Source organism: Apodemus sylvaticus, chromosome X (assembly GCF_947179515.1).
Source record: "Apodemus sylvaticus chromosome X, mApoSyl1.1, whole genome shotgun sequence".
Taxonomy (NCBI): domain Eukaryota; kingdom Metazoa; phylum Chordata; class Mammalia; order Rodentia; family Muridae; genus Apodemus; species Apodemus sylvaticus.
Window position 1 is genome coordinate 21,644,024 of NC_067495.1, and position 144,179 is coordinate 21,788,202.

At 40.2% G+C, this 144,179-nt stretch overlaps 1 protein-coding gene across 1 annotated transcript; it reads left to right on the top strand.

Annotated features, from left to right (window-relative positions):
* Positions 1 to 767: 767 nt before the first annotated feature.
* Clcn4 (chloride voltage-gated channel 4) lies at positions 768 to 71,964 on the top strand. Its single transcript, XM_052171565.1, has 13 exons — positions 768 to 897; positions 2,117 to 2,301; positions 27,690 to 27,844; positions 29,438 to 29,537; positions 32,328 to 32,515; positions 35,624 to 35,746; positions 46,020 to 46,226; positions 46,342 to 46,422; positions 47,453 to 47,998; positions 50,661 to 50,847; positions 52,040 to 52,438; positions 59,563 to 59,779; positions 69,950 to 71,964. The coding sequence occupies exons 3-13, from the start codon at positions 27,701 to 27,703 to the stop codon at positions 70,038 to 70,040; spliced, it is 2,283 nt and encodes a 760-aa protein (XP_052027525.1). The 5' UTR covers positions 768 to 897; positions 2,117 to 2,301; positions 27,690 to 27,700; the 3' UTR covers positions 70,041 to 71,964.
* Positions 71,965 to 144,179: the final 72,215 nt, after the last annotated feature.

Sequence of the window (144,179 nt, forward strand, 5' to 3'; positions counted from 1 at the left end):
TAGTTGAAAAGTCTATGGCTCCATTTGAGGTCTGTTATGTGTGCTTTCAATTAAGCAATTTTAGGTCTATTGCAGTGTGTGTGTGTGCGTGTGTAAAAGACAGACAGGCAGCATGTGTGTGCTTTCTTTCCTTTTGTTTGTTTGTTTGTCTGTTTTTCAAGATAGGGTTTTTCTGTGTAGCCCTGTCTGTCCAGGAACTCACTCTGTAAACCAGGTTGTCCTTGAAATCACAGAGGTCCACATGCCTCTCTGCCTCCTGTGTGCTGGAGTGCTGGGATTAAAGGTGTGTGCCACCATTCCTGGTGTGTGTCTGTGTGCTTTCAATTGAGCGATCACCTTGAAAAGGAGAAGGTGAAACTAATCTTTAAAAAAAACAAAAACAAAAACAAAAAAACCCTGTCCCCGGACGAGGAAGGTGTTGGTATTTAAGTCATTTCGGCTAAGCTGAGCACAGGAGGACTGTGGGCGGCAGGGTCAGTTACATACTGCTGGCAGCAGAGTGAGTTAAGTCCTCCACCCCCACCCCCACCCCACCCCACCCCTCACCCCGGGAAACTATGACCAGGGAGCACTAGCCACTGGATGTGGGGTGTCTTGTATTGCAGGAAAAAAAAAAAGGTTCTCCAGACACCTTTCCACCGGGGATAGAAGGCCAGCCACATTGCAAAGGCTATCTTCCAGAGAGCTGACCGGTAGGGCAGCGCTGGGCTGAGTGGCTGAGCTGAACACGTGATACTGCCAGACTGCCTCCTGGGCCCTCTGTGAGCCTAGGGCTGAAATCGACATTTGCCTCTGGCAGGAAAATGAACTTGTCAGTTTCAGTGTGCTTCAGACCCTCGACCCAAAGGAGCCAGGAATTGCAGTAGCAAGTTACCTCTGAATCTCAGAGCTATAAAGGTAAGTTATTTGTCCCTCTGAGAAACAAACCTGAGAGGAGTGACCTAGAAATCCACACTAGCACTGTCAGTTTAAAAAATATGATCTTGAAAAGAATAGATTGCTCAAAAAGGCAAGGGCTGTATTTAATCTAAATTGGAGTTTGACCTTTAAGCAGAAATGTGGTTAATCCAGAGGCAATGGTGGTAAAGGGGACAGGGTTAAATATAGAAAGAAATAAAAGCTGTTGGAATAAGTGGCTGGCTAATTTAATCCTTGCCTGTTTTAAAACAATTTATTTAACATATCTTTCAGGGGAATGATCAAAAGCAATGTCATAATTGTGATTTAAAGTTTAAACAATTGGGATACGAAGGAAAAGAGCTTCTATCGTTGCCCCTTTACATCCCCACAACCTTTATATTCTTTTGGAAAACAGACATTTTACACACGAACTGCTTTAATTCTAAATGTGCTAGTTCCAACTTATGAACTGTTCGCAGAATTTTCAAAAGCTTTTAAGAAAAGACTGTTTTATTGTGAATGAAAAACGTTGACAATGTACATTATAATGTGTCCGTTATAATAGTAAAGTGACTCACTTCTTCAGAACGTCAGAAAAATTAAACAACCTGAAATAATGAGTTGTTTTCAACAAACTCATGCCTGAGAGATGAAATGTCTTACTCTGGGAGTTAAGAAAAATAAACACAGACACATACATTTATGTTCTGTAAATAGTGCTTTATTTTTAAATAATCAGATATTACAGTAAATAGTATTAATGTGTGGTGACACTGGTTTTTTTCTTAGCAAATAAAACCAATATAATGCAGTTACTGAGAGTAACTTAGAGTAGTCATCGGTATGATTACTAGAACATTCCATCAAGAACTGCTTGAGTGTAATATTTGTCGTATTATTTGGAACACCAATCTTCTAGGGCAGTGTCTAGTGCATGCATGGTCTATTTCAGGTGTCATTTTGATTTTCATAAAATATATTTCTCTATTGCATCTGATAAAGTAGGACACCAGATTGTGTTTCTCCTACAATAATCTCCTTATTGCTACCTTTTGTGAAATCCTATTACACACTTGGAGCCTGTAATAATGTCGATTGCTCCTGTGTGCTATTTTCCATAACTTTCCCAATAAGGCCAAGCAATAGGCATGTATGTATCAAGACAAACGCCCTGAAAGGCCAGACTGATTGTTACCTGCCTCTTATTTACATCTAGGGTCTTCCCACCCCACCCTCAGACCTTCAGTCTTGCTGCCAGCCGCAGGACTCCAAAGACATCACGTGGCAGCGTGGAGCCCGCCTCCTGATGACGTCACACAACTCGCAGCAGATGCGCTGAAGAAAGGATGCTCTAGGATGCTGTCCAGGTGGACGGCCACGCTGCAAGATGCGGCAGTGCAGGTAAGGGGTGCGCGGTGCCCGGATGCTCTTCCTGGAGCTCCCAGCAGCACAGACGCTGCAGGTGGAGCCCCGGTCAGTGGTCTGCTGCCCTGGCTGCATCCCCTAAAATCGAAAGTGGGGCCTTTGGCTGCTGCAATGCCTACTGCCCACAGCTGCTGTCTCCTGCTGTTTTTGCTGTTGCAAGCATGAGACGGGGAGTGGTCTGGTGCAGGTCCCTTAATGAGTTGGGTTTTGGTGTGCTCACCTGCAGAAAGTGGGTAAGGGCCAGACAGAAATAATAGCCTCTTGCTGGGGGGAGGGGGGGAGAAAATTTTGTACTGACTACAACATATATTCTAAAGCCAGAGACCAAGAGAAGGAGCTGCTTTGAAAAGATAACCATAAACCATTTTCCTTCTGCCATTGTGCTGACTGAATAAAGGCATCTTTATTAATTCTTCTCACAGAGGTTGCTTCTCAGCAGTGAACCTAATTTCATCCGAAGCAAAAACTTGCTGGGGAATGGCAACTTCTTAGCTGCAATCTAAATCAGTTTTGCATTATTATGCAAGGGTCCAGCACTTGAATGTGTCCCTCTTCCCCCTACCCCCACCCCAGCAAATGTGTTTTCAATAAATTTAAGAATAACAGCATTCAATAAAATACAATAAAATTTAGTTTTCAAAGATAAAGGACCACTGTAAAATGTGGCTATAAGAACAAAATGGTCCTTAATGAGAGCTGGGGATTGGAGATAAGCCAGACCTTTAGAATTTCCAGCATTCTTCTTAATTGCTTTGCTGCATAATTAGCTCACTGAAGGTAGGGGCTTGATGACTCAGCGGCAGATGGAGGGGTCAGGTGACTTCAGTCCCAGCATGACATCTAGTGTATGCATGTGTTTGTGTGTGTGTTGTGTGTGTGTGTGTGTGTGTTAATGCCCTCTTTCCCACCGACCCTGTTTATCTTACTTTCTTCTGGTCTGTGACCAGTTCTTGTGTGGGTATCCTAGTGAGGAGAATGTAACATTCTTTCCTGAAAACCTAATGTCTCTAGGAGCTGAGGCATCAGCCTTGGAACTTACCCTCTTCTGAAGATTTCCATCTACTAGCAACTTTGGTGAAACAGTGCTATTCAAACTGATAATTGAAGATGACATTTTTGTCACACTTTGGGATATACTGATAGGTTGCTGTGTCCTTCATTCAGTGATTTGTTTATTGTGATTTTCTTCCTTTGCTTTAGGTTGGCCACGTGCATTAAATTAGTATTTAGCAGTATTGTTGTTCAGCATTGGGTCATGTGCTTCATATTTGAGAGACCCTAAATTCCATCCGTAAGAACAAAACCAAAGCACCTCAGGTCCTTGAATTTTCTTCTCCCCAACTCTTGACAGAGCAAAGCAGGTGACAGAGGCAGGTGGAATAGACACGTGGATACACTTCTTGCTTTACAGCTATATAACCTTGAAATAGTCACTATTATCTTTTCATACCTTTGCTTTCTCGTTTTGAATGTGACAAAGGCAATTAGTTTAGAGTTTCTTAACTTTAGGATGGCCATGAGGGCCTTCTGATGCCTAGTATGTGGCCTCCACATGCAGATGTTAGTATGAAGGTCTTCCTGTTAGTTATGACAATCAGAATGCACCAGGCACATTGCCACCTGCTTAAGGATTCCATTAACCCTGGTTAGTAGTTACTGATGTAAATGATAGCTTTATTCTTTTTTCCCAGCTCTGGTAGTAGGGTTGGAATCCAGGAATACGTATTGTATGTGAGATAAGCACTTTACCACTGAGTCATTGTCTCAGCCTATAGATACTCTTTAAATGTTATTCCAGCTCTAATATTCCAGAATTTGTTTTCTTATGATTTGTTCAACGTGGAGCCCTTGTTCTGAAATCATCATCTTGGGTATATGAATTACAATATGAAGTCCTTCTTATAGTGAAGGTTTCCTTTCACAATTTCTAGGGGAAGATGAGAAGGAAGGTTGCATTGTGCTTGTAGTATAGGGCTGGGCTCTATAAGTGAGTCTTGGAGACAAAGAAACAGGCATTAGCCAATCATGGGCTTAAATTTGTTAAGACACAACTGCCCAGCAAACCTGTGTACACAGTGCATTTCAATCTGGGGCAAAGTATCTAGTGAAAACACCATCCTTCTCTTCTGCAAGGATGAGAATGGCAGGCTATATTGAAGGACAGAGTGAGATACTTTGTTTTGAGTCGGGATATGGTAAAGTAAGGATAGAAGTGGTGTCCCCACAGCTATGAGGAGGCCGATAGGACTGCCTGCCAAACCATTGAGCTGGCAGATATCTCAGGGCAGCCATGCATGCAGGCTTTAAGCTTTAGGATAGGACTGTGTGTCTTGAAGGTGTGGCTTTGAAACTTATGAGGGTGGACAATTGGCCACATTACTTTTTATCTCAGAATAGATGCAACATATGTATTATGCGGCCAACTATTACTAGGTGCTCCTATTTCCTCATGTTTAAAAAGGGCCAATTTGATGGAAGAAGAAATGTAAAGTAGGAATATCCCAAGAGACATGAAACTTTGGGTCACAGTGCTGTTATGAGGAGGGTAACGTCTTTTCTGAGGGTTAGAAGAACCTGAAAATATTTCCTTGTCCCCTGGGCCTGGGGTTTTGGGATGAACCGTCTCCCATTCTTTTGTCATCAGCTCATGTCTGTCTGTCCCTTCTCTCCTGTTCTCATCTTCAAGAAAGTTTGCCTTTAGTGAAACAGACAGTTGCTGAAATCTAGGATGGCAGCAGTGGACTATATCTACCTTCCAGGCCAGTTTCTGTTTAGGTGTCTTTCCTCTAAGTCCAGGTAGCTCCTCTTGCATCCAGAGTAGGCTGTCCCAACTCTTGTTGCCTCAGAAGGCTTGTCCCTCACGCTGAGTTATCTGGCCTTGCTCTTTCATAATTTAGAATCATAAATATAAATTAGAATGAGTGCATGAGGGTGTTCTGTATCAAATGATACCTAAGAGACCAAAGAGCCTAATAAAATGTGTGGCCTGTATTAGTTTGGGTTCTCTAGAGTCACAGAACGTATGGGTAGTCTCTCTATATAGTTAGGGAATTTGTCGATGACTTACAGTCTATAGTCCAACTCTCCAAAAATGGGCAGCAGCAGCTGTGGATGGAAGTCCAAGGATCTAGCAGTTGCTTAGTCCCACGAGGCAAGCAGCAGGCAAGGAAGAGTGAGTAAATCTTCCTTCTTTCAATGTCCTTATATATCTCCAGCAGAGAGTGTAGCCCAGATTAAAGGCTGTAGGTCTCCAGCAGAGGGTGTGGCCCAGATTAAAGGCTGTAGGTCTCCAGGAGAGGGTGTGGCCCGATTAAAGGCCTTTAATCCCAGATGATCTTGAACTCGGAGATCTCCTTGTCTTAATCTTCTGGAATTCATAGCCACTATGCTTCAAGATCTCCACGTCAAGATCCAGGTCAGAAACTTATATCTCTGAGACTTCAGATTAGGATCATAGGTGAGCCTTCCAATTCTAGATTGTAGTTCATTTCAGATATAGTCAAGTTGACAACCAGGAATAGCCACTACATGGCCTTTGATTGGATTCCAGTCTGAACAAACATGCAGTAGACATCTGGGGGAACACTTGAAGAGTTATATGCATTGTTATCAGGTGGTGATTTGGTAAAATGAATCTGAGACTTCTGTTCTTACTGGGCACAATCTTGCATAATCCCCTCCCTCGGCATTTGGGTCACACCCTGTGACTCATTTGGCTAGGGCAAGACATGGCACTTCTGAAATTAGGATATAAAGAACTGGGGCTTTAGTCGTAGATATGTTTTCCCTCTCTTGAGTCATTCGAACACAAGAGGATGATGCTGTGTTGTTAACAGTCCTGCCTTATGTTGGGAACCAGAATTAACTGTGGCATAGATGCACTTAACAGAAAATCTCTCAGCACCAGCTGAGTCTTGAGATGGTGGCCATCTTCTGAGAGGCCTAGTGCCTAGGTACTTGGCTCAGGTACACCTGGATTTGTGTGCCAAATACTGTGATAGTTTTACATTTTTAACATGACACAATCAGTATCACCTGGAAAGAGTCTCAGTGAAGAATTGTCAGATCAGTCTGATCAGTAGGCATGTGAGGAGATTTTCTTTAGTTGATGTGGGAAGACCTACCCACTGTGGGCAGAACCATTTTCAGGGGTTGTTTTCTGAATTGTATAAACGCAGAAAAAATGAGCTGAGCAATGAAGATTCATGCATATATTTTCTCCCTGCTGCTGACTGTGGATATAACTAGCTCCTTCAGGTTTCTGCTTCTTTGACTTCTCTGCAATGATAGACTGTAATCTGGACTTGTAAGCCAGATAAACCCCTTCTCCATTAAAGTTGTTTTTGTTAAGGTACTGAGTCAGGATAGGAAACTAGGACATGCAGTGAGATAAAACAAGTTTATTTCCTGCTGCTGTGTTTTGGGTAATTTGTTTTACATCAACAGATAGCCCATACATATATTTATGAATGGGGTCTTATATTTGGGAGATGCTTGGTAAAGTACTTAGAGGTAAAATGCCATGGTAAAAACAATTTAATCTCTTTTTTTAATTTTTAGTGCTTTTTTGAGATCTCTTTAATATGTGTTTTAATAGAAGACAGAAGAATTTTTGTCCTAACTACATTACTTTCAGTGTCTTGTAGCACTGCCCCTCTCTGCTCAGCCAGTGAGTGTGTTACACATCAGAAAGTACCATTACCAGTTTTTTCTTAACTATGTTTCCATGAGCAGCCCAACAGACATTTTCTTTCTCATTTGCTGGAGTGTGCATCTTTTATAGATCATGACATTAATTACATATTAATTAAAAATTATAGCTTATTTTTGTTGAAATAGTAATTTATGGACATGTTGACAATTTCAATGTCACATAAAACCATTTAGTTCCCTTACATTCTTGCCCCTCTTCCTTTCAAATGCAAATAACCATAGATAATCTGGTTATACACCGTATCAAAAAATATTTGTGCAGACGCACCCATCTAAATAATATGCTATCATCTGCTCCTTCTTGCCCCAGTCTTAGAAGTATTTGTTGCTCTTGCACAGGGCCTGGTTTTGGTTCCTAGTATGCCCATGATAGTTCAAATTATTTGAAACTCCCAGTTCCAGGGGATCTTACACCATTTTGACACCTACAGGCACCGGGTGTTTTAAATTCATACATGTAAAACATATAAATATATAAAAATGAATACATACAAAAAGTCAGATGCAGTGACATCACTTCTATTACTTTTGGTAAATCTATACATTGAACATTACTAGACCTTCCAAGGACACTGTCTTATCCCACTTGCTAGAGCTGCCATTGCCATTCTGGTTCCTATTAGCACAGATTTGCTTATTCTTGAATTTTACATTAGGTGGTATAATAAAATACAATTTCATATCCAGCTCCTTTCTCTTTACATGGCTTTGAAATTCATCTCTGTAATAGCAGGAACTCATTTCATTTTCTTACAAATAGCATCATAAGATATACAATTGGATAGCCAAGATTGTGAAGAGTTTGAGGCCAGCATGGAGTGACTTCCAGAGTAGCCTGGGCTACAGGGTGAGATATTGTCTGAAAAGGAGAAAAGAAAGAAAAAAATGGAGCAGTACTTGAAATATCCATTTGTATTTTATTTCTATGTGTTTATGGATGTATTTACTTACATTGCTAGAGAATTAATTTGTGATCCAATATTCATAACCATTCCATCTCATTGGGAGTACAGGTGCCAATGGTGATTGATAGAGATGTGGATTAGTCAATCTATTACAAGCAATGATAATGGTATTATATGACAAATTGAAAAACTCTAAGAGGAAACAGTCCTCTAGGATAAAACAAATAGTGTTTAGATGTTGGAAGTAAACTTCAAAATCAAAATAGTTTCTGTAATTTACATCTGAGGAATAGATGTCCAGAGGCTGAATGACTTTTCCAAGATCAAGCAGTTTTGATAGAGCTATGTGTGAAAAAAAAACCAAGGTGTCCTTTATTTTTTCTTCAGTCTGTGAAGGTAGACCCCATGTTAGTGTTCTTCAGTGATGTGAGCTTGAAGAAGATGCTCACTCAAGTTAGATGCTGGGTGTGGTGGTGTATTTTGAAGGCTGGGGCAGGAGGATTGACAGTTTAAGGGTAGCTTGGGCTACATAATGTGTTCTGGGCCAGCATAAGCTATGTAGTTGGACATTGCCTCAAAACAATAACAACAACAAAACTGTGCATGTAGCTGCAGAGAATGGTTTAATAATTAAGAATGACTAAGGCTCTTCCAGAGGACCCAAGTTCAGCTCACCCACCCACATCAGACAGCTCACAACTCCCTGTAACTCTATCTCTGAGAGATCCAATGCCCTGCTCTGGCCTCTGTAAGCACCTGCACTCATGTACAGATACCACTACATGGACAGATACCCATATATACTATTTTTTAAAAATGAAACAAATCATTAAAAAAACCCTAAATGCATTGATGTTCTAAAAAAAAAAGTCTCATCAATATAAGTACTGGAAAAGCATTTCCCTAAGACATGAACCCCAATATTAATTTACTCTTTCACTCAAAACCTTAGCAACATTGTAGTTTATTTTTATTTGTGTGTGTGTGTGTGTGTGTGTGTGTGAGAGAGAGAGAGAGAGAGAGAGACGCTTGCACAAGAGTCTATTAAAGTGTGGATGTAGGTATATGTGTAAAGGTCAGACCACAACCTTTGGTGTAGCCTCACCTTCCATCCTGCTTGAAATAGGCCTTTGTTGTTTTTCTACTGCACACACAACAGGCTAGTTGCTCCTCAAGCTTCTGTGGATCCTTTTGTCTCCATCTCAAATCTTATTATAGGAATGCTGAGACTATAGATACTTGCAATACAGATATTCATGATGCTTTTATGTGGTTTTGGCAATGGCAACACAGGTCCTCACATTTACACAAGTGCTTTTAATCATCAAGTCATCCCTCCAACCTCTTTAATAACATTTTAATCCAGCAACTATTCCTTGCATCTCTTCTGTGTGTCTAGGCCAAAGTTTCTCAACTTGATACTATGTTGATGTGTTGTTTCTAGACTGTGGTTGGTTTGTTTTTGTTGTTTTAGAGACAGGGTCTCAGACCTGTAGCCCAGGCTGGTCTCAAATTTACAGTGTTCCTGCCTCAATCCTCCAAATCCTGCTGTTACAGTCAGGCACCTTCAAACCCTGTTGGGGCTGCAAGTTTCTTTCTGGTGGGGGTAGTATAGGATGTTTAACATTTTCCCTTGCCTGTATTTACATAGCAACCACTCTTGATATGACATTCAAAAATGTTTCCAGTCACAACCAGGTGTCTCCTGGGTGGCAAAACTATAGAAAACTTTAGGATGGTGAGGGGGCTGTGCTGTAGTCATCTCTGCAGCTAGCCCTCCAAACAACAGGCTAGTGACAGTGAGAAGAGCTCCCCATTAGCCACTTAGTGAGGGTCTGAGAGCCACAGGATCAAAGAGGAGACAGTCTCAAATGGAGGCTGAGAACAAAGGTGTATATAGATGGATAGGAGAATTAAACTGGGACTGTTTCAAATGTTGCAAACCTGTAATACACAAAGGTCTGGGATGGTCACTTCCTCTTACATGCTTGCCCTTCTTTCCCACCCACCATTCCTCTCTGTACCCTGCTACTCCTTGTCTGCCTTACCCAGCACTGAGCAGCCTGGTGTGTGGCATGGCAGGCTTCCTACAGCCCTAGGCCCACGCAGCTATTTGTCCCATTTTGAAACCTAGCCTCTGTGTTGGAAAGGAGATGAAGCCAACCTCACATGACCTCTGGTGACACAATCAACTCAGTGTTCTCCACCCTCACCCAAGAGGGGGATGGGGCTCTGAGGTCTCTGTGTTGCGGTTGCTAAGAGTCAGGATTTCAGAATTTCCCCACAGACACCTTCCAACAACAGCAAAATGAAGGACCTCAAAATAATAACAATAATGATGAGCATAAACACTTAATACACATTAAACTCGTAGGGTTCCCCAGCATTCTATGAGTCAAGAACTGTTACCCTAAGCCTTTGTTCAGATAAATTAACTGAGGCAGAGGAGAGCATAGCTCTCATATACCACAAGAAGTGGATTGCCTAGAGCCCAGGCCCCAAGGTCTTTTTCTACTCCCAACAGGCCATGATCATTTTAGTACCTGGATGCTCCCTGGTTATATTGAGTGGGCACTGGGAGCCATGTTTCTCCCAAACTGTGTGGAAGCAGTTTACCATAGACACTCAGGATATTCTCTCATCTTGCAAGTGGGCAAAGGCAGATACATCCACACAAAACCTGACTATACTCTATTCATTACTTGGGCTGCTGTAATGTAGGACTATATACTATTCAGATAACAGCAACTTCCCTCATAGTTTGAGATCAAGTTGTGGATGAGATTGTTTCCTTCTGAGGGCTATGAGGAAAGAATCTCTTATAGGTCTCTCCATAGTTTGTCCTTTTATGCTGTGTGCGTTTCTGTGCTCAAATTGTGTCTTATATGGACATTGATCATATGTGATTAGGGGTCCATCCTCCTGACCCTATTTCAACCTAGTTACTTTTATAAATAACTTGTCTGTATAATGGTCACACTCTAAAATACTGATGGCTGGGTCTTTGACACAGGAAATTGGAGGTGTATAAAATTCAACCATAATAGTGCCAAACAGTGTTGCAGGGAAGTTGCACCTTATGTCCTGGAAGTCTTGAGCTTCTCCCTGTCCTGGCATTCCACACACTGGCCTTCTGCTGACCATTTCTTTTTCCTGGCAAGTTCTTCTCAACAATTTGTTTTCTGCTTCCCTGTGGTACTCTCACTCATAGATGAATAAAAGTTAGTCACCAGTGACTTTGTCAAGGTTACGTGCAGGTTTGATGTATTCCTCCTGTATCCTCAGACTGGCCACAGCAAAGAGAGCAAAGCTGATGTGGCTGAGATGGTGGCTGAAGTTTCAGTTCTTCTGCGTGTTTTATGGGAAGCAGGGTTGGTAAAAGGTTATGACCAAGCTATGAGGAAAAACAGCTAACTGTGGTAGGCTCTCCTATATCCTGACCACAAAGTCTCTTTATACTGACAAGTACCTCCTAGGCTTCCTCTGTAGGAGGAATAGTAAGTTTCACATTTAAACCAAATTAACCTAGATCAGGAATGAAGTCTTGAGAAGTAAGTAAACACAACCAGGCCATAGAGTCCCAGGAGCACTTCTAGGCTAGCATAAGTACAGGTCTCAGTGGTCACCCTGAGATATGTGTGCAGGCTTCCTAGCCAAAGACTGGCTTTGGCTAGGCCACGATCTTGTCATGTCAGCCAAACCCCAGCTCAACCCTAGGAGGGCAGTGCCTACCCTACAGGGTTCTCTCTGTCATCCTTTCTCTTGTTGTGTGATCTTTGGCCCCAGGCCTTCCTTACATCCATCTTCTGTCAGCTTCAAGTTATGTTAAATTCACCTTTCTCTGAGGAAAGCCCTGGTCTCAAATGAGACCCAGCAAATAACTGGGTATGATGTTCTCAAGAATTGGTCATTGTTTATTTCTGACTATTTTAGTCATCATGACACCAAAGAAACAGCTATCTTCCTCCTCTTTGTCTCCAGGAACTTCCACAGCTCTAATGATCTTGTCTCTAGTTCCATCAGATGTAAAATCAACCATTCAGTGATGCAGTTTTGTCCGTAGGGTATATTTGACAGTAACTTTTTAAAAACCTAATATTAAAAATATTTTAATTAGTTTACTAATTTATTAATTTTCAAATAGTGTCCCATGTATCCCAGACTGGTATCAAACTCATTCTCCTGAGGATAACCTTGAACTTGATCTTCCTGCCTCTACCTCTCACATGGTAGCATGAAAGGCATGGACCTGGTGTGGATCAAATCCTGGATCTCTTCCACACTAGGCAAATACTTTCTGGAGTGAGCTACATGCCAGGCCCTGTCAGTAATTCTAAATATTTATTTATTTATTTATTTATTTATTTATTTATTTATTTATTTATCTGTGTGTGTGTGTTGTATGCATATACATGTACGGCATGAGTTATGAAAGGACATTTGGTGGAGAGTTGGTTTGTTCCTTCTACCATGTGGTTGCTGGGGATCAAAATCAAGGCTTGGTCAGGCTTGGTGGTAAGTGTCTTATCCATTGATCAATCTCACTAGCCCAACAGTAACTTTTAAAGGTAAGATGACATTAGCACAAATGAATTTGAAATCGCAGGATATTCATTCACACAAGGCAGCAGGGCGAGGAGAGAAGCTTCCATTACTGGAGAAGCCACCTTCTAAGATGAATCCTCCCACCTCCCTGAGATAGAGATTCCTCTGTTGCTTAACTATAAAGGCTTTGTGTACTCATGACTGTTTATTGTCTGTGTAATTTTTTTCTCCCTAATTGATCTTAAGAGACCCTGGGTAGGGATGGAGCGATGGCTTGGTGTACTGGCTGCTCTTCCCGAGGAGCCTGGGTTAGATTCCCAGCCCTCACATGACAGCTAATTGCCTGTGACTCCAGTCTCAAAAATCTGACAGCTTGCGGGGCGGTGGTGGCGCCTGGAATCCCAGCACTCTGGGAGGCAGAGGCAGGCGGATTTCTGAGTTCAAGGCCAGCCTGGTCTACAGAGTGAGTTCCAGAACAGCCAGGGCTACACAGAGAAACCCTGTCTCGAAAAAACCAAATCAAAAAAAAAAAAAAAAACCCAAAAAACAAAAAAAAAAAAATCTGACAGCTTCTGGACTCCACACACATACACATATGTGATAAATAGACATACATTCAGACTGGACACCCATACACATAAAATAAGTAATTAAGTAAAATATAAAGACTCTGATTTTCATTAGTGTTGGCAATTTGATATGACATGCCTGGGTTGTTCTTTTTGTTTTGAGATTAGTTGAGCTTCTTGTTTCATTCGAACAAGATTTTGGATAACGAATAAATTTTAAAACCAGATTCCCAGTTGCATTCTCACATTCCTCCACCATTTGCATGAGAACTTTAAGGGTTTGCCTCATGATTGGTTTAAGGAGTTGCCAGATTGCGGTGGTTGTTATTTGAATTATTCATTTGTCATAGGGGGTGGGGGGCAGTGAGCAAAGGAGTAGAAGTAGTTCTATACCACTTCTGAGAGTCATTGTTCATTCTGGCTCCCAGCCATGCATCTGACATACCCCACTGTACCTCTCAAAACCTTGTAGTAGCTCCAGCTGATTTCACGTAGCATCTCTATATCTGACAACACTGTTTTGGATGCCAGATATGGTGGTTCTGTCTATGTGACATCAAATGGACAACAGAGCCACATGTTCACGTGCATGTGGTCACAAAGCAGTATTGCAGCCATTATGATCACCTGCAAAACAGGTCAAGGTGCAGGCTTGTTTATACTTTCTTTGGAACGTTGCAGGAATGCCTGGTAAAGGTTAAGGGTGGAGGAATGGAGGAGAGCTTCATGTACCTAGCTCTGTATCTGCTCTCTCTCTCTCTCTTTCTCTCTCTTTCCCTCCCTCCCTCTACCTCTCTCTCTCTCTCTCTCTCTCTCTCTCTCTCTCTCTCTCTGTGTGTGTGTGTGTGTGTGTGTGTGTGTATTAGAGACAAAGAAACAGAGGACATGGAGACACGAAGACCCAGGGAGAAGGAGGGAGGAAGGGAGGGAGGGAGGGAGAGGGAAAGGGAGAGGGAGAGAGGGAAGGAGATACAGAGAGAAATACAAAGTGCTGGTGTGGGTCTTTCTGGAGCTGCCACTGCCACTGCACCCGCCCACAGACCCCAACACAGAGAGAGAGAGACAGAGAGACAGAGAGAACTCAGTGTGGGCAGAAAATAAAATCCTGGTCCCTTTGTTATGCTTCTCTTTTTCCCTTTTCTTTTTTAATTTTTTTTGAGACTGAGTCTCATATATCCTAGACTAAGCTAAAACCTGGTATAGAGTGGAGGATAACCTTGAAATCTTTTTCTTTACTCTTTCTCCCTGTTCTGGTTAGTTTCTTTGTCAACTTGACACAAGCCAGAGTCATAGGGGAAGAGGAAATTTCAATTAAGGAATACCCTCCAATGGGTTGGCCTGTAGGCAAGTCTTTGGGGGCATTTTCTTAACTAGTGATTGATGTGGGAGGGCACAGCCTACATTAGGCAGTGCCATCTTTGAGCAGCTTGTTCCAGTTATAAGAAAGCAGGCTGAGCAAGCCATAGGTAAGCAGTGTTCCTCCATGGCTTCTGCTTAAGATCCTGCCTCCAGGTTTTTGTCCTATTTGGCTTTCTGTGTTGGCTTTCCCTGCTGATGTAAATGAAATAATTGGCGTTTGTCATGTTTTTATATCAGCACAAGAAAGCAAATGAGAGCCCCCACCTGGGTCCTAGTATTGCAGAGTACTAGGAATATATTTTATACCATCATATTCAGCCCTTCTCTCTCTCTCCCTCCATCCCTCCCTCCCTCTCTCTCCATATATGTGTGTGAATATGTATATGTGTATATGTATATATATTGTTTTTTTCAAGACAAGTTTTCTCCGTGTAGCCACTTACTCTGTAGACTAAGATGGCTACATAGAGGTCCATCTGCCTCTGTTCCCCAAGTGCTGGGAGTAAGCCACCTACCATCTGGCCTCTTCAATATTTTTAAGCTTCCATTTTTAATCTTTCAAACCTAAGCACTGTGATCAGAAAGCTAGAGCAATAGCAGCTACTGCTTTAAAAACATCTGTGGAAAATTAATTTTTGCCTCCATCCAGTCAAGCAGATTAAGAACATTAAGTGCTTAATGGTGGTGCATGTCTGTACCATTTGTACTCAAGAGGCTGAGGCAGTAGGATTGCTGTGTGTTTTAGGCAGTCTGAGGTATGGAATAACAGAAAACAAAGCAATCACTGATAAGTGGATATTAATTAGTCCAGAAGTTCTGAATACCCAAGGCACAATTAGCATAACAAATGACTCCCATGAAGAAGTATGGAGAGGGTCCTGATCCTGGAAAGGATTGATCCAGCATTGGAGGAGAGTAGCAAGACAGAGAAAAAGGAGAGAGGTGATTGGAGAATGGGTGGAGAGAAGAGGACTTATGGGACATATGGGAAGGGGGGAACCGGTAAAGAGGAAAGAAAAAGAAGTCAGTGAAACAAAAACAACACCAAAAAAAAAAAAAAAAAAAAAACCAAAAAAAACCAAACCAAAACAAACAAACAAAAAAAGAGCAGTTCCCAAACACCCCCAGTCACCCTGATATTGAGACTATCATGACTAAGTATTGACCATCATCTCCTAAACCAGTCTAGTGACTTTTAATTTTGTTGTATATTTGCTTTTCTCTGCAGAATTACTAGTGAATTGTTTGTTCTGGTGAATTATAGCCTACTACTACCTGTTTCTGAATATACCATAAAAAGAATCACATCGTATGTATTCTGATGTATCTGGAGTGTTAGGCTCACCATTCTGTGTTCAACAGTTGTCTATTGCTTGAGTCAAAGCAGATTCAAAGAGAAGCTACAGAAGGGGACAGAGGAACTGCCACGAGTTGGAGAAGCAATCACACAATTCCTTAGGGCTCAGTTCCATGGGCTCTTCAGCTTGGGACTTCTGGTGACTTAACAGCTCAGCAAAGAAGCTGCAATGAGGCTGGGCTGAGTTATAAGTTAAAGAAGATGGAAATCTTTTTCACAAAGGAGCTTTAGTAGCCAGACAAGTAGGTGCCCAATCAGCAAACCTGGAGAGGCTCCCTCTGGTGGCCATATGTGATGACACCCTGTGTGAGCCCAGAGGCTGTACCAGTTCCTGAGTTGAACACCTTATGTAACCCATGTAGGTTCTAAGACATTTTAAAAGGCTGCTTGTGGATTAGTCATCGAGATTGGCTAGAACATCTGTAAAAAATGAAAGTTTTTTTTCCTGTGGAGGAGGGATGCTTATTTTTAGATGTCACCTGACCTAGGCCTGTCTCAGTTCCTCTCTTCCAGCTGTATACTTCTAGAATTCCTATTGAGTCCTATGGTATTCACTAGAGGTTACCTTTAATTCTGACCTTGAATATTTTATTAGAGAAATACAGCCCTGATATTTTATTCATGAGCCAGGGAAACTGGAACCTGGAAGAATTAATTAGTTGGGAAAAATCCTTCTGGTTGGAGAATCTCATAGAAACCTTAGGGTGTGTGTGTGCATGCATTAAGAACTGCCTTTTATCATCTCAAAGTGACAAAGTTGCAGTGTTATTGATGCTCTTTATTGGTATTTCTGGAACCTCATTCCTTTAAATGACCCTATGATGCATGACTGAAGCTGCTTAAATTTGAATTAGTTCTAGTGGATCACAACAAATACCTGCCCATGGTAGGATGGAGCAGTGCATTGGAACTTAGTTCTACAATTAAATAGCAGAGTAGGAGATGGCAAAGTATATCGTCTCATGGGGTAAACTCAGCTTGCCACCTGCTTTTATTTTACCTGTTTCTGTATTTTACTATTTTTGAACTGAAATGATTTCTACAGTTTTATATTGTTGGGCTCCCAAATATTTTATAACACATGAAGATTATATGAAATTTGAATTTCAGTAACCACAAATACAATTTTATTGAACCAGAGCCATAGCGGTGAACATATGTCTGGTCTTTCCCTACTTTTGAATGATAACAAGAGTCAAATAAACCTAACATCAACCACATGGCTCACAAAGATTCAAACATTTACACTCTGACTCTGGACCAAAAAACATTGGCCCTCCTGGTTATAAGGCAGGGAGGTTGAAAGCATAGTAATTATGGTTAATAATATAGATAGACATTATAACACAATTTAGAGTACAAGAAATTGGAAATTAATAAGAGGCTTGGAGATAAGCAGCAGTAGCATATGGTATAGACTTAGCTTGAGCAGAAGTTAAGGACTGGGGTACAATAGGAGGCTTCTAGGGGCTAGGGACATGCTGTTTCTTGTCTTCAGTACTGACTAACTTTGTGAGAGGGCAGGTAAGCTGCTTTTTAAGTTGTACTCTCCTAATTTTGTATTTTGTGTATTTATTTGTGTTTACACATTTGGCTACCAGAGGTTAATGTTGGGTATCTTCCTCAGTTGCTATGTACATAGGTTTTTGAGACAGGGTTTCTCACTGAACCTTGAGCTCACAAATTCAGCTAGAGAGGCTAGACAGTGAGCCCCAGAGATCCTCTGCCCCCCTGCCCAGTGCTGTGGTTGCAAGGGTTGCAAGTATACTGTTGTGTTCTGCTTTTTCTTTTCTTTGGGCGGGTGCTGGGGATTAAATTCAGGTTCTTTGTGCACAGAAAGCGCTTTACTGACTAAACCATCTTTACAACCCTGATTTTTCTATTTTTGTAAATAGATAAGTTACTTCCACAGGAAGAAATTTCAAGGCTTGGGGGTGTAGTTTAGTGGCAGAGCACATGCTTAGTATGCATGAGATCCCAGATCAATCTACCAGCACGGGAAAGAAAAGAAAAAGAAAAACAAAGGTGGAGGGAGTGGGGGAGATTGTGCAAGTCTGGGAATGTACTCAAGTATAAATTTGAACTTTATAATATTTCAATTATGTATAAACTACGTTTAAAATCTATTACTGTTCCATAGCCTCTTGTGTGTTTATGTAGGTCAGAGTACAGAAGTCTTAAAGGGACAGCCACCTACCTCATCAATACAAATAGCTGAAGGGACTGGCTCTTCCACTAGGTTATCCAGATTCATCCGTTGGCTGATAGTGTAGTGCAAAGCAGCTTCTAGAATTTAGTTAAAAGGGACCACTTAAATTCTAGTTCTCAGAAAAACAAGGCAAATTAAAATGTCTTAGCAAAATAACTAGCTTCCTTAGACTTTTCCTATGATTGGTTCCCACTTCCTTGACCTCTGATTTTCTTTAGTCTGAAGGGAAGGCAGTGAGACTCTTAAAATTAGCTACTGCTCTTCATTGTCGTTCCTGAGCAAGGACTGTTAGCTTCTTGCAGGTTGCTGCAATGCCCCATTACTTACATGTATATATTCTTTTAATTTTATTTCTTTTCTCCTCCCACTCTACCTCTTTTCTCTTTTGAGACAGCCTTGCTCTAAATAGTGTTATTTATTCTAGAATTTGCTATGTTGACCACGACAGCCTTGAATTTGCCGAAGTCCTCCTGCCTTAGCCTCTCAATGCTAAAATCACAGCCATATGCTGTTATACCCAATTGTAGGTATCTTTTTGTTTGTTTGGTTGGTTGGTTTCGGTTTTTCCAGACAGGGTTTCTCTGTGTAGCCCTGGCTGTCCTGGAACTCCCTCTGCAAACCAGGCTGACCTTGAACTCTGAGATTCATCTATGTGCCTCTGCCTCCTGAGTCCTGGATTAAAGACATGCATCACCATCGCCCATTGTAGGTATCTTTTTCTATAAATGGTTATCAGCCTCTTTTGTGTTATACTGCTCAGTCCTCACTTCTAGGTGGTAAAGACAATGATGGTTACTTTAGAGGATTTGAGACAATCACACAGGTTATCTCCATTTGATTTTTTGCTGCCGTCAAAGAATATGTATTTTAGGATTTACTTCTCTGTCCTATTAACTAAATCCAAATGGCAGTGAAGATAGCTCTGAAATTTCTGGAAAGTCTCAAAGGCCTAAACATTAGCTGTAGCACAGAGGAATTGTTCTGATTAATGAATAAATGTTTGCTTGTCCATGAGAGGGTGAAAGGAGTAGGTATTAACTTTCAATCTCTGCGTCATATGTTTGGGCAGGTCACTGGAGGTCACATAGCTAGCTCGAGAATTCGCATAAATCTCTCAGTGGTTTGTCCACTTTGAATGGAGGAAATTCAGATTGGAGGGAAACCAGTCTCTAATAAATGCAAATACTTTAATGGTATTTTTAGGAAAAAGAGATTTGAAATGTCTGGCATGGATTCCTATTTTAGTGACCTTACTGATCCTTGAAAAGCACTCGGTAATTGAATTACCCGAGTTTTCTCAATCTGAAATGAAGTCTAGGATTCAGTGGTGCTATTTGTCAGCCACAGACTTCATGCAGTAATAACAATACCTTGAGGCAAGTGCTGCTACAATCTTTGTTTCATAGATGGGGAGACTGAGGCTAGGTATGGCTCAGCAACTAGCCTACAATCATACCACTGGGGAATGTCCCAGTTGAGTTGGAACTCAGGCAGCACTGTTCTAGGGTCCTAAGAGTGCTACCTTTTAGGAAGAAATCTCAAAGTACAGAGGGAAGTGTGTATTAAACATTTAGCTTGGGCTGGGGACAGGATCTCAGTTGGTAGAATGTTTGTTTAGCATGCATCAAAACCTGAGTTCTATCCTTAGCACCATGTAAACTAGTAGTGGTAGTGCACACATGCTATCCCAGTGCTGGTGAGCTGGAGGCAGGGGCATCAAATGTCCAATGGCATCTTCAGCTATTTTAGTTGGAGGCTAGCTTGGTCTGTATGAGATCCTGTCTCAAGAATGAAGTAGTGCTTTGATGCTTGAACTTAAGACCCCAAGCATGTTAGCAAGTGCTTTACCACTGAACCATATGTCTAGCCCTCCATGTGTTTAAAAATATACTTATGAAAACATACTTATGAACAATATAGCAACATATAATAGTAATTTACAACTTAAGATGATCACAAATACTCCTTAGTTTCTCCTAGATTATTTTTCTGCATTTGTGAAGATTTTTCTAACTTGAATGATCAGTTCCATTTTTCAAAAATGGCCACAACACTATTTCCAGATTCTAGGTGTTTTTCTAGAGACCCAGCATTCCGCCCCTCAGCACGACTATGATTTGTTTTCTTTCCATTTGACCTTGGTGTGCTTTTGCAACAGCCACAGTATATGACAAGAGGGCCACTGACCGACTTCTGAGGCTAGGTGAGGTGAAATGACACAGCCTCTGCCTGGTCTCTCTCAGGACACACTCACCTTGGAGAGGCCACAAAGTGGTGCCATGTGGAGTCTCAACAGTTCTCATCCTCCTTTGTTGAGGACTTCCAAGACAGACAGAGGTGGGAGTGAACAAGCCTTCAAATGACTCCAGGCCCTGCCGACTGTAGCCTCCTGAGCAATCTCTAGTGAGAACTGTTTATGTTTAGTCAAATCCCAGTGCTAACAGTGATAAAATGAAGTACTTGTTTCTATGCAAGTCATCATGTTTTAAAATGAACTGCAAGTAACTTATAGAGCTCACATTACTGTTTAGGTTATGGTAACAGTGCTACAACTAGTTCCTGCCTCCCCAACACTGAGCTCACAGGTGTGTCACCCATCTTGTTTTTTCATGGGTTTTGAGAAAGACTCAGGTTCTTATGCTTGCATGGCAGCCACTTCACTGAGCTTTCTTCCTAGTCCCTTCTAGTAGTATCAGAAGGAAAAGAAGAAGAGATGATATTATATTAAACCTAACTGTTTAGGGCTGCAAAACACGACCCACTCAACCAGAAGCTGTGCTCCTTGAGCTAATTTCCTGGACTAGAGAGGTCAAAGGTTCCTCATACTCCCTCACCCAATCCCGTTGGGGCTCTAGCTGCTCCCAGCTTCCCTTCCCCTATATTCACCTCCCTGCGATTTACGTTAGACCACACAGTAGTCCAAGTTACCACCCCTCGTATTCTTGCATTTAGTTAGTGACATGTTTTCTTGTTCACATTGGTCTTCTGGTGGCCTCAGAGCCTCAAGGTCACAGACAGGCTCAGAAACATTAGGAGTCTGATTTATTGAGTCCTGTCCAACCTTCACTTCTTGGCTTCTGGAAATGAGTGTGTTCAAAAGAATTGCGCAAAGCCCGGGGGCTGCTTACCTGTCCGGCACTATTACCACTTCTAGCATCACGGCTTCTTTGACTTTGAGCTTGCCTGATGCTTCCAGTGGTGAATGAACCCTGGGAAGTCTGGACCCTTAAGTCCAGACAAATTCTGCTTTCTCCTGGAAAAATGAATATAGACTAGAGTGTCCTAAAGACTGATGCAGCACTCAAAGAAAGAATGACTTTTAAGCCCCTTCTGACCAATAACATGTGTTCAAGCCACTGACCACAGTTTTAAAACCACAGAGTCACTGAATTCTAGATCTGTAAAGAATCTCACACCACACATTTTTAATGGATGAGAAAACTAATGTCCATGGAAATCAGGAGTTCCCCCCCCCCCCCCGCTTTTTTTTCATAATCACACAGCAGGGTGGAAGGAAAATCAGCCAGGGACTTGAAGACTTGGTATATTGTTTGGATCTTTCCAAACTCTATCCTTCAGAGCGAAGAGGTCAGTGGCTTATTTCATCTCCCACAAGTACTTGTCAAAAGAAGTACATCATACAGGGCTTTAGAGTTTAAAAAATGGAGTATCACCATGCTGGCTGTGAGTGATTTATTAATAATGCCTTACTTTATTCTCACATGTACATAAGGGGAAGTCTTATTTCTCTACCAAAGGGATGTGAACAAAACTGTCACAGAGTTGAAAGCCTGGGGAGAACCTTACGGGAGAGCACATGCTGGGGGTCAAACTTCATTTCTCCTGCCGCCAAATTTAGTTTTTCCAGGGACAGTGAATCAATCAGCCAAAAGGAGAGTGCTCAACTGAAAACGGCTGAGGAACCTTTGTTGCACTTGCAGATGATGCTGTTTTAAGTCAAATAAGGACTGGACTAGAGTTTTGGAGGTTAATTTTTGTCTAATTTTTGTACAACTGGGACTGCCCATGTTGGCAGGCACAGTCAAAGGTTTCTTTGGAGTGCTACTGGTGGAACAATTCATGCCTTCAAAATCATGTTGAGTATGTCCCTAAGGATATTGTTCTAGATGGCCCTGGACCACCCAGGAACTAGTGGCCAACTTGCTCTTTTGCTTGTGGATCCTTTGTCTCTGTATCTTCCACTCACACTTCCTTTTCTCCTCTCCCCTCTCTTTTTCTCTCTCATTTTCATTTAGGATAACATTAAGTCTTCTTTGCTATTTAAGGTGATTGCAAAAAGTCCATTGGGGTTTTGTTGCCCCAATTGTTGAATTAATTCAGAGAGGGTTATTGAATACCGACTGCACTCCAGGCCCAGCCACAGAGAGGTGAAAATGAGTCTTTCATACTACAGAAGATCGCAGTAAAATTCGAAGTTAGCAATTGCTTTGGTATTCTTAGGAATTCTGATAAGGAAGTCTTTGAAATGGCTAAGCAGGGTGCCCCAGCTCTCTCTGGGGAAACTAGTGCAATCTCTATAGATGAGAGGATGCAGGAAAAAAAAAACCCTCTACAGCCTAAACCAGAACTTTCCAGGCAGAGGATAAGCTATTCAAAGGAGAGGAGCAGCATATTCAAAGGGATGGCATTTGGGAGTAAATATGCTGAGAGCCACCATTTAGTTCAGGGTGGTATGTTTTTTTATACTTAGTAGGGGCCTTGATTATCCTTGTTGATCTTTATCCAAGCGATTTCCTGCTTTCTTTCATCTCTCAAATCCATTACATCTTTACCAACACCCAACTATGCACTGCCTAGGTTTCCTTTAAATGATACAGATCCCTGTTCTAAGGGTGAGCCGATCCATTCAGAATAGCTTTCAACATCAAAGTCCTAAATGGTATCATTGATGCTATCACTGTTAACACATGCTTGTCTTTGTTGGGCTCTGGTGAATTGCATTTATGGGAAGGGGTCTGTTATCGGCTGCTGTTGAAGACTTTGATCCTGGCCTCTTGGGAGCTTCATGCTGAGACTGTCTTACAGATAGTTTCTTGCTGTAAGGATTAGATAAAAGACCTAGGTGTCCTGCATGTTTTCCAAAGTCCCTTTGTAGGTAAATAATGGTTGTATAGCAGAGATGTTATCTTCTCAGGCAGAATACAACCAGGATGAGCTAGGGAAAATTCTACTCCATCCTATCTCTGGTGGGCATTGTCATACACCGATGCTTCAAACCCCTTCACAACTGGAATTGCTTTTCCAATCTGCAGAGCTAACTTCACTGTCTTCATTTTCCAGACTCCAAGTGGGCATGACTCTATGGGGATAAAGGTTTATTTACAAAACTAGATGACCTGAATTTTTCTGTAAGGTGTAGTTTGCAGAGACTTGATCTCCGTGCGTCAGATCAGCAAGGAACCTTGTATTCAGACTGTAGGAGGCTGTCTTTGAAACAATGTCCTCAAGGTCAAAAGCAAAGCTATCATCTTCAGGCAAAAATGTTCCTGTTGGGGAGAATGAATACAAATAAGGAAAAGACACAATAAGCCCTTCTCAGGTTCAAATGACCATGTGTTCAGGGTTCCTTCGACATTTGCCAAACTGAGCTGACAGAGATGATCAGTTCATATCTCAGGTAGTTGATCCACGCCACATACTTCTTGCTGCTCTGATATCTTCCTGGCCTCAAGTTATTCCTCCATTTATACTATCCCACTGGATCCCAAATAGAGTTCCTTTCATTTCTCTCACCCATGTTGTCTTTGTTTACACTCTTCCTGACTCTCCTTTTTTGTCTTTTAACTACAATCTTAGGAGAGACACCAGAAACACTTTTAGGGGTCTGTACTCTGCACTCAGTTGATTAGATCTTGTTTACTTGCCTCTACTAATTCTGGGTCTAGTGGACATACCTGTAAAGCTCCAGTAATATCTACAGATGGATGGGCTATGGAGATGGCTCAGAGGATAAAACTCTTGCCATGTGATCATATGACTTGAATTCAGATCCTTAGAACCTATGTAAAACTATGTGGTGACACATTTATGTACAATTCCAGAAATCCAGTGATGAGATAAGACTGAGACAGGGGAATCCTTGGAAGCTGGTGTGTCAGCTAACCTGGTATACAAAGTTGTAAATAATACTGTCTCAAGGTGGAAGGCAAAGAAAAAACACCCTGACATGTGCCTGTACACACCCCTACACATCCCCACCTCTCCTTCAAATAAGAAATTGCTGATGGATTTTTTTTTATTCAAGCATTGTAGCTTGGAGAAGCTGCTGCTGTAGATACTTGGTCAAATTTCAGACAGTCACCCCCACACACTTTGAGTTATGGCTCAGTCTGTAGCTCAGTCTGATCTTGAACTCAGGGCAGTCATTCTGACTCATGGTCCAAATAATGGGATTATAAGCACCAGCCATGCTGTCCAACTCTGACTTTTTTTCATAGTAGGTCAAATCTCTGTAATTGTTTTCAACAACTGAGGTCTTTGTTTGTTTTGGTTTGCTTTTCTGATGAGACATCTGTATTATGTGATTACAGTCATCTTAGTTTTCCTCGTCAGAGATATAATAAGAGATTATGACAATCTTGATTTTGTAAAAATTAGAATGCTACCCCTTGGTTTCTAATTTGGTTCCTTCCCTTGCATTATTGGTTGCTACTTACATATGCAATATGACTCTTCCCTGGGTACTCATCAGTGGGTGTAGTTTTCAACTTGGCACAGCTCAGAACTCAAACTTTTAGAAAGCTTTAAAGCAGCTGAGCTGCACAGATGGTCAATAAATCAATCACTGTGACCATTTTATTGCTTGTAAGGTGATTACCTCATTTTGTTCATAGTGACTTTTCTAGTTGATTAAAGTGCATTTCATCAGGCCATTGTTGAGTCTTCTAGATACATTAATATATAAAGCAGTGAGAGAGAACTGCACCAAATATTTTTATAAACACCTTCAATATTTTAACCATTGAGTCCAAGACTGTGGCCTTTATCCTATAATTCAAATTTCCATACTTTTTGCCAAAGTAATTTTTATTCCAGGCTCTTATCTTTCTACAAGTCCTGCTACAAAAATTTTCTGTGCCTCAAGTTGGTTCCTATGTGATCTGCAAATGAGGCTCCGAGGGTGGCAGAACATGGGAGGTTTATGATTGACAGGATTTCAGGCCAGGGGAGCCTGAACAGTTGGAATGGAATTGTTATCTAAGACACTCAAGTCTTTTACTATCCTAGCAGCAGGACCTGTTTTGACTGTGTTTTAAGAAAGACTTAAAATGGGTATTTGGTCCCAGAACTCCTTGTCCAGGGGACTGTACACTTGGCTGATAGTGGTCTATCTTACAGCATTGTTGATATCTAGGTTGGTCCTCCTGTTGAAGAGGGCTGCTGCCACCTACTGATTGTCTTGTTATGTGTGAAGTGAATAAAAGTCTGCTCATTTGTTTGCCTCTGATGACAATCACCAAGGCTGTTTACTTCTTTTGTCTATGCAGAGAAACAATGATTTTTGGTTACTATTATTTGCCAGTCTGACTCTGTCCTTTTGTAAAACATGGAAAGAAACTAACTCATACTTATTTGTGAACTGCATTTGCAAATTTGCCTATTCACTGTAATTTACCATCATGTGTCCACTTTAGTTTAGCCCGCATTAACAAAATATCTGATGTAGTTAACCTACAAAGAAGAAAGGCTCATTGAGTTGTTGTTTTTCAAGATTTTGAATCAATTAGCCACCTCACTTTGGGATTCTGCTGACAGTATCCTGGCACAATTTTGTGGTGTAATAAACTCTTCATGGCCAGTACATGAAAGGGGAGTGAGGGGAAGGATCTGGGGTTCCCAAACACCTCTTTGGGGGCACACCCCTTATCACCTTAGGACCCCACTTCCCATCCCTCTTCTCAGTTCCCTTACTTCAAGACTTCAATCCCTCCAATGGCGCCACCTTGAGAATAAAGTTTGCAGTACAAGGACTTTTTTTATTCGATATATTTTTTATTTACATTTCAAATGATTTCCCCTTTTCTGCCCCCTCCCCCCCCCACTCCCTGAAAGTCCCATAAGCCCGCTCCCCTCCCCTTTTTCTCCCACCCACCCCTTCCCACTTCCCCGTTCTGGTTTTGCAGAATACTGCTTCACTGAGTCTTTCCAGAACCAGGGGCCACTCAAGGAGCCACTCCTCCGTTCTTCTTGTACCTCATTTGATGTGTGGATTATGTTTTGGGTATTCCAGGTTTCTGGGTTAATATCCACTTATTAGTGAGTGCATACCATGATTCACCTTTTGAGTCTGGATTACCTCACTTAGTATGATGTTCTCTAGCTCCATCCATTTGCCTAAGAATTTCATGAATTCATTGTTTCTAATGGCTGAATAGTACTCCATTGTGTAGATATACCACATTTTTTGCATCCACTCTTCTGTTGAGGGATACCTGTGTTCTTTCCAGCATCTGGCAATTATAAATAGGGCTGCTATGAACATAGTAGAGCATGTATCCTTATTACATGGTGGGGAGTCCTCTGGGTATATGCCCAGGAGTGGGTAGTACAAGGACTTTTAAAGGACATTTAAGAACCAAACTACAGCACCAAGTCAGTAGTGATGAATTAAAGGTTATTTACTGTCTTGGCAATTGTGTAGAATGGTGAAAAGTTCAAGTCACCAGAAGCACACCTGCCAGCTGTGGTCAGAAACAATAACCTACTTTCGTGTTTCCATAATCATATTGAGAACAAGTGGCCTTTTTCTGTTTTATTACTTTCCACATTCAAAGCAAACCCCCCAAATCCATGCTATTTTTGTTGGTAATTTTGTGGTTTAATGTTTCCTTGAAATACTGCACTGTAGGACTAGTCATGTTCCATGTTCTAGAGCACTGTTTGTGATGTGTTTTGTGGAGAAAATATGTCTGATAGAGAAAATTCAATCAGGTCTCAGTAGTGGTACATCTGACTGTGTTCAAGTGTACAGAGTGAGTAATGTATATCAAATAAGATGTCTTTTAAAAGATGGTATGTTGATAAGATGAAAAAGAAGTTGTGAGAAAAGGCTTTCAGGATTCCTTTGGGGGCATTTGTTTGGTATTTCTTCATTCGGTGTTCAAGATGACTTTGCAACAGGTAACTGGGAAAAAAGGATGAACTGAGTATACACAACGTTACAGCAAAGATTTTGGTATGGAAATAATGTTCTTGATTATGTAAAAATAAATAGAAGCAGGGAATTATAGGATGTGCATATCCTAGTGCCTAAGAGGCAGAAATAAGAGGATTAGGAGTTCTAGTCATTCTTTGTGACATAATGGGTTCAAGGCCAATCTGGGCTACATGAGACTCTGTCTCAAGACAAACAAACGCAGAGAAGGAATCAGTGGTAGAGCACTTGAAGAAGTGAAAGATTCATATAACACACACACACACACACACACACACACACACACACACACACTGTAGGAGGGAGAGGTGGGGAGAGGTAAAGAGAATGAGAAGGAGGGAGGGAGATATTTATATACTTTAGTAGAGAGTTCCTGGATTATGCACGCTGCCATCTTTATGCTATGGCTCTGCTTTGTTTCTTTGTGGAGCTGGGAATTGAACTGAAGCCTTCATGCATGCTATGCTGACACTCTGTCCTGAGCTACACACGAGCCCTGTTTGCATTTTTAACAGGTGGACTTCTCTTCCAGGAGTAACTAGCATGGTCAGTGCAGGAGCCATGAGTGCCTCTGGGAACCTAATGGACTTCCTTGATGAGCCGTTCCCTGATGTGGGGACCTATGAAGACTTCCACACCATAGACTGGCTGAGGGAAAAGTCCCGGGACACTGACAGACATAGAAAGGTAGGTGGTACCGTGCTTAAGGGCTCCTTACCAATAGTTCCTCAAGGCTTCCATCTTTCGGAAAGGATGTGAGTCCTGAGGCTATGTGTTGCATGTTGGTTCCACAGAGGAAAAGAACTAGTGAGAAAACAGAGACAAAGATTGAAAGTTACAATAGCAAGTACTTCGGGTAAAAATACGAGCAGTGCAAGCAACAAGGGGACTCCGGATCTAGAAATGTTTAGACTACATCTTAGGCTGGAAATCTTCGTGGGGCTTGAGTTTGAAGCTGTCAGTTTTTTGGGCCTCATTTTCTTATCCTTGAGGATAGAGGTGATTACATTGAAGATGGAGAGAGAGAGAGAGAGAGAGAGAGAGAGAGAGAGAGAGAGAGAGAGAGAGAGAGAGAGAGAGAGAGACTATGTTGCTATGCATCTAGTTAGCATTCAGTATACTGGAATGGTACAAAATGAAAGGCTTGTGGGCTCATTTAGAAGGAATGACTATAGGAGGTTTTTTTCAGAAAGCGTGTGACCAAGGGTTTGGACATCAGAGGGGGAAAGGTTCCTAAATATCAGGAGTGGGCTTTTGTAAAGGCGCAGAGGCATGAAATAATCTCAGTGAGTTCTAGGTTTGTTGAAGGATTCTAAGGAGAAAATGAATCGAGATTATCCTAGAATAATAGGCTATGGGACTATCTCAGGAACGATTAAATGGGCTCTGGGGAGGACTTGGTGATGGCCACAGAGGACTGTAAATATGTGCTACAGAGAGAAAACTAGGAGCCTTGGAAGCATGGTCAAGAGGAGGAAGGAGTTCTTACTGAAGGCTTTAAAAATGGAGATAGAGTCAGGGTCAAGACATGGGGAGCTTTATAGGAGAGAATAGAGTGAAATAGAGTTATACAACAGCAGGCTCTTGTCAGACAATATGATGCTTTTGATAATGAGTGGAGGGAGGGGAGTGGGGACTATCTTGCAGCAGGTGGGATACAGCATGCTGTGCAGCTCAGCATGCAGGTAGGGCTTGCTTGCTCACCTTGGAGAGTGAGAGACCCCCTAGCATGCAAGTGTCTGCTGAAACTTGAGACGCTGACAAGGTGGCCTGGGCAGTTAAAGAGAGAGTAGGGATGGAAGCAGGGCCCTGGAAAAGTCAGCGTACAGATTCTGGGTACAGAGGGAGGTAGATGGGTGTCAGAGCCAGACAGAGATGAAATAGGGAACCAAAAAATCGTGGGTGTGATGATGCCGGAGGAGTGTAGGGCTCCCCCAGAATGAGGAGGGGAAGAGGCATGATATAATGATGTCATAAAGGCCTCTAAGAGTTAACCCCTTGAATAAAAATCTGTGCTGAATCTGATTTGCTCGTTGATGATCTAAAATTCACTGTGAAGGGAAACACTGATCCTGTGTTGCATCCTTATAGCCCTATGAACTAGAAAGCCCATTTCATCATTGTGCTACCTTGCTGCATGAATAATGGAACTGGGAATTTAGTAGCTTCATTATATCCATCTTTTCAGTCTCTTTGTTTCCTGAGGATTCTACTTCAGATTCTTTCAGCATGAGCTGAAAAATGCATTCTGATCAATTGCTGTCTGTCTTTCATTGTCAGATAACCAGCAAAAGTAAGGAGTCTATTTGGGAGTTCATCAAGAGCCTGCTAGATGCTTGGTCAGGATGGGTGGTGATGCTACTCATTGGGCTCCTAGCAGGTATGTGTGTTGTGCTCCTAGCACCCCCAAACTCCATACATTTGGGAGACAATGAGGCTGTGGAATATTCATCTTTCATTTTAATACTTGAACCAATGAGACTAAGGCAAGAGCCTGATCTTAACTGTGGCACCACAGACCAAAGCAAAGATGGCATACAAAACAAGTGTGGGCATCTGAAAAGTTGTAAATGAACAGTGCTGCTTGATCCTGTTTACATGCTGAATAGGTTTACTATGGGCTTTTTCTATTACTAGAAAGCCTTGAAATTCATGATTGAATATGCTAATACTTTCAAAGTAATGCTATCCACCCATAGAATGCAAGGTGAATCCAGGATAGTTGCATCTGGACTACACACTGTGCTGACTCTTAGAAAATTTCTGTTAAACACACTTTCTGCATAAAACACCCTGATGCTGAGTAAAGACTTTATCTTTTCCTTTCATGATTCCAATGTGCAACTGGAGGCAACAAGCACTTAGAAAGCTGGCTCTGTGGACACAGTACAAGGTGGGAAGATGCAGAATAAGGAGGTTTTGGAGATAGGCACCTCCAGTGTTCTTTGGATTTGGATGAATATTGAAGGGATATCTAGAAAGTAGTACAATTTTCCCATGGCACCGAAGGTGGGAAGGACTGAGATACCCAACTGCCTGGATGGATGCTTCCTTGGTTTTATTTAGGTTTCCAGTCAGAGAAATCACACCTATCCTCTGAATAACTAATTTATCAAAAATTACCACAAGGCGGCACTGTTGCACCACATACCAAAGCAGAAATGGCTCACCAAACAAAGGGCATAGGCAAAGGAGATTGATTGGATGAAGACTAATGTGATTGAACACTTGAAAAATGATGGATTTTGGGGGGTGATCATCAGATCTTGTTTAAATGTCACTTTCCACTTGAAATTTGTTTGATCTCTTCTCTAAAAAAACACATCTTCCTCTCCTTGAACCTCTTCCTCAACCAGTTCTTTCTCTCTCTCTCTCTCTCTGTGTGTGTGTGTGTATAAAAGAGCTTTGCTGAATTATACTATACATATTACATAATTAACCCATTTAAAGTATACAACTAAGTGGGTTTTAGTACATTTATAGAGTTGTGCAATTATAATCATGACCAATTTTAGAACAATTCTATCATTCCCACCTTAATATTATCTGTATGTTTAGCTATGGAAGAACCCAAACCATTGCCAGTCCACTTCCTTTCACTGTTGTCTCTTCTGAACATCCCATATAAATGAAGTTGTACATTATGTGTTTTGAAGTGGACTCTGGTCCAGATGCCTGGCCTGACAATAATTGTGATACACAAACTAGATGACAAAGCCCTTTTCTCTGCTACACAAACTAGTAGAAGTGCACACACTTACTCACTCACTCACACACACACACACACACACACACACACACAAAATCTGTTATCGTAGATAGTATTCTGCGGGTCTGAGTGTACCTTTAGAGATGGTAGCAAGAGGGGTACAAATAAGATATCTAGGAAAGAAAACAGTATAAAAGAAGAAAAGGATTTAGGGACAAGCTTTGAGGAAATATCCCCTTTATAAAGCTGGGTAGAGGAGTAGGAAAGATGAAGAGAGACAGAAAAATCTGGCAGTGAGGAGGAAACCAGGAGAGATTAAATGTTGTAGAAGCCATGAGAGGACAAGTTTCTGGAAGAGTGGAGTGCTCAGCAGGGTCAAGTGCTGTCAAGAAACTTAAATCTAGGATTGGCAACCTTCTTTCTATAAAAGGCTAGCAAATGAGGGTTTTCAGTTTTGTGAGCTGTGTAGTTTCTGTCTCTGCAATTCAACTGTAGCAGGAAGAAGAGCCATAGTCAGCATGCAGTCAAAGTATGGATATGCTGAGATAAATAAAGCTTTACTAGCACCAAAACAGTAGGCTACATTCAGCCTCTTGGTTGTATGTTGCATGACCTGTTCTGAAAAATGAGGACTTGGCTATTGCATTCCTAGTGGAAGGAAAGAATGGATTGGACTGAGTAGAGGAGGAAAGAAAGGAAGATGCAGGGCAGTGTATGGAGCGGAATGTAGACTAGGGGTGACTTAAATATTGATGAGAAGGAGCCATCGGAGAGGGAAGAGTTGTGTATTTGCTTGTGTATGTAGTGCATGGGATGTGTATTCTGTGGGTGTTGGGTGTATGTGTGTAAGGCTGCATTCACCTGTACATACATATTTGGAGGTCAAACAAGGATCTCTTCCTGTGTTTATTTCTATCATATTCCCTCCAGACAGGGTCTCTCACAGCACCTGAAGCTTGTGGTTTTTGTTTGTTTGTTTGGTTGATTTTTATTTTTGGCTAGGCTGGCTGTCCAGTGTGCATCTAGTATCTTCTAGTTGCTTCCCTTCCTCAACATTGGAGGTTTAGGCACACGTGGTCATACACAGGTTTTATGTAGGTGCTGGGACTTGAACTCAGTTCCTCATGCATGCATAGAAAGTAGTTCTATCAGTAAGCTATCTTCCTAACCCAAAAATATTTTTTCAAGATGTATATTGACAACTTAAAAACTTGGAAAGAGATGAGTAAATCCTGAAATTCTGTCTTCCCTCACCTACTTGATATGAGCCTGCCTAAGGCCTTTGTGGTTCTTTGGGCTGCCCACTTTCCTGGCTTATTCCAAGTGCTCATGTGACTTCCAGGTAAGTGAAAGCAGCTGTCATATTTAGTGATAGTATTATGTCGTGGGTGTGTCCTCAGCTTTGAGAATGCCCTGTCTTCTCTCCATATGGCAGTTCTTTGTAATTCATTTATTTCTTAGGTACTTTGGCTGGAGTCATTGATCTCGCTGTTGATTGGATGACGGACCTCAAGGAGGGGGTCTGTCTGTCTGCATTCTGGTATAGCCATGAACAGTGCTGTTGGACATCCAATGAGACGACTTTTGAGGACAGAGACAAGTGTCCCCTGTGGCAGAAGTGGTCAGAGCTTCTTCTGAGCCAGTCTGAGGTATGTTATTATCTGTGCGGGATCCTCCCAGTTTCTGAACACTCATGACTTCACCTTCAGATAATAATCTCTCACTTACTAGTGCTGCTGCTCGCTTTCATTGAGCCACTGCTCTGAATCCATTTGGAAAACTCTTGTTCACTTTTGTGGACGTTATATGCATATTCTGTGAGGCCCTTTTCCTCCATTCTGCTCTCTCTCCTTCACTTTATCTGACTTTTCTTTCTTTCTCTTTCCCCCTCTCTCTTTTCTATTTTTTTTTTTCAGACATAGTCTCACCCTATAGCCCATCCTGGCCTGAAACTCACAGTAACTCTTCTGCTTCTGCTTCCCAATTTCTGCGATTTTAGGCATGGAGCCATCACAGCTGGTGCATTTGCCTTTTTCTTATCTAAAATGGTTTCTTCTTTATGCTGAAGAAATGAAGTTGATTTTCATGTTTTAAGGTAGAAGAAAAGATACTATCTGTTTTGAAGCAACATTTTCAGGGAACCAATTTATAATTCATCAGATTCTCTCACAGAAAGTACAAATCAGTGGTTTTTGTCACAGTCACAGAACTGTGTAATGATCACATAATTTTAGAATATTTTTATCCATGACTCTCCTCCACCGAAGACAACAGTAACAACAAACAAACAAACAAAACTGTGTTGGAACTGATCCCGGAGTCATTGATCGATACCTACAAGCAACTGCTAATGTTTTTTCTGTCTCCATAGATTTCTCTTCTAGATAGTTCAGTTAAATGAACTCATGCAACATGTGGATTTTGTATCACTTAGCATATTATTTTCTAAGTTCCTTCATGTTGTAGCATAACATGAGTAGTATTTCTTTTTATTGCTGGGTGATACTCTCTTGTATGGATAGGCTAGATAGTATTTGATGAACATGTGTTGCTTTTTGGCTAGCCTGAAAAAATGTCACCATGAACATCTGTATTCAAGGCGGGGACATATATTTCATTTCTCTAGGGTATAGGTGTTACCTCTGGGTGATAAGTGATCTCTATATTTAGCCATTGAAGATCTGGTAGATTCGATGTTCTGTTGTACATTGCCATGAGCAATAAATGAGGATCCTTTCCAGCACTTTCTAGCATCTGTTTTCATCATAACTATCCTAGTGAGTGTGAACTGATGCTTCTCACTGTGGTTTCCATGACAATATTTTATCGGTTAATTTTCTGACCCAATCAGATGGTGCTTCTATGAAAAGCATATCTCAGGCACCAGGATATATGAGTGAGCCACAGATTTAATACTTACCTTCAATATCATAGCTCAGGAGAAGGTTAGCATTTAAGTGAACTCACAAGTCAATACAATGAGCCAGGTATGGTGGTGCATCTCTTTAAATCCTGGCAATCAGGAGGCAGAGGCAGAGATACAGAGAGGCAGAGAGGCAGAGAGGCAGAGGCAGGTGGATCTCTATGAGTTTGAAGCCATCTTGGTCTACACAGTGAGGGTCTGACTCAAAAGACCCTCACTGTGAAGACCAGGGAGGAGGAGGATCATTGATGGATCAGAAAGCAAGTTAAGCTAGGTATCAAGCTTCACATTAGGGGTTATGGAAGAGAGTTACAGCTAGAGTATTCTGGGAGGATATCTGTAATTGAACTTCTCCTTCATTCCTTGTTTCTTTTGACTGACTTAAACAGTTGAAATGGAAGACATTTGGAATACACTTTGCCATTTTACTAAAACCTCTTCTTTCACATCTCAGAAATAGAGAGAGATCTTGAAATCTCACACATTTTCAATGCTCTCCGTTATGTCCAAAAAGAAATTCTCTACTTGGCAACTTGGGTGTTGGCAGATGGAACTGGCTGGCTGCCATCTTTTCTCCTATTTGCAGTATGTGTTCTAGGGGAAATAGAGGTGCCTGTCTTTTCAACAGGTTGTAAGATTTATTCTTTGTTTCAAAGAATTACTCTTTAGAAGAGTAAGAGGTTATTTTTAGCCTCCAAAAAGTACTTATTTAAGTTGATCAAAGATATTCCTTGGGCTGATATCTCACCACATAGTGTGAGAAATATGTGCTTGCATTGCAGTCTCCAGGAATGTGTCCATGGCACACATGTGGCCATGGTCATGGCCTGACAGGTAGGTGATCTCTATTTCCTTTGCTCTCACTTGAATAATCCAGATGGTGTAAAGAAGCTTAACCCTTGAGAAAGGAGAAAGGGCCCAGACTATGTTTGTATCAGAAAGGAAAACATCCTCCCACAGCTACTTTGAAGCAAATAGTCCAATACATTCTTCTGTAAAGGATTCATGAACAGCTCTCTTCTATGAGAGTTCCTGTCAAATGTTGGCACTAGCTGGAATCTTTGAGAGTCTTGTTAAAATGCACTGGGCTGTGTGCCTGTGTGAAGTATCTGATTTGGCAGCCCTAGGGTAAGGCCCACAGGTGATGCTGATGTTGTTGGTCCATGGACCACACTTAGAGAGGCAGCCTTCTTAAACACAGTACTGACACTTATTCACTGTGGTCTGGGTGTGGCTGTAATGAAAGCTAAGAGAGGCCATCCCACCACAGACAGACAAGACAAAACAAATCATCCAGAGTTTCACAGGCAGAGTTTTCTGCACCACACCTTTTATTAACTACCGTGCAAGTGGTGATTACTACCCAGCATCGTCCTTGCTTTCCATTACTGCTGAGATTTCATCCAATGGAAGGTTTGTGTAAATAGCTCCTGGAAAAACACCTGATTCTGTTTTGTGTAGTGTAGTGGCTGTAGCAATAGCAACAACTGATTCTTTTCTTTCTTTCTTTCTTTTTTTTTTTTTTTTTTTGGATTTGGATTTTTCGAGACAGGGTTTCTCTGTGTAGCCCTGGCTGTTCTGGAACTCACTCTGTAGACCAGGCTGGCCTTGAACTCTGAAATCCGCCTGCCTCTGCCTCCCAGAGTGCTGGGATTACAGGCGTGCACCACCACCACCTGGGTGCAGCAACTTATTCTTTTGTTTTTTGCAGGCCTGGGGTGAACCTCTCTGAGCCTACCACAGTTTTGCCTTCTCTGATGGAGATGGTGGGGTTGGGTATGTTGAGGTTTGCTATGACTCATCACTTCTTCCTTGTTTTGTGTCTGATCTCTAGGGTGCCAGTGCTTACATTCTGAATTACTTAATGTACATTCTATGGGCCTTGCTGTTCGCATTTCTGGCTGTCTCCCTGGTACGTGTGTTTGCACCATATGCCTGTGGCTCTGGCATACCTGAGGTAAGCTGTGGCTAAGGTTGTGTACCAACTCTAATCCCCACAGTAAACCCTATAGGTTCACTTAGTACTTAAGGAAACTAAAATATTATCCAGCTAAGTTACTTCACTACAGAGTCTAAGCTGGCAAGCTGTGAGTTGAGTCCAGCAGTGTGGCTTTACAATGGGTACTGTATTCAGCACATTGGATCTATTGCTTCTCAAATGATTAGACCTCTTCCTTGTCTTAAAGCCTGAAGAAACTGAGTTCATGAAGTATCCACATAAAGGTGCTACTGTAGTAACTCTATGATGTAATGTGAAAAACCAAACAACAGTGGAAAAGTATCACTGGGAAAGTTCGTTGCCATTCAGAAGCTTCTGCCACATTTTACTTTTATGGTGACAGGGTATAAGACTCTTTAAAAACAAGAATTCTGCTTTTAGAGCTAACACTGGGAATATGCCTGTATGACAGTATTATTCTTATAAATACTTTTTAAAAAAAAAAAAAACTATTTCATGTAACCAATGTATCAAGGGAAGGACTCCATCATTCACTGAAACCATCCTTGAAGCCTGGGAAAGTCTACTGGGTAGAATGATGGTAATAGAGCTGAGTCCTGAAAAACTCAGGCAAAATGGTAACCAGAAAATCATATGCCGGGCAGTGGTTGTGCACACATTTAATCCCAGCACTTGGGAGACAGAGGCAGGTGGATTTCCGAGTTCGAGGCTAGCCTGGGCTACAGAGTGAATTCCAGGACAGCCAGGGCTACACAGAGAAATCCTGTCTCGAAAAACCAGAAAAATGCCTTGCATGTTCACTGGAGTCAGTGCATTTCCATCATCCTTTGACTGGTTGTATGCTAGCTCCCTGTCTTGCCTCTTGCTTTTTAAAATTGTATTCATTTATTTCTGGATACAGCATTCCATGATACAGTGTTTCATGTAAGCCAGGCTATCCTAAACTTACGGTATAGCCAAGGATAATATTGAATTACTTATCCTTCTGTTTCAGTTTCTCAGGTGCTTGGATGTGCACTACCAGGCCTGCTTTATGTGTTGCTGGGGATTGGACCCAGAGCTTTGTGTACACCAGGGAAGCACTCTACTAACTTAACTACATCCCCAATCCATTTTCCCCTGTGTTGTACCTTCCAACACTGATGCTGGGCCAAGTAGTTCACACAAAGGGGTTGAAGATTATAAAGAAGATATACTGAAAAGTTTAATATAGGTTTATTTCAGGAAAGTGAGTAAAGATATATATTGTTATGTCATATTGATTTTCTTGGCAGTTTATTTTGACATAATACATAATTTGAGGCTTCTTTACATTTTCAGAGTTTTAGCCCATTGCCATCATGGCAGGTAATGTTGTAGAAGTATCTGAGAGTTCTACATCCAGGAGAGAGAGAGAGAGAGAGAGAGAGAGAGAGAGAGAGAGAGAGAGAGAGAGACAGAGAGAGAGAGACAGAGAGAGACAGAGAGAGATGGCTTGGGCTTCTGAATCTTCAAAGTCCATCTCCAGTGACATACTTCCTACAACTAGGCCACATCTCCTAATCTTTTCTAAATAGTGCCACTTTCTGATGAGTAAGCATCCAAATTTATGAGCCCATAAAGAGCAGCATTCTTTATCAAACCACCATACCACCGTATTTCCTCTGTAAAGCCAATTCTACTCTAGTGGACTATTTACACTTTGAAAGCATTGGTATTATGCAAAAGGGCACACTAAAAATCATAGGCTTGTGAGAAAAATGGGTCAAAGTGGGGTCACAACCCTCAAATCCTGACATAGAAGAAGAGAGAAACCTGCAGGGAACAGTATCACAGTTTCACACATCTTAAATGTCTTCCACCTATGTAAACGCTGCAATAAATAAATATTTTACTTGTTGAAAAACCTTGGTGTTTGCTTGTGCAAGGTTGAGGCTTAAAGGAATTGTACCTTGAAAGGAGTAAGGTGGTGTATGATCCAAAATCAACAGAAAGGTGTAGGCAACCATGGCACCCTAGCAGAGGTTTAAGATGGTAGGTATTAGAGACATTAAAATGCACATTTTGTGTTTTCCTGTATAACTCAGTTCAACTAGAGGCACTTTCCTGAATTCACTTCTTCTTTCTCCTGGGGAAAATTATCCATAAGCAGTTATGAAGTTTGCATTATGCTTCAAAGCAAGTGTTATTGCAGATCTGGCTGTTTTATTTGATAGTCAAAGTCTAAGGGACCCTGAAAATGAAAAGGAAAGATAATTATTACTGCCCCAGTTTATGATCTTACTGTCCTCCTAGTAAGCATATTTTTACTTAAGCTTTTCCCCAAACAGGAAGATGATCATTATTGATATTAAAACAGCAATAAATTGCACACTGGCTCAATCCTTTTCCCTTTTCCAAGAACCACAGATGAACGGTTCTGCTGGTGATCTTGTTGTATAGAACGATGTAACCTTTGTTTCTTCTCCAATGTGAATATCTTTTAAAAGTAGCTGTTTTCATTTGACAAAATTCAGCATCCTTTCATGCTTAAAGTCTTGGAGAGAACAGGAATTCAAGGCCCATACCTAAACATAGTAAAAGCAATATACAGCAAACCGGTAGCCAGCATCAAACTAAATGGAGAGAAACTTGAAGCAATCCCACTGAAATCAGGGACCAGACAAGGCTGCCCCCTTTCTCCTTATCTTTTCAATATTGTACTTGAGGTACTAGCTCGGGCAATTCGACAACATAAGGAGGTCAAAGGGATACAAATTGGAAAGGAAGAAGTCAAACTATCATTATTTGCAGACGACATGATAGTCTACCTAAGTGACCCAAAAAACTCCACTAGAGAGCTCCTACAGCTGATAAACAACTTCAGCAAAGTGGCAGGTTATAAAATCAACTCAAGCAAATCAGTGGCCTTCCTATACTCAAAGGATAAGCAGGCTGAGAAAGAAATTAGGGAAATGACCCCCTTCACAATAGCCACAAACAGTATAAAGTATCTTGGGGTGACTCTTACCAAACATGTGAAAGATCTGTATGACAAGAACTTCAAGACTCTGAAGAAGGAAATGGAAGAAGACCTCAAAAAATGGGAAAACCTCCCATGCTCATGGATCGGTAGAATCAATATAGTTAAAATGGCCATTTTGCCAAAAGTAATCTACAGATTCAATGCAATACCCATCAAAATCCCAACTCAATTCTTCACAGAGTTAGAAAGAGCAATTATCAAATTCATCTGGAACAACAAAAAATCCAGGATAGCTAAAACTATTCTCAGCAACAAAAGAAAATCTGGAGGAATCAGTATCCCTGACCTCAAGCAATACTACAGAGCAATAGTGTTAAAAACTGCATGGTATTGGTACAGTGACAGGCAGGAGGATCAATGGAACAGGATTGAAGATCCAGAAATGAACCCACACACCTATGGCCACTTGATCCTCGACAAAGAGGCTGAAAACATCCAATGGAAAAAAGATAGCCTTTTCAACAAATGGTGCTGGTTCAACTGGAGGTCAGCATGCAGAAGAATGCGCATTGATCCATCCTTGTCTCCTTGTACTAAGCTCAAATCCAAATGGATCAAGGACCTCCACATAAAGCCAGACACTCTGAAGCTAATAGAAAAGAAACTGGGGAAGACCCTTGAGGACATCGGTACAGGGAGAAAGTTTCTGAACAGAACACCAATAGCGTATGCTCTAAGAGCAAGAATTGACAAATGGGACCTCATAAGGTTACAGAGTTTCTGTAAGGCAAAGGACACCATCAAGAGGACAGATCGGCAACCAACAAATTGGGAAAAGATCTTCACCAATCCTACATCATATAGAGGGCTAATATCCAATATATATAAAGAACTCAAGAAGTTAGACTCCAGAAAACCGAACAACCCTATTAAAAAATGGGGTACAGAGTTAAACAAAGAATTCTCACCTGAAGAACTTCGGATGGCGGAGAAGCATCTTAAAAAATGCTCAACTTCATTAGTCATTAGGGAAATGCAAATCAAAACAACCCTAAGATTTCATTTTACACCAGTCAGAATGGCTAAGATTAAAAATTCAGGAGACAGCAGGTGTTGGAGAGGGTACAGAGAAAGAGGAACACTCCTCCACTGCTGGTGGGGTTGCAAATTGGTACAACCACTCTGGAAAGCAGTCTGGCGGTTCCTCCAAAAACTGGGCACCTCACTTCCAGAAGATCCTGCTATACCACTCCTGGGCATATACCCAGAGGATTCCCCACCATGTAATAAGGATACATGCTCTACTATGTTCATAGCAGCCCTATTTATAATTGCCAGATGCTGGAAAGAACCCAGGTATCCCTCAACAGAAGAGTGGATGCAAAAAATGTGGTATATCTACACAATGGAGTACTATTCAGCCATTAGAAACAATGAATTCATGAAATTCTTAGGCAAATGGATGGAGCTAGAGAACATCATACTAAGTGAGGTAACCCAGACTCAAAAGGTGAATCATGGTATGCACTCACTAATAAGTGGTTATTAACCTAGAAAACTGGAATACCCAAAACATAATCCACACATCAAATGAGATACAAGAAGAAAGCAGGAGTGGTCCCTGGTTCTGGAAAGACTCAGTGAAACAGTATTTGGCAAAACCAGAACGGGGAACTGGGAAGGGGTGGGAGGGAGGACAGGGGAAGAGAAGGGGGCTTACGGGACTTTCGGGGAGTGTGGGGGGGGCTAGAAAAGGGGAAATCATTTGAAATGTAAATAAATTATATCGAATAAAAAAAAACTAAAAAAAAAGTAGCTTTTTTATTATTTAAGTATGTTCTTGTTATGTATATAGGGGTGGGGGGTGTTCTACAAATGTCACTGTGCGTTCGTGGAGGTCACAGGACTACTATGTGAACTTAGTTCTCTCCTTCCACCTTCCTGTGGGTGTTGGGGATTGAATTTAGGTCATTAGGCTTGAGTCACAAGTGCTTTTACTTGCTGAGAGATGGATATTAGTGACTTTAAGGTAGACATCACTATTGGTGGCAATTGCACATTCAAGTTTTTTTATGTGACAAAATGGCATGTGATGAAGATAATACTCATAACAGTGATATCAAGTGTGGACCGTAAAAAATGGACCTTAAGTATGGTTCTATTTATATGGCAGCCTCAGGTAGCTAAAATAAACACCCTATGTGCTAACTTGATCAAGAAATGCAATTGAATTACTGGAAATGAAGGGAGAAGAAGGAAGGTTCTTCCAAGGAGGCAAACAGAGCTTTCAAAGCTATCTACTAGGTAGAAGATATGTGGCTGCTTGCCCTATTAACATTTTTTTTTTTTTAGAAATTGTTAGAATCACATAAAACTAGAAAACTCTTTATTGATTCGTTGGGAATGTTTCATCATGTACCCCAATCCTACTCACCGCCCCAGCCCTCCATATTCAATCTCTGCCCTTGCATCTTCTTGCCAAAAACAAAACAAATTTAAGATAAAGTACTGTGCTGTGGAAACTGTAGTGTGTCAGTGTGCCCCACAGTATACCCTTTGTCCAAACATTTTTACTTGCAAATGTTCACTGCAATAAGTCATTGCTCTGGTTTAAGGCATCTGGCACTACACTATACTGGATCCTCACTGGGACTGCTGTAGGATATTCTCTTGTTACCCTATGTCATGGTGATGCTGGAGCTTTGAATCTGCAGGACTGGCCCATACACGTGTTTCAGCAGTTCAGAGATGGGGTAGATGTTAGGGTAGGCAAACTCAAAGCCCTGGATATGGGCCTGGATGTCTCTGTCAAAAGCCAGACCACAGTGAAAATTGACTTAAAGTAGAAGTTGAAGTCATGCCACTTCACATTAGCAAAGGTATGGGCTGAGCTGCTTAGAAAAGCTACTATGTCTTACTGGAGTCATGTGATCTATGAGAGTATGTTGTATTTTTTTGTAGCTCAACAGCAGAGCACTTGCCAGTCTCTTCCTCAATATCATGAAACAATGTGAATATGTGCTTTACTGTTGAGCTACAAACTAGATCAAAACAGGTTTTCAAGATTGCTCGTCCATCTAAGAATTTTCTTCCATAGCATTCTGATTATGGTAAAATTCACTTTCAAAATGTTTTTAATGCAGGTTCTCACTATATAGCTCTGTGTGGAATTATAATCCAGCACAGACTGACCTTGAACTTTATTAATCATTTTATCTGTACTTCTGGAGAGCTGCCTGAGATCACAGATGTTCATCACCATATGCACTATACAAATTTTAAAATGCTAATTTGGAGATATTTTTTCTGTGTTATAAATGCACTATGTAAGTTCTGTAAAGCACATTTCAAAATGAACACTTCAGCAAAGGAAATGTCTCAGTTGGTAAGAGTGCTTACTGTGCAAGCATGAAGGCTTGAATTTGAATATTCAGTTGTCAAGTGAAAGTTAAGCTTGGCTGCCTGTTCCTATAGCACCAGCATTAATGAACGAAGATGGGCAGATCCTAGGAACTCACTGAGCAGCCAGCCTACCTGAAACAGTAAGCTTCATGTTTAGTGAGAGGCCTTGTCTTAGAGGACTAAATAGAGAATGATAGAGAAGACAGTCTTTGTATGTGCATACATGGATGCATTCACCTGCATAAATGCACCCACATACCACATACACACACAAATATAAAAATGAACACATACTTTCTTGGCTGTCAGAGTTGAGAGAGACCTAAATTCCTCTTGGAGTTCTCAATTCCAAAAGCCACAAGTGTTCACTACCAACTGGATAAGAAATTGCATCCTCTCAAAACTTGTTCTTTGCTGATTTCTGTTCTTTACAAAATATGGGCATTCATACAAACATTTATTGATCAGAAAGAGCTCTGGAAGAGTCTCTGCAATGCATCTCACTGAAGTCCTGCTTGCCTCAATCTCTGTCAATCCCAATTGAAGTAATTAGATTTGGGCATCCCCTGGGAATGAATCTGCCTGCTTTAGTTCCTAATTTGATCACGACAATTTTATAAAATCATTTTAGAGGATTACAAAATACCTATTACATTGTTCAATTCACCACATGTCATTGTTGGCAAAGGCTCGGGTAATTTAGATGCTTGTGATTTTCTAAGTGGTATTATGTTTTTATAATGTATCCTGGGGTACAAATCCATATTAACTAACTGACAAAAATTATAGATATTTTTATTTGAGGCAACACAAGAGGGCTAGATTATGGCAGGCATAATCAGACATCCTTTCAAATCAGAGGTCTGAAAGTCCCAGAGCACAGGCTCAATTAGGGAAACTACTACTAAATGCTAGTTCAACCACCACTCATTAAATACTAGTTCAAGAAGTACTGTTCATCTATAGCTAAGGGTCCACTCATGTTCTGTGAGAAGGAACTTAGAGATTTTGGGGATTTGTCTCTGTTTCTTTCTGTCTCTGTCTCTCTGTGTCTCTGTCTCTCTGTCTGTCTGTCTCTCTGTCTGTCTGTCTCTCTGTCTGTCTGTCTCTCTGTCTCTCAGTTCGTGTATCTCCTTCCCTCCCCCATCTCCTCCCTTTCTGTCCTCATCTTTTTCTTCCTCATCAAATTGATAAATGAGAGACTATTAGCTGAGTGACTCTGGTGCCCACCTGTAATCTCAGCACTTGTGAGGTAGAGGGAGGAGAATCAGCTCAGCTTGACCTAAATAGTGAGACCCTGCCTTAACCCTGTCTCACTAAAAGACAAGGGATCTCTAGCATCATCCTGAGATGAAAAACGTTCTGTACACAACCTATTAAAATTTGAGGATTAGCCTATTCATATCCTCCCCAAATCAACAACATTGACATGATAAACAGTGTAAGTAGGGACTGAAAAAACATGACCCTTAAGGATTGAGAGTTTAGGGGGTTTTGTTACTCTTTTCAGGAGCAGAGCATTTTAGAATCACCTGGCTGTAAAATTCCCTTTGCCTTGGTTACATCTCAGGGCAATTACATTAGATTTCTGTTGGGGAAGCCAGTTCTTTTTATAATTAATTAATTAACACTCCATATTTTATTTCCCTCCACCTACCCTCCTACTGTTCCACACCCGATACCACCTTCCCACACCCTGTATCCATGTGGATATCTCCACCCCCCACCTGACCTCTAAACTCCCTGGGCCTCCAGTCTCTTGAGGGTTGGGTGCATCATCTCTAAATGAACACAGACCCGGCAGCCCTCTACTGTATGTGTGTTGTGGGGGGGGGGGGGCTCATATCAGCTGGCGCATGCTGCCGTTTGGTGGTCCAGTGTTTGAGAGATTTCAGGGTTCCAGATTTATTGAGACTGCTGGTCCTCCTACAGGATTGCCCTTCTCCACAGCCTCTTTCAGCCTTCCCTAATTCTACCACAGAGGTCAGCTGCTTCTGTCCATTGGTTGGGTGCAAATATCTGCACCTGACTCTTTCAGCTGCTTGTTGGGACTTCTGGAGTGCTATCATGCTAGGTCCCTTTTTGTGAGCACTCCATAGCCTCAGTAATAGGGTCAGACCTTGGGACCTCCCCTTGAGCTGGATCCCACTTTGGGCCTGTCGATGGTCCTTCTTTTCATCAGCCTTCTCTCCATTTCCATTCCCGTAATTCTTTCGGACAGGAACAAATATGGGTCAGAGTTATGATTGTGGGATGGTCCCCCTCTCCTTCATTTGATGCCCTGTCTTCCTGCTGGAGGTGGTCTCTATAAGTTCCCTTTCCCTACTGTAGGGCATTTCATCTAAGGTCCTTCCCTTTGAGTCCTGAGAGTCTCTCACTTCCTAGATCTCTGGTGCATTCTGGAAGGTTCCCCCAACCTCCTATCTCCTGAGATTGCCTGTTTGCATTCTTTCGGCTGGCCCTGAGGGCTTCAGTCCTTTTCCCTCCCCTAATAGCAGATCAGGTTCCCCTCTTCTCCCTACTCCATCCCCCACTCTCTACCACTTTCCCTCCCAGATCCCTCCCTCCCTCCTTCCTTCCCCACTTGTGATTGCTTTCTCCTCCCTCCCAAGTGTAACTGAGGCGTCCTCACTTGGGCCCTTCAGCTCGTTGACCTTTATAAGTTCCATGGACTGCATCTTGGGTATTTTGTACTTTTTTGGCTATTATCCACTTATTAGTGAGTACATACCATGGGAAAGCTAGCTCTTGATTAGACCTCTGCAGAGAGAACTACTCCTTGATATTTTCTAGTTTACCAAGTGATTCTGATGATGTTGAAAAGCAGTATGTTTGTTGTTTGAGAAGTTGTTTTACTTGGCAAAGTCCACAAAAAGACATTTTTATGCTATGCAAATGACACTGACAAGGGAAAACATTATCCTATAACATAGCATACAATTGGGAAAAGTGGGTAGGAATTTGATTAACTGACCTAGTATCTCATCAATCTAAGTAGGGGCTTGAAAGTTGCTAGCTCAATGGTAAAAATTCACTCTTCTTAGCCCATTGTGGCAGAGGTTAGAGGTAGAAAAATATTAAACTACTTGGGAAAGTGGACTTCAGTATGCAAAGTCCATCATAGATACTGGTATCTAGTTGAATTCTAGGCTAAGACTTAAATGCTCTCGTAGGAATAAAACAATTTTTGGCATTGCCAAAATGAAGCAAGTCTTCAAAGCAGTAAGATAGTAGTTCTCTCTGTACTCAAAGTCCTTTCCAATATGAGATGGCAGGAACAAAGTGTATGACCTATACATAAAGAAACATCATAGTGAAATCTATTACTTTGTATGCTAAAAAATCTATATTTTTAATAAAAACAATCTGTGCCTGGGCATGGTAGTGCATACCTTCTTTAACTCAAGGCTAGTCTGGACTGTGTAGTGAGACTGAGTTCTAGGCCAGTCAGGGTGAGACCTTTATGTCAAAAAAAAAGAGCAATTTGTTTTAATTCCAATGTATACTCCAAATTATAAAAATGTTATGTGTCTAATTAAAATGAAAAAAGGCATTAATATTAGGCGGACAAACAAACAAGCAGAAAACATATCTTGGTTGTTATAATTGTTTTAATTTGTTAATTACTGGTGTTAATCTCTTACTGGGTTTAATTTATAAATTAAAATTTAATTTAATGTATATACAGGTTGATATAATCTGGGTTTCAGGCATCCACTGGAGGGCTGTGTCTCCACAGATAGATAAGAGGACTACTATATTAAGATACAAACTTTTGCTGGTACAATATTTTAGTCGAATCAGGAAGTAAAATAGCCTTCCATCCCTGTGACTTAGGGAGTCTTGCTCAGAGCCATTGCAATTTCTTTACCAGCCCTGGACCATTGTAGTTCATTCCTCCTCACTATCTATCTTCTGTTGCAGATAAAGACTATTTTGAGTGGCTTTATCATCAGGGGCTACTTGGGGAAATGGACTCTTCTAATCAAGACTGTCACCCTCGTGCTGGTAGTATCCTCTGGCCTGAGCCTTGGGAAAGAGGGGCCACTGGTACATGTGGCATGTTGCTGTGGCAACTTCTTCAGCAGCCTTTTCTCCAAGTATAGCAAGAATGAAGGCAAGAGGCGTGAGGTGAGTCAGATCCCTACTGCCCCCATTGAAAAGGGACATAACTTCGTGGAGTCTCTACCTCACCCCATACATACTAAAGTCCATAAGAGCTCACTTTTCACATTTCGATTTGCAGGTGCTTTCAGCTGCAGCTGCTGCTGGTGTCTCTGTAGCCTTTGGTGCTCCCATAGGAGGTGTGCTTTTTAGTCTGGAGGAGGTGAGAGGGGACAGGATGGGCTTTCATGGTTTGGAGTAGCCAGAAATGTGTGGGTGGCTGACAGAACACAGAAGTACTGAATAAGCTTCCCACAGTTAATTAGGAACGTGGTTTCTGCTGTTAAATATGCTCTCATGTACTGTTGTCTAAATGGCCAATATAAAAGTTTTGGAGAGATTTCTAGTGTGTGGTTAGTTTTGAAACTTAAGGGATCATTCCAAGGGTTATGCATTTTTTTTCTGAAAAGATCAAGATAGATAAGTATGTAGGTTTCTTGGGCCACACATTTTGCCACAGCCCTTTGACTGAACTTGCAGCAATATCCATGGGTAGGCATGGCTATATGGCTGAAAACTTTCTTTATGGGCTTTGAAATTCACCCTTATTTAGTTCTTATGTGTCACAAAAATACTACTTTTTGAATGAATATTTCAGGTTATATGTATTTACATTTGTTACCCTAACCAGAAAAATACCGCTGCCATACAAATATATTTTCTGGGTCAGACTTATAAGCTAGAATTTTCTAGCCCTCAGTCTATTCTGTTATTAATACAATAAGAATTATTGACTTTTGGAGGACTTCTAAGACACGGACAGTATTATGAGTGCATTTTTCTCATTTACGCTCAGGTCCTGGACCATACTAAACATGTGCTATACCTCTGAGCTATAGTTAAGCCTTTTATTTCTCTTCAATACATAACACAAACCTATTTTGATTAAAGCTGTCTAACTTTTGTTATGTTAAGTTTTACAGTACTAGGGAGTGAACCCAGGATCTTATTACAGATAGACACTGTACCACCAAGTTGTACTCTTGGTTTATGAGTCTATGTTTAGATATGAATTTTCTTGAGTGTCTTTTTGGTCACAACTAAACCTAATACGATAATACGAGTGGAATATACTTTTGATCTTAGACTGTGTCTTTTATTCCAAGTGTCAGCAGTTAGCTGCTAAGCCAAGGGAAAGGCTCTAAGCAGTCCTTTCTCTACTCATCCTGTGATTTTCTATCTGTTTGTCCCAGGTCAGTTACTATTTTCCCTTGAAAACCTTGTGGAGGTCATTTTTTGCAGCCCTAGTGGCTGCCTTCACACTGCGCTCTATCAACCCCTTTGGAAATAGCCGCCTGGTTCTCTTTTATGTGGAGTATCATACACCTTGGTACATGGCTGAACTCTTCCCTTTCATCCTGCTTGGAGTCTTTGGGGGTTTGTGGGGAACCCTCTTCACACGCTGTAACATCGCCTGGTGCCGGAGGCGTAAAACCACCAGGCTGGGGAAGTATCCAGTGTTGGAGGTCATTGTGGTGACAGCCATCACGGCCATCATTGCCTATCCCAATCCCTACACTCGCCAGAGTACCAGTGAGCTCATATCTGAGCTATTCAATGATTGTGGGGCTCTTGAGTCTTCTCAGCTCTGTGATTACATCAATGACCCCAACATGACTCGGCCTGTGGATGACATTCCGGACCGGCCAGCTGGAGTTGGCGTTTATACAGCAATGTGGCAGCTGGCCTTGGCACTGATCTTCAAAATAGTCATTACTATATTTACCTTTGGCATGAAGGTAAGTGAAGCAGAAAGAAGGGGAAGAGGACATGATTTTTCTTTTTTTGGGGGGGGGTACAGCACATTATTCTCTAAATAAAATGATACGAAGAATAGAAATGCTGACTTTTCTTTAATGTTCTCATGAGCTGCGTTTTCTTTTTAATTTAATAGAAACAGTTCTCTAGACCGCAAGATATTTTATTTTCATTTTCTTTTTATGTTGTTGTGTTTTTTAAAAATACTGGGTCTCACAGTGTAACACTGGCCCAGAAATTGCTATACAGACTAGCCTTGAACTCATAGAGATCTCATGCCTCCCAAGAACTGCAGTTAAAGGCATGTGTTATCACCCCTGGCTATTTCCAGAAGAAGCTGTAGATGACTTGGTCCAACCCAATTTGTGGGATATTTACCAGGTACAGGGTTGGACATCAAGTCATTTCATTGTCTTAGACAAATATAGGTTTAGCTGGGAGTGAGCAAAGGCAAGTAGAGAGCCCTTACCCTGAGTATATAAGGTCTTTGTGGTTTAGAGCCCAATGCAAAATGCTGTCCTTGAAGGGTACATGGCTCTGGAGAGACATAGGCAAAGCCGCCAGCATTCAGAGGATCTGTACCAAGCAGCATGAATACCACATCAGCATCATGAGGGCATAGAGTAATTGTTCCCCTGTCTGAATTTATGTAGGTTCATACCATGGGCTGCTTGTCTATATCTTTTTTTTTTTTGATGTTTTTGAGAGCTGTGTATAATAATGCATGCTTCCATTTTTGGAGAGAAGACAAGTTCTTTTATTCTGGTTTGAAGTACTGTTTTAAGCCAACTCAGATATACATACCTCTCACGGTAAGGAGGCATTATTATTGCTTTCTCGTTCTCCTTGAGATGGTATCTCACTGTTTAGATCAGTCTGTCTCTGAACTTGTTATTCACCAGTCTCTTCCTCTCAAGTGCTAGGATAATAGATGTTAGTGTCATGCCTAGACACATTTATCATTTTAAAGTATAGAATTCATTGTCTTATGCATATCCACGAATATAGGGTAGCAATTGCTTAGATTCAGAATATTTTCATTCCCCCAAAGACAATGTATTTATAGTTATTCTTCACCCTCCCCTCCTCTAGCCTTTACAGCCTTTATCTGACACTGTGTATTTACCTATTTTAGATATTTCATCTAAGCAGAATGGCCTATGTGGCCTTTTGGGTCTAGCAACTTTCACGCAGCATCATGGTTTCAAGGTTCATCCAAAGAGTACTATGTTCCAGTACTTTGTTCCTTTTAGCTAAATAGCATTTTTCTCTATATATTCCATATTTTCTTTATCCATTCAACTTTTGATGGACAGATGGATTGGGTTTGCCTCTTAATTGCTGTGAACAGTACCATTTTTATATTTAAAACCTTATCAGAATATACTGTAGGTACAGAGTTGGCCACAGCTTAATGAATTTTCCTAAAACATGCACATTCAAAAATCTTCTTTTTACAGACTCTCAGAAATAGTGAATTTGTAAGGCACAAGATGGGTAGAACTCATTAAGCAGACGACTCACTCATATCCTTCAGTTCCTATCAAAGCAGTTTGTCTTTGTGTTCCAGGAAGATGTTACTGGTACCCTTTAGTGTTTACTAAGAAAGGCCTACTTTGAAGTTAAGTGGGACACAATAACTGTGGAGTAAGAGAAATCCAGAAATACACCGTTTCGCAAAAATCATTCTGAACTCTAGAAATTGCACAAGAGGCTGCCTCCTTCACTTCTGTGAGGTTAAAGATCTGCTTTCATCCTCAGATTGATGGCTACTGGGGTGGTGAGAAGAGCAGCTGCTATCACATCCACAAGCTTGTGGGCTCTCAGTGAACTCAGGAGTCAGGGAGTTCTGAAGCATACATACGATCACCAGCTAAAACAAAATATGTTTTCATTCATAAATGTAAAAAACTCACCACTACCAGCACCTGTTAGGCCATACAGTCTGCTTTTTTGCCGCCCCTGAGATGACTGGAAAATATTCTGAAAGCTTCTTGGAAAATGAGTTGAGTAAGGAAGGGAATATTTTTCTCCTCTCCCCCTGATAGGTGTCTAGCCATCACTCTTTGAAGAGAGCAGTAAGTCTTTGAAAAGCTTTTGGAGGATTCAGGACAGCTTTTGGGACATGACACAGTGCACTCAGTTTGCGTACCTGGGATCAAATGAAGGCTCTTCTCATCTGTTCTCATGCTGTGGCTTTGACACTTAATTTTCAAAGCCAGTGTGAATGACACAGCTAGGGGAGTGAGGAAGTGGTAAGAGGCTCAGGTGGCAGATGCTGGCTTGGAATGTTATCTGCAGTGAAGTTTATTCTTTAATGCACAGCAGGCAAAGGGGCTGACCTTTGAAGGAGAGGAAATGAAAGTGTCAAACTGTGTTCTTTTTGAGTTGCAGTGGACTCCAGAGGAGAACCTTCTAAAACATGTGAAAGAGTGTGTGCGTCTGAGTCCACTAAGTGACTGTGGGTCAAATCATTTGTCTCACCTTTCCCCAGCTTCCTTGTTTTGAAGAGCTGTGTCTCCTGTGTGGACCTCAGCCAAATGCAAATGTTGTGTGTGGGGGTGGGGAGCCTCTCACTCCCTGGGACTGGGTGAACTGGGCCTCCTTTTCTCAGGCTGCCTTTTTTCTGTATGCTCCTTCGAGATTCCCTCAGGTCTCTTCATCCCCAGTATGGCTGTAGGCGCCATGGCAGGCCGGATGGTGGGAATTGGAGTGGAGCAGCTGGCCTACCATCACCATGACTGGATCATCTTCAGGAACTGGTGCAGGCCTGGAGCGGACTGTGTCACACCAGGGCTTTATGCGATGGTGGGAGCTGCAGCCTGTCTAGGTACAGCCATAGGTGGGGAAGGAGGAGGGCAGGGTGCTGATCTACCTTAGAGGTCAGACAAGAAGAAAGAGATGGATCTGGGCATTGGCTTTGCTTGGGATAGGGATAGGCTATATTTTGGTAACAAGCAAATTCCTGCATCTTGGTAGTTCATGACTTGTTCAACACAAACTCTCTCTCTCTCTCTTTCTCTCTCTCTGTCTCTCTGTCTCTCTCTGTCTTTCTGTCTGTCTGTCTCTCTCTCTCTCTCTCTCTCTCTCTCTCTCTCTCTCTCTCTCTCTCACACACACACACACATGGTTTAGAAAGTTCTCCTTTGTCCAGTCATTCAAAAGCCCAGCTTTTGATCTTAACAACTGTATCATGTAGAACAGTGGTTCTCAAACTGTGGATCGCAGCCACAAGGGTCACTTTAGACCATTGGGAAAACACAGTTACTTACATCACAATTTATGACAGTAATAAAATTACAGTTATGAAGTAGCAATAAAATAATTTTGTGTTTGGGGATCACCAGATTATGAGGAACTACATTAAAGGGTCATATCATTAGGAAGTTGGAGAACCACTGATCTAGAATATGGCTTTGTAACAAGTGATATTGGAGATACTTTTCCTTACCATAACTACAAGTGCCACTTGTGTGTAGTGGGTAGAGGGCACAGAATCTCCTTAGCTTATGAGCATAGGACCTTCTTGATAACAGATATCTTTATATCTTATGTATTAAGGTTAAGAAATCCTGGTTTATAAGAGTAGGATTTTGGAATTGCCTTTGAATACCCAAGGAAAGCTGGATCCCTGTCCAATCTAATATTCTTTAAAATTTCTACAACTCTTTGGCTTCTGAGTTGCTTGTACTGTCAGAAGTCTGGATAGTCTGGTAGAATTCACTCATCAAAGAACCAGGCACAGGATCTGGGTGAATACATAACTCATGTTCCTCAATGGAGTAGAGCTCCCAGTTAGGCAATATATAGGTCCCTGATGCAAAGCTGGGTATAACAGAGCCTGAGCCCAGTCATTATATGGGATTGACTCTTTGGAGCAAGTATGAGAAGGACTGAAAGTTCTCATTAGAGAGCCTGCTGGGGATGAAATTATGATCTGTAAGCTTGCTTGTTTGCACAAATCACACATTCATGGGGACTGGGGCTGGGCTTTTAAATTTCACTGTCCTTTTCTGTTATAGGTGGAGTGACTAGGATGACTGTGTCTCTGGTGGTCATCATGTTTGAATTGACTGGAGGTCTGGAGTATATTGTACCCCTGATGGCAGCCGCTGTCACCAGCAAGTGGGTGGCTGATGCCTTTGGGAAAGAAGGGATCTATGAAGCCCACATCCATCTGAATGGGTACCCATTTCTTGATGTGAAGGATGAGTTCACCCACCGCACCCTGGCCACTGATGTGATGCGGCCCCGGAGGGGAGAACCACCACTGTCGGTACTAACCCAGGACAGCATGACTGTGGAGGATGTGGAGACTCTCATCAAGGAGACAGACTACAATGGCTTTCCTGTGGTGGTCTCCAGAGACTCAGAGCGTCTCATTGGCTTTGCCCAGAGGCGGGAGCTAATTTTGGCTATAAGTAAGTAAGGATAGGGAAGCTTTTACATTTTCTTCAGAGATTAATGGTAGCTTTTGTAGCCCTAGAATCAACACATGAGTTGCAGGGAGTTTCTTAAGTTGAGGAATTCCTTGACAGGCCCCCAACATTTCAAGTCTAAGTGGTCAATCCTTAACCTTTGCACATATGAGCAACACTAATTGGGTTCAATACGTTGTATGTGCTTAGTATGTATATGCTTATGTATAGTCACTACAGAAGAAGAGATCAAGAAATTGAGATGATATGGGAGGAAACATAGGAAAAGTTGTAAGGGTAGAAAGAAGTATGGAAATGATATAGAGTGCACTCTTGTATTAATTTCTCAAACACAAAATTGATGATAAAAAATTAAAACCCAGAGATTTCCAAGCTTTGATTTCAGCAGATTTGTCATCTAGGACCAGGTTAAGGTACAAATTCTGATTTAACTGGCCCACTGGGGTTTGAGACTCTGTATTCCTTCTGAAATTCCCAGTCATGCCGATGCTTCTGCTCCCAACTCACATTGTAAAGAGTTAAGATTTAACCTCAAGCCCTGAGGCAGATATTCCTGGTTAGAAATTGGTTGCTGTGAGTACAGGCAGCCACTGGAGCTCCATCCTGCTAGAATATATGTTAGTGTTGTTGTTGCTGCTGCTGTCACACAGTTTTCTTTGGCTAGCAGAGAAGCGAATGATATGCAGGTGAGGTATTCCAAAGAGAGGCTATCTAAGGAAGCCAATCTATGGATCTGTTTTTGCCAGGGATGGCAGCAGTGGTAGGAAAGCAAGAGGTAGACCTGGGTAAAAGTTGTAGAGAGAGCTCCAGGCAAAGAGAAATAATGTGACTCAGAGGACCAAAGTCCTGTAGATCTCAGGACGTAGTAGGTACAAGTGCCATTGTAGCTCATCTTCCCATGCATGGCAAACATCAGGCCCTGCTCATCAGCAGTTCTGCACCATGATCTGTGAAATACTCCTATATCATATGGGAGACAAGCCTCTGGAACAAATTTTATGTCCATAGGACAGTGTTATGTTCCATCACGTCTTCCAGATTGTTCCTGCAGTATATAACTGTGAGACCTTCTTCCTCCTGCATGACTGTTGATTACCTCACTGCTAACACATCTTCACCAGGCTGCTGTTTATTCTCTGGTCCTTTGTTCTTATTTCCCAGGCACTTCCTTTTCTATTTTAAAAACTCCTTTCCCATATTAAATATCTTAAAATACATTTAAGATATCTTCCTCTAAAGCTTTGCAAATGTTAGTGTAGATAAGCACTGCCTTCTACCTTTAATGGTTGGCTCACACTGAAAACCAAATTTCAGCTCACATGTTATGGTACCATGGCAAATTCTTGTGTGAACACTCAGAGATGTTTCTCTTCATATAGGTCCTATCTTGGAATAGGGAGGTACCTTGAGGGGTAAATATTGCCTTACAAATAATGAGATCATTAAAAAAATGTTTAAATGGGGTTGGGTTTGTTTTATAATAATGGAATCAGCAGCCTTTAAAATGCCTTCAGTCCCCCAAAATCTTTTACACAAAGGTTTAGTTTAGAAGTTGCGGTAATAAATGTCACAGAATCCATTACCTATTGTGCTGCTCCAGGCACACCTGCTTAGAGACAGCTTACTAATTTTCCTTAAATCTATTACTGTAATCAAGTGGGAAGTGGTAATTGGCATCAACTCATTGGAGAAGAAACTGAAGCAATGTAAGTGCGCACCCTCTCAGAAGCTATGTTTGGAATATCTGAAGAGGCACCATGCAGTGTAAATCATATTTCTGTGCTTCTGGTTAGGTCCATCATAGTATAGAAGCTGCAGAAATGGTGAGGGTGTTTTGTTCCAAGGAATCAGATAAGAGCTGTTTCCTAAGCCATGGAAACAGCAAGATCACCACTTTCTGGTGGTGAGATTTAAGACCTATATTTGAAGAATTACATGTTCTTGCAGGAATATTGAAATTTGGAAAAGTCTTTCATGCCAAATGCACTTATTTTAAAATATTTTTTATTCAATATATTTTTATTTACATTTCAAATGATTTCCCCTTTTCTGGCTCCCCACTCCCCGAAAGTCCCATAAGCCCCCTTTCCTCCCCCTGTTCTCCCACCCACCCCTTTCCACTTCGCTGTTCTGGTTTTGCCCTATATTGCTACACTGAGTCTTTCCAGAACCAGGCCACTCCTCCATTCTTCTTGTACATCATTTGATGTGTGGATTATGTTTTGGGTATTCCAGTTTTCTAGGTTAATAACCACTTATAAGTGAGTGCATACCATGATTCATCTTTTGAGTCTGGGTTACCTCACTTAGTATGATGTTCTCCAGCTCCATCCATTTGTCTAAGAATTTCATAAATTCATTGTTTCTAACGGCTGAATAGTACTCCATTGTGTATATATACCACATTTTTTGCATCCATTCTTCTGTTGAGGGATACCTGGGTTCTTTCCAGGTTCTGGCTATTATAAATAGGGCTGCTATGAACATAGTGGAGCATATATCCTTATTACATGCTGGGGAATCCTCTGGGTATATGCACAGGAGTGGTATAGCAGGATCTCTGGAAGTGAGGTGCCCAGTTTTCGGAGGAACTGCCAGACTCATTTCCAGAGTGGTTGTACCAATTTGCAACCCCACCAGCAGTGGAGGAGTGTTCCTCTTTCTCCACATCCTCGCCAACACCTGCTGTCTCCTGAGTTTTTAATCTTAGCCATTCTGACTGGTGTAAGGTGAAATCTCAGGGTTGTTTTGACTTGCATTTCCTTAATGACTAATGAAGTTGAACATTTTTTAAGATGCTTCTCAGCCATCTGAAGTTCTTCGGGTGAAAATTCTTTGTTTAGCTCTGTACCCCATTTTTAATAGGGTTATTTGGCTTTCTGGGGTCTAACTTCTTGAATTCTTTGTATATATTGGATATTAGCCCTCTATCTGATGTAGGGTTGGTGAAAATCTTTTCCCAATTTGTTGGTCGATTTCCCCTTTGATTTCCCCTTTTCTGGCTCCCCACTCCCCGAAAGTCCCATAAGCCCCCTTTCCTCCCCCTGTTCTCCCATCCACCCCTTTCCACTTCCCTGTTCTGGTTTTGCCCTATATTGCTACACTGAGTCTTTCCAGAACCAGGCCACCACCTTTTGATGGTGTCCTTTGCCTTACAGAAACTTTGTAATTTTATGAAGTCATGGTATGCACTCACTAATAAGTGGTTATTAACCTAGAAAACTGGAATACCCAAATGCACTTTTAAGGGCGACTGCAAGGAACGTTTAAGAAAGTTGTCATGAGGAAAGAATGAGATATGAGAAAAATAAGGATTTGCTTTCATTTTACGATTTGTTCTTTTCTTCTAAAACTTAAAAATAAATTTGTTAACTTAACAAAGTAATGGATTTCATAATTGTGTTTTCACACATATGTGTTATTATGTTTTGTCATTCCTAATCCATTTTTGGAAGACCAGAGAACAGTCCTGCCCTTTATATTAGAGGGTGATGGTTAGCGCCACCTTGTGGGAATCGGAGTTATTAGTCATTGAGACTCTGCGACCCTTGTTCACATTCCTAGCAAGGGGAGTTTTCTCTCATTACTCTTTGCAAATATGAAGATTCTTCTGTACTCAGCAGGGCTCAGGCTCTTCAAGTCCTGGCTTCTGCAATTAAGCAAGTACAGGTTCCAAGAGGACTCAGTGGGAAGCCACAGAGATGATTAAAGGAATGGAAAGTTAAAGAGTTATGGAGAATTGTTAAGGGAACTCTCATTGTTGTTTTTTTCATCTAGTGGATGACTTAATAATGATTCTCCAGCAGATGGAAGATGCTTGCTTGCATAAAGAGATCCACATTCAGGACAGAATGAGAAGATAGGTATCAGATCTGCCAGACAGGCTCTGTAAGTGTAGAGGTTTCTGTCTGGAAGCACTCTTAATTATTGGAGTGGGTCACGTGGAATAGTGCTGTTAATTACTTTCCTCTAAGTGTTAAAATATATGGTGTATGGTGAGATTTCTTCATGCTTTGGTAGGTAGTATCTTATAAAATAATCTTTTACTTCTACGTAGTGCTTAAGACATGTCATATCACTACTTAGCATGAGAGTGGTTGCTTCCAATTTTCCATTTTAGCCTTTCTTGTTAATTGTGTGTGTGTGTTTTTTTAAATGGAAGCATTCTCAACCAACTGGATAATAGAGCATAGCTTCCCTGGAAACAATTACTCTAAAGTAAAGGCTAGTAGATTTACTGCCACTGGCATTTGGACTTGTTTGGGGATGTCCTGCACTCTGTAGGGTGTTGAGCAGCATCCTTGTTCTCTCTTCACTAGAATCCAGTGGCCCTCCTTTTCTATTTTGTGACAATGAAAAGGTCACCTATACATTACTAAATTCCCCTGAGAATGGGGCCAAATTGTTCCCAGTTAAGAATCATTGTTCCGAAGCCACACAGGCTTATTAGATGTTTGATTACTTCTAATTTAAACTTTTTTCTTCATCTATCACATATGTGAAATGCGTGTCACCAACACCATATTAATTACCCTCTTTACATCTGACATTATTACTACTAGAAGGTGGATATGAAGTTAAACAGCCTTAGCAGGTGCTCATAAAATATAAAATATACATCATTTTCAAAGGAGCTGTGTCTACCAGAACTAGTTCTAGTACAATATTGTGATGAAGCCTTCTACATTAAAACATTGAAAGATACATTTAAGTGCTTGACCTCTCAAACATCTAAAAATGAAGTTATTTTAGTACTTTTTAAAAGTAAAAGTAGTACATGATCCTAAGTTATTGAAAAAATATGGAAAAAAATTGAAAGATACCCGCATCCTCACCACTGTTAAATGAAGGCCATCATAGTTAACATTCAGTGAATTTTCTCCCTTTTATGTCTTAAAAACTATGTTTGGGGGTTCAAGATATGGCTCAGAAGCATAGGTATAGCACCTCCTTCTCTAAAGTTTGAAACCTTAATATAAATCTTTATAATTTAGTTTCAAAGTAACCTAGGAGAGTCGTTCTGAAAGAATCAGTCACTGTCACCCAGCATAATAAGAAACAGAACTAGGATTCACATGTGATTTCAGCTACATTTTACAATCCTTGCCTGGTGGCAGATAGCTCTTGGGCATTCTTTTCTAATGCCTCCTACATGAAATAGGCTGTATTCGACATGGCAGACAGCTAGATACACTGACATTTAGTAGATCTTATCCACCCTCGCATACACACATGCATATGACAACAATGTTTTGTGTTGGGGCTAAAGAAACGGCTTAGCAACTAAGAGCATTTGCTGCTCTTCCAGAAGATCCAAGTTCTGTTCCCATCACCCATGTCAGGTGGCTCACAGCATTCTGTAACTCCAGTTCTAGGATATCCCATGCCCCTTTCTAGCCTTCATAAGCACACACACACACACACACACACACACACACACACACACGTACACATAAATTCACAATCGAAATGAAAACAAATCTTTAACAAAATGTTTTGTGCCTATGGCATTCTTAGACATGGTCTTGGCTCAAGGGATACACTGGTAAGCAAAACATCATTGAGTTTGTGGCTGTTATTATCAGGGTTTCAAACAGTATCAGGAGATTGTGAGGAAACATGGTGTTTTCTGTTTATTTTACCAACTGGGCTGGTTGCTTGACAAACACATGTGATCAGTTCATGATTAGTGTTTGTGGTTTGATCCAATCCTGATGTTCAATCTGAGTGTTGAAGTGGATGGAAATCATGTTATATGGGATTTTAAGAGACTAATTTGGCTTGTGGAATTGAGCAAATAAGTATGTACTGAATATGGGCTCTGTGTCTGAGAGCTTTAAGACAGAAACCTTTTGGATTAGGAGACAAGAGCACAGTGTGTAGCCAGTAGTGTGGATTGTACAGGATCTGCACTTGAAAACATGCTGTATGTCAGTGTTATTGGGTATTTGTGGCTGAATCACATCCCATTTGATTTAGCTAGATTCAGCCTGACCCATATAATGTGCAGGCATTTGCCCAGCAGGCCCACCTTTCCTCTTTACAACAGAGCCCTGCTTTCAGACTCAGCCTGACCTGGATGATGCCAGTATTCCATTAGAGTACACTATTGCACTAAATAGACTTAGAGGAATCAGTAGGAATTTTATTTTTGAAGGAACAATATAGGTGAATAGTAGTCGTGTTTGAGAAGGTTAAGAACTCTACTATAGGAACTGGCATTCATTTTTAAAGGAGGCCCTGATATACATTTTCCCTAACCTTTTCCCATGAACTAAAAGGAAGATTAAAATTCCAACAGAAGGAAAATGGCCTTGGAGAAATATCTTGAGACCGATGGATTTATTTCATGTGTGACTTAAAATAGCTTAGGTTTCTAGCACTACATTAAGCTGTAACTCTAATGAATTCCGGTTACCCTACTTTTCTTCAGGATCATATGGCCTTGCCTACAGACAGAAATGAAGTAATTGCTACCATAACAGTTTTACTATCTTTCTTTGTGAAATCTATGAAATGGCACATCTTAAAGAGATGAGAATCAAGAGGTGGAGGGATGCAGCTTTTCTAGGGTTGTTTCTTTGGTCCCAAGGGTCATATTTGGGATTGAGCTGCATTTCTGGGCTGTGAGCCTAGGCAAGTCTTATTGGATTCTCATTCCTTTAGGATTCATAATGCTGTTTAGGCCATTTGTAAGCTCGTTTGTAAAAAAACATTGTGCTAAGGTTACAGGGAAGTGAAATGAGGTTTCTTGTTCACACAAAGTTCAGCCCATGGTGAGATGGTATAAAAGTGAGGATGGAGAGCCTTTGGTTATTTGGGGTGCTCTGGAGTCTAGAGGAAAATGGGATATCTGTATAGGGCCATGTTGGGGGCCCATCTTGCAAGATGTTGGCAGTGAACTCTCTGGTCACAGCAGGGGCTCTCACATCATGTGAGAGGCATGCCAGATTCACAGATGTTTGGCTAAAGTACTTGTTATGACTGTGCCTTTTGCCCTCTGAACTACTTTTTGAGATTCTGAGATACTGTATGTGGGCGGATGGGGGTAGTGAAGTACAGGGTTTTGGTATGTGGCTTATCGTTTTTTCTCACTCTTCTTCTAGAAAATGCCAGACAGAGACAAGAGGGCATCGTGAGCAATTCCATCATGTACTTCACAGAGGAACCCCCTGAGCTGCCTGCCAACAGCCCACATCCACTGAAGCTGAGGCGCATTCTGAACCTGAGCCCTTTCACTGTCACAGACCACACCCCGATGGAGACAGTGGTGGACATTTTCCGGAAACTGGGGCTCCGACAATGCCTAGTGACACGGAGTGGGTGAGTATCTAGATAAGGGAAGAGAGAATGTGTAGTGTGGCCAGCTTTAATGTGTCTGCCCTTAAGGAAGCCATGGTCCATTGTGGTGGACTAGTCTTGGACAGATGCTACCGCTAAACTGAGTTGGATGTATTGAGAAAGAAATGTACGAGAAGCTTGGGTACTTTGAGCAGAGGTAGGGGCCAGTAGCCTTGGAAGAGGGAGAGAAACTTCTAGGCTAGACTATAGCCTGGGTTCAGTCTAAAGGTTGAATCAAAGGGAGTAGTTAAAGAACACCTTGTTTCTTCTGCCATGTGACGCTTGGCTTAGGGAGAAGGTGCAGTTAGTTCTGCTATTCCATGACATAAATGCCACTCAAAGTTATGGTAGCATGCCAAAAAAAGCAGCCAAAAGAAGTTATGGAGAAAATAGACTTGGGAGCACAATACTCAAAACCCTCACCAATGATACATCATTTATAAAGGATGGGAAAGTAAAACGCACAATAAGTTTGTACAGTTTTCACTGGCTGAATCATTGGGAAATACACAAATATGGCAATGAATGATTTATTTTCCCTTGGAAAAAAAAAACTGATACTGGCTATAAGGTGGACATCTGAAGAGCTGTTGCTCTAGAATTACTCTGAAGGAGTAAAGGGAGAAAAAGGGAATCTGGAAGGGTGTGGCTCCTAACTCTTACATGAAGACAGCAGGTAGGTGGATGACTAGTGTGTGTGTGTGTGTGTGTGTGTGTGTGTGTGTGTTGGGTTTTGCTGGGAACAACTTTTCTTTGCTCACCTACTTTATCGTAGATGTTATTACCTCAACGTAGATGCCACATCTGTTATTCTCAGACAATTGCCTAATACATCAGTGTAGATATTTTTATTGTTTTTTTTTGTTGTTCTTTTCGAGACAGGGTTTCTCTGTGTAGCCCTGGCTGTCCTGGAACTCACTCTGTAGATCAGGCTGGCCTCGAACTCAGAAATCTGCCTGCCTCTGCCTCCCAAGTGCTGGCATTAAAGGCATGCACCACCACCACCAGGCCAGTGTATTTTTTTTTTTTAAATAACACCTTTTTATACAAATGGTATACTGAGGAATTTGATAGCCTAATGGCATTATCTATGAAACTTTTGCTTTGTGTTGCCACAGGCCAGGAAATCAGCAACACAAATATCAAATGGCTATGATAATACCTGGGTTGCTGTGATAAGGCCATTATTCATGCTCAGGTATGGCCCGCGTTCTGTATCCTCAAAAAATTGAAAAGAGAATGGTGCTAGAAGCCATAGTCCTCTATCTGCTGTAGTACCTAGGCTGGAGATAAGAGCTGTTGCGTAGCTTTTGATATCCCACATACCAAAAAAAGCATCCAAAAGAAGTTATGGAGAAAATAGACTTAGGTGCATAATACTCAAAACCTTCATCAATGATACACCATTTAAAAAGGATGGAGACCTAAGACACATAATAAGTTTGTATAGTTTTAACTGGCTGAATCATTGGGAAATATACAAATATGGCAAGGAATAGTTTATTTTCCCTTGGAAAAAACTGATATTAGCTGTAAGGTGGACATCTGAAGAGCTGTTGCTCTAGAATTATTGTGAAGGAGTAAAGGGAGAAAACCTCTGTAGAATCCAGCATTTGAACTGTCTTAACACTGTCTACTGTTCTAGAGTGAACCTACTATAGTATCTAGTAGTCCTCAACAAGCATGTTTTTATTCTGTTGGATCTGGGGACAATTTATGTCACGAGATGAGGAAGTGGTGGTATAGTTGCAGATGGGGGATGATGGTGCTGCTAAAAATTGTACACTGTACAACACATTTCCTGCAACAAACCCACACATTTTGCTTAAAAATGTCACACTAGTGTCATAGTAGAAGGACCCTGGGTTGACTATTGTTTCTAAGTGAGGAATCTTACTCATTTGGCTTCCTTCCTGCTCATCTTTTACCTGTACAACTCCTAATTAGTGGGACAGGTTTCTCCTTCATTCTAACTGAGGCTATAGATCACACCTGCCCAGGAAATTTTGAGATACTCTCTACTTTCTCACTCTTGAAGATACATCTGAATGCCCTCAGTAGTGGATAAACCCCCAGGTGAAACCCATTTTATGTTTCTAACTCAAGAACTTCTGGTCCCTGAGGTCTTGGGTAAGGTCTGAGAAAGTGAGATTTTTAACAAGGTCCTGGGGATCGCAGTCTGAGAAACAGTGAAATGAATATCTGCACTTGGGTTTTCAGCATGGGATAAATACCAATGATTGCCCAGGCCATCTCAAGTGTATTGCAGTTTCTCCTTTCCTCTAAAATAGTCTGATGTCAGTTATCATTGGAATTTCCAGTTCAGTCAGGAAATTCTGCCCCCAATGCCCACTTACACCTCATGGAGCCCCATGAGGTTTTCCTGTGAAGATCTGGGTGCTGAAATTGGCTCCGAATGTTCTAAGAGAAAACAACTCTCCCTCGTTCCCTGGCTCTACATGTTTTAAACAAATACAGATGCTGATACGTTAGTGCTGGCAAGGGATTCTTGTTTGTGGGGCCTTTCATCTTCTCCTTGGGCTTTCAGCCAGGGCTGGCCCGGCTCAAGCCTGCTCATGGTTTTGATGCATTCCATTGCCATGTGCCTTCCCTGCTCTAGTGGGTGAGAGTCTGAGCCTGTCCCTTGACCTGATCGTCCGCAATCTATTTCTAGGTCCAGGACCCAGAGCATACATTAAAAAACAAACAAACAAACAAACAAAAAACCAAAACAGTAGGAGCCAGAGGTGCTTTGTACCCAGAGTGCTAGAATCTAAGAAGCCTTCAGGTACTAATATCAAATATAGATAAATTTTCCATCAGACATTTTAGAAAGGTAAAACAAATATAGGTGATTGTATCAGATTTCCCTTATCTTTGTTAGTAGCCCCAATAGGTGTCTGAGCAGCACAGCTGTCTCAGAATACCCCAACTGCTTTGGTCTACATTTTAGGTCCTTTGTCATATATCTGTCCATTTGTAATTCACTGGATTTTCGTGGAGTGCTACCCAAAGATGCTGGGAGTTCAGACACTCCATCTAAATCAAATAGGACATTTACTGCCACTAATGAAGCCTGCTGGGTTTAGATTTGCCTCCTTCTGGGTTGATGTGTTGTAGATCAGGTCATGATTTATGCTCAAACACAAGGCGGATCTAGAACTAACATTTCCTCAGTGCTGCTGGAACCAATCTAACTTGCAGACTTTATGAAGAGGTTTTCAGAACTATAAATACCTTATTTAAGTTGTTATTTGCTGTTGTTGTTGATGATGATGGTAGATGGACTGATCTCACAAAAATGCTCAGGCTGATCCCAAGTTTCTGCGCTCAAGTGATCCAAATGCCTCAGCCTCCCATGAACTGAGACTACAGGTCCGTTTTACCAATCACAAGTATATTAGACTCTGTCTTTAGGTTAAAGATAATAAAACATGGCCCAGACTATGTATAGACACATAAAAGGTGTGTGTGTGTACTTCTATCACTTTGCAAATGATAGTGGCCTTATTTTACAAAGAAATATTAGAACAGTTAGTGTCCTTACTGAGCATCCATTTTGGTTGAGAACTGGAGAAGGCTCAAAAAGCGTTTTGAAATAGAAGCCTGTGCTCCATCACTTATGTGCACAAGGCCCTGGATTCCATGCCCAACACCAACACCAAAATATATAAAGTGTGAAAAATAAAAACCTGCTGGGCTTAGTGCCTCCAGACTGAAATCCCATGTACTCAGGAGGCTAAAGCGGGACAATGGCAAGTTCAAGGCTGCCTCTTCTGCAAAGTGAGTTCAAGATCACCTTGGGTAATTTAGTGAGACCCTATCTCAAAAGAAAAAAAAATAAACTTTAGAGGGTTGGGGACATGACTCTGGCCGAATGCTTACCTTGTATATGTGAGGCATGCAGTTTTCACCACAACACACAAGAATATGGATACAATCCAATTTAAATGGCATCACCCAAGGCAGGTGGTCCAGATGTAGTCATCATGATCTCTGTTTTTCAAGTGAAAAATACAGAATATGAGCGAGCTGGTTAAGTTGAAGCAATGTTTATGTATTGAGGATGGTCAACTCTGGGTCCCTTAGCACCATCGAGATCACCTATGGATGCTCTGTCCCTGTGAACTGATCTGCTCAGATTTAGTTCTCAATCATAGGTTACTTGGTCGCATATTTTAACTAGATGCTATTAATTTCGTATTTTTTTTTAATTTTGAAAGAACTCCAAATTCTTAGCACTTTCCTTTTCACTTCCATCTACTGGTCCCTGACAGCAAAATTCTTTCACCTGTCTTTTATTTCCATCACAATGTTTTAGCATCTGAATGGCGAGATGGACTTTGTATAAGTCCATGTGGCCCTGTATTTTATTTGATTCTTTTTCATTTTATAGCTGCTATTATTATCATTATCATCATTATTGTATGTGATTATTATTACTAGAGTATGTGGATATGTGTGTGATATGTTTGTGAGAGCATGTGAGTTTGGGCACAGGTGTGGAGGCCAGAGGACGATTTTTGACAGTTGTTTCTCTTCTTCCATCTTGTTAGAGGCAGAGTCTCTCCTGTTTCTTTCCTACTGTATACTACAGACTACCTTCTTTATAAGCATCCAAGTGATTCTTATCTCCCTTTCATCTTGCTGTACCGATGCTGGGATTATAGATGCATGCTACGGCTTCTGATTTTTTTCCACTTGGGTTCAAGAAATCAAATCCCGATCTCCGCCTTGCACAGCAAGCACTTTTATTTGCTAAGTCATTTTGCTGGCCTCTGTAAAGCATTATTGAGATAATTGCATAACCTGCAATCCATCCATTTAAAATGTAGTTCTACTGGAATTAGGTAGTCCTAATAGAAAAAAAAGGGGGGGTTGCATCCATCATCATCATCAAAGTGAAAACCTTTCCATTACTTTAGTTGTCTGTCACCTCTTGTACTAGTCTTAGGAAATCATACTACTCTTATCTTTGTGGATATGTCATATTGAGGTTATCGATATACTGTGTGCTCTTCCTGGATTGGCTTCTACCACTTGGTATAGTATTTTATTTTTAACGTTTTTTAAATTTAAGATTTATGTAATGTATATGAATGTTCTATCTGCATGTACACCTTCATGCCAGAGAGGGCATCAGAACTTATCATAGATAGTTATGAGCCACCATGTGGTTGTTGGGGATTGAACTCAGAACCTCTGGAAGAGCAGACTGCTCTTAACTGCTGAGTCATCTCTCCAGCCCCTTAGTTTAGCATTTTCAAAATTCATTTATGTTGAGGCTTGCCTCAGTAGCAAATGCTGTTTGTGACGGAATACTAATCCACACGTTGTCTATTCATTCTTCTATTGATAGACATTTTAGCAGTTTCCAGTTGTGGCTATTGTGGAGAAGATTAGTGTATAAGTTGTGAAGCAGGCATGTTTTCAATTTTCTTGACTAGGTAACTAGGATTGGAATTACTTAATCATGTGGTCACTGATTTAATTCATTTAGTTTCCCCCCTCCCCACGTCTCTTTCAGTCTGGGCAATGGTTCTCAATTCTGAGGAAGTTTTGTTTGTCATAGTTGTCGTTGGGGGGGGGGCGGGTTGCGACAAGTAGCATTTAGAATCTGGGTAATGTCCATGACACGTCACTGCCAACAAAGAAAGACCCAGTTGCTACTAGAATCAAAGTGGAGAAGTCATGAGTAAAGCCTTTATGTGGTCCAGAAAAGCAGATGTAGGAGGGATACTCATTGAACATTCTCAGTTAGCTTCAGATGGTGACTTCTCCTTGCATCATATCGCTTTGCTAGGTCTGTACCCTTGAAGTTATTATCAGCAAAATGAGAACAAACTATCTAATCCCAAGCAGAGAACTGTCTCTTATTTTTTAAACCTGGGGTGTTCAAGCCTTTGACATGGCTCAGGCCTCTGGGCTATTGTTCTTAGCAGCCACATATGACTATGAAGACCCAAGGGTAAGATTGAAGACTCAGTGATGGTTTTATGGAAGCATGGTGATTCACCAAATACTGGGTAATAGTGTCACTGAGAAAATCATTGGATGAACACGGGGGCCTTTATTGTGGCTGTTGACCCCCAATCAGCTAAGACAAATTCAATTGGAAAAGAGGATTTTCAGGAGTCACTAGTTGAACCCAGGCACATTCCTATGGGAGAAACCTAGAGTGTCTCACTTCCCTTTTTGGTGGTCACACTTGCGGATGGGTTCCTGGAAGAAGCTAGCATTGCCTTTCAAGAACAGTGACAATGTTTGGTTCCTTCCAGTTGTTTGAGAATTAAACGGATATAATGGAGAAAACACTAAGTTCACTTAATTTAGGTCTAAACATTGCACAAGCTTTAGAATTTCACATGATGTGGAAAGGGAAGCATTTATCACACATGCCCAATACAGATAGTTGAAATCCTGGTAAAGACTAAATTGGCTCCCTCTAAATTCCTATGGTGAAGCCCCAACACTCATGTTATGGCTATTGGTGGTAGGGGATGCACTGAGCCATAAAGTTAAATGAGGTTATTTGGGTAGATCCTTAACCCAGCAGGACTAATGTACTTGAAAATGAGGAAGAACCCAAAACGTATGTATACAGAGGAGAGACCATATGTAGACACAGCAGGAACACAGTAGCGCCCATCTATCTGTCCTCCTAGGAGAGATTAGCCTTAGGGAAACTGGCCTTGCTCACACCTTGATCTTACACTTTAATTCAGTCTGTGGCATTTTGTTACAGCAGTACAGGCTGAGTGATGCCAAGATAGCAACTCAGCTTGGCAGATTGGGTAGAGCACCATTTTTGTTCCATGAAACAGCTTCAGTTCAATTTTACTGAATTTTATGTCATTGAAAACGTATTTTACTGAGTATGGTGGCATATGCTTGGTGATCCCAATACACAGAAACTTGAGACAGGAGGGTTGCATACACACACATACACACACACACACATACACACACACACACACACACACACATATACACACACACACACACACAGCCAAAATTAAAGAGCACCAAGCAGCTTGCCTTATAGTCACAGTTCCTGGCTCTATCCATATTCAAGCATCCACACTCTCCAGTTGTTATCTAGAATGCTTTTATAGGGCACTGTGTCTGCTTTCCTCCCTCTTGAAGATGTTCTTGTGATACAAAGGGGAGTATTTACAAAGGGAGACCAGTATTTACTCACTCTCTTAATGTGACAGATGAGGAAACTAACATCAGAAAGTTATCACATTTCCTAGATTGCTTAAGGCCCAGTGTGGTCAGAAATAGCTTAATGTATTCACTATCTGTAGCCAACATGGCTACCCTTGAACACATGCAGCTTTCTTCATGTTAACTCCTGGGTAGTAGTACAACATGAGTTGACTTCATTAAGCTTCAGTTAAATGGCAACATGCTTTCTTACTTGTTGTTTGTCATCACTTTCCACAGGCCCATCATTTTTATTGCTCTATAATTCTGAGGAGAGACTGCTGTGGCTTGCTTCCAGAACACCCTCCCCAGCCCCCCCTTTTTTTCCAGTGTGATGGATATGGAATGAACAATTATTTTTCTGCTTACCAGGGGTTGGATTTTGTTTTTAAAGAAATTTTCACATCCTGTTTGTAGAAAAATTCACTTCACCAAGGGAACACGATTTGGTCCCACAGACTGTTAAATGCCTAAGACTAAGTTGGTGTGAATGTTCATAGGGGTACAGTATCATCAGAGGAGCCCTATTTATATTCCAGTCTCTGTAAACAATGCTCCCTTGGTTTGTACAGTTCAGATAACCCTATAAGTACAACTCTGGGAACTGTGTCACTGATGCAGTAGGTAAAATGTTTGCTGTGAAATTGTGAGTTTTTATCTCCAACACTGTTGTAAAGCTGTTTGTGGTATTGCATGTCTGCAACCTCAGCACTAGGAGGTACATGAAAACAGGAATGTCCCTGAAGCTCACTGGCTCCAGTTCAGTCAAGCTGAATCAATGAGTTCTAGGCTTAATGAAAGGCTGTGTAAAAAAAAAAAAAAAAGGTGCTTAACATTGCAGGCAGGCTCATAATTTGACCTCTGACATTGACACACATGTACACAAACAAGTACACACACCACACATATACATTTGCATGAACACACACAGAAAGAGAGAGATATAGGTGACATACAGACATATAGACATATACTCTAAAAACTGACACTCTATATAAGTTGAAAGCCTCTACTTACTTTGTAAATAAGTAGTAAGCCTCTACTTATTTTGTGCTAGTTAGTATTAATGGGAATGTACTACCATGTCTGGATCCCATTTTTTTTTAAATTTTTTTTATTCAATATAATTTATTTACATTTCAAATGATTTCCCCTTTTTCTAGCCCCCCACTCCCCAAAAGTCCCGTAAGCCCCCTTCTCTTCCCCTGTCCTCCCACCCACCCATTCCCACTTCCCCGTTCTGGTTTTGCCGAATACTGCTACACTGAGTCTTTCCAGAACCAGGGGCCACTCCTCCTTTCTTCTTGTACCTCATTTGATGTGTGGATTATGTTTTGGGTATTCCAGTTTTCTAGGTTAATATCCACTTATTAGTGAGTGCATACCATGATTCACCTTTTGAGTCTGGGTTACCTCACTTAGTATGATGTTCTCTAGCTCCATCCATTTGCCTAAGAATTTCATGAATTCATTGTTTCTAATGGCTGAATAGTACTCCATTGTGTAGATATACCACATTCTTTTTTCATTTTTTTATTCGATATATTTTTTATTTACATTTCAAATGATTTCCCCTTTCCTAGCCCCCCCACTCCCAGAAAGTCCCGTAAGCCCCCTTCTCTCCCCCTGTCCTCCCACCCACCCCTTCCCACTTCCCCATTCTGGTTTTGCTGAATACTGCTTCACTGAGTCTTTCCAGAACAAGGGGCCTCTCTTCCTTTCTTCTTGTACCTCATTTGATGTGTAGATTATGTTTTGGGTATTCCAGGTTTCTAGGTTAATATCCACTTATTAGTGAGTGTATACCATGATTCACCTTTTGAGTCTGGGTTACCTCACTTAGTATGATGTTCTCTAGCTCCATCCATTTGCCTAAGAATTTCATGAATTCATTGTTTCTAATGGCTGAATAGTACTCCATTGTGTAGATATACCACATTTTTTGCATCCACTCTTCTGTTGAGGGATACCTGGGTTCTTTCCAGCATCTGGCAATTATAAATAGGGCTGCTATGAACATAGTAGAGCATGTATCCTTATTACATGGTGGGGAATCCTCAGGGTATATGCCCAGGAGTGGTATAGCAGGATCTTCTGGAAGTGAGGTGCCCAGTTTTCAGAGGAACCGCCTGACTGATTTCCAGAGTGGTTGTACCAATTTGCAACCCCACCAGCAGTGAAGGAGTGTTCCTCTTTCCTGGATCCCATTTTTTATACTAAGAAAACCCATATACTTGGACTTTCTACAGTGTGGTCAAGTTGTGACAATAGCTTTAATGGCCCTTTATAAATTGATTACAATCTTAAAATTGAAAGCATTGTGTCAGTCACTATAGTTGCACAGCCTATATAACAAACATGCTTGCAATCTCAGTGGCCTAATGCAATAAAAGTATTTTTTATGCTAAGTATTATGATATATATGTATGATCCTAGCACTTGGGATATTGAGGCAGGAAGACCAAAAGTTTGAGTCTAACTTGAACTACAAGTTCCAAATATAGGTTATATAGGAACTCTATCTCAAAACATACAAACAAAGGAAGAAAGAAAAAGAAAGAAAGGAAGGAAGGAAGGAAGGAAGGAAGGAAGGAAGGAAGGAAGGAAGGAAGGAAGGAAGGAAGGAGTAATTTTTCTCATGTATTACATCTTATGCAAGAACGGGCTCTTCACCAGTCATTGAGGGACCCATGTCTTTGAATCTAGTGGTTATGAATCAGTCTTCTGTGCTTCAAAGGCATTCCCTGGTTCTCCTGTCTCTGGATATGAGGTGTACAGAGGGGAACAGACGAGAATTGCACAGAAGACCTAAGAGAGGTACCTGTCACATAGGCCATTGGCTGGAACTTACTCTATATTGTTTAACTATATGGGAAGCTAGGAAACTTTGCCTGTCCCTTCTGTTAGGCTAACTTTGTTTTTTCTGTTTTGTTTCCACTCCAGGAGACTTCTTGGGATCATCACAAAAAAAGATGTTTTGAGACACATGGCCCAGATGGCAAACCAGGACCCTGAATCCATCATGTTTAATTAGCAATAAGATGGAAATTATTTTGAGAAGACCAATAATTATATCATTTTTTAAGAAATAACCAGATGATACATTATGATTCTAATGAAAAAACATGCACCGAGGGCAGCAAAAAACAAAAGCTTTGTTTGAAAAGAGGGAGAAAAGAATGAAACCTTTTTTAATGGCAAAATCATAAATTAGTAGGCATTTTATAGCTTAAACTTCAAAGCTGTGTTTCTTAATAAATTTACTAACTGCTTTGGGGGTATGTGGGAGGGTGTAAATGACAAGAATTATATGAAGACATGGAACACAGAAGCACCTTCAGTCAAGGTTGATATTCATAATTTTGGAGTATACATGAAGTTTTGAGTCCAAAAGACAAAGGGCTATTCGCATGCTACTGTTAGATATTGGTTCCTAAAATTTTGCTATGATGTTACAGAATCATACTGAAGATATTGCACTTACTTAGTTGAAAGAGAAAAGAAAATTAAAGCTGGATACAGAGAAAGCTACAAGCAGGCCCTGATAAGGGGTATACTTTTGACCATCTCATTTCTTGCCTTTTTTCTCAAGCCCATTATTCTGTTTCTTTATTAGTCTGAACCAGAATCAGTAGTGCACACCATAGTGAGCTTGAAGTGAAAGACTTCTCTACAGAAGACCTTGAGATTGGTCTAAACTTTTGGACTATGAACCATGTAGTGCTATATGGACATTTCTCTTATAAAGGTGGACACATTTTTACTTCGAGGGGATACCAGCCTCATCACTGGTTTGCAACCTCAAAGCATCAACTTCACTTATTTATATGGTTACTTGTACATTTGATGTATTGATCAGTCCAGCACTTTCCATGGATTATTGCCTGTGTGCTCCTGGATTGCTGTAGTGTGTTTTTGTTTCCAAGTAGCATGTGCAATACTCAAAACCAGCTACCTAGTGTTTCTACTTAACTTTCTTCTCAGGTCTTCCAGATAGAGCCATGATGAGAGTGAAGCATATGAGTTCTCAGTGGGAACTCCTCCAAATGGATTACAAGAGAAATAGTAAATTGATTCTAAATCTGTTCCATTCTCTTCTCTGTAGGATATAAAATGTCCAGTTTTAATGCCTAAACATGTACTTTCAAACTAGCAATCACAGCACGGGACAGAGTTACATTTTATACAGCCAATTGAAGCACTGGGTCTCTTTGTGTTTGAACTTAATGCCACTTTTATTCTTTACATTCTGCACATCTGTTTTTTTCTGCAGGAAGGAATTAGTGTTTCTGGGCCATTGCACGATCTATGTAAGATTTGTGTCATTTGGCATTTCACTTCATCTTTGCTCCTCACTTTTCACTGTGTTGTCATCCTTCTTTTCAATCTTATTGTCATTGGGTGTTATTGTATCAGGTACATGTGCACTTGATTGTATGTAACAGACACTGATAGTGCGCCTAAGAAACCCATGACATTGCCCCTCCAGGACAGTCTTTACACTATTGCCAGGGTTCCAAATTCTTCTGGTATTTCATTTTCACTTTTCTTATTCTCTGTCCCTTGGCTTACTGCCTTAGTTGTAAAAATATTGCCCAGATGCCAGGTGTGATTTCTACTTACTCTCTGTGTCGGAAGAAGGAGGAAGAGGCAAGTCACGAGATGAAATATGTATACATTTCCCAGAGATGCTCAATATACAACCATTGGCTAGAATTCTGTTATATGCCCCATTCTCCTAGATGTCTGTAAGTACAGGAAGGAAAATTTTTAGCTAAACACATTACTTTCTGGATGAAATTTAGATTCTGTTAATCGAGAAAGGGGATTAGTATCTGTCATATTAAATTCCAACATCATGTCCCTACCATTGTCTTTGGTGTGTTTTTTACTCTCTGATGCTTGATAACCTGAATATTCCTCCAAACATTCTTATAACTGTTTTGCATCTTATCCAGTCTGTCATATTTGAGAGAAAACTCATTCCTAAGCTGAGTCTACTTCTCATTTCTAATAGGAATCTTAATTTTGAATACAGTCCTAGCTACAAGAGGGTGTCTGTGAATCTTCTCATTGTTGCAAGAATTATATATTCTGGAAGGCAAACATTTTAAGTCAGACCATGCTAACAACTGTGGAAAATTATAGTTTCGAGTATTTGTTTCTGTAACTAATTTACTCCTTCTGAAATAGTACTAAATAGACACATCAGTGTGAAAATATCCAGGTAATAGAGGACATTTTAAGAGTTGGTTCAAGAATGAAGTTCATTGTCTCATTCGCAGCATGGAACTATTAAGTAGTAGATCCTAATTTTAGGGTTGTTAGTGGGTTTTGCATGGAACATTTGTAAATGAAGCTGGGTCCCTGTCTTTGGTCCAGGTGCCTCCCCTCAGTGTTGCTCTGTAATGGAAAGAGAGTATTAGTCATATCCTGGCCATCTATAATCCACAAGACCTCAAATCCCGTGTGTGTGTGTGTGTGTGTGTGTGTGTGTGTGTGTGTGTGTGTGTGTGTGAAATAGCTTAAAAAGCAATGCATGGCAGTAGAAGCACAGCCAAAGGACAGCAAAACCACATAATTCCCCTTTAATCCAGCTGAGTCCTTGGAGGAAGACAAGGGGATAAGTTTACTCTGGGCCAAAGTTAACAAGGGGAAGTTGAAAGCATTGTGTCTTTCTCCTACTGCTTACCTTGTAGATGCTCAGAACTCAAGGAAATAATTTAAAGTGTGTCCTTTGCCTTACGGAAACTTTGTAGTTTTATGAGGTCCAGGACCAAACGTCAACCAACAGATTGGGAAAGGATCTTCACCAACCCTAAATTTGACAGAGGACTAATATCTAATATATACAGAGAACTCAAGAAGGTAGAACATAGAGAACCAAATAACCCCATTAAAAAGTGGGGTACCGAACTAAACAAAGATTTTTCACATGAAGAACGTCGGAGGGCTAAAAAACACCTTAAGAAATGTTCGACATCATTAATCATTAGGGAAATGCAAATCAAAACAACCCTGAGATTTCACTTCACACCAGTCAGAATGACTAAGGTCAAAAAACTCAGGAGACATCAGGTGTTGGCGAGGATGTGGAGAAAGAGGAACACTCCTCCACTGCTGGTGGGATTGCAAGATGGTGCAACGACTTTGGAAATCAGTCTGGCGGCTCCTCAGAAAACTGGGCATGGCACTTCCGGAGGACCCTGCTATACCACTCCTGGGCATATACCCAGAGGATTCCCCAGCATGTAATAAGGACACATGCTCCACTATGTTCATAGCAGCCCTATTTGTAGTAGCCAGAAGCTGGAAACAACCCAGGTGTCCCTCAACAGAGGAATGGATAAAAAAAAAAAAGTGTTATATTTACACAATGGAATACTATTCAGCCATTAGAAACAATGAATTCATGAAATTTGTAGACAAATTGATGGAGCTGGAGAACATCATACTAAGTGAGGTAACCCAGTCTCAAAAGATCAATCATGGTATGCACTCACTAATAAGTGGATAATAACCTAGAAACTTGGAATACCCAAGAAATAATCCACATATTAAATGATGTCCAAAAAGAACAGAGGAGTGGCCCCTGGTTCTGGAAAGACTCAATGCAATAGTATAGGGGAATACCAGAACAGGGAAGTGGGAAGGAGTTGATGGAGGAACAGGGGGAGGGAAGAGGGCTTATGGGACTTGCGGGGAGTGGGGACCCAGAAAATGGGAAATCATTTGAAATGTAAATAAAGAATACATCGAATAAAAATATGTATAATGAAAAAAATAATTGAAATTATTGGACTGAAATGAGTTAAACATCTTTTCATTTGCAAGTTGATCCTCTAATATGGGGTTGAGGATCAAAGCTGTGGTCAGACAGGAAGGTTAAGGTCAAGAATGGGGAGTGTGCTGTGGGAGACTGACTTCTTCCCAGGGAGCCCATCTCCTCTCAAGGATTTCCCATTGAATAAGCTCCTGGGGTGGGGGATCCCACTGCCCTGCTCTTTGTCAGTTTTATGAAAGTACCTAGTTTGGAACTCTGAGTGTATTCTCCGTATCACAATATAGAGAGCTCCCATTCACTTGGTGGTCTGATAAGAACTGGGAAATGAAGAGGAAATAAACATTTTTTTCCCAATAATGTTCCTTCCTCTTTCCAGGATCAAAATCTTCAGGCATCTGTAACATTTTTGGAGTCTTTCTGAATCCATTCTTAATACAAAAACCAAGCACAACAGATATGTACAATAGAGGTGGTGTTTTCTATTGAGACACATCACCTAGTTATTGCATTCCATGTTTGTTGCTAAGAAAATGGATTATAGAACATCAAACAATGGCTACATCCTTCCAAAAGACATGTGGATTTGTTCTCAGGGTTGTTTAGCTCATCTCCTGGGAATGCAAACGTACCTGTGGCTTTTCAGGACAGGCAAATCAGCCAGAAGTAAATCTTCAACTATTCAGTCCTCACTGTTCCCAAGAATAGTTCTCTACTCAGCACTTCCCAAAGCCCTTACGAAGAAGAATATGGAAACAGATACATTTTGAACTTAGTGAGTCACAGAAACTGGAAATTTGAAAGTGATTTGTTACATTTAGGTGAGAATGGCTTACTTCATGCTATCAACATGTTTTTATTTTTACTCGGTATGCATTATCAGATGCTGTGCTGGAGAGTGAGAAACTCACAATGGAGAACAATGGAATCCCTACATGTTTGCAATATTCTACCATTTAGATTTGGGTAATGCTTCATGTGACTCAATTTGTAAATTTTGAAACGATTTACATGAGTACAGAGCTGGTATATCTAACTTTTGAAACATTGCCTAGATCTCAGTTTGCCTGCATGGAAATACCCATTTATTTATTTGCCATACTAGGTGTGCTGGGAATAATGAACTCATGTGTGATTTTTGTGATATATATCACAGTATAAACACTGGTACCTTATTAAAAATGAAATGCTTGAACTCTATTTTTTTGAAAGAAAACAAGCACAGTTTTCAACAAACATGTTGCAAGTTGAAGAGAGGTGATTTCTAAATTTCCAAGGATAGGGAAGGATCACTTTACCCTCAGGCCATCTGTGTGTCTGCTCTGTGTTGGAGACAGGCTAAGGAGGCTAAGGAGTACAGCTTGGTTTATGGTTTTAATGCAAGTGGAAATCAGAAGGGTTTGTACTATCTTCCTCCCTACCAGTTTTTTTTTTTTTGTTGTTGTTGTTTTAAAGCTTGAAAGAAATTTGAGACAGAGAAGGAAGGACCAAAGAAAATCCAGAAGAGGTGCTAATTTAATCTTCAGAGAGGAGTAGCCTATGTCTAGGGAGGAAAAACAGTTTGGAGAAGGACATCCTCAACAGAGAAGAGACATCAGGTGAAAATGTCCTAAGATGGAAGGGGCCTAGCCTGCTTGGTTCTACCCAGGGCAAATGAATACAGATATAGTAGGACCTGGATCACAGCAGAAATGTTTAAAGACTTTCTTTTTGGAGAGAGAACACACACATTACTAGATAGTTCAGGATCTTGAAGGGCTAGGTAATGACTCAGAGTTCAAAGGAATGACATAATTTGACTTGTGCTGTTTACAAACCATTCTGGCTGTTGGACCTGGATGTCAGGAGTCTGGCTGGAATAAAGATGGGAGTGAAACTTGCTCCAGTCAAGTTCATGAATAAAGAATTGATTGCTATGGAAGAACCAAGAAGAGAAGCCTCCTGGTAAGCTGGCTATATTGACTGAGATGGGCTAGATAAGACAAGGAATTCCTTATGGAAATGTTAATGAAAAACCATTTAAGCTTTCAAGTACAAATTTCACAGAAATCTATAGGGTTAGATATAGAAACCAGGCCATTGGTGTATCAGTGACACTTAAAAAGCCATTCCTGGGAACATCTTAAGTCTAGTTATATCCTAATAGCATTCCAGTATTAGGAGTTCATGGAATTATGCAAATATGAGATGCCCACAGGACTACATTTGAATCCCAGCTCCATCCAGACCTGGCTAAATGACATTTTTAACCTTATCAAATGTCTTAGAGCAGCAGTATTCAACCTCTGGGTCATGACCCCTCTGCGGTGGTCAAAGGACACTTTCACAGGAGTAGCATATCAGATATCCTGCATATCAGATATTTACATTATAATTCATAACATTGTCAAAATTACAAACAGTAGCAAAATGTTATAAAGTAATGAAAATAATTGTATCATTGGGACTTACCAGTTAACCTGAAGAACTGTATTAAAGGATCACAGCGTTAGGGAGGCTGAGATCCACTAACTTAGAGCCTGGTTTTCCCCATGTCTTTAGATTGAGATACTATCCTTTACCCATTACCACGCTTGTAAGAATTCAATATAAGAACTACTGTAAAATCTTGGTGTATAACATAAATATGCAAATGTAGCTATTGTTTTCTTCTATAATGAACCCTTCTAATTATCTTTAATTTAGTGTTTGCAAAGGATATACACACATCATTTTGATACTAATGTATCTATTTTTACCTCTTGTTAATAGTTTTACAACAAAACAAAACAAACATCTCCTCACAAAAGACCAAAATTCACACCTCTTGAGAATTTTCAAAATTGTTTGTCGATTCCAAGTTCACAGGAGGGAAATGATAGAAAAGAAAACACTTAAAAGAAAATTTCACTTTTCTGTAGATTTATATTAGCTTTGTGAGAAAAATCCTGAGTATGAATGGATCATACACTGATTAATTTGAAATTTGGAACAAGATCTCATGATACACAAGAATGTGTATATGTTGCTTATTTTCAGAGACTGTAAAAACATAACACTCACTAGACAAAGAAGAAATACTCCCACAGAGTGTTAATGTAGAAATAAGTCTGTTAGTAGAATTCATGAAAGAACAGCCCTTGAAGGCTTTAGGTATTTCCCTTTAACATGATGTAGTTAAAAACTAAAGAGTGATAATGAACAAACAGGATTTGTCCCAAAGGTGACAACCTCTCAGTATTACTTCTGGGAACTCAGCCAGAATGGCCTCACAAATAAAAGTCTGGGTCATGCCTGGGCTTCCTGGATTTTTGTAGGTTGAGTCAGGACCAGAAACTTCATCCCTGCCTAGGGCCATGTGCAGTGCTGGCATGCCTATGCCTATGCCTGTGGCTCTTCTCAGTTCATTGGTAGTTAATTGGCTAGAAAGAAGCTTTGTAAAGGCAGATAGGGAGCTTCTATTTTTGGCAGTTCCTCAACATTACATTTCATTAAAGAAATGTTTTTTTTTTTCCCTCTCTGAATGAGCAATAACCAAAGAGCACCTTGTGGGGATTTCCAAACCCCTTTAGTCAGGGCTTGGCTCACAGGATGAAGGGAGCAACTTATATGTGATTCCAGCCTTTGTTATGGAACACATTAGTTCAAAGATTAAACAACCATCCTCAATCCAAACAGATTCTGTCAGCGAAATTGAAAACACATCCGTAAATTCTCAGCACACAGGCTGCCTGATGGGTTGGGTCCAGAGGATGCTTGCTGATAGACCATTCCTTCCTTCTGTGGGGCTCCATGTTCATTTCTAAAGCTCAAGTTCTCAGGATTTCCACCTGTTTCTAGCCAATGCAAAAGCAAAGGCAAATGGCAGCCCATTCCCTTTTTTTTTCTTTTTTTTCTTCGATATATTTTTTATTTACATTTCAAATGATTTCCCCTTTTCTAGCCCCCCACTCCCCGAAAGTCCCATAAGCCCCCTTCTCTCCCCCTGTCCTCCCACCCACCCCTTCCCACTTCCCCGTTCTGGTTTTGCCAAATACTGCTTCACTGAATCTTTCCAGAACAAGGGGCCACTCCTTCTTTCTTCTTGTACCTCATTTGATGTGTGGATTATGTTTTGGGTATTCCAATTTTCTAGGTTAATATCCATTTATTAGTGAGTGCATACCATGATTCACCTTTTGAGTCTGGGTTACCTCACTTAGTATGATGTTCTCTAGCTCCATCCATTTGCCTAAGAATTTCATGAATTCACTGTTTCTAATGGCTGAATAGTACTCCATTGTGTAGATATACCACATTTTTTGCATCCACTCTTCTGTTGAGGGATACCTGGGTTCTTTACACTTCTGGCAATTATAAATAGGGCTGCTATGAACATAGTAGAGCATGTATCCTTATTACATGTTGGGGAATCCTCTGGGTATATGCCCAGGAGTGGTATAGCAGGATCTTCTGGAAGTGAGGTGCCCAGTTTTCAGAGGAACCGCCAGACTGATTTCCAGAGTGGTTGTACAAATTTGCAACCCCACCAGCAGTGGAGGACTGTTCCTCTTTCTCCACATCCTCGCCAACACCTGCTGTCTCCTGAATTTTTAATCTTAGCCATTCTGACTGGTGTAAGGTGAAATCTCAGGGTTGTTTTGATTTGCATTTCCCTGTAAAATCAACTCAAGCAAATCAGTGGCCTTCCTATACTCAAAGGATAAGCAGGCTGAGAAAGAAATTAGGGAAATGACCCCCTTCACAATAGCTACAAACAGTATAAAGTATCTTGGGGTGACTCTTACCAAACATGTGAAAGATCTGTATGACAAGAACTTCAAGACTCTGAAGAAGGAAATGGAAGAAGACCTCAAAAAAATGGGAGAACCTCCCATGCTCATGGATCGGTAGAATCAATATAGTTAAAATGGCCATTTTGGCAAAAGCAATATACAGATTCAATGCAATACCCATCAAAATCCCAACTCAATTCTTCACAGAGTTAGAAAGAGCAATTATCAAATTCATCTGGAATAACAAAAAAACAGGATAGCTAAAACTATTCTCAGCAACAAAAGAAATTCTGGGGGAATCAGTATCCCTGACCTCAAGCAATACTACAGAGCAATAGTGTTAAAAACTGCGTGGTATTGGTACAGTGACAGGCAGGCAGATCAATGGAACAGGATTGAAGATCCAGAAATGAACCCACACACCTATGGCCACTTGATCCTCGACAAAGGGAAAAAAGATAGCCTTTTCAACAAATGGTGCTGGTTCAACTGGAGGTCAGCATGCAGAAGAATGCAAATTGATCCATCCTTGTCTCCTTGTACTAAGCTCAAATCCAAATGGATCAAGGACCTCCACATAAAGCCAGACACTCTGAAGCTAATAGAAAAGAAACTGGGGAAGACCCTTGAGGACATTGGTACAGGGAGAAAGTTTCTGAACAGAACACCAATAGCATATGCTCTAAGATCAAAAATTGACAAATGGGACCTCATAAAATTACAAAGTTTCTGTACAGCAAAGGACACCATCAAAAGGACAAATCGGCAACCAACAATTTGGAAAAGATCTTCACTAATCCTACATCAGATAGAGGGCTAATATTCAACATATATAGAGAACTCAAGAAGTTAGACTCCAGAAAACCAAACAACCCTATTAAAAAATGGGGTACAGAGTTAAACAAAGAATTCTCACCTGAAGAACTTCGGATGGCAGTGAAGCCCACTCCCTTTTGAGGAACAGATTTCCTTTCCTGCCATGTCTCAAACTTCATCCTGTTCCCAGAAAGATTTTTTTTTTTTTTTTTTAAGGAATGGCTGCTGGGTGGTTTACAGGATCAACAAGAAACTTTCTCCAGAGAGTTGCCAAGGCCAGTTGTTGCCCAGGGCAAACATTTTCACAGGTTATTAAAGGAGTAGGGGAAAAAGCAAGGCTGTGTGAGGTGCAGATGAGTTGCTCACAGCTCCTGCAGGATAAACATGGTTCTGTGAGATGTCAGATGAAAAACGGATTCTATAGTTCACTAGTTGGTGGTGGGAGCATGGAAGCCCAGGAAGTCTTTTCTTTTTTAAAAAAACTTCCTTTATAGAATTTCTTTCTGCATGCCCTGAGAGAAGTGAGTTCACACGAGTGGGCTATAATTGCACAGTGTATATAGTAAAGATCATTTCTTATATTCTGCTAACAGTTCAGATGATGCCCTCACTAGGCCTATAGTACCAGAAAATATGTGAAGCCAAAATGTACAATCTCCCCATTCCCTGGTCAGCAGTGGTGAATCTTTAGCTTATCTATTCAGCTGATTTATGCGAGGAATAACATTTGAAAGGCTATTCAGATGAGATCTTACTTTCAGTTCTGAGGTAGACATTCTCCAAGATTTTCTCTCTAAGGATGGAGTGATAGCCACAGTGAACAAACCTGGACCAAAAAAGAAGAAGGAATGAAGCTTGGCAGGAGAGGTCAAAGGCCTCTTTCACAACATCCATCAAGTGACTTTTGTCATCTACACAGCTCAAACAATTGTATAGTTTGAGAACTATACAATTGAGCTACAAATAAAAATCTCTCCAAAATCTCACATTTTAAGTAATTATGATTTTCTGTTGGGCCACATACCTAGCTACTTAGCTGTAGGTGAACACACATCTGGTAAGACTTTCCTTTCTACTACCCTGTTCACTGATTCTTTCTCTAGAAATCTCAACCATTGGATTGGGAGAGTCTCTGTGATAGAAACTTCTATCTATCAGGTACCAGTCATAACCTGCCTCAGTTGTGACAACCAAAGAAAATTTCTAGTATCACGAAGTAATCTGACAGGAGGGGTTCCAAGCTGGGTACCAGTGGTACCCAAGGGGTGCTGTGATGTACAAAAGAGAAAAGTCTCCCCTTTCATGCCACTTTTGGTGGGTTTTCCTTAGACTGGGTGAAAATCTCTAGATTTAATCAAAGGTCCATGGAGATTTGCTGTCTACCTTGGTTGGTTACATGTCTACAGAGAAAGGAGTTCTCTCACCTTGAAGCAGAAACAGTATGGCAAGGCTGAAAATTCTTCTTGCTAAGACCTTATAGTAAGCTCTGAAAATTATAGCCATCTCCCATCAACCAATTAATTTGAGATGAGTGACCACTTTTGCCTATCCATATGACTACTCTGTCTTCCTTGCTAACTCCTTTCTAACCTATAATTGTAACCATATTCACAAGCATGGATAGAAATCACTCTTTTCTTGTAGCTCCTTAGAATGAATCTCAGCTACTCCTTGAGGGAACTTTGAATATTTTCTGTCTTTATTGGAAGCATAGGGGAGTGGGTGGTAAACTATAGCACATGGTCATATTCAGTGTGCACCTGTTTGGGTATGTAAAGCTTATTGATACATAGCTAGGCCCATCAATTTATGTATTGTCTACATCTGCTTGTCTGTGTGGTTTTGTCTGTGGCTGTTTTTGTGCCACAGTTTGCTCCTTTTTAATTGCATTTCATATTCAACTGTGTAGCCATCCCCTTAAAGTAACTGCAAGAGAAAACTGGCCTTTAAGCTAAAAGTGTTTATTGTCAGATAATTTGTGGGAAAAGTTTGCTGGCTCTGACTTAGAATAAATTAGAGTAAAAAAAAACCTATTAGACACCAAAGAAAATTTCTCTTTCTTATTCTAGGTGAAAAATATGAATAAGTGCTTTAAAAGCAGATGCCAGGAGAGACAATGTATACTGATGGAATAAGATAGACTTCTTAAAATGTTGCTCTTCTCTTTTCTCAGCAATTTATTTTGTAACTGAAACATCCTTATTTTGTTTTGTTTTGAGATAGAAATCTCACTCTGTAGCCCAAGCTAGCATATATAGCACTATGTAGCTCAGGTTGGCCATGAACTCTCAGTAGTTCTTCCACAACTTCCCACGTGTTGGAATTACAGGTGTGTGCCATGATGCCTGGTGAAACATTAGTCCTGAGTTGATATTCATAGAGGTTTAAATGAGTTGTGGTGGCTCATAATCATAACCCACTCTGGGGTGGAGTGGGGGGAATGAGGCAGGAAGATTGCCTGGGCTATGTTCTGAGTAGCAAGTCTTTTAGTTCCAAGGATGCCATAGCTTGCCATGCCCTGGTCTAAGGGAATGAGAAAAGGAATAAATGAGTTCTGTTGCGGGTTAAGGTGCTAAAACAAGCATACACACAGTGCATGCATACGAAGAAACATGTATATAGTTATACTTGCCTAGCTTAAACAGGCCCTGCCATTGGGAGATCAACCATGGATATAGAGAAGCAGCACAGGTGTGAGAAAACTTGTGGAAAGCAAGAGTCCAGAAGTGTCTGGAGTAGGATAAGCCTGAGTAGGATAAGCCAGAGTAGCACAAAACGAAAACAGACTTCACCCTGTGTGCTAGAATGAGCATTTGCAAATTTAACTGTCCATGGACCACACTGAAGGTATCAGCAAGAATTCATGCATTCACTTGCCCTATTTCAAGTTGGAGGTTTTGTTGTTGCTTGTTTGTTTCATTTTCTTTCTTTCTTTCTTTTTTTTTTTGCATTTTTAATGTTTCGGGTTTGTAGAATCATGCACTTTGTAAAGATGAACATTCCTCTGTGATTAGATGAGCCCCATCTATTTATAGCCAAAGTCACATTCTTTGCTTCAATTTGATCCCAGGTGCTCCTTTTTAATTGCATTTCATATTCAACTGTGTAGCCATCCCCTTCTCTGAGAGGCCTGGCCCCTAATCACTACAGTGCTTTTCCCCTTGCAGCTGGGACTTCAAAGGCCCCAGAAGTCATATTGAAATATGAGCTCCAAATTGTCCCTGAGAGGGAACACAGACAAGCATGTCAGTCAGGACTCATCAAGGGGATGGAAGGACAGGGTACCTTGGCATGACATGGAGGTGAAAAATTGCAACCTCATCCTCAGTCCTCCTCTAGCCTCCTGGTCCAGTGCATTGTCACTGCTGATGAAAACCCCAGTGAAACATACATAATGCAAGGCTGTACATTGGTCGCCCAGAGTGTGTGCGTGCGTGTGTGCGTGCGTGTGTGTGTGTGTGTGTGTGTGTGTGTGTCTGTGTGTGTGTGTGTGGGGGGGGGGACAGCTGCCTGTGCCCAGGAAAGAATGTTTGTTTCAAGCAAACGTTCACAGCAGCAGCTGCCAATGAGATTAAAAAAGCAGAGAGGCGGGACTCCCGCAGACTGACATGGGAAAGTATAAACAGTGATTACAGGCTCCGCAAAAGGGCTGTTGTTGGGTAAAATCACATCATCTGATTCAGGTTTTGGTTTGTAATTACCAGACCTAGAGAATGCAACTGCAAAGCACATGCTGCTTTCAGAATGGGCAGGACCACGTGAGCCCCTGACGGTTTCAAGTCTGCACTTTGACATTCCTGTTGGGCTCCAAGAGCTAACAAGAGCAGGCCCTGCTTTAAATAGAAGCTTCATTTTAAGTTCCAAAGCACGGTCCCTGAAAGCAGATGGGGCGACTTGCACTTCTATTTGCTTTCTTCAGCCTGGAGCTAATACAGAATATTGATTCCTAATGTGCGAGTTCTGAGGGTGCAGTACTGGGCTCAGCTTTCTTCATCAAATTGAAGAGTTTCTCGAGGGCAAGGAACTAAGCTTTCCGTGTCAGTTTTAGCATTTTATATATGGATGATAATCAGTGCTTGGTTTTAAAGAATGGATAAAATGTTGAAATCTTGTTCTTTAGCTGTGACCTTTTGCGATAAATCAGGGAATCATCTTGGCAGAGTTTTCTGGAGACGTGGACCACTTTCCCCAAAGAGTTTCAACTGCCTTAGTGTAAAATATCACATAAAACAGTAAATTCCAGAGGAAAATGAGATGAGTTTGGTACTGTCTGGCCTGAGAGTAATTCCATAGTTGAGACCCTGAGCTTCTCAAAGGATAACTATGCCAGTGGAGCCTGAAGACACTGTGCCCTGTCATACGTTTGATCAAATTCAACCTGCAGAAGAACTGTGGCAGACTCTAAATGCCACAGAGACTAATATTCAGGAAATCCATACCAGTGACTTTACTGAACACATCACATCAAAGGCAATAAAAAAAGCCCCACTAGAAAGTTCTTTTGCTGTTCAATGTTAAGAGAGAATAGAAACAAGATTAAATTTCAGTATTTCTGGATTTGGTTACTAGATGCCTCTTCTCTATGAGAACTGTGAGAGATTTCATTCTGTTTTATTAGAAAACTTGTCAAAAGTACATCTAATAACCAAGGCTGAAGAAGAAGATAAAAATATATATATAGTTGTGCTTTTAAAGACTCAAACATCAACTTCAGAAAAGTCATCCAAAACGTTATTATTTTTTACTTTTATCTGTATTTATTTTATGCTGAATTTATTCCCATGCCTCAAGTTTCTATTTCTCCAGATTCTTCTGGAGAATCTTTTACTTCAGTGCAGCCTCTTTTTCTGGCTTTGGAACAATCTGTTCCTTTTCAGTGAGGATCACCTCAGTGTGGCAGGGAGAGAGCTCATGTATGGATTAATCTGGCCATGAACTCTGAAAATACTTAGGTGCACCCTAAGTGTTTTGTTCACAGGCTATGTTCAATGCCTGGAGAATCTACATCTAAACCCTTAAGTTCAGCATTACTATCTGCAATGTTAATCATGTTTGGCAAAAATTCAGCACTCCTTTTGGGGTGCTGACCCTGTGACCAGCCCCACTGTTTGGCCTGAGTGTATCTAAATGACATCATGCCACCAAACCTCACACATTTAAAGAGACATCTTTCAGATACTTGGTGACTTTTTGTATATATATACCCTTGATGGCCTGGGCAATTTCACAGGTGTTCTTAAAGGTAAAATGGGGGTTTGAAGCTCTTCATTTGTATAACTTTGTAAGGTTTTCTGGGTCAAGAGTAGTGAACCATCTTCCTATCACCATAGGAGCAGAGCCTCAGGAGTCTTAATCTGTTCAGATCACCCAGGGCCTGTACTTCTGTCATTTCGTGTCTTCTCTCATGCTGCTCTGTAGTCCAAAGAGGCCCACTCAACTTGGGACTCCAGGTCATATTCAAAACATTATTCTTAACCACAGCATACAAGGTGGCTTAAGGTTACCAATGCAGATGTTTCAAAGGTAGACTCTAGATTTATAAATTAATGTCGGGACACTGTGATGTAACTCTGAAGGAGTTAGGAAACTGCAAGAAACTGACCTAGGCCCTTGGCACATATATAATGGTTGTAATAGCTCAGTCTTCATGTGGGACTCCTCTAACAGTCTGACTCTTTTGCCTGCCTTTGGATCCCTTTCCCCTCAGTTGGCTGCTTTGCCTAGTCACAATAGGAGATGTACCTAGTCCTACTGCAACTTGATATGACAAGGCTAGTTGATACCATGGAAGGCCTTCCCTTTTCAGAGGACAATAGAAGGATGGGAAGATGGGAGGAGGTGAGAGGGAGGGACTGGGTGGAGGGGAGAGAAGGGATGATGCAATCGGCATGTAAATAAAAAATATATTACTTTGAAAAAATAGTAATTGTCACTCTAAAATACTCTGAGATATTGACCTTATAAAGTCACTCTGACGTTTGTTGTATTTCTTAAAAGTGGGAGGTGATATGTAAAAGATTTAAAAGATATTTAAAGATATTAAAAGGTTTAAAAGATGCCCTATTTTTTTCCTTTCAGTACTGAGAATAGAACTGAGGACCTTACACATGCCAGGCAAATAGCATGTCACCGAGCAGTGTCTTGAGGCATTTAGTAGCTTTAATTTGAAAAGGTGGCTTGAAAAGTTTCTTAGCTTGGCTTTGAAGCCACTGTAGTTCAGACAGGCCTTAAACTTGTGGTCCACCTGTTTGGGCTCTGATTAGTTTGAATTAAAAGCCTGTGTCACCAGACCTGGTGTGGTATACCTTTTGTGTGAAAAGGAATAACATTCTTATTATAGGCATCTCACATAATTTAAATGCTTCTTCACTGCTTATAATTCTTGTCAAATTTGGAAGATGGCTCTCACTGTTTCTTTGAGTCTTTACTCCTTTATTAGCATATCATGCCTCATCAACCTGTATTTAATAAATTCATATGTTTTTCTTCTGATAATGTATTTTGTGCCATTTCAATTCTCAGGCTCAGCTGGGTCTCTCAGAAGATAGAGATGGGGGACTTTCCCTTCTCCTAGGGCTTTTCTTAGAGACTCAAGGAATTAAAAGCAAAATGTTATAAATGATCTTGGGATAGTAAGCATCTTTACAGAAACTTTATTAAAAAGAAAGCTTTTTATGTGTGCTCAAATATTTCATGTTAGCGTAAACGTCCCTAAGAGACCACTTCATAGTTACTCACACACAGCTACCTTAGCAAAGTTCTACTCTAGCACTTTGCAACGACTGTGATTCCCTTGGTAGCCCCATTCTGTGCTTGGAGAAGTCCATTATTAAGACCTCAAATTTTAAGATGCCAAACTTCTTATTTCTGTTTCCTTTAGTTGCCATGGCTGGCCAAGAGGTCAAGTTATCTCCCTTCACCTAAAATGACTCAATCAGAACCTCAAGGCATGATGGATCCAAGGTGCTAGTATTTTATAAAACTATTAGCACTGAGATCTCTTGATTGATCTTGTTTCTCTTTCTTCTAAATCATGCTTCAGCATCTCCTATGCTTGAGCTAAAAGGTGCCATTTCTTCTCAGTTTGTGCCAACCAATGTATTCTGTAGAGGCCTTGGATTCTCATGGTATTTGAAGGGATATGACCACAGGGTAAACAAGTTTCTATTCGGTAAAACATATCACTTTTGACAACTAGGGTTAGGAGACTCATTTGCAAAACCACCCCACTGACCCTCATGAGACTAAAAGTATGAAGAGATAAGCCTGAAAATTAGTCTTACCAAAGAAGAATGACTTTATCAAGGATGTGACTTAGGTTCACATTGTATCTGGGTCCCATCTTTAGAAAGGTGAAGTTAGACAAAACAAATATTGATGAACTTTAACTTTGTCATAAGACAGATATAATTTTGAGTCCAGACTCTCCTATTTGCTAGATGTGCAATCTTGGGAAAATTACATAGCCTCTGTAAGCTGTAGTTTGCTCATCTATAACATACTAGAATTCATCCATCTATACAAACCTGGTGAAAACAGTATGAATACTGTGCTACACAAATATAACTGCAGCAGAGAAAGTACATACTGAATCCATGTTTTTACCTTCCTGGGCTCACAGATTCCCTACATTTACTAGCCTTTTTTGCAGATAGGTGTGTACATGTGCTGGTTTTAATTAATGGTATATGAACAAAAATTGACATTCACAAATTCTGTTGTAATCCTTTACAGCATTTCTCTCTTAGGTAGGAATAGACATGATCTAGGATGATTCTTGAAGACAGAAGATTTGCTGTCAGCCTAGTCCTCTAAAGAGGAAGATGTTCCAGAGGTCTGTTTGCCTGCTCAGTTTTGAGATGTAAATCTGTGGTACTGAATCAGTTCTTCCTTGGGAGTCAGTTTAATTGAGCAAATTGTATACCCAGAATGTGGAGCTATTATGAGTGCGAAGTCTTATAAGGCTGGACAGTGGTGTGAAGAAGCCAGCTGTACCAGCTCACAAGTGCTAGTTAAATATACAAGAGTTCTGTGAGCCATCATATGTCATAGTTCTAGGTTGCAATGAGCCACAACAGGAATATTTATAACAAAGAAATTGGTAGACACTGTATCAGGATTTTCTGTCTTTGTTCATTGTAGAGTTGTTCCATTGGAACATTTATTCACACCACTGGCAGGGTATGTATGGTTTTCCTTTTTGCCTTAGCTGAAAACTTCGTTAACAGAACATTAGGTATTTGTGTGACCCAGACAGCATTATGTGGCTGTGAACCAAGACCAAGATTGAGGGAATTAAGACAAGAAATGTTAAAGTGTGGTAGCTTATATTGAGAGTTGGATGGAGCTTAACGTAAGGAGGAAATATGAACAGTTTTATTTCCACCTTTTGGGGTAATATATTTTTTCGTGTCTTTTTGAATCCTAGAGAATTCAAGGACTCTAGTCTTCTTTATCTCTTTTACTGGTTGTCACTTGTCCACCTTCAAGTAGGTGTTATGCTCCCTAGTGACAGGTATCAAGGAAGGGTCTTAGTCTCTTTATGCTCCTGTGACAGAGGCTGGGGCTAGTGCAGAGGAGGAAATGTCCCCATCTGAGCTTTCCCAGCAGTAAACCCTAAGACAAAAAGTCAAGTACAAGCTATTAGTGTGGAATGTGATGCCAGAATATGAGAAAGTATGGGGAAAATGAGACATGGAGGGGAAAAGAGCCTACAAAGTGGGGTGAGACCCAGAATATTGCTGCTATGGGCATCTGGAAGAACCAGAAAAAAGAATAGAACACATATTAGCCTATTAGCTCTCTTCGGGCACTGTTTAGTACAGCATCATAAGCCTAGAATTCCATATTCTGCTGAGATAACCAAATTGTCTCTGTGATTTTATTATCTAGCCCTGGAGTGTCTCTGCTCTGGTAGGACTCTGGCTTTATCAGAGGTGACCTGACTCCTTTATTCTGACCTCTTGATCAAGACTTTTCATGTGCCCCCTTAGCAGCTCTTCACTGTGACTCTAATTACATTTTCACCCCGACCTCTACACTGGTCGCTTTCTGTATTCATATACAATAATTAAATCACAGTTTTGATGCTTATATAACTGGTAGAGGTAACCCTTTATGCAATATAACTATGACTATCTTAGATTAAATGTACCTTTTGCTTGAATTTTTGTGTTTGGTAGAATGCTGCTGTGCCCATTCTGTCATCTGACATCAAAAACTGTAAGGTAATAATTAAATTTGTGTTGTTTTAAGCTATTTGATGTGTAGCAATTTGTCACAGGAGCATTATGGAACAAAGACATGTCCAGTACTTTTAAATTTTGTATTCTTTCACTGCCTTTTGAGGATCCAGTGTAATTGCAATGTTTAGCTGTCTTTGTTCAGTTGCTTTCAGGAAATCAACTTTGTGGAGTATGTATAAGCAAGCCACTTCTGGGCTGACTGCTCTCTGAGGCTTGGTCTCCTTAATCAGTTGGTGGCTTCTTAGGGCAGACTCTGACCTCACACATAGCCATGCACAAAGTAGACTATTGCTGAAGGGAAATTGGTTGTTGATGGCATCTGCTGATTGTGGGCTAGTTATCTTGGGATTAAGTTCTGCCTTTGATCACCTGCACTCATTTTTGTGGATAATCCTCCATCCAGATGATTTAGAATTCTCTTTTTGAGAGCAATTATCAAATTCATCTGGAACAACAAAAAACCCAGGATAGCTAAAACTATTCTCAGCAACAAAAGAAAATCTGGGGGAATCAGTATCCCTGACCTCAAGCAATACTACAGAGCAATAGTGTTAAAAACTGCATGGTATTGGTACAGTGACAGGCAGGAGGATCAATGGAACAGGATTGAAGATCCAGAAATGAACCCACACACCTATGGCCACTTGATCCTCGACAAAGAGGCTGAAAACATCCAATGGAAAAAAGATAGCCTTTTCAACAAATGGTGCTGGTTCAACTGGAGGTCAGCATGCAGAAGAATGCGAATTGATCCATCCTTGTCTCCTTGTACTAAGCTCAAATCCAAATGGATCAAGGACCTCCACATAAAGCCAGACACTCTGAAGCTAATAGAAAAGAAACTGGGGAAGACCCTTGAGGACATCGGTACAGGGAGAAAGTTTCTGAACAGAACACCAATAGCGTATGCTCTAAGAGCAAGAATTGACAAATGGGACCTCATAAGGTTACAGAGTTTCTGTAAGGCAAAGGACACCATCAAGAGGACAGATCGGCAACCAACAAATTGGGAAAAGATCTTCACCAATCCTACATCAGATAGAGGGCTAATATCCAATATATATAAAGAACTCAAGAAGTTAGACTCCAGAAAACCGAACAACCCTATTAAAAAATGGGGTACAGAGTTAAACAAAGAATTCTCACCTGAAGAACTTCGGATGGCGGAGAAGCATCTTAAAAAATGCTCCACTTCATTAGTCATTAGGGAAATGCAAATCAAAACAACCCTAAGATTTCATCTTACACCAGTCAGAATGGCTAAGATTAAAAATTCAGGAGACAGCAGGTGTTGGAGAGGGTGCGGAGAAAGAGGAACACTCCTCCACTGCTGGTGGGGTTGCAAATTGGTACAACCACTCTGGAAATCAGTCTGGCGGTTCCCCCGAAAACTGGGCACCTCACTTCCAGAAGATCCTGCTATACCACTCCTGGGCATATACCCAGAGGATTCCCCACCATGTAATAAGGATACATGCTCTACTATGTTCATAGCAGCCCTATTTATAATTGCCAGATGCTGGAAAGAACCCAGGTATCCCTCAACAGAAGAGTGGATACAAAAAATGTGGTATATCTACACAATGGAGTACTATTCAGCCATTAGAAACAATGAATTCATGAAATTCTTAGGCAAATGGATGGAGCTAGAGAACATCATACTAAGTGAGGTAACCCAGACTCAAAAGGTGAATCATGGTATGCACTCACTAATAAGTGGTTATTAACCTAGAAAACTGGAACCCAAAACATATTCCACACATCAAATGAGATACAAGAAGAAAGCAGGAGTGGTCCCTGGTTCTGGAAAGACTCAGTGAAACAGTATTTGGCAAAACCAGAACGGGGAACTGGGAAGGGGTGGGAGGGAGGACAGGGGAAGAGAAGGGGGCTTACGGGACTTTCGGGGAGTGGGGGGGGGGCTAGAAAAGGGGAAATCATTTGAAATGTAAATAAATTATATCAAATAAAAAAAAAAGACAAAAAAAAAAAAAAGAATTCTCTTTTTGGACACACTTTATTTTGTAGTACTGGAAATACTAAGATTTTGTCTTTTCCTCTGGTAAGTGCCTTCAAACCATCAGTAACATCCATGTACTCACCAAATTGATTATCTAACTCATGAATGTTTCACTCTGAATAATATATCTTGAGTGCTTTCCTATGTGAGTCAAGCTTTAGACCAAGCACTTTTAATTTAATTGATGGGAATTCTCACTCGTAGGCGAGTGCACCACAGTTTCCACTTCTTATAGATGAGGGCCCGAGAGTTGGAGAGATTATATGGAAGGTCACATGGCAAAGCTCTATTGTGAAAGCACAAAACAGAAAACATTCCCAAGCCATGTTTCTAATCAGTGATGACATTGATATGGTCCTTTTGAAAATGACTCAACTTTATTCTCAGAAATAGTGTTAAAGTTAGATCCTGGCTTTAACTGGCAGTGGACGACACCAAGAGTACGGAGGTAAAATTAGGATCAATGCCTATGTTAACTATAGCTTTTTCTCTTGGACAAAAGCTTTTCATGAGAGGGGTTTGCCTATGTGTCTGTATTTCTTTGTCTATATCTGTTTGTCTGACTTTGCAACTCTGTAAATCTGTCTGTCTCTGTACATTTGTTTGTTTTTGTCATCGGCTCTGTCTGTCTCTGTTTGCCTCTCTGTCTACAAGTCTGTTATCTGTCTGTCTGTAAGTCTGTTTCTGTGTCTATATGCCTGTTTGTCTGCCTATAAGTCTGTCTGTCCTTCTTTTTTTGTTTCTCTGTCTGCTTGTATAGATGTCTGTCTCAGTCTACCTCTTTACAACTCAGTCTGTTTCTGTCTGTCTGCCTGCCTGTGTCTATCTGTAAGTCTGTCTGTAAATCTTTGTCTCTTGGTCAGTAAGCCTATGTATGTCTCTATCTGCCTGTCTGAAAGCCTGTCTTTCTGTTAGCCTCTGTATATCTGTCTTTTTCTCTTTGTAAGTCTGTTTGTCTATAAGTCTGTCTATGTCTATATATTTATGTCTCTATCTCTCTGTCTGCAAGTAGGTCTGTCTGTCTGTCTCTCTCTGTCTCTAAGATTGACTGTATATAAGTGTCTTTGTCTCTTTGTAAGTTTCTGTAAGTCTGTCTCAGTCTGTAAGTCTGTTAGTCTGTCTCTGTCTCTCTGTCTGCAAGTCTATTTATAAGCCTGTCATTCTCTATATGCCTCTCTGTCTGCAAGTCTGTTTGTTTCTGTCTGCCTCTCTGTCTGTAAGTCTGTCTTTCTCTCTGTAAGTCTCTGTATCGCTGTAAGTTTGTCTGTCTCTGTAAGTCTGTCTGTAACTGTCTATGTCTGTCTGTCTATCTCTGTCTGTCTGTAACTGTCTCTGTAAGTCTGTCTGTAATTCTGTCTCTGTAAGTCAGTCTGTCTGTTTGCCTGTCTCCCTGTCTGTCTGTCTCTGGAAGTCTGTCTGTTTGTCTCTGGAAGTCTCTCTGTAACTGTCTGTCTGTCTATCGCTGTAAGTCTGCCCATAACTGTCTCTATGTCTGTCTCTGTAAGTCTGTAACTCTGTCTCTGTAAGTCTATCTCTGTAACTCTGTAACTGTATTTCTGTCTCTATAAGTCTGTCTTTAACTGTCTGTTTTTGTAAGTCTGTCTGTAATTGTGTTTGTCTTTCTGTCACTGTAAGTCTGTCTGTAACTGTTCCTGTAAGTCTGTCTGTAACTGTCTGTCTGTCTGTCTGTCTATGTGTCTATATGTCTGTTTGTTGGTCAATATCTTCCTCTCTGTCTGCAAGTTGGTTTGTCTGTTTCTATTTGCCTCTCTAAGTCTGTGTTTTTATCTGTCTGTTTTTGTTTGTAAGCAAGCCTGTCTCTCTGTAAGTTTGTGTGTCTCTAAGTCTGTCTATAAGTCTGTCTATCTGCTGGTCACTATCTGCCCCTCTGACTGCAAGCTTGTTTGTCAGTCTGTCTCTGTCTGTCTCTCTGAAAGTCTGTTTCTGTTCGCCTCTCTATCTGTAAATCTGTCTTTCTATTTCTGACTTTTTCTCTCTAAGCCTATCTCTCTGTAAGTTTGCCTGTCTGTCTACAAGTCTGTCTGTCAGATGGTCACTATCTGCCCCTCTGACTTCAAGTCTGTTTGTCAGTCTGTCCCTGTCTGTCTCTCTGAAAGTCTGTTTCTATTTGCCTCTCTATCTGTAAGTCTTTCTTTCCATCTCTGCCTTTTTCTCTGTCTGTTTGTAAGTTTGTCTGTCTGTCTGCCTCTGTAAGTCTGCCTGTTCTACCATCTGTCTCTGTAAATCTGTCTGTAACTATCTCTGTGAGTCTGTCTGTCTTTCTCTGTAAGTCTGTCTGTAACTGTTTGTCTGTCCATCTCAGTAAGTCTGTCTATAACTGTCTGTCTATATGTCTGTTTGTCTCTGTAAGTCCGTCTGTAATTGTCTGTCTCTAACTCTCTCTGTAAGTCAGTCTGTCTGCCTGCCTATATATCTGTCTGTCTGTGTCTGTAAATCTGTCTGTAACTCTGTCCCTAAGTCTGTCTGTAATTCTGTCTAAGTCTGTCTGTAACTGTCTTTCTGTCTCTATAAGTCTGTCTGTAATAGTCTGTCTGTCTTTCTGTCTATATAAGTCTGTCTGTAACTGTTTGCTCCTGTAAGTCTGTAACTGTCTGTCTAAATGTCTGTCTGTCTGTCTAAATGTCCGTCTGTCTGTCTATATGTCTGTCTGTCTGTCTGTCTATATGTCTGTCTGTCTGATGATCACTATCTGCCTCTCTAGCTACAAGTCTGTTTGTCTGTCTCTCTGCCTCTCTGCAAGTCTGTTTGTTGGTCTGTATGTTTCTCTGCATGTAAGACTGTCTTTAAGTTTTTCCATCTCTCTCTGTAAGTCTGTCTTTAATTCTCTGTCTGTCTGTCTCTGTAAGTCAGTCTGTAATTCTCTGTCTGTCTGTAACTGTCTGTCTGTCTGTCTATATGTCTGTCTGCCTGCTGGTCACTATCTGCCTCTCTGACTATAGGTCTGTTTGTCTGTATCTGTCTGCCTCTCAGCAAGTCTGTTGGTCTCTCTGTCTGCTTCTCTGCATGTAAGCCTATCTATCTCTGTAAGTTTGGCCATCTGTCTCTGTCTGTAACTCTGTCTATGCAAGTCTGTCTGTAACTATGCTTGTCTGTATGTCTCGGTAAGTCTGCAACTGTCTGTCTCTATAAGTCTGTCTGCAACTGTCTGTAAGTCTGTCTTCAACTGTCTGTCTGTTTCTGTAAGTCTGTCTGTCTGTCTCTGTAAATCTGTGTCTGTCTTTGTAAGTCTGTCTGCAGCTGTCTGTCTCTGTAAGTCTGTGTCTGTTTGCCTGTCTTTATAAATCTGTCTGAAACGATCTGTCTGTCTCTGTAAGTCTGTGTCCATTTGTCCGTCTGTCTCTGTAAGTCTGTCTGAAACTGTCTGTCTCTGACTCTGTCTCTCTGTAAGTCTGTCTGAAAGTGTCTGTCTCTGTAAGTCTGCCTGAAACTATCTGTCTGTCTGTCTTTGTAAGTCTGTCAATAACTGTCTGTCTGCCTAAGTCTGTCTGAAACTGTCTTTCTGTCTCTCTAAGTCTGTTAATAACTGTCTGCCTTTCTCTGTAAGTCTGTTTGTCTGTCTGCATGTCTGTCTGTCTGCTGGTCACTATCTGCCCCTCTGGCTGAAAGTTTGTCTCTGTCTGCTTCTCTGCAAGTCTGTCAGTCTGTCTGTCTGTTTCTCTATATGCCAGCCTGTTTGTAAGTTTGTCTCTGTCCCTCTGTGTTCTGTATTTCTCTCTGTCTTTGTTTGTATGTATGTATGTATGTATGTATGTATGTATGTATGTATGTGTGTGTGTGTCTGTGTGTTTGTGTGTGTATCTTCCCCTCTCTTATGGTCCTAGGATACTTTCTTTTCCCAGGATCCTGAAATTTACTTTCACCTTGTAAAGAGGCAAAGATAACAAATCTTTTTAATGTTTAGTGATCCAAATAGATTAAAAGGAGTTCCTTCTTACATTGAGTGGCTCAGAGGAAAGATTTCATCAATGAAGAAGACAGTAGTTTTTTTTTTTTTCTGTGTTCCTATTTACCAAGTTTAGTTCTACTTTGAATTTGCCTTCATGTATGTGGTATTAACCCTGCTGCTTAGGTGATTTGATGACTGGAGAATTTTCACAGACACCAGAAGTGCCTTCTTTTTAGGTTAGAGGGCACAATGACAACACGATATTTAAAAAAAACAAAAACAAAAACTGGGACCATCTTGCTTCTTAAGGGATATTTGTAAGTACCTGGGGAAAATTTTGATTGTCACTTTGGGGAACGATGCCATTGGCATCTTAGTGTGAAGCATTGGTCTCTTGATATTGCTGAATTTGTCAGAGAATGAAAGGTAAAACCTCCTGGCCCTCTCTTAGACTCTGGAAGCTATAAGAAATCTTTGATATTTATTCTGTGGCTTGTGAAAGCCTTACTCTGAATTTTCATGCCTTCTCCTGCCCTGTACCTCAAATTGCCTCAAGATTCTTGTAGACAGCTACCTGTCACTGAACTTAAGACCGTCACTCAGTTCAGAATAAGCACATTCCAAGATCCTTAATTTGATTACATTTTCTGACAAATGCTGTTTCCTAATAAGCTCACACTCACAGGTCCTTGGGCTTAGGACGTGAACTCATATTTGGAGAGGTTATTCCCAAATTGCTGTACAAGAAGGCAGAGATACAAGAAACATTCTTTGGTGCCCAGTACAGCTACATAGCAAAGAAATTGGAAAACTGTTCTGCCCTGAGTGAGAAGTTTAACTGCATTCAAGAAAGCCTGTCACTGAGCCTCAAGGCTTTCAACCAGCTGAGACAACAGTACAAACCAGCTACAAGTAATCCTGCTGGCTGGTAGTTGCCACTTTTAGGCTCTGGAGTGTGAATGATATTTTCTAATGTGTTGAAGCTGTTTGCGCCCAGTAGGTGGCATTCACATTCCCCATATAACTGAGCCTGATGTGCAGATGACACAATGTCTCAGAAGTGTATGCGTTCTGGTCTACAGATCTAAGAGTTGTATCACTCTTTTGAATGCAGATTAAATCAGAGCCTCCTCTGATTTCTTGGCACAGACTCTCATTTCCCTTTCCCTAGGTTCCCCAATCACAATGGTTAATCTATTTAGATAGTGTATTGTAGACATTTATATTGGTGTAGTCCCAAATTTAATGTAAAATGGCAGACAGTAAGTATTTGGGGTTTTTCTGGCCCAAAGGCAACACAAAGGAGATCATGTGATTTACTGAGGGGAGAAGTCTTGTTGTGCCTTGTCTCATTTGCCTAGGATGGCTAGTAATAAGAAAGGTTGTCGCTTTATAGAGACTTATATAGACTTCCTCAGAAAGAAATGTGCTCATATGGCTGGGTACTTGCTCCAGAAGAAGTGACAGGTGATGAGTAGGGCTAGGGGGAACCTAACCTAGATCAGTTTTACTCTTCCTTATTAACACTCACTATCATTCAACTTGGGCAGCTAGCCAGAAGGATCCTAGACCTCTTGGTGTCCAGAAGTTGTCAATAGCAATGGCCTTAACGTATACATGTTTGAACAAGAGCCACCAGACTGGAAGCAGGGTCTGGGAGTAGAGGCAGAAAAAGGGATGGAAAACCATGGCCCGATTTTTCTTCTAGAACACAGTGCTAGCCTGTTGAAGCAGGGTCTTTGGGTTACAAAACACAAAGTTTTGTATTTTGCCTATAGGCCATAGTTTGTCAGACTCTACACCATATAACAGATATTTTAGTACTTCTTTTTCTTAACTTGACACACTATGTGCTTCTTTTTTCAAATCACAATAATGACAGAAGTAGGAACTGTCTGACATCCCCATACCAAAGCAGGCTGTATTAAAGGTCTTAAAACTTATTTTACTATTTTTAAGTGTGTGTGTGCACAGAATGCAGAGTTATAGGAGTTACAAGTAGTTGTGAAGCACATGATATAGGTGCTAGGAATTGAACTTGTGTCCTCTGGAAGAACACTACATTTTCTTGGCCATTGAGCCACATCTCCAGCCCCTTGTCTATGATATTTTAAAACTAATAAATATATCAATACTCAGAAATATGTACTTCTCACAATCTTTCTGCAAATTCATAGGTAGGCCAAAGAGATACCTCAAAGTGGTAAGCAAAAGGAAGGCTCTAGCTAAAAAGTTTCATTCATGTCCTCCACATAAAATTGTCAAGCATCTTGGCATAGTACATAATCCCGCAAAAGTACTGTATAAGAGAACAGATTCTATTTATTTTGGTGGTATATAGTTTCATTTGGGCAAACTTGTATTTTGGCAATGGAGAAAAGTGAGTTTTTTTTTTTTTTTTTTTTTTTTTGTCTTTTACTATATAATCCCCGGAGACAAATATTAGACGCAGTATGGTGAACTCCAACATTTGAAGTTTACAGTGTCAGGAACTGTGTACTGCACAAGCCAGCCATCTGGTGTTTGCAATCCACACATGTTGGGTAAGACAAAATGTCATCCTAGTCAAACGCCAAAGAACAGTCTTTTCTCACAGTAGCAACCCCTGTCTGCCAGCAAGTGCTTCTCTCTGGTTTAGAAATACCACTGAAAAACTGAAAAATTAGATGTCATCTCCCATTTTATTTTGATGACCCCATATTATTTATTTACTCCTTCAGATACCAGTTTGTCTGTCTGCTCCGAGGCAGGTTATGGAATGTATGCCCTTGTCCCCTTTCCTTTTGAGCATGACAGCAAAGTCAAGGGGATCTTTTCAGAGTCCTTCGACATTTTTTCTTATCGTTTTTTGGTTTGTTTGTCCTTTTGGATGTCTTCACATGTACATTAGTTTACTTTGCTTATATTCACCCCCCCCCCCCCGCTGCCATTATTTGGATTATTGAACTGTATACTAACTTAGGACTGGATAACTTTCCTGCCTTCTTTTCTGCAATGGAATCTTTAGCCTCCAGAAAGCAGATTTTTTTTTAAATTGAAATGTGGAAAACTTAAGATAGTAAGAGAGAGATTTAAGTCTGGAAAAAGGACAGTGTTGTTTTTGTTTTCAGATTTCCAAAGCCACATTCTTAGCCTTTTCATCAACAGCTTTTAGGATCTGATTGGCACTGATGCGAAATTTCTCAAAAGAGACCTCCACACTCAAAGACACGGCTAGACGTGATAGCATGCCATACTTGCATCTGAGACTTTGATTCTTGCCAATGCCAAGATTGATGGAGTTAACAGGTCAAGTTATAGGGCTGTAGGCCAGACTGAGTCACTTCCTAGGTCCTTCTTCATTTAGAGTGGCCCTTAATATTTGACTGCTAAATATTTTTATGGTCCTTGATAACAAACTCTGGGTAAAGTAACAATGAGCAGTGTCTGCCTCTCTCACGCAGACAACCACTGAGCTCTAGCTTTGGCCTTGGTTTTATAAGCTTTTAGTAAATGTATCTGGGCTTTTAATTTGGACTATCTCCTCCAAACCTCTATCTGGGTGTATCCCTAAACCTTTTTGTAAAAATGTGGTTTTTTTTAATTGGATATATTCTTTATTTATATATCAAATTATTTCCTCTTTCCTGGTTCCTCCCCTGCTGAGTGTCCCATAAGCCCTTTTCCCTCCCCCCTGTTCCCCAATCAATCCCTCCCACTTCCCTGATGGGGTATTCCCCTACACTGCTGCATTGAGCCTTTCCAGGATCAGGGGCCTCTCTTCCCTTTGATGTCCAACAAGGTCATCCTTTGCAGCCTATAACAAAGAGTTTTTATCACTACTGCTCTGTAGTAGAGCTTGAGGTCAGGGATGGTGATTCCCCAAGAAGATCTTTTGTTGTGGAGAATAATTTTTGCTATCCTGGTTTTTTTTGTTATTCCAGATGAATTTGAGAATTACTCTTTCAAGATCTATGAATAATTGATTTGGGATTTTGATGGAGATTGCATTGAATCTGTAGATTGCTTTCAGCAAGATGGCCATTTTTACTATATTAATCCTGCCAATCTATGAGCATGGGAGACCTTTCCATCTTCTGAGACTTTCTTCCATTTCTTTCTTCAAAGGCGTAAAGTTCTTGTCATATAGATCTTTCACTTGCTTGTCAGGGTCACACCTAGGTATTAAATATTATTTGGGACTATTGTGAAGGGTGTCATTTCCCTAATTTCTTTCTTATCTTGTTTATCCTTTGAGTAGAGGAAGGCTACTGATTTGTGTGAGTTAATTTTATATCCAGCCACTTTGCTGAAGTTGTTTATCAGCTTTAGGAGTTCTCTGGTGGAAGTCTTGGGCTTGCTTAAGTATACTATCATATTATCTACAAATAGTGATAGTTTGACTTCTTCCTTTCCAATTTGTATACCTTTGACCTCTTTTTGCTGCCTGATTTTTCTGGCTAGGACTTCAAGTACTATATTGAATAGATGTGGAGAGAGTGGGCAGCCTTGTCTGGTCCCCGATTTTAGTGGGATTGCTTCAAGTTTCTCTCCATTTAGTTGATGTTGGCTACTTGATTGCTGTATATTGCTTTTACTGTGTTTTTTCTTTTCTTTTTATTAGATATATTCTTTATTTATACTTCAAATGTTGTCCCCTTTCCTGGTTTCCCCCTCCCCTGAAAATCACGTAAGCCATCTCCCCTTCCCCAATCAACCCACCCCTGCTTCCCTGTCCTGGTATTCCTCTACACTATGGTATCAAGTCTTTCCAGGACCAAAGGCCTCTCCCCCATTTGGTGTCCAACAAGTTCATCCTCTGCTGCTGATGTGTCTGAGGCCAAGGATAACTCCAAGTGTACTCTTTGGTTGATGGTTTTGTCCCTGGGAGCTCTAGGAGTACTTGGTGATTCATATTGCTCCTCCTATGGTGCTGCAAACCCCTTCAGCTCCTTTGGTCCTTTCTTATCTCATCCATTGGGGAACCTGTGTTCAGTTCAATGACTGGCTGAGTGATTCCCCCTCTGTATTTGCCATGCACTAGCAGAGCGTCCTAGATGACAGCTGTATCTGGCTCCTGTCAGCAAGCACTTGTGGGCATTCACAATAGTGTCTGGGTTTTGTAACTGTATATGGGATGGATTCCTAGATGGGGTATTATCTGGATGGTTTTTCCTTCAGACTCTGCTCCACATTATGTCTCTCTATCCCCTTCTGTGGGTATTTTGTTCCTCTTTCTAAGAAGGACTAGAGTATTCATACTTTGTTCTTTCACCTTCTTGGGCATCATTTGGTATGTGAATTGTGTCTTGGGTATTCCAAGCCTCTAGGCTAATATCCATTTATCAGTGAGTGCATACCATGAGTGTTCTTTTGTAATTGGGTTACTTCAGTCAGGATGATATTCTCCAGTTCCATCTGTTGGTCTAAGAATTTCATGAATTCATCCTTTTTAATGGCTGAATAGTACTCCATTGTGTATATATACTACATTTTCTGTATCCATTCCTCCATTAAGGGCAGCTGGGTTCTTTCCTTCCTCCTCCAAAGGGCTGCTGTGAACATAGTGGAGCATGTGTCCTTATTACATGTGAAAGAATCCTCTGGGTACATGCCCGGGAGTGGTATAGCAGGTTCCTCTGGTAGTACTATGCCTAATTTCCTGAGGAAACTCCAGACTGATTTCCAGAATGGTTGTACCAGCTTGCAATCCCACCAGCAGTTGAGAAGTATTCCTTTTTCTCCACAACCTCTCTAGCACCTGTTGTCTCCTGAGTTCTTTATCTTAACCCTTTTGACTGGTGTGAGGTGAAATCTCAGGGTTGTTTTGTTTTGCATTTCCCTGATGACTAAGGATGTTGAGCATTTCTTTTTTTTTCTTTTTTTTTTTTTTTACTGATATATTTATTTACGATTCAAATGATTTCCCCTTTTCTGGACCCCCACTCCCCGAAAGTCCCATCCCTCCCCATGTTTTCCCACCCAACCCTTCCCACTTCCCTGTTCTGATTTTGCTCTATACTGCTTCACTGAGTCTTTCCAGAACAAGGGGCCACTCCTCCCATTCTTCATTTACTTGATTTGATGTGTGGATTATGTTTTGGGTATTCCAGTTTTCCAGGCTAATATCCACTTATTAGTGAGTGCATACCATGATTGATCTTTTGAGTCTGTGTTATCTCACTTAGTATGATGTTCTCCAGCTCCATCCATTTCATAAATTCATTGTTTCTAATGGCTGAATAGTACTCCATTGTGTAGATATACCACATTTTTTGCATCCACTCTTCTGTTGAGGGATACCTGGGTTCTTTCCCACTTCTGGCAATTATAAATAGGGCTGCTATGAACGTAGTAGAGCATGTATCCTTATTGCATGGTGGGGAATCCTCTGGGTATATGCCCAGGAGTGGTATAGCAGGATCTTCTGGAAGTGAGGTGTCCAGTTTTCGGAGGAACCGCCAGACTGATTTCCAGAGTGGTTGTACCAATTTGCAACCCCACCAGCAGTGGAGGAGTGTTCCTCTTTCTCCACATCCTTGCCAACACCTGCTGTCTCCTGAATTTTTAATCTTAGCCATTCTGACTGGTGTAAGGTGAAATCTCAGGGTTGTTTTGATTTGCATTTCCCTAATGACTAATGAAGTTAAGCATTTTTTTAAGATGTTTCTCCGCCATCAGAAGTTCTTCAGGTGAGAATTCTTTCTTTAACTCTGTACTCCATTTTTAAATAGGGTTATTTGGTTTTCTGGAGACTAACTTCTTGAGTTCTTTATATATATTGGATATTAGCCCTCTATCTGATATAGGATTGGTGAAGATCTTTTCCCAATTTATTGGTTGCCGATTTGTCCTTTTCATGGTGTCCTTTGCCTTACAGAAACTTTGTAATTTTATGAGGTCCCATTTGTCAATTCTTGATCTTAGAGCATATGCTATTGGTGTTCTGTTCAGAAACTTTCTCCCTGTACCGATGTCCTCAAGGGTCTTCCCCAGTTTCTTTTCTATTAGCTTCAGAGTGTCTGGCTTTATGTGGAGGTCCTGGATCCATTTGGATTTGAGCTTAGTACAAGGAGACAAGGATGGATCAATTCGCATTCTTCTGCAAGCTGACCTTCAGTTGAACCAGCACCATTTGTTGAAAAGGCTATCTTTTTTTCCATTGGATGTTTTCAGCCCCTTTGTAGAGGATCAAGTGGCCATAGGTGTGTGGGTTCATTTCTGGATCTTCAATCCTGTTCCATTGATCTGCCTGCCTGTCACTGTACCAATACCATGCAGTTTTTAACACTATTGCTTTGTAGTATTGCTTGAGGTCAGGGATACTGATTCCCCCAGAATTTCTTTTGTTTCTGAGAATAGTTTTAGCTATCCTGGATTTTTTGTTATTCCAGATGAATTTGAGAATTGCTCTTTCTAACTCTGTGAAGAATTGAGTTGGGATTTTGATGGGTAATGCGTTGAATCTGTATATTGATTTGGCAAAATGGCCATTTTAACTATATTGATCCTGCCTATCCATGAGCATGGGAGGTTTTCCCATTTTTTGAGGTCTTCTTCCATTTCCTTCTTCAGAGTCTTGAAGTTCTTGTCATACAGATCTTTCACATGTTTGGTAAGAGTCACCCCAAGGTACTTTATACTGTTTGTGGCTATTGTGAAGGGGGTCATTTCCCTAATTTCTTTCTCAGCCTGCTTATCCTTTGAGTATAGGAAGGCCACTGATTTGCTTGAGTTGATTTTATAACCTTCTACTTTGCTGAAGTTGTTTATCAGCTGTAGGAGTTCTGTAGTGGAGTTTTTTGGGTCACTTAGGTAGACTATCATGTCATCTGCAAATAATGATAGTTTGACTTCTTCCTTTCCAATTTGTATCCCGTTGACCTCCTTGTGTTGTCTAATTGCCCGAGCTAGTAATGGAGTACTATTCAGCCATTAGAAACAATGAATTCATGAAATTCTTAGGCAAATGGATGGAGCTAGAGAACATCATACTAAGTGAGGTAACCCAGACTCAAAAGGTGAATCATGGTATGCACTCACTAATAAGTGGATATTAACCTAGAAAACTGGAATACCCAAAACATAATCCACACATCAAATGAGGTACAAGAAGAAAGGAGGAGTGGCCCCTGGTTCTGGAAAGACTCAGTGAAGCAGTATTCGGCAAAACCAGAACGGGGAAGTGGGAAGGGGTGGGTGGGAGGACAGGGGAAGAGAAGGTGGCTTACGGGAATTTTGGGGAGTGGGGGGCTAGAAAAGGGGAAATCATTTGAAATGTAAATAAATTATATCGAATAAAAAAATTAAAAAAAAAAAAACAAAAGATAAGGAGAAAGGGGGCAGCCCTGTCTAGTCCCTGATTTTAGTGGGATTGCTTCAAGTTTCTCTCCATTTAGTTTGATGCTGGCTACCGGTTTGCTGTATATTGCTTTAATGATGTTTAGGTATGGGCCTTGAATTCCTGTTCTTTCCAAGACTTTAAGCATGAAAGGATGCTGAATTTTGTCAAATGCTTTTTCAGCATCCAATGAAATGACCATGTGGTTTTTTTTCTTTGAGTTTGTTTATGTAGTCGATTGCATTGATGGATTTCCGTATATTGAACCAACCCTGCATCCCTGGGATAAAGCCTACTTGATCATGGTGGATGATCATTTTGATATGTTCTTGGATTCTGTTGGCAAGAATTTTATTGAGTATTTTTGCATCGATGTTCATAAAGGAGATTGGTCTGAAGTTTTCTTTCTTTGTTGGATCTTTGTGTGGTTTTGGTTTCAGCGTAATTGTGGCTTCGTAGAAGGAATTGGGTAGTGTTCCTTCTGTTTCTATTTTGTGGAATAGTTTGAAGAGTATTGGTGTTAGGTCTTCTTTGAAGGTCTGATTGAATTGTGCAGTAAAAACATCTGGTCCCGTGCTTTTTTTTTTTTTTGGTTGGAAGACTTTCTATGACCTCTTCTATTTTTTTAGGGCTTATGGGACTGTTTAGATGATCTATTTGGTCCTGATTTAATTTTGGTATTTGGTATCTGTCTAGGAAAATGTCCATTTCCTCCAGATTCTCCAGTTGTATTGAGTATAGGATTTTGTAGTAGGATGTGATGATTTTTTGGATTTCCTCAGTTTCTGTTATAATATCTCCCTTTTCATTTCTAATTTTGTTAATTTGGATACTTTCTCTGTGCCCTTTGGTCAGTCTGGCTAAGGGTTTATCTATCTTGTTGATTTTCTCAAAGAACCAGCTCCTGGTTTTGTTGATTTTTTGTATGGTTCTCTTTGTTTCTACTTGATTGATTTCGGCCCTGAGTTTGATGATTTCCTGCCTTCTACTCCTCCTGGGAGAAATAGCTTCTTTTTGTTCTAGGGCTTTCAGGTGTGTCATTAAGCTGGTAATGTATGCTCTCTCCATTTTCTTTTTGGAGGCACTCAGGGCTATGAGTTTTCCTCTTAGCACTTCTTTCATTGTGTCCCAAAGATTTGGGAATGTTGTGCCTTCATTTTCATTAAATTCTAAAAAGTCTCTGATTTCTTTCTTTATTTCTTCTTTGGCCAAGTTGTCATTGAGTAGAGTATTATTCAGCCTCCATGTGTATGTGGGCTTTCTGTTGTTTTTGTTGCTATTGAAAACCACTCTTACACCATAGTGATCTGATAGGAGGCATGGGATTATTTCATCTTCTTGTATTTGTTGAGGTCTGTCTTGTGACCAATTATATGGTCGATTTTGGAGAAGGTACCATGAGGTGCTGAGAAAAAGGTATATTCTTTTGCTTTAGGGTGAAATGTTCTATAAATATCAGTCAAATCTAATTGGTCCAAAGCTTCAATTAGTTTTACTGTGTCCCTGTTTAGTTTCTGTTTTCCTGATCTGTCCATTGAGGAGAGTGGAGTGTTAAAGTCCCCCACAATTATTGTGTTAGGTGCAATGTGTGCTTTGAGCTTTAGTAAAGTTTCTTTTACTGATGAGGGTGCCCTTGCATTTGGCGCATAGATGTTCAGAATTGAAAGTTCTTCTTGGTGGATTTTTCCTTTGACCAGCAAGAAGTGTCCCTCAGTGTCTCTTTTGATGACTTTGGGTTGAAAGTCAATTTTATCTGATATTAGAATGGCTACACCGGCTTATTTCCTGAGACCATTGGCTTGTAAAATTGTCTTCCAGCCTTTTACTCTAAGGTAGTTTTTGTCTTTGACATTTAGTTGTGTTTCCTGTATGCAGCAAAATGTAGGGTCCTGTTTTCTTATCCAGTCTGTTAGTCTATGTCTTTTTACTGGGGAATTGAGTCCATTGATGTTAAGAGATATTAAGGAATAGAGATTATTACTTCCTGTCATTTTTTGATGTTATATTTATATTTGAGTGATTATCTTCTTTTGGGTTTGATGAAGGAAGGTTACTATCTTACTTTTTCCAGGGTGTAGTTTCCCTCCTTGTATTGGAGTTTTCCTCCTATTATTCTTTGTAGAGCAGGGTTTGTGGAAAAATATTGTGTAAATTTGGTTTTGTCATGTAATGTCTTGGTTTCTCCATCTATTGTGATTGAGAGTTTTGCTGGGTATAGTATTCTTGGCTGACATTTGTGTTCTCTTAGAGTCTGCATGAGATCTGCCTAGGATCTTCTAGCTTTCATGGTTTCTGGTGAGAAGTTTGGTGTGATTCTGATAGGTCTTCCTTTTTATGTTACTTGGCCTTATTCTCTTACTGCCTTTAATATTCTTTCTTTGTTTAGTGCATTTGGGGTTTTAATTATTATGTGGCGAGAGGTATTTCTGCTCAGATCCAGTCTGTTTGGAGTTCTGTAGGCTTCTTGTATATTCATAGGTATCTCTCTCTTATAGTTGGGAAATTTTTCTTCCATAATTTTGTTAAAGATATTTGCTGGCCCTTTCAGTTGTAAATCTTCACTCTCATCTATACGTATAATCCTTAGGTTTGGTCTTCTTATTGTATCCTGGATTTCCTGGATGTTCTGGGATACAAGCTTTTTGCATTTTGCATTTTCTTTGACTGTTGAGTCAATGGTTTCGATGGTATCTTCGGCATCTGGAATTCTTTCTTCTATCTCTTGTATTCTGTTGTTTATATTTGCATCTATGGCCCCTGATTTCTTCTCAAGGTTTTCTATCTCCAAAGTTGTCTCCCTTTGTGATTTCTTAGTTGTTTCTACTTCTGTTTTTAGATCCAGGATGGTTTTGCTCAGTTCCATCATTTGTTTGTTTGTGTTTTCCTGTAAGTCTTTAAGAGATTTTCGTGTTTCCTCTTTCATGACTTTTGCCTCTTGACTCAAGTTCTCCTGCATTACTTTAAGGTTTTTTTTTTTTGTTGTTGTTGTTGTTTTTTTTTTTTTTTTTTTTTTGCGTTTCTTCTTTATTGGCTTTTATCTCTTGAGCCTTATTCTCCTGCATTTCTTTAAGTGATTTTTCTGTTTCCATTATACGGGTTTCTAGCTTATTCATGTTCCCCTGTATTTCTTTAAGAGATTCATTTATGTCCTTTTTGTGTTCTTCTAGCAGCATCATGATCAGTGATTTTTAAATCCAAATCTTGTTTCTCTGGTGTGTTGGCATAAAAAGGACTTGGTGATGTTGGAGAGTTTGGTTCAGATGCTGCCATATTGCCTAGATTTCTGTTAGTAGTGTTCCTGCATTTGCCCTTTGCCATCTTGTTCTCTGGAGTTAGTTGGTCTTGTCCCTGGCTGGTGTTTGGGCCTCCTGAGTGGCTCTGGGGGCTATTACTGCAACACTATATGGCTGGGTTTCCCCTGTAGCAGATTGCTGATGTGCTGTCTTCCTCTTGGGTGCCCTTGCAGCTCTAGTGTGCTTTGCCCCAGATTGTGTCTGTGAACCAGATAGAGCCCGTTTGCACCTTCAGGGAGTGCTGATGGTGTATGCTACCGGGACCTTTTCTGCGTGCTGATCACTCTGCTGGGCAGCCAATCTCCCAACCGGGTTGGTGCACACAAGGCTAGCCTGGCTGCTCAGGCCCTGGGACCAGGTAAAAGCCTGGGAGGCCAAGGTCTGAGCAAAGTTCCCCTGGGGCTATTACTGTTAATTGGGTCTGTCAGGTGGCCAGGATGGCAGGCGTGTGCGGTTGCGATTCCTGAAAGTGCGGGAGAGTCTGCTGGGCTAACAACCTCCTGGGCGGGTTGACACACAGATGGCCCACCAAGCCGCCCAATTCTTGGGGTCAGTCCAGGTCCTGTTGGGGCCTAGACCCCTGCTTTGTTAGCCTCAGGCTATGCCTGTTAGCCTAGCCGGCTTTGCCTGCTAGAGCTCTCTGGTGTCCTGTAGGCAAAATGGTAGCGCGTACAGGCCCGGGCCAAAAACCTCCTAGCTGGGATGGCACCCTGATGGCCCCCCGAACAGCCCAGGGCCTGGGTGCAGGCCAAGCCCCGTCGGGCTTAGACCCCCGCGATGTTGGCCTTGGGTTATGGTTGTGTACCTCAGTCTGTCTGATCTCTCTGGAGTCTGAAACCAAGATCGAGGTGAGTCTCTCCTGACTGGCGGGAGGCAGAGTTCTGAAGTGGCTTCTGTGTGGTGAAAGGCACCATAAATCTGCACCTGCTTGCAGCCCGGCGGGCCAGCGAAGGTCAGTGGTCATGGGTGCAGGGCCTAACTGGACTCTGTGTCGCCTTGGTTCCACTGCTGATGGCCCTTCAGCTGGACCAGCCACTGCTGCACTGCCATCACCCAAGCATTTCTTTAGGTGCTTCTCAGCCATTCAGTATTCCTCAAGTGAAAATTCTTTGTTTAGCTCTGTACCCCATTTTAAAATTTGGTTCTCTGGAGTCTAACTGCTTGAGTTCTTTATTTACATTGGATATTAGCCTTCTGTCAGATGTAGGGTTGGTAAAGATCTTTTCCCAATTTGTTGCTTGCTGTTTTGTACTATTGACAGTATCCTTTGCTTTACAGAAACGTTGTTATTTTATTGTAATTTTATGAGGTCCCATGTGTCAGTTTTTGATCTTAGGGCATAGGCTATTGGGGTTCTGTTTAGGAAAATTTTCCCTGTGCCCATGTGCTCAATGCTCTTCCCCAGTTTCTTTTCTATCAGTTTCAGTGTGTCTGGTTTTATGTGGAGGTCCTTGATCCACTTGGACCTGAGCTTAGTGCAAGTGGATAAGAATGGATCGATTTGCATTCTTCTGCATGCTGACCTCAGGTTGAGCCAGTACCATTTGTTGAAGAGGCTATCTTTTTTCCACTGGATGAAATTAGCACCTTTCTCAGAGATCAAGTGAACATAAGTGTATGGGTTCATTTCTGGGTCTTCAATTCTATTCTGCTGCTCTACCTGCCTGTCACTGTGCCAATACCATGCAGTTTTTAACACTATTGCTCTGTAGTAGTGCTTGAGGTCTGGGATACTGATTTCCCTAGATGTTCTTTTACTGTTGAGAATAGTTTTTTTTTTTTTTTAAGCTCTCCTGGGTTTTTTGTTATTCCTGATGAATTTGAGAATTGCTCTTCTAGCTCTGTGATGAATTTAGTTGGGAATTTGATGGAGATTGCATTGAATTTGTATATTACTTTTGGCAAGATGGCCATTTTTACTATATTAATTCTGCCAATCCACGAACATGGGAGATCTTTCCATTTTCTGAGGTCTTCTTTGTTTTCTTTCTTCAGAACGTGAAGTTCTTGCCATACAGATCTTTCACTTGTTTGGTTAGACACGCCCAGATATTTTATATTATTTGTGACTATTTTAAAGGGAGTTGTTTCCTCAATTTCGTTATTGGCCTGTTTATTCTTTGAGTGTAGGAAAGCTACAGATTTGCTTGAGTTAATTTAATATCTGGCAACTTTGCTGAAGTTGATAATCAGCTGTAGGAGTTTTTTGGTTCACTTAAGTATACTAATATATCATCTGCAAATAGTGATAACTTGACTTCCTCCTTTCCTAATTGTATCCCTTTGACCTCCTTTTGTTGTCTAATTGTTCTAGCTAGAACTTCAAGTACTATATTGAATAGATATGGAGAGGGCAGCCTTGTCTGGTCCCTGGTTTTAGAGGGAATGTTTCAAGTTTCTCTCTATTTAGTTTGATGTTGGCTACCAGTTTGCTGTATATTGCTTTTACTATGTTTAGATATGGGCCTTGAATTCCTGTACTTTCCAAGACTTTAAGCATGAAAGGATGCTGAATTTTGTCAAATGCTTTTTCAGCATCTAATGAAATGACCATGTGGTTTTAATCTTTGAGTTTGTTTATGTAGTGGATTGCATTGATGGATTTCCTTATATTGAACAATCCCTGCATCCCTGGTAGGAAGCCTACTTCATTGTGGTGAATGATGGTTTTGATGTGTTCTTGGATACTGTTGGCAAGAAATTTATTGAGTATTTTTGCATCAGTGTACATAAGGGAAATTGGTCTGAAGTTCTCTTTCTTTGTTGGATCTTCGTGTGGTTTTGGTATCAGCACAATTCATAGAATGATTTGGGTAGTATTCCTTCTGTTTCTATTTTGTGGAATAGTTTGAAGAGTATTGGTGTTAGGTCTTCTTTGAAGGTCTCATAGAAATCTGCACTAAAAACCATCTGGTCCTGTGCTTTATTTGTTTGGAAGACTTTCAATAACCACTTCTATTTCTTTAGAGGTTATGGGACTGTTTAGATGGTCTATTTGATACTAATTTGATTTAGGTATTTAGTATCTTTCGAGGAAATTGTCCATTTCATCCACATTTTTCAGTTTTGTTTAGTATAGGCTTTTGTAGTAGAATCTGATGATTTTTTGAATTTCCTCAGTTTCTGTTGTTATTTCTTCTTTTTCATTTCTGATTTTGTTAATTTGGATACTGTCTCTGTTCCCTCTGGTTAGTCTGGCTAAGGGTTTATCTATCTTGTTGATTCTCAAAGAACCAGCTCCTGGTTTTGCTGATTCGTTATATAGTTCTTTTGTTTCAACTTGGTTGATTTCAGCCCTGAGTTTCATGATTTCCTGCCTTCTAATCCTCCTGGGTGAATTAGCTTCTTTCTTTCTTTCTTTTTTTTAAATATTTTTATTTTCTATATTCTTTGTTTACATTCCAAATGATTTCCCCTTTCCCAGATCCCCCCTTCCCATATGTCCCATAAACCTTCTTCTATCCGTCCATTCTCCAATCACCTCCCTCCTTTTTCTCTGTCCTTATATTCCCCTCCAATGCTAGATCAATCCTTTCCATAATCAGGACCCTCTCCATACTTCTTCATGGGAGTCATTTGTTATGCAATTTGTGCCTTGGGTATTCAGGGCTTCTGGGCTAATTAATATCCACTTATCAGAGATTGCATTCCATGTGTATTCTTTTGTGATTGGGTTACCACGCTTAGGATGATATTTTCCAGATCAGACCATTTGCCTAAAAATTTTGTGAATTCATTGTTTCTAATTGCTGAGTAGTATTCCATTGTGTAAATATACCACATTTTCTGTATCCATTCCTCCTTTGAGGGGCATCTGGGTTCTTTCCAGCTTCTGGCTATTATAAACAAGGCTGCTATGAACATAATGGAGCATGTGTCTTTATTGCATGCCGGGGAATCCTTTGGGTATATGCCCAGGAGAGGTATAGCAGGGTCCTCCAGAAATGTCATGTCCAATTTTCTGAGGAACCGCCAGACAGATTTCCAAAGTGGTTGTACCACCTTACAGCCCCACCAGCAGTGGAGGAGTGTTCCTCTTTTTCCACATCCTTGCTAACACCTGCTGTCTCCTGAGTTTTTGACCTTAGCCATTCTGACTGGTGTAAGGTGAAATCTCAGGGTTGTTTTGATCTGCATTTCCCTAATGACTAATGATGTTGAGCACTTCTTAAGGTGTCTCTCGGCCATCCGAATTTCTTCAGGTGAAAATTCTTTGTTTAGATCTGTACCCCATTTTTTAATAGGGTTATTTGGTTCCCTGGGGTCTAACTTCTTGAGTACTTTGTATATATTGGATATTAGCCCTCTATCAGATGTAGGGTTGGTGAATATCCTTTCCCGATTTGATGGTTACTATTTTGTCCTTTTAACAGTGTCCTTTGCCTTACAGAAACTTTGTAATTTTATGAGGTCCAAATTGTCAATTCTTGATCTTAGAGCATAAACTATTGGTGTTCTGTTCAGGAACTTTCCCCCTATGCCCATGTCCTCAAGGGTCTTCCCCACTTTCTTTTCTATTAGTATCAGTGTGTCTGGTTTTACATGGAGGTCCTTGATCCACTTGGAGTGAAGTTTAGTACATGGAGATAAGAATGGATCAATTCGCATTCTTCTGTATGTAGACCTCCAATTGAACCAGCAACATTTGTTGAAAAGGCTATATTTTTTCCACTGGATGTTTTCAGCTCCTTTGTCGAAGATCAAGTGACCATAGGTGTGTGGATTCATTTCTGGATCTTCAATTCTTTTCCATTGGTCCACTTGTCTCTCACTGTGCCAATACCATGCAGTTTTTAACACTCTTGCTCTGTAGTATTGCTTGAAGTCAGGGATACTGATTCCCCCAAAATTTCTTTTGTTGTTGAGAATAGTTTTAGCTATTCTGGGTTTTTTGTTATTCCAGATGAATTTGATAATTGCTTTTTCTAACTCTGTGAAGAACTGAGTTGGGATTTTGACGGGGATTGCATTGAATCTGTAGATCGCTTTTGGCAAGATGGCCATTTTAACTATATTAATCCTGCTGATCCACGAGCATGGTAGATTTTTCCATTTTCTGAGGTCTTCTTCGATATCCTTCTTCAGAGACCTGAAATTCTTGTCATATAGATCTTTCACTTGTTTGGTTAGAGTCACACCAAGATATTTTATATTGTTTGTGGCTATTGTGAAGGGTGTCATTTCCCTAACTTCTTTCTCAGCCTGCTTATCCTTTGAGTATAGGAAGGCAACTGATTTGCTTGAGTTGATTTTATAACCAGCCACTTTGCTGAAGTTGTTTATCAGCTGTAGGAGTTCTCTGGTGGAGGCTTTCAGGTCACTTAAGTAGACTATCATGCCATCTGCAAATAGTGATAATTTGACTTCTTCCTTTACAATTTGTATCCCCTTGACCTCCTTATGTTGTCCAATTGCTCTAGCTAGAACTTCAAGTACTATATTGAAAAGATATGGAGAGAGAGGACAGCCTTGTCTAGTCCCTAATTTTAGTGGGATTGCTTCAAGTTTCTCTCTGTTTAGTTTGATGTTGGCTACCGGTTTGCTTTAACGATGTTTAGGTATGGGCCTTGAATTCCTTTTCTTTCCAAGTCTTTTAGCATGAAAGGATGCTGAATTTTGTCAAATGCTTTTTCTGCATCTAATGAAATGATCATATGGTTTTTTTCTTTGAGTTTATTTATGTAGTCGATAGCATTGATGGATTTCCTTATATTGAACCATCCCTGCATCCCTGGGATGAAGCCTACTTGATCATGGTGGATGATCATTTTGATGTGTTCTTGGATTCAGTTGGCAAGAATTTTATTAAGCATTTTTGCATCAATATTCATAAGAGAAATTGGCCTGAAGTTCTCTTTTATTTTTGGATCTTTGTGTGGTTTTGGTATTAGTGTAATTGTGGCTTCATAGAACGAATGAGTTGGGTAGAGTTCCTTCTGTTTCTATTTTGTGGACTAGTTTGAAGAGTATTGGTGTTAGGTCTTCTTTGAAGGTCTGATAGAATTCTGCACTGAAGCCATCTGGTCCCGTGCTTTTTTTGGTTGGGAGACTTTCTATGACCCTTTTTATTTCTTCAGGTGTTATGGGACTGTTTAGATGATCTATTTGATCCTGATTTAGTTTTGGTGTTGGATATCTGTCTAGGAAACTGTCCATTTCCTCCAGATTCTCCAGTTGTGTTGAGTATAGGCTTTTGTAGTAGGATCTAATGAATTTTTTAATTTCCTCAGTTTCCGTTGTTATATCTCCCTTTTCATTTCTAAGTTTGTTAATCTGTATACTGTCTCTGTGCCAGTTGGTTAGTCTGGCTAAGGGTTTATCTATCGTGCTGATTTTCTCAAAGAACCAGCTCCTGGTTTTGTTGATTCTTTGTATGGTTCTCTTTGTTTCTACTTGATTGATTTCAGCCCTGAGTTTGATGATTTCCTGCCTTCTACTCCTCCTGGGTGAAATAGCTTCTTTTTGTTCCAGGGCTTTCAGGTGTGTCATTAAGCTGTTAGTGTATGCTCTCGCCATTTTCTTTTTGGAGGCACTCAGGGATATGGGTTTTCCTCTTAGCCCTGCTTTCATTGTGTCCCATAGATTTGGGTATGTTGTGTCTTCATTTTCATTAAGTTCTAAAAAGTCTTTAATTTCTTTCTTTATTTCTTAGTGTATGTTCTCTCCAGTTTCTTTTTGGAGGCCTTCAGAGCTATGAGTTTTCCTCTCAGCACTGCTTTCATTATGTCCCATATGTTTGGGTATGTTGTGTCTTCATTTTCATTAAATTCTAAAAAGTCTTTGATTTCATTATTTCTTCCTTGACCAGGTATCATTGAGTAGAGCATTGTTCAGCTTCCATGTTTATATGGGCTTTCTCTTGTTTTTGTTGCTATTGAAGGCCATCCTTACTCTATAGTGATCTGATAGGAAGCATGGGATTAGTTTGATCTTCTTATATTTGTTGAGGTCTGTCTAGTGACCAGTTATATGATCAATTTTGGAGAAGTACCATGAGGTGCTTGTTTTGATTTAGGATGAAATGTACTCTATATATCTATATATCTGTTAAATCTATTTGGTCCAAAACTTCAATTAGTTTTACTGTGTCTCTGTTTAGTTTGTGCTTCCCTGTTTGGTCTATTGAGGACAGTGGGGTGTTGAAGTCACCCACAATTATTGTGTTAGATGCAATGTGTGCTTTGAGCTTTATTAAAGTTTCTATTAAGAATGAGTTTCCCCTTGCATTTGGAGCATAGATGTTCAGAATTGAGAGTTCTTCCTGGTGGATATTTCCTTTGATGAATATGAAGTGTCCTTCCACATCTTTTTTGATGACTTTAGGTTGAAAGTCAATTTTATCTGATAATTGGATGTCTACTCCAGCTTGTTTCCTGGGACCATTTTCTTGGAAAATTATTTTCCAGCCTTGTTTGCTAAAGTAGTGTTTGTCTTTGACACTGAGGTAAGTTTCCTGTATGCAGGAAAATGCTGGGTCCTGTTTACATGCCCAGTCTATTAGTCTATGTCTTTTTATTGGGAATTGAGTGAATTGATGTCAAGAGATATTAAAGAATAGTGATTGTTGCTTCCTGTCATTTTTGATGCTATTTTATGTTTGAGTGCTCATCTTCTTTTGGGTTTGTTGAAAGGTTACTGTCTTGCTTTTTCCTAGGGTGTAGTTGCCCTCCTTTTTTTATTGATATATTTTTTATTTACATTTCAAATGATTTCCCCTTTTCTGGGTCCCCACTCCCTGCAAGTCCTTTGCTCTATTATGGAGCAAAGATGGTGTGGTGGGGTTCACTCCCTCTGTTGATTCTCACATAGGACACAGGTCCCATGAAGTGGCTTGCAGATGAACCGCCTATGTGCTCAGTTCCTGAGTGCAGGCAGACCCCTGGAGATTTGCATCCCCCAGAGATCTAAAGCTCAGGGTGATCCAGTACCTAGTGACACTTTTCTGTCCCGGCAGGCAGCGAATATGGCCACAGGGCTTCTCTCCTTCTGCTGCTCTCCAGGCAGGACACAGGACCCACTCCTGGCAGGCTGGCAGACAAACCTCTTATGTGCTCACTTCTTTGGCGCAGGCAGACCCCTGGCGGTTTGCACCACCAGAGATCTAAAGCTCAGGGTGATACAGTACCTAGTGACCCTTTTCTGTCCTGGCAGGCAGCGAATATGGTTGTGGGGCTTCTCTCCTTCTGTAGCTCTCTGGGCAGGACACCGGCCCCACTCCCGGTGGGCTGGCAGACAAACCGACTATGTGCCGATCTCTGTATTATTTCTTGTGTTTTTCTTCTTTTTTTGTTTGTAATAGTCTCCATTTTTCACCAAAAGAAGCTCCTTTGATGACAGGTTGTAGCTACATTTGTCTGTGAACATAAGCTTAAGATTCAGCTAGTAGAGAACATCATAGTAAGTGAGGTAACCCTGACTCAAAAGGTGAATCATGGTATGCACTCACTAATAACTGGATATTAACCTAGAAAACTGGAATACCCAAAACATAATCCACACATCAAATGAGGTACAAGAAGAAAGGAAGAGTGGCCCCCTGTTCTGGAAAGACTCAGTTAAGCAGTATTCGGCAAAACCAGAACGGGGAAGTGGGATGGGGTGGGTGGGAGGACAGGGGGAGAGAAGGGGGCTTATGGGACTTTCTGGGAGTGGGGGGGCTAGAAAAGGGGAAATCATTTGAAATGTAAATAAAAAATATATCGAATAAAAATATTTATTAAAAAAAGAGAAAAAGAAAATCAACATTAAAAAAATTTCTTACTATCTTTCTCACTAGCATATCATTTATGTTCAGAATTACAATTTTCTTTTAAGATAACATATTTATTTGTGAGTTGCATAAATTATAAATGTTGCTATAATCTCAATATTCTCTTTAAGCTTTATTTACTGTGCTCCCATATCATAAAATTAAAATTCAGTGTGACCATTAAAAAAACAAAGATTCAGCTAGTAGTAAGGAATTATGCTGGTCTAGAAAAGGTTAGCCTAGAACTCGTGATTAGCCTCTTATTTGGATGTAGTTGAACTGAAAACTCAATGTGCTGCCTACAAGAGGTACCATTTAGATAAGAAGACACTGTCAAGTTGAGATTTGTGGCATTCTCATACTTTTGAAGGAGACAGATGAAGAGGAGTGAGTGAGGTCATTTCATCATGCCGGGGCTGACTATGAGAGTGCAGAGACATATGGAAGATTGAGTTAGTGTTAGGGGAAGATGGAAGAAAATGAGTTTGGATCAGTGAATTACTTTTTAGTCTCAAATCTCAAACACCCAACTCAAACTAGCTTTAACACATATAACACAGAAGATAGAAAAAATTTAATGGCATTTTTATCCCAAGGAAATAGTAATCCTGGGAAGGTTGTTTAAGGGGATGTGGATCTAAGAATTGAAATGGTGCTATCAGTTATAGAGTTAAATTTCTTCTATTCCGGAGACTGAGTCAAAGGTCAGGTATCTCTAGATAGTGTATTTGGGAGCAACACTTTGAAGAGAAGTAAGAGATATGTGACTTGATGACTTGTATGGCAGCTTAGCGCTGGGGTATCTTTGAGAGAATCTTATAGAACGCATGTTTTCTAGGTTTTTTTTTCCTTTCCAGGAGACAAAATAAGTAGTATTTATTTTTCTGGTTCTGTCACCAATTCATCAAATATGTCCCTATTTTTGTTGACATGCTCACATATATGGGTTTTGCATTTGAGTAACGAGTTAGTTCTTCATGTGTCTCCCAAAAGGGGAAGCCTCAGGGCAGTGAGCAAAGTTTTATTTTATTATTTTAATTTGTGTAAGTATTTTGCCTGCTTGTATGTCTGCACACATCACATGTGACTGGTGGCTGTGGACGTAAGAAGAGTGTTGTATCTTCAGGAATTGGAGTTACAGACAGTGGTGAACTGTCACATGGATATTGGAAATTGAACCTCGATCCTCAGTGAACCGTCAGTGCTCATCATCATCATAACCTCTGAGCAATTTCTTTATCCCTGATAGTCTAGTCTCAGCTTTTGATCTAAGGTCATTCTCTTTTGAGGATGTTTCCTGATCAAGGAATGATTAAAGGCCCTGAATATTTATGTCCAACACAGATCTGCTCTAAGGTCAGTCTTTGCTCTGATATATCCTGGTAATCCCGATGGTCTCTCTCTCCCTCCCCCGCCCCTCTCTCTCTGTTATTTTCCAATACACCTGATACATTCCACCTCAATGCATACTTTTTGTTGAGCCCACTAGCACATAGGAAGTTGTGAAAGCATCAAAGATTGTTTTGTTTTTCTACTCGATTCTGAGGATGGGAAAACCTGACAGATAAAGGAAGGCCCAGATAAGCCTCACTGGCTGCTTTTCATCCTGGAGTGTTGGGCCTTGTATAGAACCTTAACAAAAATGCATAGATTCTCTAGATGAATTGTCTTTTGTTAATGGGTACAATTCAGAAGATGATGAGTTTACCTAGGAATGGGGTTAGTCTTGCTAAATTTGAATTCTGAAATTGGAGAAAGAGTAAGGAAATATTCTTAACTTTGAGTTGATTGGTGATATTTCTGAGACTATTATGTTCTCACTGTCTTCAAATCATCTGGTTTGTGTATCATTGGCCTTATCTTTACAAACTGGGAGTGAATTTTATGAGAAGGTGCCACATAAAGTTATAGTCTATGAACAGTTGTCATAAGCCAGAAAAGTAAAATAAATTCTAAGTTACATGATATGAAAAATCAGAATGTTAGCCATCCATCCTATTATAATAGAACACATTTATGAGCTTTGACCATGTACCAGTCACTCCAATGTCTTCTCTGGTCCTGATCATTAGTTATATGGGAGGATGGCTTAGAAATGGGAAAGCTAGATGATAGAAAATTAGAATTGCAGCTGACAGGTGATCTTAATGTTTACTCCAGTTCATGATAACTTTGAATACATAATACAACTTGATAGTACTCATCTCATATGAATGAGCATGGTGTTCATATTTGCCAGAGTCAAAGCTTATCTCTCCCAGTTAAACAGTTACATGTTTTGCTCTTATTATACATGTTTTTCTATACTTCAGGTAAATCAGCATCATCCTATTTATTGAGAAATAGCCTGTTTTGGGGAATGGAGAAGAGATTCGGGGGCTCTTAACAACCAAATGATGCTTGAAACCATCCCTAACTCCAGTTCCAGGTGATATGATGCTCTCTTGTAGTCTTTGTAGGTAACAGGTTTACATGTACATACAGACAAAGCACTGATATACATAAAAAATCTAAATATAAGAAGTTTTTCTATAGCATGTTTAAAGCCTTTCTTTCCTATGACACTATCAAATTTTGACATATTAACCACATTGCATTTTCTTTTTGACCATCTACTGGTGAGATTTCTTTCTGTCTTTCAAATGTTTGAACTTGGCATGACTGTTCTGAGATGGAGGGCTAAAAATGGATACATATCTGTGATTGTGGTAGTTTGAATAAGAATTGTTTCCATAGGCTTATATATTTGAATGCTTAGTCATCAGGGAGTAGCACTACTTGAAAAATATCAGAAGGTGTGACTTTGTTGGAAGAAGTATTTGACTAGTGGTAGGATTTTCCAGGTCCAGTTCTCCCTCTCTGCCTCTGGATATAGCCCCCAGATACTTCTCCACCACTCTATCTGCCTGTATACTACTACACTCCCTGTCATGATGATAATGGACTAAACCTCTGAAACTATAAGTAAGCCTTGATTAAATTCTTTCTTTTATAATAGTTGCCTTGGTCATAGTGTCTCTTCATACCAATAGAACAGTAAGTAAAATAGTCATCAAGCTTGATACCCATGACTATTGCTTCAATAGGAGCATAAATGATTAAAATGGCAACATAAGCTTATTATTTGCTATGCTTACTGGAAGCACAAAAGGCCAAGTTTCCATTCTTCTCTTTTGTAATACCATAGCAACTCAAAATTTTGGAACACAGGAATCTTTGTTTCAGTAATTTTACAATTTATCTCCATTTTTCCTTCTGTATCATGTCTAAATTATATTTTGGGTTAAAATAAGAATCTTGTAGCACTTTGCTATAATTATGAAAATATCAATTTATGTAGTTTTTCATCACCAGGTGGGTAGACGTATCACTGGTGAGCCTATGTATCTGATAATCTCTATCAGTCAGTGGTTTTCCAGAGCAGCACTGTGCTCATAGTTTGGGATATATCGTATAATGTGCATTTTCACCACTCATTTATGCACACACTCTTCCTGACTTATTAAATTCATACATGATATATCGACATTATTTGTGGATCTTCCTGCAAGTAATCTTATTTCCATTACAAGGCAAATATGGTTGTTTTCATACTTACAATGTCCTTCCTTGTACTTTCCATGTGCTTTTAGAATGACATATAGGCATTCTAGTAAGTTCTGATAAAAAAAATTGTGCATGAAAATGGCATGGATTACTTATGGGCCAACTAAGTAAGGAGCTAATGTGTTTCTTCCAGTCCTCTCTTTTCCAACCATCACAATCTGATAATTTACATCTTGTGAGGGCAGAAGCACCAGATGGAAGAAACTTGGATTCCCAAAGTTACCAGATGGAGATGAGCTCTGGCCAACTTGTATCAGACTTCAAGCAACTAAGAAGTAAACTAATGTTTAAGCCTTTTGGACTTTTGTTACAGCAACATACTTCATTTCAAGTGGACTAAATGTTATTTCCATGTTTTTGTAAAAATATATAGTCTTCTCTATGAACTAATTACAAATATATTGAAGATTTGGAGATCCTATCTCCAAACATCTGTGCTAGTATAATAAGTGAGGTAGAGAAATATTCTAATTATCCTCCTTTAACTCAAATACAAACAAAAAACAAGTAAGCAAATATACTCCAAAGTTTTCTGCTTAAAACAACTACACTTCTAAACTATTCATAATTCCATAAATGAAGAAGTTTATCACACAGAATTATCAAATATCATATCATTAGAAATGTCTAAAATATGGCTATGAATCCCACAGTTCTCCATAACCCAATCTGGCCCAGAAGAGAGCTGGTCTCCCAGGAGTGCTCTCACTCCTAAGTCCAGAAGGGAGATCACTACTTTTTCTCCAAATACTGTCCAAAGAAGGATCCACAAGGAACAGACAAGGCACAGGAGAAGTAGAGAAGCCGTGGACAAGCTCTTTCTGGTCTCCATCTGCACCCCAGAGCTAAGGCTGTCCCACAACCCTCTGCACCAAAATTCTACCCAGGAGAGAGTTGTTCTCCAAAGGAGTACTGACACACCTAAGATCACAGGCCCACAGAAGGGACAATCTCCAGTCAGAGACAAGACCAGCTAACACTAAGAGGCAACCAGATGGTGAGAGGCAAGTGACAGAACACAAGCAATAGAAACCAAGGCTACTTGGCATCATCATAACACAGTTCTTATACCACAGCAATTCCTGGATACCCCAACACTCCAGAAAAGGAAAATTCTGATTTAAAATCACATTTCATGGTGATGATAGGTGACTTTAAGAAGGAGATAAATAACTCCCTTAAAGAAATACAGGAGAACATGTGTCAAAAGGTAGAAGCCCTTAAATAAGAAACAGAAAAAAAATCCCTTAAAGAATTATAGGAAAACACAGCCAAACAGGTGAAGGAATTGAACAAAACCATCCATCTAAAAATAGAAATTGAAACAAGAAATCACAAAGGGAGACAACCCTGGAGATCTAAAACCTAGGATAAGAGATCAGGAGTCAGACATAAGCATCACCAACAGAATACAATAAAAGAGAGAATTTCAGGTGCAGAAGATACCATAAGAAACATTGACACAACAGTCAAAGAAAATGCAAAATGCAAAGATCTCCTAACACAAAACACCCAGGAAATCCAGGACACAATGAGAAGACCAAACCTAAGAATAATAGGTACAGAAAAGAGCTAAGATTAATATCTTAAAGTGCCACTAAATGTCTTCAATAAAATTATAGAAGAAAACTTCCCTAACCTGAAAAAAAACAGATGCATATAAACATACAAGAAATGTACAGAAATCCAAATAGATTGGACCAAAATAGAAACCCCCTCCCATAATATAATAGTCAAAACACCAAATACACACAACAAAGAATATCGAAAGCAGTAAGGGAAAATTTCAAGTAAATTATAAAGAGAGACCTATCAGAATTATACCAGACTTCCCAACAGAGTCTTTAAAAGCCAGAAGATCCTGGGTAGATGTTACACAGGTACTAAGAGAATACAAATGCCAGCCAAGGCTACTATACACAGCAAAACTTTCAATTACCACAGATGGAGAAACCAAGATGTTGCAGACTAAAACTAAATTTACACAACATTTTCCCACAAATTCATCCCTACAAAGGGTAATATATGGAAAACACTAACACAAGGAAGGAAACTACACACTAGAAAAAGCAAGAAAGTAATCTTCTTTCAACAAACCCCAAAGAAGATAGTCACAGACACATAAAAATGACATCAAAAATAACAGGAAGCAACAATCGCTATTCCTTAATATCTCCTAACATCAATCGACTCAGTTCCCCAATAAAAGACATAGTCTAACAGACTGAATATGTAAACAGGATCCAGCATTTTGATGTATACAGGAAACTCACCTCAGTGACAAAGACAGACACTACCTCAAAGTAAAAGGCTGGAAAAAAATTTCCAAGCAAATCTTTCCAATAAACAAGCTGGAGGAGCCAGTCTAAAAAGCAATACAATTGACTTTCAGCCAAAAGTTATCAAAAAAGATAAGGAAGGACACTTCATACTTATCATAGTAAAAATCCACCAAGAAGAATTCTCAATTTTGAATAACTGTTCTCCAAATGCAAGGGCAACCACATTCATAAAAGAAACTTTACTGCACCTCACTCAATAAGAGTGGGAGACTTCAACACCCCATTCTCATCAATGGAAACTGAAACTAAACAGAGACACAGAGAAACTAACAGAAGGTATTAACAAAGTGGATTAATCAGGTATCTATAGAACATTTCATCCTAAAACAAAAGAATATTGAAATAATCCCATGCCTCCTATCAAATTAACATGGACTTGTCTTCAATAATAACAAACAAACAAAAACAACAGAAAGCCCATATACACGTCGAAACTGAACAATGATCTACTCAATGGTAACTTGGTACAGGAAGAAATGAAGAAATCAGACACTTTAGATTTTAATAAAAATTAAGGCACAACACAAACTTATGGGACACTATGAAAGCAGTGCTAAGAGGAAAACTCATAGCTCTGAGTGCCTCTAAAAAGAAACTGGAAAGAGCATACACTAGCAGCTTAACTGCACACCTGAAAGTTCTAGAAGAAAAAGAAGCAAATACACCCAAGAGGAAGAGGAGGCAGGGAATAATTGAACTCAGGGCTGAAATCAACCAAGTAGAATAAAAAAGAACCATACAAAGAATCAACCAAACCAGGAACTGGTTCTTTGAGAAAATCAACAAGGTGGATATACCCTTAGCCAGATTAACAAGAAGACATAGAGACAGTATCCAAATTAACAAAATCAAAAATGAAAAGGGAGATATAACAATAGAAATCCAAAAAAAATCATATTCTACTACAAAAACCTATACTCAACCAAACTGGAACATCTAGATGAAATGGATGATTTTCTAGATTGATAACATGTTCCAAAGTTAATCTGGGTTAGATAAGCCAACTAAACAGTTGCACAACCCTTAAAGAAATAGAAGCAATCATTAAAAGTCTTCCAACCAAAAAAGGCAGGACCAGATGGGTTTAGAGCAGAATTCTATCAGACCTTCAAAGAAGACATACTCTTCTTCAAACAATACCAATACTCTTCAAACTATTCCACCACGGAGGAAATGAAACTCTACCAAATTTCTTCTATGAAGCCACAATTATACTCATACCTAAATCACACAAAGACCCAACAAAGAAAGAAATTCAGATACATGCTCTTCAGATACATGTCCCTTATGAAAATCAATGCAAAAATACTTGACAAAATTCTCTCAAATTGAATCCAGGAATACATCAGAAAGATCGTCCACATTGGTCAAGTAGGCCAATATCACTTTGTCCCAGGGACAAAGTAATGGTTCAATATATTGAAATCAATCAATGTAATCCAGTATATAAGCAAAGTCAAAGAAAAAAAAAACACTTGATAATTTCAATATATGCTCAAAATGCATTTGACAAAATTCAACATCCATTCATGTTAAAAGCCTTGGAAAGATCAGAAATTCAAGGCCCATACCTAAACATAGTAAAAGCAGTATACAGCAAACCAGTAGCCAACATCAAACTTAATGGAGAGAAACTTGAAGCAATTCCACTAAAATTAGGGACTAGGCAAGGCTGCCCACTCTTTCCCTATCTATTCAATATAGTACTTGTAGTTGGAGCCAGGATAATTAGCCAACAAAAGGAGATCAAAGGGATTCAAATTGGAAAGGAAGAAGTCAAAATATAACTATTTGCATATGACATGATTGTATAATTAGGTGACCCCTACCAGAGAACTCCTAAATCTGATAAACAACTTCAGCAAAGTGGTTGGATACAAAATTAATTCAACAAATCAGTAGCCTTCCTCTACCCAAAGGATAAACAGGGAAATGGCACCCTTCACAATATTCACAAATAATATAAAATACCTTGGTGTGACTCTAACTAAGCAAGAGAAGGATCCTTATAACAAGAACTTCAAGTCTCTTAATAAAGAAATTGAAGAAGACCTCAGAAGATTGAATTATCTCTAATACTCGTGGATTGGCAGCATAGTAAAAATGGCCATCTTGCTGAAAGCAATATACAAATTCAATGCAATCCCCATCAAAATTCCAACTCAATTATTCATAGAGTTAGAAAGAGCAATTCTCAAATTCATTTGGAATAACAAAAAAACCCAGGATAGTGAAAACTATTCCCAACAATTAAAGAACTTCTGGGGGAGTCAACGTCACTGATCCCAAACTATACTACAGAGCAACAGTGATAAAAAAATCTCCATGGTATTGGTACAGAGACAGATAGGTTGATCAACAGAAAAGAATTGAAGACCCAGAAATGAACCCACACACCTATGGTCACTTGATCTTTGCAAAGGATCTAAAACCATTCAGTGGATAAAAGAGCATTTTCACCAAATGCTGCTAGTTCAACTGTTAGGCAATATGTGGAAGAGTGCAAATTCTTTCATTCATATCTCCTTGTACAAAGCTCAAGTCCAAGTTGATCAAGGACCTCCTCATAAAACCAGATAAACTGAGTCTAGTAAAAGAAAAAGTGTGGGAAAATCTCGAACATGTGGGCACAGTGGAAAGGTTACTGAACAGAATACCAATGACTTATGCTCTAAGATCAAGAATAGGCAAATGGTACCTCATGAAATTACAACGTCTGTAAGGCACAGGACACTATCAATAGGGCAAAACAGCAACCAACAGACTGGGAAAAGATCTTTACCAACCCTACATCTGATAGAGGGCTTATATCAAATATATACAAAGAACTCAAGAAGTTAGACTCCAGGGAAACACATAGCCCTATTAGAAAATGGGGTACAGAGGTAACCATAGAATTTTCACCCCAAAGCTCAGAACACCCAAGATACAATTCATAGACCATATGAATCACAAGAAGGAAGATCAAAGTGTGGCTGCTTTAATCCTTAGAAGCAGGAACAAAATACCCAAGGGAGGAAATACAGAGACATATTGTGGAATAGGGACTGAAGGAAAGGTGATCCAGAGAATGCTCCACCTGGGGTTTCATCCCCTATACAGACATCAAACCCAGACACTACTGAGGATGCCAATTAGTGCTTGCTGACAGGAGCCTGATATAGCTGTCTCCTGAGAGGCTCTGCCAGAGCCTGACAAATATATAAATGGATGTTCACAGTCAGCCATTGGACTGAACATGAAGTCCCCAATGGAGGAGTTAGAGAAAGGACTGTAGGAGACAAAGAGTTGTATTAATCAGGGTTTCTCTACCTGCACAAACATCAGGACCAAGTAGCAAGCTTGGGAGGAAAGAATTTATTCAGCTTACATGTTCACCCAGCTGTTCATCACTAAACGAAGACAGGAATGGGAACTCAAGCAGGTCAGGAAGCAGGAGTTGATGCAGAGGCCATGTGGGAATGTTACTGGCTTGCTTACCCTGGCCTGATCATCTTGCTTTTTTATAGAATCCAAGACTACCAGCCCAGAGATGGTACCACCCACAATGGGCCTTCCTCCCTTGATCACTTGTTGAGAAAATGCCTTATGAATGGATCCCATGGAGGCATTTCCTTACCTGAAGCTCCTTTCTCTGTAATAATTCCATCTTGTGTCAAGATGACACACAAAACCAGCCAGTACAAGGGGTTTTCAATGTATAGGAAGAACAACAATATCATCCAATCAGACTCCACAGAGCTCCAAGGGACTAAACCACCAACCAAAGATTACACTTCGAGGGCCCCATGGCTCCAGCTGCATACATAACAGAGGATGGCCTTGTAGGAGAGCAATGTGAGGAGAGGCCCTTGGTCCTGGGAAGGCTCAATGTCCCAGTATAGGGGAATGCCATGATGGGGATGTGAGAGTGGGTGGGTGGGGGAGCACCCTCATAGAATCAGGGGGAGCAGGGATGGGAAAGGGGGTTTTTGAAGGGGAAATTGTGAATGGGGGATGATATTTGAAATGTAAATAAGATAGCCAATAAAATATGTCTATGAATTAGTACCAGTGAATAATGTTGAGAAGTGTGTTTAGTGGAGAGGAAGTAGAAGGTTCTATGGAAAATTTTGAATTTCAAAAAATTTTCTTTACTGTTTTATTCTTGTGTTCCTTTTCCTCCACTGCATTATCTTCTTCTTCATCCCTTCCCCTTTCTTCTTTGCTTTTCCTTGCTCTTCATCTTCAATAGGTTCTCAATATGTAGACATGGCTGGCCTTACATTTGTGATTTTCCTGCCTCAGTTTCTAGAGTGCTAGAATTATAGCTATATACCTTTCCATTTGGCTCTTTCTTTCATCTTCTAATATGCATTCTCAGTTACTAGGCAAAATTTGATTATCTAACAGGCAATACACACACACACACACACACACACACACACACACACATGTCATCCAGGAGAGTGAAAAGATAACAAAACAATAATCAAGGGGGAAGCCAAAAATAAAACTTTTATTATTTTTAGCTCAGTATATTTTAAATTTTAATTGACAATAAGAAAGGAAACAGGATTTAAATTTGGTTTATGTCATTTCTTTCTGTTGCTAAGGCCTTTAACTTCATAGTATTCTGCTTAAGCATTTCTTCAAAGCTGTGTCATGCATCCTAGTCTCCTATTTTTGATATCAGATATTAATAAACTGAAGCAACTGTTTGATAAGAGAATGGTAGGAGGTAAGTGGTAATGTCTGACTGATAATTGAACCATTTTCTTTCTTTCTAAGGTCATAATAAGTTGACCACATTTCCCAGCATTATTGTATTATACAGCATCTCTAGGTCTGGCCCATCTACAGTCTCTGTTCAATATATATTTTGCTTTGTTTTCTTTCTCCGTCCTTAATGAATGACCTATTGCAGAGCATCCAGTGGAAGAAGCTGCCAGGGTTTTAGGGGAGTTTAGACAGAAGGATCCTAAGTCCCCAAATGACTGTGAGCCGTAGAGTATACGTGTTAATCTGTGTCTGACTAATACAATGAGAAATAGGTAAACATATTTTACAGTGTAAACACACTGACATTTGGAAGCTATTTATTTTAGTCATCAACTGTCTCTGCCTAATATCGATGTTTTAAACAGCAGCAGGCAATTCTTTAGGAATTGTGCATGGTAGGAAAAAATTCTCCAGATGCCATAAGCATCTCAGTTAAAGCTCCAGGGTTTGATTACTACTACAGAGTGATATCTTTGTGAAGAATGACTACTTGCTCCCTTCCCAAAGAAGTATTATTGCCTCATTCATGACAACAATCTTCAAACAATATTTTATTTGGTCAAACCTACCCCCTACTCTCAGCTTTCCAATCTTCTCAAGCACCCCTTCCAACTTCATGTCTTTTACATTTTTTATAACTCAAATGTTATAACATTTTGTAACAATATGAAGATTTCTGTGTGCACAAGGGTGAAAGACCTGTTAGTGGAACATAAACAGTGTTCCAGAGGCCACACTCCTGAAGAAAAATGACCTTCTCCCTTTTCCTTTAGCTATCAACTACCAATAGCTCCTTAGATAGAGGTGGTTCTTTATTAATCAAATGACAACAACGTTTTATGTACTTGATATATAGCATGTCACATAGCATTTAAATTGACATTACTTGTAGGAGGTAAGTGGTAAAGTCTGACGGATAATTGAACCATTTTCTTTCTTTCTAAGTTCATAATAGTTTGACCACATTTCCCAGTGTTCTTGTATTATATAGCATCTTTAGGCCTAGCTTCGACAAAGGGAAATTTAGTTTATTTTAGGAAACATGATCGGTAGTATCCCAAAATGATCATCTCCAGCTCCTTTCTTCAATCTATATGCATTTTGCTGCACTCATCATAGGTGGAGTTTGTTCCCTCACCAGTCTTTTATTACTTTCTGTGATAAGTACATGACAGAAAATACATTTTGCATATTCTAGGTTTAGTTATTAATGTGAATATTGGTTCCCTTGGTATTGCGTCTCTTAGAATCTGGCTGGAATTTGGGAATTCTGGAGCATGGGTATGCTCTCTTATTTACTACCCGAGAAGAGACTTTGCCTCAGTCATGCCATTCTGCCATTATACTTTCTGTCATAATGTTCTAGAAGCAAAGGGACCAGTCACCTATGAACTAAAACCTCTGCAACTGTGAGCTGAATATGTCAGCTCCTGGATATGATGCTTGGGATCAATATTTTAAAAATTACCCTGGCTATGGCTCCAGGATTGAGTTAAATGTTACTGATGTGTAAAGATGTGCAAAAAACGACCAAAGAATGCTTAATGTTGTTTGTGCTGATGAGTGACAAGAAAGGAAGATGAAACATGAAATTTCCAGAGAGGTTATTAAACCATAAACCTGAAGAATCTTTTAAGTAAATGGCTGTACATACAAAAATCATACACAGAAAAATGAAAGCCAGAAAAAAGGCTAAGGTTCATAAAGAAGTTTGAAGACATGATTATGGAGTTTTTTAAGCCTGAGTATAAAAGTTATATTAATTCCTTCTACTTTTACCAATGTTTCAATTTTCTTAAGAATTGATGGGATTGGTTATTAGAATGAATGACCCTAGGCTTTACCAGAGGATATTATGACCTATGAATTATGATACAAATCTCGTGAGAACAAAATTTCTATTTCAATACATGTTTCACATGCCCACTTCACAAAACTAATGAAGTATCACAATATTTTCAAGTGAAAATGGCTACTTTGTGAAAAATTAATATTTCAGGAAATATTTAATTGTAACCTTGAAGACTTATAAGAAAACACACTTGTGAGATATAATGTCATATGACATGGACTCACTATGCAATCTGATTGGATACTGTTGCCATTTGTAGAAGTCATTTTTTGGATATGAGAAATAATTAACTTGCTTATATGCAGATTTCTACGTAGCTTGAAAAAATGGCATTGTTGTAGCCAGATTCTATTTCAGAAAAAAAAAATATGACTGTGTTGAGACCACCATGCTAGAAGAGAGCCCAAGCCCACCATGTGGAAAACCCACATGGTGAAGCACTTAGACACTGGAGACAAGAAGTTTTCTTGAATGTTTGTGTTCATCTAACAGCTATGTAGGTGACTCTGGACAGGATCAAATGAACCTGAAGAATCATCCAGATGAACCAACTCATAAAATCATAAGGGAAAAATAAATCACTGCTGATTCAAGCCATTACATTTTGAAGTGGTTTGTTACATGTAAATATGAATATATTGCATATATGTTATATATATGTCATATACATTACATATATTTTGTGTATTATATATGTTACATAAAGCCAATAAAGAAAACTGTAGGAATTCTAGGTATAAAGTTATGATTGGTTAAGGAAATATTTAGAATTGCTCATTGTATTTTAAGTCTTTAGGATGGCAGCTGGGTTTCCTTTAGCTTATCTTTTTTAAAAATCTTTTTGTGGTACCAGGGTTTGAATCCAAGCTCTCCCACATGCTACTCAGATACTGTACCACTGAGCTATATCACTAATCTTGTTTTAATTTTTTTTTTAGTTAAGGTCTCCCTTAATCATCCAGGTTGTCCTTGAATTCACCCCAGGCTATCCTGGGACTATCATCTTGCCATTGACTCTGAGAAGCTGAGATTACATGCCTGAGATATATAACTCACACTGCTTTCAAAGAGTTCTAAGAAAGGCCATTATGCTCAGGACCAAGAAGTGATCACATTCCTAAATTCATTGGCAAATGTTTGCTTAATTAAAGTGTTTTCAATCAAAATAATTATTCCCTTACTCCTCTCTTCTCTATTTTAGGCTCTGAGCTCTTCATGTTGCAACCATGCATGCACTAAACAGAGAAGACTTGTCTCAATAAGGCAGAAGGAGCCCTGAAGGATTTATCGACAGAGTTAATGCTGGGCAGGGTGAAAGGAAGGGTGAGGACTTCATCTATGGAGGAAATGAGGAAGCTATGAGGAATCTTGGTATCACCTCTAATATCACACCTGCAGGTCAAAGGTTGGCTCAACAGAGAAAGTTTTGGTGCTTCTTCACTTCTCGCAGTTTCACAAAGTCAATAAATATTCTCGAACATGTTGTAGGAGAAAATTCAGTTGCTACTTTTTTTTTTTAAACCACTAGGTCAAAAACCACTTTGTGACGAGAACGATCAGTTATCCACCAATTGTAAACCTTCATTTTGCTTTTAGAAATGATATTTTCTTCAAATAGTAATTTGGCTTTCCTTAGATGGTGTAATGATCTCCAGGATCAATTAGCATAAATGACCCAGCACCAGGAAAGGTAGATCTGAAAGGGAGCATGCCGGAAAACAGAGATACCCAATGGAAGCAAAATATGACAGGGCTGTTACTTATCTGTTTTCTCCTATGCTTGGGGTATTGCTGTTTTAATTTCAAAAGCCAAGTATTGATCATGCAATTCATATGTGAACTTATAATGTAGCTATTAATGCCAGGCTTTTATGGAGATACAAACGAATTAACTCTGGAGAAATGAGCCATGCTATGGAAAGAGAAGTGCATGCATATTAATACTAATTTGAGCAAATATTTGCCATAAATTCTCAGGAGTTTACTGCAGGGTTTTCATGTTACTTACAGCGACTCTCTGTTTTAAGGAGTTGACAAAATTTTTTAGATTGTTTGAACAAGAGACCCAGAGTTTTAGCCCAATGTTTATCTTAGTGTCCAACCATCCATCCACTTCTAAATTATTTATATAAGCACTTGCCTCTTGATTGGTTCTGTGAACACCACTGGAAATATGAACAAACAAATACTTTGAATAGAGTGTGACAACTGGTTTTGATGTGGGAGCCCATGAAAATGTTACCATGACAGCCTCAAATTGTTTTGATCCTTTCTTACATACAAGTTGTTTAAAGATTTAGTTGGTTATTTGTAGAACCTTTTTTTTCTAATTTTTCCTTTTGATATTGATCAAAAATTTCTCTTTTCCTATCTTGTCTACTTCAACTACTTTTTTAAACATCAGCACATGTGTTTGTTTGAGAATGATCCCCATAATTTGAATATTTGGTCACCAAGGCAGTGACACTATGTGAAAGGATTAAGTGGTGTGGCCTTGTTGACCTAGGTGTGGCCTAGTTGGAGGAAGTATGTCACTGGGGATGGGCTTTGAAGTTTCAAAAGTCCAATACAAGCCTAGTCTCTCTCTCTCTCTCTCCCTCCCTCCCTCTCTCTGTCTCCCCCTCCCTCCTTCCCTCTGTCTCTCTCTCCCTCCCTCCCTCCTTCCCTGTTTCTCCCTCCCTCCCTCCCTCCGTCCTTCCCTCCCTCCCTCTGTCTTTCCCTCCCTCCCTCCCCCTCTCTCTCCCTTCCTCCCTCCTTCCCTCCCTTCCTCCCTCCCTCTCTCTTCCTTCCTCCTTCCCTCCCCTTCCCTCCCCCCCTCTCTGATGCCTGATTATTAAGATGTAGAACTTGTGGCTACTTCACCAGCACCACATCTTCCTGCATGCTGCTGTGCTTCCTGCCATGATGACAATGGACTTAACCTCTTAAACTGTTAGTAAGCCACAATTAAATGCTTTCCTTTATAAGAGTTGATTTCAGTGGGCATGGTAGCACATGCCCTTAATTTCAGCACTTGGGAGGCCAAGACAGGTGGATCTCTGTGAGTTCAGCATCAGCCTGATCTACAAAGCAATTTCCTGGACAGCCATTACACAGAAAAGCCTTGTCTTGAAAACACACACACACACACACACACACACACACACACACACACACACACACACACACAGAGAGAGAGAGAGAGAGAGAGAGAGAGAGAGAGAGAGAGATTAAAAACCAGTTGCTGTGCTCATGGTGTCTCTTCACAACATTAGAATACTGAGTAAGACAGCATGCAATTGAATTAAAGCATTTTCATATGTACTTTTTTTTTGTTGAACTTATGTCTACCTGGCCCCTCCTGGTGGTCCATTTCCTCTTCACAGTAGATGCTCTTCTGCTTTCATGTCACATACATTCTTTTTAAAAGGGAAAAATTCATGTTTTCAGTTTATTGTGGTAGGGAAGGTATGGCAATTCTGTTTGTGACAGCAGGAAGGTGTGGTAGAGACTGTTCACATCATGGCAGATCAAGAGGTCTAGCAGGGCAGGAACTAGGAACAGGGTATATTTTCTCTTTTTTTTTTTTTAGCATTTTTTTATTGATATATTTTTTATTTACATTGCAAATGATTTCCATTTTTCTGGGTCCCCACTCCCCGCAAGTCCCATAAGCCCTCTTCCGTCCCCCTATTTTTCCATCCACCCCATCCCATGTCCCTGTTCTGGAATTCCCCTAAACTCTTGCACTGAGTCTTTCCAGAACCGGGGGCCACTCCTCCATTCTTTTTGGACATCATTTAATTTGTGGATTATGTCCTGGGTATTCAAAGTTTCTAGGCTAATATCCACTTATCAGTGAGTGCATACCATGATTGATCTTTTGAGACTCGGTTACCTCACTTAGTATGATGTTCTCCAGCTCCATCCATTTGTCTAATAATTTCATGAATTCATTGTTTCTAATGCCTGAATAGTACTCCATTGTGTAAAATACCACATTTTTTATATCCATTCCTCAGCTGAAGGACACCTAGGTTCTTTCCGGCTTCTGGCTACTACAAATAAGGCGATTATAAATAAGGCTGCTATGAACATAGTGGAGCATGTGTCCTTATTGCATGCTGAAGAATCCTCTGGATATATGCCCAGGAGTGGTATAACAGGGTCCTCAGGAAGTGTCATGCCCAGTTTTCTGAGGAACCGCCAGACTGATTTCCAAAGTGGTTGCACCATCTTGCAATCCCACCAGCAGTGGAGGAGTGTTCCTCTTTCTCCATATCCTCGCCAACACCTGTTATCTCCTGAGTTTTTGACCTTAGCCATTCTGACTGGTGTGAGGTGAAATCTCAGGGTTGTTTTGATTTGCATTTCTCTAATGATTAATGATGTTGAACATTTCTTAAAGTGTTTCTCAGCTCTCCGAAGTTCTTCATGTGAAAATTCTTTGTTTAGCTCCGTACCCCAATTTTTAATGGGGTTATTTGGTTCTCTGGTTTCTACTTTCTTGAGTTCTTTGTATATATTAGATATTAGCCCTCTGTAGGATTTAGAGTTGGTGAAGATCCTTTCTCAGTCTGTTGGTTGACATTTTGTCCTTTTGACAGTGTCTTTTGCCTTACAGAAACTTTGTAGTTTTATGAGGTCCCATTTGTCAATTCTTGATCTTTGAGCATAAGCTATTGGTGTTCTATACAGGAACTTTTCCCCTGTGCTCATATCCTCCAGGGTCTTCCCCAGTTTCTTTTCAATTAGTTTCAGTGTGTCAGGTTTTATGTGGAGGTCCTTGATCCATTTGGAGTTGAGCTTGGTACAAGGAGATAAGAATGGATCGATGTGCATTCTTCTGCATGCTGACCCCCAATTGAACCAGCATCATTTGTTGAAAAGACTATCTTTTTTCCACTGGATGCTTTCAGCTCCTTTGTCGAAGACCAAGTGACCATAGGTGTGTTGGTTCATTTCTGGGTCTTCAATCCTATTCCATTGATCCGCTTGCCTGATATTGTACCAATACCATGAAGTTTTTATCACTATTGCTCTGTAGTAGAGTTTAAAGTCTGGGATATTGAATCCCCCTGAAGTTCTTTTACTGTTGAGAATAGTTTTAGCTATCCTGGGTTTTTTGTTATTCCAGATGAATTTGAGAATTGCTCTTTCTACCTCTATGAAGAACTGGGTTGGGATTTTTATGGGAATAGCATTGAATCTGTAGATTGCCTTTGGCAAGATGGCCATTTTAACTATATTAATCCTTCCAATCCACGAGCATAGAAGATTTTTCCATTTTCTGAGATCTTCATCGATTTCCTTCTTCAGAGATCTGAAGTTCTTGTCATATAGGTCTTTCACTTGTTTGGTTAGAGTCACCCCAAGATTCTTTATGCTGTTTGTAGCTATTCTGAAGAGGGTGATTTCTTTAATTTCTTTCTCAGTCTGCTTATCCTTTGAATATATAAAGGCTACTGATTTGCTTGCGTTAATTTTGTAGCCAGCCACTTTGCTGAAGTTGTTTATCAGCTGTAGGAGTTCTCTAGTTGAGTTCTTAAGTATACGATCATATCATCTGCAAATAGTGATAGTTTGACTTCTTCCTTTCCAAATTGTATCCATTTGACTTCCATCTGTTGTCTAATTGCTCTAGCCAGGACTTCAAGAACTATATTGAAAAGATATGGAGAGAGGGGGCAGCCTTGTCTAGTCCCTGATTTTAGTGGGATTGCTTCAAGTTTCTCTCCATTTAGTTTGATGTTGGCTATCGGTTTGCTGTATATTGCTTTTACTATGTTTAGATATGGGCCTTGAATTCCTGTCCTTTCCACGACTTTTAGCATGAATGGATGCTGGATTTTGTCAAATGCTTTTTCAGCATCTAATGAAATGATCATGTGGTTTTTTTCTTTGAGTTTGTTTATGTAGTGGATTGCATTGATGGATTTCCGTATATTGAACCATCCCTGCATCCCTGGGATGAAGCCTACTTGATCATGTTGGATGATCGTTTTTTATGTGTTCTTGGATTCGGTGGGCAAGAATTTTATTTAGTATTTTTGCATCGATATTCATAAGGGAAATTGGCCTGAAATTCTCTTTCTTAGTTGGATCTTTGTGTGGTTTTGGTATCAGCGTAATAGTGGCTTCGAAGAAGGAGTTGGGTAGTGTTCCTTCTGTTTCTATTTGGTGGAAAAGTTTCAAGAGTATTGGTGTTAAGTCTTCTTTGAAGGTCTGATAGAATTCTGCACTGAAACCATCTGGTCCTGTGCTTTTTTTTTTTTTTTTTTTTTTTTTTTTTTGGAAGCCTATCTATGACCCCTTCTATTTCTTTTGGGGTTATGGGTCTGTTTAGATGGTCTATTTGATCCTGGTTTAATTTTGGTAATTGGTATCTGTCTAAGAAAATTTCCATTTCTTCCAGATTCTCCAGTTGTGTTCAGTACAGGTTTTTGTAGTAGGATCTGATGATTTTTTGAATTTCCTCGGTTTCTGTTGTAATATCTCCATTTTCATTTCTAATTTTGTTAATTTGGATACTTTCTCTGTGCCCTTTGTTTAGTCTGGCTAAGGGTTTATCTAACTTTTTTATTTTTTCAAAGAACCAGCCTTTGGTCTTGTTGACACTTTGTATGGTTCTCTTGGTTTCTACTTGATTGATTTCAGCCCTGAGTTTGATGATTTCCTGTCTTCTTCTCCTCCTGGGTTAATTAGCTTCTTCTTGTTCCAGGGTTTTCAGTTGTTCCGTTAATCTTCTAGTGTAAGCTCTCTCAATTTCTTTTTGGAGACACTCAAAGCTATGAGTTTTCCTCTTAGCACTGCTTTCATTGTGTCCCATAGATTTGTGTATGTTGTGGCTTCATTTTCATTAAATTCTAAGAAATCTTTGATTTCTTTCTTTATTTCTTCCTTGACCAAGTTATCATTGAGTAGAGTGTTGTTCAGTTTCCATGTGTGTGTGGGCTTTCTGTTGTTTTTACTGTTACTAAAGACCACTTTTACTCTATAGTGATCTGATAGGAGGCATGGGATTATTTCAATCTTCTTATATTTGTTGAGGTCTGTCTTGTGACCAACTATATGATCTATTTTGGAGAAGGTACCATGAGGTGCTGAGAAAAAGGTATATTCTTTTGCTTTGGGATGAAAAGTTCTATACATATATCTGTTAACTCCAAATGGTTCAAAGCTTCAATTAGTTTCATTGTCTCCCTGTTTAGTTTCTGTTTTCCTGATCGGTCCATTGGTGAGAGTGGAGTGTTCAAGTCACCCACAGTTATTGTGTTAGGTGCAATGTGTACTTTGAGCTTTAGTAAAGTTTCTTTTATGAATGAGGGCGCCCTTGTATTTGGGGCATAGATGTTCAGGATTGAGAGATCTTCTTGTTGGATTTTTCCTTTGACCAGCAAGTAGTGACCTTCCATGTCTCTTTCGATGACATTAGGTTGAAAGTCAATTTTATCTGAAATTAGAATGGCAACTCCTGGGACCATTTGCTTGTAGAATTGTCTTCCAGTCTTTTACTCTAAGGTAGTTTTTGTCTTTGACATTGAGGTATGTTTCCTGTATGCAGCAAAATGTACGGTCCTGTTTACATAACCAGTCTGTTAGTCTATGTCTTTTTATTGGGGAATTGAGTCATTGATGTTAAAAGATATCAAGGAGTAGTGGTTATTGCTTCCTATCATTTTTTATTTTAATTTTATACGTGTGTGGTTATCTTCTTTGGGTTTGATGAAAGAAGCTTAATATCCTGCTTTTTCCAGGGTATAGTTTCCCTCGTTGTAATGGTGCTTTCCCCCTATTATCCTTTGTAGGGCTGGGCTTGTAGAAAGATATTGTGTAAATTTGGTTTTGTCATGGAATATCTTGGTTTCTCCATCTTACTATAGATTACTATATTCTCAATTACTATATTGAGAGTTTCGCTGGGTATAGTATTCTCGGCTGGCATTTGTGTTCTCTTAGAGTCTGCATGAGGTCTGCCCAGGATCTTCTAGCTTTCATGGTCTCTGGTGAGAAATCTGGTGTGATTCTGATAGGTCTTCCTTTATATGTTACTTGCCCCTTTTCTCTTACTGCCCTAAGTATTCTCTCTTTGTTTAGTACATTTGGGGTTTTGATTATTATGTGACTGGAGGTATTTCTGTTCTGGTCCAGTCTGTTTGGAGTTCTGTAGGCTTCTTGTATATTCATGGGCATCTCTCTCTTTAGGTTAGGGAAGTTTTCTTCCATAATTTTATTAAAGATATTTGCTGGCCCTTTAAGTTGTAAATCTTCACTCTCATCTATGCCTATAATCCTTAGATTTGGCTTTTTCATTGTGTCCTGGATTTCCTGGATATTTTGGGTTACAAGCTTTTTGCATTTTGCATTTTCTTTAACTGTTGAGTCCATGGTTTCTATGGTATCTTCGACATCTGAGATTCTTTCTTCTATCTCTTGTATTCTGTTGTTGATATTTGCGTCTATGATCCCTGATTTCTTCCCAAGATTTTCTATCTCCAAAGTTGTCTCCCTTTGTGCTTTCTTAGGTGTTTCTCCTTCTGTTTTTAGATCCTGGAGGTTTTTGCTCAGTTCTGTCATTTGCTTGTTTGTGTTTTCCTCTAATTCTTTAAGAGATTTTTGTGTTTCCTCTTTCATGACTTCTGCCTGTTGATCAAAGTTCTCCTGTATTTCTTTAAGTGATTTTTGCGTTTCCTCTTTATTGGCTTTTGTGTTCTCCTGAATTTCTTTCAATGATTTTTGTGTTTCCCTTGTAAGGGCTTCTAATTTTTGATCCATTTTCTCCTGAATTTCTTTAAGTATGTCCTTCATGTGTTCCTATACCAACATCATGACCAGTGATTTTAAATCCAAATCTTGTTTTTCTGGTGTGTTGGGGTATCCAGGACTTGCTAATGTTGGAGAATTGGGTTCAAATACTGCCATAATGCCTTGGTTTCTGTTAGTAATGTTCCTATGTTTGCCTTTAGCCATCTCGTTCTCCCAGGTGTTAGATGGTCTTATTGTCACTGGCTGGTGCTTCAACCTACTGTGGATCTTTAAGGTTATCTCTGCAACTCTGGATGACTGGGTTTCCTCTGGCACAGATTACTGATATGCTGCCTTCCTCTTTTGTGCCTTTGGAGCCCTTCTGAGTCTTGCCTCAAGCAATGTTATACTTAGGTTGTCAAGGTCATCCAGGTGTTCTCTGTCTGCTCTATTATGGAGGGAAGAAGTTGTGATGGGGGTCACTCCCTCTATTGATTCTCACATAGGACACAGATCCTGTGATGGACTGGCTTGCATATGAACCACCTATGTGCTCAGTTCCTGAGTGTAGGCAGACCCCTGGTGGTTTGCACCACCAGAAATCTAATGCTCAGGGTGTTACAGTACCTAGAGATTCTTTTGTGTCCCTGCAAACAGCGAGTTTGGCCGCGGGGCTTCTCTCCTTACACAGCTTCTTGGGCAGGACATGGGCCCCTCTGCCCAGTGGGCTGGCAGACAAAAGCCGCCTACGTGCTTAGTTCCTGAGTGCAGGCAGACCCCTGGAGGTTTGCACCACCAGAAATCTAAAGCTCAGGGTGATGCAGTACCTAGTGATCCTTTTGTGTCCCAGCAGGCAGCAAGTATGGCCCCATGGCTTCTCTGAATCATTTTAAGGAAACAAGAGACAGATAGGGATCCAGGCTTCCAAACAAAATAAAACCTATTTTCTCTTTTTTTAAGGTGATGTAAATTTGTTGTTTTTTATGATGGGATATTTTCTTTATTTATATTTCAAATATATTCCCCTTTACAGGTCTCCCCTTTAGAGATCGCCTATCCCATTCCTCCCTCTCCCTCCTTCTGTGAGGGTGCTCCCCCAGCCACCCACCACTCTGGTCCTCCAACCATAGCATTCCCCTACATTGGGGCATTGAATACCCTAAGGCCCATGTACCTCTCCTCCCACTGATGTCCAACAAGGCCATCCTCTGCCACATATGTGGCCAGCTCCATGGATCACTCGATATATATTCTTTGGTTGGTGTTCCAGTCCCTGGGAGCTCCAGTGTGTCTGTCCTGTTGCCACTGTTGCTCTCTCTATGGGGCTACAAACCCCTTAGCTCCTTCAATCCCTTCTCCAACTCCTCCACTGGGGACCCCTGAGCTCAGTCAAATGGTAAGCTGTGAGCTTATGCTTCTGTCTTTGTCAGGCTCTGACAGAGCCTCTCAGAAAACAGCCTTATCAGGCTACCATTAGCAAGCACTTCCCAGCACCCATAATAACTTCCAGATTTAGTAACTATATAATGGGATGGATTTCCAGGTGGGGCAGTCTCTGGATGGCCTTTACTTCAATGTCTGCTCCACACTTTGTCTCCATATTTTCTTTTCTGAGTATTTTGTTTACCCTTATAAAAAGCACTGAAACATCCACATTTTGATCTTTCTTCTTCTTAGGCTTCATATGGTCTGTGAATTGAATCATGGTTATTCTGAATTTTGGGGCTAATATCCACTTATCAGTGAGTTCATACCATGTTTGCCATGTTTGTTCTTTAGTGAGTGAGTTACCTCACTCAGGATGATATTTTCAAGTTTCATCTATTTGCCTGCGAATTTAAAGAAGTCATTGTTTTGTTTTTAATGTCTAGTTTTTTGTTTTTGTTTTTGATTTTTTATTTGTTTTTTTTTTTTTTTTGTTTTTTGAGACAGGGTTTCTCTGTATAGCTCTGGCTATACAGAGTCCTGGAACTCACTCTGTAAGCCAGGCTGGCTTTAAACTCAGAAATCTGCCTGCCTCTGCCTCCCAGAGTGCTGGGATTACAGGCGTGTGCCACCACTGCCCAGCTAATGTTTAGTTTTTACTTTATTTTTGATTATAGATTAAAAATGGATAGCCACTTGTCTTACATAGGACTTTAAATTGATACTATGGCAATACAATATAGAAGAAATAATTGAAGCTAATCAGTCCATCACTTGGTCTTTTATTTGTTATGCAATCACAACCTAGTTACTTAAACCTATTAATTTCCAGTTTTCACTTGTAAGGTAAAAAAAGCAGTACATGTGTGGGATAAAGAAGTGTCACACATAGTATAGCACCTATTACTCAGAACATTTGTTGTTTACTGCCTTCCCTTACAACTTTCCAAGATAACATTTCAGGTACAAATAGTCCTAATCAAATTGGTCAACCACTCCTAATTGCAATTTCAGAGAAGCAATAGGACCAACTCCTTAGAAAGTATAAACATTATAGAAAGTGAGACGTTAGAAGTCTGAAAACATAGTTTGCTAGCCTGTAGGATAATGATCCCCTTAATAGAAAAACAACACCCTTCAGTGAAATCACTCTCCTAGGTAAATGTCAGTTCGGGCCATTATTTATCATTATGCTAAATGTAGTATCTGGAAGCTATTTAAGTGCTGCATTTCTCTCAGTTGACTGTGTCCTATAGGTTAGTAGGAATCACTTCCTTCTGCTTGAATGAAGTTATTTACAAAACAAACAAACAATCAAACAAAAACAAACCCCAAAGCCTAAGCACTTAGAAGTCAAATGACTCCTGTCAGTTAACAGGCTTCTGTTTGATTGATTCCTACATTGTTCATCTTGATGAAGATCAATAAAGATGCTCTACCCAGTATCAGGAGAATGTGGATCAATGACTCCAAACCAAGTACAGAAAGGTGTGCAACACTGTTTTGAGAAGCCAAGCAATTCAGAATAAATCAGCATATCAATAGCACTGCCTTAGGAATTCATAGAGCAATTCATGTCTTTGAATACATTTTCTAGATTAGAGAAGAACAAATATTTAATGATGAATTCTGGAACAACAATGAATATCTATAAAGACTGCTGATTTTAAAAGTGATCTTATCTGTAGTGTGAGGCATTTTGTACTACGACAAAAATATCCAGATATTAGAAAATATTGGCTGACCGCAAAAAGTCTTTGAATAACCCTTGGCTGAAGCTACTATTGTCAGCAGGTAGGGTGAAATCTGGGATTATATACAAAATAATTTATAGATGACAAATGTCTACACTAAAGTCTTGGATGCATCCAAGAGTAGAGCTAGTGGTAGCCCAGCTCTCATTTCTATGGTTTCGCTGCTTTGTACTTGTGATGAGCTGGGAAAAAGCCACAGAGAACAAACATACTGATCATCCTGATTTATGCCACTTTTTTCAAATGTTGTTCCCCTTCCTGCCAACCCCCCCCCCCCCCCCGTCCAAAATCCCCTATCCCATCCCCCATAACCCTGTTCACCAATCCAGCCATTCCCTCTTCCCTGTCCTGGCATTCCCCTATACTGCAGCATCTAGCCTCCTCAGGACCAAGGGCCTCTCCTCCCTTTGATGTCCAACAAGGCCATCCTCTGCTGCCTATGCATCTGGAGCCATGGGGAGCTCCATGTATACTCTTTGATTGGTGGTTTAATTCCTGGGATCTCTGGGGGGTACTGGATGGTTGATATTGTTGTTCCTCCAATGGAACTGCAAACCCCTTCAGCTCCTTGGATCCTTTCTCTATCTCCTCCATTGGGGGCCTTGTGCTCAGTCCAATGGTTGGCTGAGAGTGTCCCCCTCTGTATTAGTCATGCACTGGCAGAGCCTACCAGGTGACAACTATATCTGGCTGCAGTCAGCAAGTACTTGTTGGCATCGATAATAGTGTCTGGGTTTTATAACTGCATATGGGATGGATCCCTAGGTGGGGTAGTCTCTGGATGGTCTTTCCCTTGACTCTGATCCATACTTTGTCTCTGTATCTCCTCCTGTGGGTATTTTGTTCCTCCTTCTAAGAAGAACCGGAGTATCCATACTTACTTCTTCCTCCCTCTTAGGCATCATTTGATATGTGAAATGTGTCTTGGGTATTCCAAGCTTCTGGGCTAATATCCACTTATCAGTGAGTGCATACCATGTGTGTTCTTTTGTGATTGAGTTATTAGTAATCCATCCCATATACAGTTACAAAACTCAGACACTATTATCGATGCCCACAAGTACTTGCTTACTGGAGCAGGATATAGATCTCACATGGGTGGCTGTGCCAGTGCATGATAGATACAGAAGGGGCCAGTCTCAAAAAGCCATTGAACTGAGCACAGGGTCCCCATTGAGGGAGCTAGAGAAAGGACCCAAGGAACTGAAGGGTTGTGCAGTGCCACAGGAGGAACAATGATATGAGTCACCCATTACTCCCAGAACTCCAAGGGACAAAAGCATCAACCAAAGAGTACACATGGAGTTACTCATGGCTCCAGATGCATAGGCATCAGAGGATGATCTTGTTGGACATCAAAGGAAGGAGAGGCCCCTCATCCTGGAAAGGCTCAATGCAACAGTGTAGAGGAATACCAGGCCAGGAAAGCAGGAGGGGGTTGATTGGGGAACAGGGGGAGGGGAGATGGCTTATGGGACTTTCAGTGGTGATGGGGGACTAGGAAAGGAGAAATCATTTGAAATGTAAATAAAGAATATATCTAATAAAAAATTTAAAAAAAATTAAAAAAGGAAAAAAAAAGCCTGCTTGCTTAACAATTCTGGATTTCCTAATACTGTCTCCAAACTTTGTCTTTTACATACCTTTGCACACCAAAAATGACAGGAACATTGATATTTCTCTTCCTTCCCTCTAGAACTACAAAACAAATGTCTGTTGTTTATAAAGAATCAAGTCTTGGGTATTTTGTAAGGGAGCACTTCAGTAAGAAATACAGCAAGCCATATTATGAGAGAAAGAACTGGTTTTTGTGCATTTCTGACAGTAGTTGGTTAAATGTGCTTTAGGATTAGATTGCTAGGGTTGTTTGGAGTCCTGTTCTGCCACATTGAGCTCATAAAGCAGCAGAACAAAAGCCCTGGATCATTTCCTTTACTTCTAGCCTAACCACAGTCCTGAAGGTCAGCTTCGTTCCCAGGTGGAATGTCTCCTTCCTGACATTTATTTTGAGTTATTATGTTGAGCTCCAGAGAGCAATGTCAAAAGGTCCTCAAGCACGAGATTGCACTGCCTGTGGCAGTGGAGAGAAGCAGGCAGGGGTAGGGACTGACAGAGCTAAAGCGACACTTTAGGTAATATAACTTCTCATATGCTCAGTCTTTTTTACTGTTTTATTTTTCATCATTTAAGATTTGCTGATTAGAGAGGGCAAATTTTTATACAAATGCTCTATACTATTTTCCTTTTAATAGTGTTTGCGAACTTGCCCAGAACTCAGGCAAAAGTTTCTGTGTTCTTGCTGGAAATGACCTTCAATTTTCTTTGCTTAGGAAAACCAAGTGGGGTTCTGATAGCTTGGGGTAGCTCCAGTCACCTCCATGAAGCGCCACCCCCATGACCCTTCAGCACCCTGTACTTAAAACTTGTTTCTACTGTATGAAATTTGCATGGCCATTTTCATGACTGTTTTGCAAGTGTATGAAATACATAGCAGCAGTCCCTATTTCATGATTGATTCTCCATCCTCTGGTGTTTTGCTGGGTGTTAGGAAACACACAATAATCCTTTGCAAAAAAATCCTTGATTACTGCCCTTTGTGATTCTTTTCCTTATCTCATAATGATATATTTTATTTTAATCATTATTTTCCCACCTCTAACCCTGATATTTAAGCTCTGGTTTCTCTTGGTCTGACAGGGATTTGAAGTTAATTTTGATCAGATTTTTGTGTTTTACTGAAGGAGGTTTCAGATATCCCATGTGACTCATCCTAGACAGTTCTGGTTCTCTGTGAGCACAAGCAGGGAACTTTAGTGCACATTAGATTGGAATGCATTGCCAATCTTTTTTCTTTCTTTCTTTCTTTCTTTCTTTCTTTCTTTCTTTCTTTCTTTCTTTCTTTCTTTCTTTCTTTCTTTCTTTCTTTTTGTTTTGCTTGCTAAATTATGGAACAATGAGTACAAGACGCTAAAATTTAAAAATGTCTTATCTCAGGGTTGTTTTGATTTGAGTTTCCCTAATGACTAATGATGTTGATCATTTAAGGTGCTTCTCAGCCAACAGAATTTCTTCAGGTGAAAATTCTTTGTTTAGCTCTGTACCCCATTTTTAATAGGGTTATTTGGTTCTCTGGGGTCTAACTTCTTGAGTTCTTTGTATATATTGAATATTAGCCCTCTGTCAGATGTAGGGTTGGTGAAGATCTTTTCCCAATTTGTTGGTTGCCATTTTGTCCTTTTGATGGTATCCTTTGCCTTACAGAAACTTTGTAATTTTATGAGGTCCCATTTGTCAATTCTTGCTCTTAGAGCATACGCTATTGGTGTTCTGTTCAGAAACCAGGTATTTCTGGTTATCCTGGAACTTACTCTAGAAACCACGCTGGCCTGAATCTCCCAGACATCCGCCTGTCTCTGCTTCCCCAGTTCTCAGATTATAGGCATGTGCTACCACCACCCAGTAAGGGTGTACCTCATAAAGTTCCTCAAACAGCATCAACTGGGGCTCAAGTGTTCAAATGCCTGAGACTCTGAGGGACATTTCTCATTTAATTGACTATATTCAACCCTGGGCCCCATAGTCTTGCAGCCATATCATAATGAAAATGCTTTAGTCCATCTTCAAATGTTCCTATTGTCTGCCACAGTTATAACACTGTTTAAAAATATACTTTTAGGGCCTCCATGTAGGTACTCTACTGAGAAACATTGCCTGACCTCATTGGCTCTCTGAAACCCTAAAGGAAGATTTCATGACCTTCATCCTTCATGACTCTAAAGTCAGAATGACATTGATAACAGTCCCAAGTTTGCCTACCACTTTGCGATGGATCGTGTCCCTTCCCCCAATCATATTTGTAGCAGCCTGTTAGTTGTCCTTTTTTTTTAGGAGCATAACATTCCTTAGACCTTTTCATTAACAATTGGAGAATTAGCTGGTGGGCTCTTGCCCTGAGATTACCTTTTCCTATATATTCCAGTGCATATCAAGCTTCCCTTTAAACTTCTTGCCACTTTCAGTACAAGTTTTGTCTGAAAAATTAGGTTTCCTGGTGCTTTTTGTCTTTTCAAATTGTATATTTCATTTTTATTTTTGTCCTACCTTCTCCTTTTATTGTAGATCTACAAAAGAGTGGTTACTAATGACCATGTGAAAGAGTCAATAATGGACCATCTTGAAATCTCTTCTAACAAAGAAATTAGTCCATTACTTTAAAATTTAGCTTTAGGCAAGTTTTTAGGACATGGTATAAAGGCAACCACATTTTTGCTGACTATGGCAGACTCTAAACCATCTGTTACTGTTCTGCTCTGGTACCTCTTGAGCTGAGCTCACACAATCTGTATTGCTCTTTGCACTGTGTTTCAGGCTTTTATTAAGATGGCCTATTAAGTCTTCTTTATAGCATTTGATCATTTTTCCCATCTAAAGTCCCAAAGTTTTTCTCACATTACGCCCCAAAACAGGACATTCAGGCTTTTTACTTCAATATCTCGCTCCTAGTGCCAACATTTGTATTAGTTACTTACCTATTGTTCTGGTAAAATGGCATGGCCAAGGAAACATATAGAAGAGTTTCTCTTTTGATTCCAAAAGGATAAAGTCCATGATAGCACAGTGAAGACATGGAACCCCAAGCAGTAGTGGAAAGCTCATCTCTTTAACCATAAAGAAGGAATCAAAGGAGAGAGCACACTGGGAATATGGTGAAGCTTCTGAAACTTTAAAGCTTTTCCGTTGTTACATACTTCCTCTGGTAAGGCCACATCTTCTAATCCTACCTAAACAGTACCTGCCCTCAGTTGGGAACTAAGTATTCAAGTG

What these genes read in the sequence shown, in the direction of transcription:
- Clcn4 (XM_052171565.1), top strand. Translation starts at nt 27,701, where the DNA reads ATGGTCAGTGCAGGAGCCATGAGTGCCTCTGGGAACCTAATGGACTTC. An exon ending in ACTCATTGGGCTCCTAGCAG is followed by an intron (nt 29,538 to 32,327) that starts GTATGTGTGTTG and finishes TTTATTTCTTAG; the next exon opens with GTACTTTGGCTGGAGTCATT. An exon ending in GGAGCTAATTTTGGCTATAA is followed by an intron (nt 52,439 to 59,562) that starts GTAAGTAAGGAT and finishes CTCTTCTTCTAG; the next exon opens with AAAATGCCAGACAGAGACAA.